This window comes from Gadus chalcogrammus, unplaced genomic scaffold, assembly GCF_026213295.1.
Source record: "Gadus chalcogrammus isolate NIFS_2021 unplaced genomic scaffold, NIFS_Gcha_1.0 GACHA100, whole genome shotgun sequence".
NCBI classification, from domain to species: Eukaryota; Metazoa; Chordata; class Actinopteri; order Gadiformes; family Gadidae; genus Gadus; species Gadus chalcogrammus.
Genome location: NW_026613535.1, coordinates 1 through 130,000, shown reverse-complemented (window position 1 = coordinate 130,000; position 130,000 = coordinate 1). Strand labels below are relative to the sequence as shown.

General features: G+C 43.3%; 6 protein-coding genes, 3 long non-coding RNA genes, 10 other non-coding genes and 1 pseudogene across 23 annotated transcripts; 15 read left to right on the top strand and 5 right to left on the bottom strand.

The window, feature by feature from the left end:
- The first annotated feature begins 529 nt into the window (after nt 1–529).
- Nucleotides 530–648, top strand: LOC130378742 (5S ribosomal RNA). Its single transcript, XR_008894884.1, has one exon. It is a non-coding gene; the product is annotated as a 5S ribosomal RNA (ribosomal RNA).
- A 15,092-nt stretch (nt 649–15,740) lies between these two features.
- Nucleotides 15,741–19,043, top strand: LOC130378694 (uncharacterized). Its single transcript, XM_056585402.1, has 2 exons — nt 15,741–15,789; nt 16,811–19,043. The coding sequence occupies exon 2, from the start codon at nt 16,983–16,985 to the stop codon at nt 18,966–18,968; it is 1,986 nt and encodes a 661-aa protein (XP_056441377.1). The 5' UTR covers nt 15,741–15,789; nt 16,811–16,982; the 3' UTR covers nt 18,969–19,043.
- Nucleotides 19,044–34,488: 15,445 nt separating this feature from the next.
- On the top strand, nt 34,489–34,679 carry LOC130378715 (U2 spliceosomal RNA). The gene has a single exon (XR_008894858.1). It is a non-coding gene; the product is annotated as a U2 spliceosomal RNA (small nuclear RNA).
- A 597-nt stretch (nt 34,680–35,276) lies between these two features.
- Nucleotides 35,277–45,467, top strand: LOC130378696 (uncharacterized). The gene is made up of 5 exons (XR_008894845.1): nt 35,277–38,247; nt 38,613–38,673; nt 39,696–39,762; nt 43,429–43,568; nt 43,902–45,467. It is a non-coding gene; the product is annotated as an uncharacterized LOC130378696 (long non-coding RNA).
- On the bottom strand, nt 35,283–42,874 carry LOC130378695 (uncharacterized). The gene is made up of 9 exons (XM_056585403.1): nt 42,584–42,874; nt 41,887–42,007; nt 41,644–41,750; nt 39,678–39,743; nt 39,209–39,274; nt 38,969–39,094; nt 38,535–38,755; nt 38,051–38,210; nt 35,283–36,246 (listed from the first exon to the last, which is right to left on the bottom strand). Exons 1-9 carry the CDS (start codon nt 42,768–42,770, stop codon nt 36,107–36,109), a joined length of 1,194 nt encoding a protein of 397 aa, XP_056441378.1. The 5' UTR covers nt 42,771–42,874; the 3' UTR covers nt 35,283–36,106.
- LOC130378693 (uncharacterized) lies at nt 43,212–46,061 on the bottom strand. 2 transcript variants are annotated; one of them, XM_056585400.1, is made up of 3 exons: nt 46,014–46,061; nt 45,733–45,806; nt 43,212–45,438 (listed from the first exon to the last, which is right to left on the bottom strand). In XM_056585400.1, the coding sequence occupies exon 3, from the start codon at nt 45,429–45,431 to the stop codon at nt 43,425–43,427; it is 2,007 nt and encodes a 668-aa protein (XP_056441375.1). In that variant the 5' UTR covers nt 45,432–45,438; nt 45,733–45,806; nt 46,014–46,061; the 3' UTR covers nt 43,212–43,424. The 2 variants fall into 2 exon arrangements, with proteins under 2 accessions (XP_056441375.1, XP_056441376.1); XM_056585401.1 differs by lacking the exon at nt 46,014–46,061 and having other exon boundaries at nt 45,733–45,846.
- Nucleotides 46,062–47,863: 1,802 nt separating this feature from the next.
- Nucleotides 47,864–56,738, top strand: LOC130378697 (collagen alpha-2(I) chain-like). The gene is made up of 7 exons (XM_056585404.1): nt 47,864–49,077; nt 51,629–51,655; nt 52,152–52,235; nt 52,687–52,743; nt 53,410–53,454; nt 53,723–53,897; nt 54,335–56,738. Exons 1-6 carry the CDS (start codon nt 48,874–48,876, stop codon nt 53,744–53,746), a joined length of 441 nt encoding a protein of 146 aa, XP_056441379.1. The 5' UTR covers nt 47,864–48,873; the 3' UTR covers nt 53,747–53,897; nt 54,335–56,738.
- LOC130378707 (U1 spliceosomal RNA) lies at nt 48,212–48,376 on the top strand. Its single transcript, XR_008894852.1, has one exon. It is a non-coding gene; the product is annotated as a U1 spliceosomal RNA (small nuclear RNA).
- Nucleotides 51,090–56,758, bottom strand: LOC130378698 (uncharacterized). The gene is made up of 2 exons (XR_008894846.1): nt 56,585–56,758; nt 51,090–56,317 (listed from the first exon to the last, which is right to left on the bottom strand). It is a non-coding gene; the product is annotated as an uncharacterized LOC130378698 (long non-coding RNA).
- Nucleotides 56,759–57,777: 1,019 nt separating this feature from the next.
- On the top strand, nt 57,778–57,968 carry LOC130378712 (U2 spliceosomal RNA). The gene has a single exon (XR_008894856.1). It is a non-coding gene; the product is annotated as a U2 spliceosomal RNA (small nuclear RNA).
- Nucleotides 57,969–60,239: 2,271 nt separating this feature from the next.
- Nucleotides 60,240–60,381, top strand: LOC130378711 (U1 spliceosomal RNA; annotated as a pseudogene).
- An 11,093-nt stretch (nt 60,382–71,474) lies between these two features.
- Nucleotides 71,475–71,665, top strand: LOC130378718 (U2 spliceosomal RNA). The gene has a single exon (XR_008894861.1). It is a non-coding gene; the product is annotated as a U2 spliceosomal RNA (small nuclear RNA).
- Nucleotides 71,666–72,606: 941 nt separating this feature from the next.
- LOC130378710 (U1 spliceosomal RNA) lies at nt 72,607–72,771 on the top strand. Its single transcript, XR_008894855.1, has one exon. It is a non-coding gene; the product is annotated as a U1 spliceosomal RNA (small nuclear RNA).
- A 3,904-nt stretch (nt 72,772–76,675) lies between these two features.
- LOC130378717 (U2 spliceosomal RNA) lies at nt 76,676–76,866 on the top strand. The gene has a single exon (XR_008894860.1). It is a non-coding gene; the product is annotated as a U2 spliceosomal RNA (small nuclear RNA).
- Nucleotides 76,867–77,806: 940 nt separating this feature from the next.
- Nucleotides 77,807–77,971, top strand: LOC130378708 (U1 spliceosomal RNA). The gene has a single exon (XR_008894853.1). It is a non-coding gene; the product is annotated as a U1 spliceosomal RNA (small nuclear RNA).
- A 616-nt stretch (nt 77,972–78,587) lies between these two features.
- Nucleotides 78,588–81,433, bottom strand: LOC130378699 (uncharacterized). The gene is made up of 3 exons (XR_008894847.1): nt 81,352–81,433; nt 80,149–80,682; nt 78,588–80,035 (listed from the first exon to the last, which is right to left on the bottom strand). It is a non-coding gene; the product is annotated as an uncharacterized LOC130378699 (long non-coding RNA).
- Nucleotides 81,434–82,348: 915 nt separating this feature from the next.
- Nucleotides 82,349–82,539, top strand: LOC130378716 (U2 spliceosomal RNA). The gene has a single exon (XR_008894859.1). It is a non-coding gene; the product is annotated as a U2 spliceosomal RNA (small nuclear RNA).
- A 941-nt stretch (nt 82,540–83,480) lies between these two features.
- On the top strand, nt 83,481–83,645 carry LOC130378709 (U1 spliceosomal RNA). The gene has a single exon (XR_008894854.1). It is a non-coding gene; the product is annotated as a U1 spliceosomal RNA (small nuclear RNA).
- Nucleotides 83,646–91,277: 7,632 nt separating this feature from the next.
- On the top strand, nt 91,278–99,396 carry LOC130378702 (uncharacterized). 4 transcript variants are annotated; one of them, XM_056585407.1, is made up of 7 exons: nt 91,278–91,466; nt 91,665–95,034; nt 95,215–95,260; nt 96,124–96,215; nt 96,420–96,530; nt 97,285–97,558; nt 97,701–99,396. In XM_056585407.1, exons 2-7 carry the CDS (start codon nt 94,628–94,630, stop codon nt 97,923–97,925), a joined length of 1,155 nt encoding a protein of 384 aa, XP_056441382.1. In that variant the 5' UTR covers nt 91,278–91,466; nt 91,665–94,627; the 3' UTR covers nt 97,926–99,396. The 4 variants fall into 4 exon arrangements, 2 of the variants coding, with proteins under 2 accessions (XP_056441382.1, XP_056441381.1); XM_056585406.1 differs by having other exon boundaries at nt 91,278–95,034; XR_008894849.1 differs by having other exon boundaries at nt 91,281–95,034.
- Nucleotides 99,397–100,141: 745 nt separating this feature from the next.
- On the bottom strand, nt 100,142–106,298 carry LOC130378700 (uncharacterized). Its single transcript, XM_056585405.1, has 11 exons — nt 105,749–106,298; nt 104,792–105,017; nt 104,541–104,616; nt 103,454–103,710; nt 102,779–102,832; nt 102,529–102,602; nt 102,291–102,427; nt 101,657–101,854; nt 101,071–101,157; nt 100,625–100,878; nt 100,142–100,162 (listed from the first exon to the last, which is right to left on the bottom strand). The coding sequence occupies exons 1-11, from the start codon at nt 105,754–105,756 to the stop codon at nt 100,142–100,144; spliced, it is 1,392 nt and encodes a 463-aa protein (XP_056441380.1). The 5' UTR covers nt 105,757–106,298.
- Between the last annotated feature and the right edge of the window lie 23,702 nt (nt 106,299–130,000).

The window sequence follows — 130,000 nt, the reverse complement described above, 5'->3', positions numbered from 1 at the left end:
TTTTCTTTTTCAACTGGAGCTCATTGCCTCCGTGGCCTACCGTGGCGTACCGTGACCTGATGTTTACTGCCAACCGCTTTGGAGGATTTAAGCAACATACAAAAACTGACAACGTCTCTCAAAACTATTTTTGTGAAACATGAGGACAGTATAGTGATACTGCCAGCAGGGAGCACCAGAGAGCTGAAACGACAGTTATATATTTCTTTAACTTTCACCAACACAAACACGCACGCTCACTTCAGATCATGGGAGGACGTCAAAAAATCACCACCCATTCTCTGACACTTTAACCGTTAACCTTAGTTCAAACATTTAACATCACACGCTCACGCAGTGTATTTCAGATAATTAATGAATTCAGATGTCACAATGATCGTTTACATGGATAAGGAGTCCTACTGAATCAATTACTGCCGTTTATATCTAACTAATGATTGTTTTTGTAAAAGTGTAACGTCAAGCCTCAGCAGCTTTCTCACTCCTTATGTGCTACTGTATAAAACCTGGTTTTGCGCCTGCACTAATTGCTTACGGCCATACCACCCTGAACACGCCCGATCTCGTCTGATCTCAGAAGCTAAGCAGGGTCGGGCCTGGTTAGTACTTGGATGGGAGACCGCCTGGGAATACCAGGTGCTGTAAGCTTTTTCTTTTTCAACTCGAGCTCATTGACTCCGTGGCCTACCGTGGCGTGGCGTACCGTGACCTGATGTTTACTGCCAACCGCTTTGGAGGATTTAAGCAACATACAAAAACTGACAACGTCTCTCAAAACTGTTTTTGTGAAACATGAGGACAGTATAGTGATACTGCCAGCAGGGAGCACCAGAGAGCTGAACCGACAGCTGTACATTTCTTAAACTTTCACCAACACAAACACGCACGCTCACTTCAGATCATGGGAGGACGTCAAAAAATCACCACCCATTCTCTGACACTTTAACCGTTAACCTTGGTTCAAACATTTAACATCACACGCACATGCAGTGTATTTCAGATAATTAATGAATTCAGATGTCACAATGATCGTTTACATGGATAAGGAGTCCTACTGAATCAATTACTGCCGTTTATATCTAACTAATGATTGTTTTTGTAAAAGTGTAACGTCGAGCCTCAGCAGCTTTCTCACTCCTTACAAATCAATAGTAGGCCTGATTTGACTAATATGCTTTGCATCCTTTCCTTCTCAAATTACAGTGATGCCACTGGTGGCTATGTATACATTTTGTTCACATAACTCCCTCCCTGCTATTTTGTAGTTCACCAAAACACCCTGAAACAACTTGAGTCTCACATTCTTATGCCACCATACACCAACAGTGCAAGCAGGCCAATGGCAACCAAGCGCGCAGTCCTTCCTCCCTCACTTTAAAAACCACCAGCCGCCACTGATATATATATATATATACATATGTCCTATATATATTTAATTATTTATTATATACAGATCACCAGACCTCCTCGAAGCAACAAAATGGTTAATAATTAATAATTTACTTTGGTAATCAACATTACTCTTTTTATTTTTTTAATCGCTGTCCGTTGGCTAATTACGTCACTCTGGGAGATGCGCACGGACATACATGGTAGTGACACAGCCTATAACCTATTTGGGAAAGCAAAACATCAAGCTCATTGATTTAACGAGCTAGGTTTTTTTTTAAATAATTCATTAAGTTATCATGTGGCAGAGGTCATTCCTCTTCCTGAGTGTTTATTCAATATTTCTGGTCATTGAAATGCTCATTGCTTCCTATTTGTGTCTAGTGTACCCCCCCCCCAACCACCCACCCACCCAATATATTTCTTTAGAACATGGTCTAAATATAATTATGAGCCTTCGATTGATATCCAGACATTTTTTGCGGAGACACATTCCTGTTCCCCACTTGTATTGGAGTGAACGGCGATATCTACTTCTGGGCCACATGAAATGACGGACCCGTCCACAGCCCGCTGAAGCAGGTGCTATACCAGGCGTGGCATCTGAGCACTGTTGGATTCCGGAACATTGTACTGTTTCTTGGGGCTTGGCTTGGGTCCTATAGGGCTCGACCGGAAGTGGCGTGACTTCGCCACTTTGCAGCTTCACAGTTACACGATCGGTAAGTATCTCTACCACGTGTAATGTGCAATGTTAATTTCTTCAAAACACCGAACAAAGTTGTTGCCATAAACCTACCTAACTATTTTTTTGCGTCATTTAGGGTGTATCGTGAAAGTTAGTTTCAGTCTGTTATGGTGTTGCAAACATTGATATATTAACTAGATGCCTCGTCCGCGCTGCTGGCCAATGGAGTCGAACGTCACCACTAAAGGCCATATTACCACAGTAAGCTGCTCACCCATAACATTGTGTTGGTAGTGGTACACATACTTTTTAAATAACCATAACTTGCTCAATTTTCAACCGATTTTCAAACGGTTTGGTTTGTTATAAACGTGATGTAGGCTAGTTATGACTGCATGCTTTTGATAGAATAATGAAAAATAGAATAATGTTCCAAAATAGGTACAATATCATAACCACGTTGATAACGTTTGTAATAAACCAAACCGTTTGTAAATCGGTTGAAAATTGAGTTATGGTTATTTTAAAAGTACATGTACCACTACCAACACAATTTTGTGGTAAGATTGCAGCCTATGGTGACGTTCTAGACCAGTATTAGGGCGAAAAGTGTATTTTCCCCTCCGTTTTCCTTGGCTGCGATTCAGAAATATCTCCGTAAAGATGGACTCATTGCGAAAACGCATCGCTGGTACTCCCTTTTAATCTACAGTTGGTAATTACATTTACCCAGGGGCTGTATTAGAATCTACAAAAATAAGGTGTAGGAAAAGCAAGTCGAATAATGTTATACTAGATACCATGGATTGGTCACAAATATCTGTCTAGAAAAACTGAGTTGAAAGACTGAAAGTGTTGTTTTATGGTTAAATCTCGCTTAACTTAAATTAAGGAATTTGTCATTTTTATACAATGGTATTTCTAATGATGTTTTTCTTGTTTATGTTTACAGCAAAACTTAAACAATGGCAAAGGGCGGTTTAAAAAAGGCATGCGCTGCATGTCAGGTCCCCATTTATAATGTGTTTAAAGTATGCCCAACGTGCAAGGCACCACAGCCACAAAAAATGAGGCTAAAAAAGAAACTGGACAAGTTTTTAAATTAGAAAGATGCATGGGTGGCCAACACCAAACGTAACCAGGGCCCCGTTTCCCGAAAGCGTCGTTAGCCTAAGTGGATCGTGAAGTGCGTCGAAAGGGCATCGTAGAGTTTTCACCGCGTTTCCCGAAAGCATCGTTGGGAACGAACGTCTTGAAAACACTCGTAGCTAACGATTACTCCAGGGGTGCTCGTAGGTACTCGTAGGACGCTAAGAGCATCGTCAGCTATAGCCTCAGTGGCGTCACCATCGGACATTCCGTCTATTGGATGCGTTTTATTAAAACGCATTGCGCCTTTATGTTCTTAGTTTGGTAATTAATAAAGATTATTAATTAATTTATTAATAAAGATGTTAAAATGGCCAAAATAAAACGGGACAGTCCAGAAAATGTGCAGGCAGGGCACTCAAAATGTGTGAGAGAAAGTGGGGGGATTTGTGCAGACTGACATAGGCTACTCATAAAACGTAGCATAAAATAATGTAAAAAATAAAAAAAATTAAAGAAATTATAAATTATAAAAAACAAGCAAAGGAGCAGGCAAAAGGCTGGGATATGGTGGGGATTGGTCACGTTGACGGGAATGTTTAGTGACATGTGGGAGGGTGGAGGGGGTTAAAAAAAAGTCTCAATCACTCTTCGACGCGCATGAAAACCAGCCGCGTAGTTATGAGGGAGGCCGTCCTCACACCGATCTTCCTCGTCGTCATCGTCCTCAGCCTCCTCCGGTTCAAGCAATGCCACCCCAGCCTTAGCTGCAATGTTGTGCAACATAGCCGTCACACATATCACGGCGCATGACTTGGCCGGCGAAAACTGGAGCCCTCCGCCTGACTTGTGAAGGCATCTAAAGCGCAACTTCCACCTCCCGATCGTGCGCTCAACGATGCACCGGGCCAGACGGTGGGCTTCGTTGTATTCCTCATCATGGACGTCTCCCGGGTTATTCACAGGTGTGAAGAGGAATTATTTAAGGGGGGAAAATGCCGTGAAACGCACAGTGCATTCAGGATTAGGACTGATATATGTCGGTTTAAGCATAATCAATTGTGTTTTAATGTCTTTAGCATTCATATAATTGCCTATTTTTTTCGTAGGCTACTCTGCTGTTGTCCTTGATGGGGATATATTTTAACCCTTTTTAACACAATTTTCCTGCGACATTCCTGCGTCTCCCCCTCCTACGGAGCCCATTTCAGCACTGTGTCAGTAGACAGTTACAATCCTACGACGTCGTGAGTGCAGCGAATGCGCGTTCACGTTAAGAGGAGTTTCGGGAAACCCGACTAAGAAATTATCGATGGATCGCAAGATCCATCGGGAGAATGATCGTACGAGCGAAGATCCATCGTTATCGGGAAACGGGGCCCAGGTCACCTCACATCTTTTCGATGACGCTGTCATTCTGGTAAGTAACATTACCATAGTACTAATGTTAGGTTAAGAATGTGGCGCCAACATCAGCTCTTCTATAAGTAAAATTTGCCTCTGAGTTGCTATTGAAACGTACTGCTGTGGAGCTTGTGTCTCCATATATCTCTGGCACAATTTATTATTGTTTTTAAAGTTTTCTCTATTTTTTCAGGTCGAGAAGATGAATGCATTGGGGTGGAGGCCCATCCTCCTTCTTGAATATCCCAAGAAGGAGGGAAAGATAGTCCTCCCAGAGGGGCTTATTTCTTCTGTTGGGGAACAGAAATGTTTGGATAATATAAAAGAAATTTACAGCATAATTGTAGAAGGTAATTTCACATTTACTCTGCATTATAACGTCTCTAAACAACCCCAATTCTGAAAAATGTAGGACACTGTAAAAATGTAATCACATCAAATAACAAAATGTACAAAAAAGGATTATGACAGATGTATGTTTACTTTGCATCACTCCTACCTTTCACATTTTGACCTAATTGTAAGTTCTTTGTGTTGCTTTCAGGAAATAAAGTGCCATCTGATGCCACAAGTATGCCACAGTGTGAAGGAGAGGCCATTTATATTTTACATTTCGAGCCCGAAGACCCAATGAAAATACAAGGTGTGGTTAGCGTAGCTTTATTGTCATCTTTCATATTTTTTGGTGAGAATGTGCTTCAGCAGCATATTATTATTATCATTATTATAGTACATTATTATCATAGTTAATATTCTATGTGTTTACACCTTTTGCAGAGACTCTCCATTCAGCCACCCCTACCACCAGCACCAACGAGGGGTTAGAGCTGTGTTCAGCTGGTGTTGAACCTGAGACAGGTAACCCAAAAAATCTTCAATGAAAGGACCATAATTCGGTGTGCTTAGCTTAATTATTGCTGTTCAAATTTGTTGTGCCATATTTCAATTTTTTTGTAGAATTTCCTTGAGCAGCCACACATACAGTATATATCTGACCTGCTTGCTTATTTTTATATTCTGTGTGTACACCTTTAGTGGAGACTGTCCTGATGACAAGCGCTGCCACTGCCACCGACGAGGGTACGCAGCCCAAAGAGAGCAAAAGAGTCCCAAGGACAAGAGGTGTACCTAATCAACACAAAGCTGATATTCTGCCATCTTTCACATTATCCCTCCTAAGTTAAATATTTCATTTGTTTTGCATGTCTTCTTTCTGAAATGAACATAATCGATGAAGTTAATTTCCATGCGCAATGTCACACATACCCTTCTCTCTTTCTGGAGTTACAAATGACAACAAATACATCTTATCTCTAGACTGTTGAACTTGTGCTATATTTCACTTTTTTAGTAGAATTTCCTTGAGCAGCCACACATACGGTATATATCTGACCTGCTTGCTTATTTTATATTCTGTGTGTACACCTTTAGTGGAGACTGTCCTGATGACAAGCGCTGCCACTGCCACCGACGAGGGTACACAGCCCAAAAACAGAAAAAGTCTGAAGGACATACCGGTACAACAAATACATCTAATCTGTAGACTATTATATGATAAATTACATGATATGCTTGTTATTTGATTTCTGCATGTATGTTAACATTTGGATTAACATACCACTGTTTGCTTGTGTCAAACAGTTTCCAAAAAAGAAAAGGATTGCCCCGGCAACAGCCAGAAGCTGCACCGGTAAGACCAGTAAGAAAGATGACGGTTATTTCCAGACACTTCAATACACATACAATTGCAAAGAATACAATGGTTGATGTACCAATACTGTTTAATCACTTTTTTTAGTTTATAATCGCACTGCGAAATAATGTATCAGTGATCCTACCAGATATGGATCACTGATTGGACCACAAATTGATTCTGGGATAATGTATAGAACGCAGGTCATTGTCGGGAAAATAAGCCCTGACAGGGCGAACAGGACACCGACGCGCAGCGGAGGTGTCTTGCTTCTCCCCGAAGGGGCTTATTTTCGTTAATGACCGGCGATGATCTCTACATATCCCGCTTATTACAATTTATTTGTTACCAGCATTCACAGTGTTGATCAGCAGAGAAATAGTCCGCCAAAGACGTTGACGTCGCTTAGCAACCGAAGACGCTGCAAAAAATCCTTTGTTTTTCTTGACAGTGGTCAATTTTACTCATGATTATACTTATCAAATTATCAAATTATCAAATATAATTCACAGCCGGAAGTTGTGAAGGGCCGATGCAAGTGAACGGAGCGTTACATGGCATTGAGAAGACCCATGTAATAATTGCGATTAATGTGAAATGCACTTATAGTTTATATACAGGGTGCGATTTGCCGGTGGGGATGGTGGGGATTATCCCCCCCTCTGGTTTACACGTCCTACCCTCTGCTGAATTATTTTTATCCTCGGTGGGGATAAAAATTATCCCCCCCACCCAAAGTATTTTCACCATTACATCGTAATAATTAACAACCAAAATACACAGGGTCCGTCTTCATTTTGATTGTGCTGTGATTTTGATCTACCGGGAGAGAGTCAGAGGCGTCGCGCTCGCAGAAAGCAGTTTTATTTTGAAACCAACCGGATTTACTTGCGTTTCTATGGTTTCAAAAGTCAAATTCCTGTCCCCGCCGAAACAAAAGTTTAAATCAAATGGAGGAAAAATGAAAAGAATACAGAGCAGCATATCTTCATATTTTACAGGATCACAACAAAAAATTCAGAGAAAAAATATAACAGAAGATGAAACAAGATCTGACATTGCCGATCGGATGGTGGACAGCATCTCCCTGGCGGAGGAGAGCTCCCAGGCCGATCCGAGTGGACAGGGGTCAGTTGCTAATCCCTCGCCCCCCTTAACTATGGTTGGGGGCTGCATTGAGCCGGGTCGCTTCGCTAAATGGCGAGAGGGTCGAGAGTGGCTTACTGTCACAACCGACAGGTCAGTCCAGTGCACAGCCTGCTCTGAAATTAAAGATCTGGGTCCCTATACACAAGAGAGGCTCCACATCGACCCTGCATTCGTTAATGGTGTAAAAGCAAAGTCAGCGAAAAAACTACATGACAAAATAAACCGACATGGAAAGTGCCACTCCCACCTGAAATGTCTTGATATTTTACAGACAAGACAACAGGCCGCAATTGAGAAGGCAGTTGACAACAGCGCCGAGTTGTGGAGAAAACATAATGCAAAACGTTTACAGGCCACTGAAAACTGCATGCGCACTGCCTACATGATATGCAAAAACAACCTTTCATTCAAAATGCAGTCCTGTGTGCTCCTGATTTTGCTCTCCCTTTCTCCGTCCAGGCAGACGCGTCGGATAGGGGGTTGGGCGCGGTCCTGACCCAGCAGGTTGAGGGGACCGACCGTCCGGTGCTGTACCTGAGCCGCAAGCTGTCGGACCGCGAGGGTCGGTACAGCACGGTAGAGAAGGAGTGTCTCGGCATCCGGTGGGCGGTCGGTGCCCTTCGCTACTACCTGCTGGGTCGCCAGTTCACCCTCTACTCCGACCACGCCCCCCTCCAGTGGCTCCACCGGATGAAGGATGCCAACGCCAGGATCACCCGGTGGTACCTCGCGTTGCAGCTGTTCAATTTCCGGGTGGCCCACAGGCCGGGGGCGCAGATGGTCGTGGCAGACTTCCTCTCCCGTCCCGGGGGGGGGGGGGGAGTAGGTTTGCGGCCGGATGGGTCTCCAGCCTGTGTCGGGCGGTGGGGGTATGTGGAGGTGGGGCGGCGTCTGGCCTGCAGGGGGAGTATGGAGCACCGGGTCTGCTGGGGTGATGGGGTCTGATTGCAGACAGGTGTCTGCAATCTGACCCAATCAGGAAGTGTGTATTTATGTGCCTGCTTGTCTTTCAGTGAGGGGTTGAGAGAGAGAGGAGGAAGACGCTCTCTGCGAGCTAGAGAGAGCGTCGTATGACCAAGTGACGGACGGAAAGAACATGCAGCGTTGTCCTTTTGTGACGTTGTGTTTGTTTGCCTGAAGGGGAAATAAACAGGAGTTCGCTCCATTTCTCCTAAAAACTGTGTCCTGACTCGTTGAAACACGTTACATATAGGAAATATGTTTTTGAACAACTCACTGCTGTACATGAGTTTGTATTTCTACAATAGAAACTAAAGTTCCAGAACCAGATGCAGACACACCCGGAGCCTATAAACTACGTCCACCGAGCAAGGAGTAACAGTCACACGAGGAAATCAAAGAATGGCAGGATTTGAATCGGTTCTGTTTTAGTTGTCCACCATATAAAAAATATGTATATATATATTGTTTGGATAAATTACATGTATCATAATCAGCAACAGTTCGTTCAGTTGACCAGATAAAGTTAAAAGGAATATATATAGATATGGATATGTTATTGACAGAGCAAGGAGGGATAAATGTGATGATAGGCACAACATGTTGTACTTTTATCCCCAATAACACAGCTCCGGTTGGGTTGGTGGCCAGGGCGCTGGCATAATTACAATCCCTCAGGTTAGAATTGGCAGATAACTCCGGCATTAATGACCCTTTCACAGGATGGATGGAGATGCATGTTTGGGAGGTGGAAAGGCATGATCCAGTAAGTGCCCGTCGCGGGAATAAATGCAGAGACCGTGTTAATTGTCACCGGCTGCCATTGTATTCCCTGTGCAAGAGGGCTACTGCATCTGCTGATCACCACAGCAGTGGGCGCTACAGAAGCGCCAAATGCCATTCAGGCTTACATGGGGATCAGATATGGTCCGATGAAAGTGAACGATACATCACCTGAGGGGCCCGACCCTATCCAGCTGTAATATGTAGAATAGTCAACACCTATACTATTCTAGTAGAATTGCCTGTATATAAGATAATCAATATCCCGGATTTACTTGAGTAACAAATTTTAAAACAACCATACCAGACTTTGTTTGTTATTGTGTAGTGTTGCTTGGTTACGAGTGCAACCCGTTATTTCTGTATCGCTGCATTGATAATGTACTGTTGATCTTCTTTGAGACGGTTGTTTACAGGCCACCTGTTGCTGACACGACGACGACGACGACGGAGAACCTGTTTGGAGGCTCCCATGATGTAAAAGTAACCTCTCTGTGAGCTGAGCCCTTGACAAGGAGGGACGAGTCTAGGGTTCATGAATTACAGGCCCGACGGCGACAGAATACACCAATACACGAAGATCACCTGAACCACCCAAATCCATGCTAGCCTATCAATCATTTTGAATTTTTAAAATTGTATTATGACTACCAATTTTTACTTTACTTTTGCACATGTTGAAAATTGTATGACCTTGTAGCACATAACCGAAGGGTATTAGCTTAGGATTTCTATGGATACTTTTGTTGTTTGACCATATGATTGTATGATAACAAGATATATGTTCATTGTTGTATTGTTAAATAATGACCTGTATTTCCTATGAGACCCACAATGTGAATACCGTTTCAGTATTATCAGGAATGCGTAGTGGTTTTTCTCTATTCGATAGAGTTTCTCCCACACGGTTGATGGTGTTGATGATTTTTCCTACTTTGATTATGTTTTCGGTGTGGTAAATGGTGTTTATGATTTAAAATATTATTGTATGGTCATCTGAGATGACCAAGGAGGGATTGTTACGTATTTTAAGAACACAAGCTGTATTTCCCTCACTTAACCACTAGGGGGTAGGACCAAACATATAAGCCGTAAATACATAGCCACAAGGGGAGCAAGACCTTACTGAAGGCTGCAATAAATACTTTAGCCACAGAAGGCAGCACAACAGACCAGGCGAGGAAGCCGAGGGTTACGTCACACCGGCTCCTCCCACTACTTCCGGTCCGCGCTGTTCAGACCATAGCTGTTTCCCAATGTCAAGGAAGCATGCTCAACGGCCGCCCTTTTAAGGACGCTACGTCATAGAACGCCGACAAGCACTGTTCCAATGTTGAGGACACTCGAAAGCCGCGCCATTTTTGCATCCTTTGTTTTTGAGAATTCCGAGATTTTTCAAGGATGCATCGCTGCATCCTAGACGAGCCAAATCTACCCACAATCCTCTGTGTTCACTGGGCGGGTTCTCTAAAATGGCAGAGAAGTACACGTTCAAACGAAGTGAAGTTATATTAGTTTTCAGAAATATTTTGTGCCGTATTGCTTTTTGTAGATTCATCATGTTAATGCAAATAATCAAGCCTAAAGACCTGTGCCACTTTTCAAACGTTTTTGCAACTTAATGATACGTTGCTATATTTTGCATGGACGTAGCTGGTGTTAAACACCACTGTCACCAATGTCAATTTACTCGCTCACAAGATTACATAAATTATGTATACCTATTTATGTTTGTGTTGAATCGTTTTTTTTAGGGTCAGCCCAGCAAACGGAGGCTTTTGTGCGCCTTAGGGTAGCGCACAAACATTTGTTTACCGGTGGAAGGGATAGTGCCACTATCCAATGTTGTAAAATGAATGCACAACCGATCATTTGCAATGTTTGTAATTTTTAATGAACGTATATAATTGTATTTTATATGATATACTTATGTGTTCAAAGCACTGGTAGATTGTAGGCATATATGAATGAATGAATCAGATCAGTTAAATAATATATCCAAATAAATACACGTTTATCATCTCTTTCTTTGTCTTTTCCCCCCTGCATAATAGTAATCAACCGTACTGTAAATGTGATGCATGAATTAAGTTCTCAGACAATTTCACTTAGTTTTATAAAAATTGAATGGATTTTCCTTTAATAAAGACAATTCGATCAACCACAACAAAGCTTTTGTGACTTCCCCAAAGAGGCTCCATGCGAAGGAGACATGACCGCATTCATAACAGTCAAAAGTCAAATAAATATCGATCAGCTTGATTGCTGCCATGTTTTATTCATAAGCGCACATGTGTGTACAAGCGGACACGCAGTATTAAAAAGCGGAAGCGCTTCCACACTACCAAGTCGTTCCCAAAGTCCGACGTTACAAACGCTAGGAAGCACTCGAGCTAGCACTCTAGTCTCATCTCCATAGGACGCGACTAGCAAGGACGCGTCCTAGCAAGGCTGCAGCCTTCACTAACAGCCTACAGATCGAGCATGTCTTCAGAATCTTCTCGGCAGCTATTAGACAAACAAGGCTTAATGTTTTTGATCAGCTAAGAGACGCTCGCACGTGCTTAGACACATCTTCAATCTCTCTTTGCTTCAGAGTATCAGTTTACCATACCGAAAATACTTTATACTAAATAAAGTCTCTTTAAAGCTATTCCTTTGGATTCGACCCTTTCCTTGAAGAACTACGTAATAACACCAAACGCGACGGGGCAACAAGATCCCATACAAAGTGAACGTATAGACGCGTATCGGGCGAATTTTTTTGATTTGTTTTGATTTGTTCCAAAGCTACTACTGCCGTCGACAAATTCGCTCGAGTTGAAATATTTCAACTTTGACACGAATTTCGCGTGATGACAGCCAATCAGCGGTCAACGGCGTGGCCACTGAGTGACATGTGTAACGTAACAGCCAATCAGCGTTCAACCGTCAAACTCAGTGCAGTGCAGTCCGGGGTGAACTGCAGCATGGAGGAGAAAGTGATTGTTGCCGTTTGCGACTCTCGGAGCTCTATATATAATAGTATATAATATAATATAATTGTATATATAATATGACGGCCAAAAGCTCTCTGCGCCTCCGGGTGGCCGTAGCACGGGGAGCTCATAGGGATTGGGCTTCTCGGGAGTCAGGGTTTGTTTACCGGCGTTGCTATGGGTTCCGGTCTTGTGTGTTCCAACGGTTTATTAGGTAGGTCTATCTAATAAATGACGTCTTCGTGCGCGCCTATCGCATGATTTTAGACTCGACGATTTTGGTTGAGTATGTGGGGATTTTTTCAGTCGCAATTGGTTTGCACATTTTTAAAAGTGGTGAAATACAAAATTTGTATTTCAAATAGTGGGGGGGACATGTCCCCCCCGTCCCCCCCGTAATCGACGCCTATGGCTGAACTCTGTATCACATCAGGAGCTGGCTGTTCAATTCACAACACACATTCCATCAAAACTAGCCTACATCAGGCATTCTGACCAAAACTCATGAACTCCCCCCCTCAATTACTCCAGAATTCAGGAATGACACTTTGTGTCAACAAGAGACTGACTCCACCGACTATCAATTGCAAGTTAAAACAGTCGACCACTTTTGCAAAAAACACAAAAGACCTCGCCACAGCACCAGCAAATCTTAAGCAATAAATATCACGTCTTACCTTTATTTATGTGGCAGTGGTCTGCAGATGCATCCCGTGGTATAGCCTACCACATCCATTTAGTTCAACAGGTTATCGTTCTGATACTGTCCATGGTACTAGCAACCTACTCCGGTGCTTCTTACCTATGTATTCAGGCTAAAAGGACTTGATTGTCTGATGCCTCATCATCCCAGCCAAAGAGTATTGGTATTATTAGTAATGGCTACTTGGCTACCAAAACGAAAAAATAACTTCACACAGTCTGTCCTTTCCAATGTATTTGTTATCATTCGTAGCGTTGATCAGCAGAGAAATAATTCGCCAAAGTTGTTGACGTCGCTTAGCAACTGAATACGAATGTAGTCTACAGCATTGAGAAGAGCTGTGTAATGAGTAAGGGATAATGTATAGAATGCCGGTCATTATTGGGAAAATAAGCCCCGACAGGGCGAACAGGACACCAACATGCAGCGAGGGTAAATGCTTCCCACTGAAGGGGCTTAAATTCGACCGGCGACGTTCTATATATTATTCCGCTTATTACACGGCTACTTGCCAAAACGAAAAAATGACTTCACATGGTGTGGCTTGTTATAATTTATTTGTTAGCAATACCCTCATTCGTAGCGTTGATCAGCAGAGAAATAGTCCGCCAAAGACGTTGACGTCACTCGTCATTATAGGCAAAAAGTCCTTTGTTTTCCTTGACAGCGGTCAATTTATATCTAGCATTCACTGCGAAGTTGAGAAGAGCCCATGCAAGTGAACGGAGTGTTCCACGGCATTGAGAAGACCCGTGTAATAATCCATAATAATTAAACTTTGTGTGGTTGGTACAAACTGATTCATGACGAAATCTTGTGGGGACGCGTCCCGGCGTGATCGACGCCTATGTGTGTGGGTAATGCAGCTTGTGTGTTCGATCCTGCTTCCTAATGGCTATGTGGGGGCAGCTTATGTGCTTAAAATACGTAACAATGCAAACAGAGGATGTACAGGTGTGCGCTTTTAACTGACTTTATTTGTTAAAGTAGGCATATTTTGGGATGGTAATGTTACATATTTTAAGAACATAAGCTGCCCCCACATAGCCTCTAGGAAGCAGATTCAAACACACAAGCTGTATGACCCTCACATAATCACTAGGAAGCAGGACCAAACATATAAGCCGTAAATACTGTACATAGCCACAAGGGGAGCAGGACCTTACTGAAGGCTGCAATAGCTGCTCCATCCACAGAAGGCAGCACCTTTAGATAGGTGAAGAAGCTGAGGCTAATACGTCACACCTGCCATGCCCACTTCACACAGGCCACGCTGACTTGACCCTAACAATCTCAACAGAGAGGTTGGACGCCAGAAACTTTCGGTAGCTCAGACTTGCGGGTTAGAGTTTTGATCAGCTGGGAGTCGCTCAGCACGTGTTCGACACAATTCCCCTCCTTTTGCTCCGTAGTTACCATACCGAAATACTTTTGATCCGTGAGTTAAAAGCGATCCGGATTGGACTTTCTTCGAAGAACTCAGCAATTTGGTGACCCTCGACGTTCTTGGAAAGTACCGGGGTCTCGGGGACACGCGGCCACTGAGACGCACAAAAGCTCTTCGCAGGCGCCACTGAAAGGTAACAGAACCTGTTGTCTATCGACTAAACTCTGTAATAGCTTAGCATAGGAAAGTTTAGGTGTAAGAGCTGGTGGTGCCTCCGTCTGGTTGCGGAGCTCCGTGGTTTTGGGCCACGGGTTAAAAATCATAACAGCCGTGTAGTTGGACGGCCGCGGAAAACGCTAACAGATTTAATTAAATAATTATATTCAAGGAGCAAGGGGCCAGAAGTGTGTTTTTATGGGAATGTAGATCGACAGTATCCATCCCATCTAGGCCTGATGTTTGTACCGTCTGGAGACGAATTACAGCGGTTTATTTGTGTTTGACCATCAGGAGATGGTTAAATAGTGAGGGGACGGATTACTCACATTTGTATTATTTATAACCGACTATTTGGGTTGATCGCCGTTACGGAGCGGTGCAGCTGGTCGGAATAGTCTTGTTACTTTATTAATCGGTTGCATATTCTCCCGTTGGCTTGGGCTTTGTTTCCCCTGAGGCGATACCGCATGTTACATAGGCGGTAAGGGTTCGAATGGGATCGGTTCCCCCCAGCACGGTAGCTTTAACACCATTGTGCATCTTCTTCTAAGGTAGTCTCCCTTCCGTAAGTGAGGTGGCCTCGCGCAGTTTTGACCCAGCTGCTTTGCATGCTTCACTGACCCGCCGTGGCTACAGACACTGACCGGCATCTTATATCTCCTACAGAGATCCAATACAGTGCGTTTGCCCGAATATTAACTAGGACAATTTGCAAAGTACTTTGTTTTGTTTCACGGGCATTGGGTGAAGCACCGTGGTTTCGCTGTTCAAAGGAACGGCGCTTTTTGTTGACGTGTGATCCCTTTGTTAAAAACACCCATACCCAGTTTGGGTGTTGATCTCTCTCTCTCTCGGTGTATTCGGTGCCATTTGAGTCCCCATAGCCTAATATGGTATATTTTTTGTAAAAATTGGCCAATACTTATTTTTAAAGGCTCATCTTATATAGTTAACCCCCCTCTACCGTAGAACACAACAGTATGTCCCCAGGATTAATTGCATTTAAAATAATTCCTCCAACTTTAGCACAAACAACTAAACTGCCATGTCCCCAATCGTGTTTGCTCAACTTCAGTTACAAATATAAGTAATAAAAATCAAAGAAATTCTACATTTGTCATTATTGTTGTATAGCTTTGTTTATAATATTCCTTACCAAATGTTATTTTTTGTGATTAAAACATTTTTAAGACTAAGTATTTAAAATATGTTGTGTCCCTGAATCGACTGTCCCCCCTGTTACTCTGATGCAAGTCCCCCTGACCACCCCCCTCCGACTATCCCTCTAGTCACATGACTCAACAAGTAACATTACTTTTTGGAGGGAAATCATCTACAAGAAGCAGAGTAAGTATCACTCTTTAATCAACCGTTTTTTCAATGTTTTAGAAAGCTTGACTGATGCGGTAAAGCATAACATGTCCACCCTGTTATGCTTATAAATAGTGGAAACTGATCCTTTTTTGTAATTTTGAAAATATGGTTAAAAAACGTGTTAAAAATCCTCCTCAGTGGTCAACATTAGCTAGCTTCTTCTGCATCACATGAGTAGTAATAGCTAAATTTAGCATAAAATGTCCCCCTGTCCCCCTGTTACTGTTTACACAGTAACAGGGGGGACACATAGTAATAGGGTGGATGTAAGAGGGCTAGATGAATAAGTGTTTCCAGTTTGTATTGGATTTTTTATACATTATTATGCCTTTTTTGTTCCATACTTCCATAAGATTTTTTAAAAATGGTTTGCATGTAATTATCAGGGAATGGCGCCGTTGTCTGCCGCAGAAAAGCAACGGCGCTACAGGGCTCGTCGGGATGTAGACCATGATAGACGGCAGCAATACCTCAATAAAGAGAAGGAGAGGTGGAGAAAGGACATTGATGAAGGGAGAAAAAAGAAAGTGTCAGACCTAAGCGAAAGAGAGAAGAGAGCAGTAAGAAAGAAATGGCGAGAAAGAAAGAGAAAGCTGAGGAAAATGACAGAGCCAGGACGACCTTTCAGTCAATGAACACTCCTCCTACAAGTCCAGACACTCCTCCAGAGCCAGAAAATTCCCCACAACCAGGGCCCTCAAGGTCAGAAAAAAGTTGATAGTTGAAAGCTTTGTTGATTAGGTAGAATGATTTGAAATATCTTATATGTTTTTGCCCTTACTGTGTGTGTATATCAGTGTGTGTGTGTGTGTGTGTGTGTGTGTGTGTGTTGCTGGTAAGCTAGAAACACAACTAATATTAAATATAATAACAGTGTGTAGCCTGAGTCACAGATGATTTTACAATAATAAGTAGCACAACTCACTAATGTGAATAATGGCCTTCTATTCTAGTATCTTGTATTTTAAGTGTGCCAATATGCTTTGTGTTTTAGGCAAAATGTTGTTGGAAGGAGGAATGCGAGGCAAGGCAGAAGGAGGCTCCAGAACAATATTGAAGAACTAAAGGCCTTGTTGGAGAGGGAAAAGAGAAAAAAAGAAAAATACAAGAAGAGGTGCCAGCGCTTGGCAGGGGGAAATAAATCGCCACGTTCTACAGTGGATGCAATGCTGCGCAATCAAAGAGTTAACAACACCATTAGGAAAAGATTGTTGTTGCAGGAATCAATAATTGAGGACATCAGAAATAAATACAGAAACACTAAGAAGGAGCGGGAGAAGCAAATTATTGCAAAAGCAACAACTGGGAAAATTATAAAGAAATACAGGCTGCAGAGGGCTGCACAGGCGACTCTGGGCTTTTCAAAGAAGCGATGTCACAGACCAGATGCAAGGCTCATGACCTATGAAAGAAAAAAGAGCAACAGATTACCGGCTGAATGCAAACAGAAAGTAAAGGCTTTCTATTTAAGAGATGACGTCAGCCGGATGACAACAGGACGAAAGCAAACTGTCACTCAAAAGAAGAAGAAAAAGCAGAAACGTTTGCTTACTGACACAATGAAGAATCTGCATCAGAAGTTCCTTTCAGAAAATGAACATCAGGTCTCTTACTCTTGTTTCTGCACCTTAAGACCATTTTGGGTTGTGGTGCCAACAGAGGCTGATCGTGAAACCTGTCAGTGTAAAACGCACGAGAACTTACAGTTCATGGCCAACACCCTGTACAGCCACGGTCTGTCAGCAACAAAGAACCTTGAGGAGATGGTAGATGCAACAATGTGCGATCCCAAATCCAAACTCTGCGCATATGGTGAGTGTAAAGACTGTGTCTACTCAACCCATACAATGCTTAGAGCTCCAGAAAACACAGAGATAGCCCTAACCCAATGGTCTCTGGAAGACAACACCAAAGTGAACGATGGAGAGGAGTCTGGGAAAAGGTCAACAATCACTGTGAAGAAAAATGTGATGAGAACAGAGGATGAACTTGTAAGTGAATTTCATGACAGGCTGTTTAGATTTAGGCGACACATCTTTAATATCAGGTGGCAGTACGGGGCCTACAGACAGCTCAGAGAAAACTTGAGGAACAACGAATGTCTACTACATGTAGATTTCAGTGAGAACTACTCCTGTAAGTATTCTCAAGAAATTCAATCGGTCCATTTTGGAGGGTCACATCAGCAAGCAACCCTACATACAGGAGTGCTGTACACTGCAGCTGAGCAGTCCCCAGTGACGTTCTGCTCCATCTCGCCTTCTAGGCGGCACGATCCCCCAGCTATCTGGGCCCACCTCGACCCTGTGTTAGACATGGTGAGGGAGAGATACCCTCTGATGAATCGCCTTCATGTCTTCAGTGACGGCCCAGCTACACAATACAAACAGAAGGGAAACTTTTACCTAATCTCAAAAGAGCCTTTCAAGAAAGGCTTTAAAGATATCAGCTGGAACTTTTTTGAGGCCAGCCATGGAAAGGGAGCTCCAGATGGTGTCGGGGGTACCCTTAAAAGATCAGCTGACCAAATCGTCCGCCATGGAGGAGATATCCCCAACGCAGAGGCTATGCTCCACCAGTTGAGGAGCGTGGGTACTTCGGTGGAACTTTTTTTTGTGGGAGAAGGAGATGTTGAGAGGAAAGTGCAGGAAATGATGGAAGCGCCCCCACTTGTTCCTGTCAAAGGAACAATGAAAATCCACCAAGTCATCAGTTTCTCTCCAGGGACAATTAAATACCGGGACATAACTTGCCTTTGTCAGGCAGACAAAGGTGTACTGGATTGTGCCTGCTATGGGATAAAGGAGGTGAGCCTGGGAGAAGAGGCAAGCCTGCAGTGCACTGAAGAGCCTTCACGGCCTGAGGCCATCATGAAAGAAAACATTGGGCAGTGGTGCATTGTCAAATATGATGGTGAACCCTACCCAGGAATCATCCTGGAAGTTGAAGAAGACGTAAGAGTAAAATGCATGCATAAGAATGGGATCAACAAGTTCTACTGGCCAGGTCCACGAGAGGACATTAGCTGGTACAGAGATGACCAGATTGTGTGCCTGATGAAAGAGCCACAACCTTTGAATAAGAGGTCTGTCCAGCTAGAGAAGGAAGTGCGGAAGTTCCTAGAAAACCTGGGTTGCTGGTCTGATAAATAGTTTGCTGTTGCCAAGACAACTGTGAGGTCAAAGACTGAAAAATGTTCCTGATGTTTCTTTTGGGTGTGCAGTACATTTGATGGTTGAAGTGTGTGTGTGTGTGTGTGTGTGTGTGTGTGTGGTGTGTGTGTGTGTGTGTGTGTGTGTGTGTGTGTTATTTTGCTGTTGCTGATTTGCTACATAGGTTTGGGGCAGTTATCCTCATTAATGGGTTGTTAGTGAAGATCATTTTTACATTATCAATGTTTATGTGAATGTTCTAAGGTAAATTAACTGCCTTTCTTTCATGAAATATATATTGTGATGTCCACCCTGTTACGTCCTGTACACCCTGTTAGTCTTCTGTCCACCCTGTTACCTGTGTGTTTATTGATAATAATTAAATGAAATCATCAAAAAAGATGTATATCTTTGTGGTTGCTTAAAGGGAGTAAATTGACTAAATTAAATTACTAAAAAAATGGGCCAAATCCCATTAAAATTCCTTTTTATACTAAAAGAAATGTGTTGAAATTACATTGTGTCCTAAAATAACACATGTCTTTTCTCAAGATAATGCTTGTTTATGAGTTTTTGTTAAAATACATTTGCAGGGTTAAATAAGGGACATTATATCTCTAAGAAAATGTAAATTTTATAACAGCTGCAAATTCAAATCATTTTTTAATAGAAATGAGTGTCCCGTAACAGGGTGGACATTTGGCCTATGTTAGGTGTGAAGAATTTGGTCAAAATTATTAAAATATAATATCCTGAGCTGGACCAATATATTTTTCTTATAATTTAACATGCCCTCCTTCAGATGATAAGATAAAATCATGGAACATTTTAAAGTTTTTGATAGAAAGTTACCAGACTGAAATGGCACCGAATAGTAGGAATGACCCTCATGTTCTCTCTCTCTCTCTCTCTCTCTCTCGTTATATATGTTCTCTCTCTCTCGTTATATATGTTCTCTCTCTCTCTCTCTCTCTCTCTCGTTATATATGTTCTCTCTCTCTCTCTCGTTATATATGTTCTCTCTCTCTCTTGTTATATATGTTCTCTCTCTCATTATATATGTTCTCTCTCTCGTTATATATGTTCTCTCTCGTTATATATATTCTCTCTCTCTCTGTCAGTCTCTGTCTGTCTGTCTCTCTTTATTGATATATTCCCCAAAAGATCCATTACAGCAGGGGTCTTCAATTAAAATTGAACAAGGTCCAGTTACTAAAAATTCCTTCCAAGAAAGGTCCGAACCTACCACGTCCTAATAGCCTTCTTTTGTCAAATACAATCAACACGGCATATTACCTTATAATTTCAGATGTATTTATTTTCAATTTCCAAATAACTTACTTTTAACTATGAAAAGACAAAGTAACGCATATTAACATTTCAGGTAAACAAAACAGGTACATTCGGCCTTCAATTCAAGTAAACATAAAAAGTGCATAAGGCCTACATGTGAAGTAAGCAGAACAGGAACACTAGGCCTACACTTCAAATAAACACAAAGTGCATTAGGCCTACATTTCAAGTAAGCAAAACAGGTACACCAGACCTGCATTTCAAATAAACACAAAAAGAGCATTAGGCCTTCATTTCAAGTAAGCAAAACAGTGTCTCAAGAGGTGTTAGACCCAACAGGTCCTCACAGATCTATTTCTTGTCTTGATGAAACAATCGCACATAAACCAAAAGCTGGGCATTATCCGTTACACCTGAAGACTCATCAATGGCTAAGGATGGGGCACTCTGAACAGCGGCATGAAGCTGTTACAGTGCGTCATCTGATAACATTTCGGATTTTCTGGTTGTCGTTGCAGCTCATATTGGGATTTGCTTTATTTTTTCACACAATTCATCCCTTTGTTTACCTTCAAGTAACGTCTCGGCAACGGCGTTCAAGCACTCCTTCACAACAGTCGTGTCAATGAAAGTTTTTTTATGTTGCCCCAAAATCCATGCAATCTTAAGTTAGCATTTATTTGCACGTTGGTGGCCTGTAAATGAGTGTGCGAAGACACGCGTAGCCTTCTCATACTGAGCTCTCAGCTCGGATATTTTCCACGCTCTTACTTCTGACTTCTGGGGATACTTTTCCTCGAAGGATCTGTGTTTGGATACGTAATGCCGCTTAATATTCCCGCTTTTTATCAGCGCCACGTTTTCAACACATAAAAGACACAACAAAGGTTTTGTACTGCCTTGCGGGAGAATGAACAAGTATTGGTCAGTCCAGTCATCTTTAAAATGTAAAAAAAAAAGAAGAGTTTTCGGGGTCAACTTTCCTTATTTTCGAGCAAGCCATTTTCTCATTCCAAATCGCTCTTCCGGTAAGCAAAAAATTTGATTGGCTATTTTTTGAGTGACGCTATTACGCACATGCCGTGACAGACGGAGGGAGGGGGGGAGTTCGGTGAGTGCATGATCTTCGCTCTGTGAAGATCATTGCTTTTTGCTGTTTTTATGCTGTACTACAGACTATTCTGCCTTTCAATTTGTATTTCAGTGAGAAATTATTTTACTAACTTAATAATCATGCTTTGTATAGTGAAATCATAAAAAAAAAAAAAAAGATTTTATTATTATTATTTTAAATTGGTCATGGGTCCTGGGACCGTCACTTGGTCCGGACCGCGGTCCGCCGTTTGGAGATGCCTGCATTAGTTTCAAGTGATAGTATAATTATCACTTTTCACTAGTCAACAGCTGGAGCTATCATATTTAGTTTGTATATTTAATTCCAATATTTGAAGTATTCAGTTTGAGTTTGCTTTAAATATCAATATTTTGATCATAACAACAGTTTTTGCACGCTCATTGAGTGCCCTCGACCTCTAAGTCTCATTAAATCCATAGCAATAAGTTGGAAACCATCAGTAATGTCACTAGTTTCTGAGCACATAATAATTTGGCTATAATGTTGTAACGTATTGTGATGACGCGGCTATTGGCGCGTCCGTATTGAGGCCGCACCGGGGCATTTATCTGACATGCAAGAGTAATCACCAGTAATCAAGTTACTGCATATTGTCTGCATATTGTTTGGGGTTTGTTGAATTATGCGATTGTGGGGCGAGTTCGCTTATTGATTGGTAAAAAGGAGAACTGCTCACCGCCGTTGTCAGCTGTGCGATCCATGTGGCTTCTAGGAAGCGCGCGCCCGACTGGGGACAGCTATATGGTGCGGGGCGTGCGCGAGTGACGCCGTTGCGTCTCCGCAAAATCAATGATCTTTGTTTGAACATATACTTTGTAAGCAGTGGCGGGTATGCACGCACGAATAATAACTAAGGTGATGTAGTTTAATTCGTTGAAGATACGTTTGTTTTGACCAGTTTTGATGCATATTTAGTTGATTGATATGTAAACACCCCCGCCGATATTTGAGGGATTGGTATGTACCAATCTCGGGTCAGCTGATATAAGGGAGGCGTGTCAGTCCCGAGGGGGGGAGCTAGAAGGCGGAAGCTAGGCCATGTGCTCTCTCTATATGCTCTGTTATGTGAGAAGAAAATGGAAATAAAAGTAATTTTGTTTCACCACTGCCTTTTTGTGCTGATCCTAAGACCGCTCGACATTCTACCTTTTGACACGTATAGCATTCGACATCTTTGGGAGTATAATATTTATGTATACATGTGGAGGTATCTGTAAATACTCTTGGTGTATGTGTGTGTCTGTCTGTCTGGAAATAGGCCCTCCCTCCCCCCCCTTCCTCATAAATACACCTTGCCCTCTGCGTTTCAAAGCCTCCACTTTGACCCCCCCCCCTCCCCTCCCCTCCCCCACAGAGTGGCTTTGTCTTTCATGCCCCACTCTTGAGTTGTTTTGAGTACTCGTTAACGATTATTCTTGGTACTGGGTGCGAGGTGAAGTCCTCCACTATTGGTCTCTGTGTAGATCGGGCCAAAATAGTATATTAACGAGAGTTCCAATCCAATCCTTACTATCTTTCACTTCTCCCATTCTTCTGACCTTTCCTAAGGCCGGCACGGTCTGTGTTCCTAAGCAGTAGCTCAATAAGCAGTAGCGGACGTTCGGAGTGGATACTATCTTTTCTGCCGATCCGCTGATACCACCCTGGAATGCATGCTTACATTTTACATTCAAGTCTGTTGGTATTTTGTTATTAAAGACGATGAATAATTAAGGTACGAGTTCCCCCCCTTACCCCTTTCGCTCGTAAAGTCCCCACCTCCCTAACTCCAGGCCCCTTACACCCGAGGACCCCTCCTCCACCCCCTTCTCCCACTGTCTCAGTGAAACCCCCACACCACCACCCTCCCTCCGCACCCTCCTCCTCCTCGTGAATCCAACACCCCCCTCTCCCCTCCCTCCTTCTATCCCCCTTCGTGAATCTCCTCCTCCTCTCCCACTGTCTCAGTGAAACGATAGTTACGTATTGTAACTCTAGATTCTATGAGTATAGGCGCAGCATTTTAAGGCTATCGCTATTGGGTTATCCCTAGGCGTGAGCCGTAGCACTGAAAAATTTGTAATCCCCGCCCACCAACAGCGTGGGCCTCAATTACGTCCGCGTGCGGCTTGCCTCAACGACGTCCGCATTTCGCAGATATAGGCGGGCGCCGGCGGACATTCTGCTCCCAATAAACAGCTTTTCTTCATCTATTTAAAGGACAATGAGGCCGACACTTAAAAGGCTGCGCCTATACTCATAGAATCTAGAGTTACAATACGTAACTATCGTTCTATGTCGTATAGGCTTCGCCTTTTAAGGCTATCACTATTGGGTTAAAGGGCGAAGCACGATATAGTCTATGCCTCATTGGTCCCGATCAGTACCAGAAACACAGCTACATACGCGCTAGTATCATGCGTCAGACGTAGCATAACATACGTCATGCGTCTAACGGCACGTCATCAACGAGCAGCTCCAATGTGTCTGATAAGACACAAGCTCTCAGCATGAATATTTGACTCCTCCTCACATTGTCTAATATGCGAGGGGAATAGTCACACAATCACACTCACTCTGACAAAGCACCTATAACTGAGTGCGTCATAGAGAGGCGCGACATGTCTCTCAGGTAAAACCTAATAAAAGAGCATGGGGAAGCCCAGGAGGCTGCTGTGCAGATATCCTCCATAGGCATCCCTCTTTGCAGAGCAACAGAGGACGATATTCCTCTGGTCGAGTGAGCTCTGATAGTCTCAGGCGGCTCTGCCCCCGCTGACACATAAGCCTGTGTGATAGCATCACACAGCCAATGCGACAGCCGTTGTTTCGTCAGGGGGAGGCCCTGGGAATGTTTTCTGTAATGCACAAATAACTGTTGAAATTTGCGCAGAGCCTCCGTGCGCTTCACATAACAGGCAAGCGTGCGTACGGGGCACAAGAGATGGGTGAGATCGCTTTCAGCGGCCAGGCCCACAAGCGCTGGCCGATCTCTGAGTAATCTATGATTGCTCCCCCTGCCTGTGAGAGAGCGTCCCGCCGACAAGGGAGTTCCTTCGGCGGCCCCAAGAGCAGACACTGGAGGCAGGGAAACCACGGTGCACTCGTGCGTTACGGTGCTATGAGAATCATATACAGCCGCTCCTCTTGGACTCGATCCAAGACTTGGGGAATCAGGGGGACGGGCGGGATAGTGTACAGGAGTGTGTTTGGCCATGGTCTGTGAGCGAACGCATCTCGCTGTCGCATGTTTCTCCCTCGCCCCGTAATAGCCGGCGCTCGTGGGGCGGGACATCGCCCCATGAGCCCGCTGCCCGAGGCCTTTGCTGGCCACTCGCCGCAGCCTGCGATGGAGTTGGGCGGACCTGGTAAGCAGGGCGAGGTCGCCTTTTTAAAAGCAGCGGGAGTGGGGCAGCGGTCGCTAAGCCCCGGCTTCACTCCAAAGACAGCACACAGAGCGGGATCCAGCGGCGGAACCGCCCTGTAACCCCGGTCTGTCAGACCCTCCGTCTTCGTGACCTGGATAAATGTTTTCACCGGGACCACGAGCTTCCCGGGCTCCGCCGCAGTCCCACTGAAGTACGGTCTGATGGCAGGAAACTTCGGCCAGATCGGGTCGAAACGGGCGGGGCGTGTCGCGTCCTCGAGCCCCCAGATGCCATGCAGCTGGTCCGGGCGTGAGGCATAGGGCACCGCAAATCCAAGGTTTGCGGCTGCCCTGGCGATAATGCCCGCTAGCTCTGCCACCAAAGCTCCAATCACTGGAAGTGAGGTGGCGGCAGAGACGGGCAATGCTGCTGCCCCGGGCCTCTCCATTCGGAGAGGGGAGGCCGGGGGAGACGTCGTCGGCCCATTCAGCAATGGCGGCGGCAGGGTCGGCTTTGCGCTGTCCACAATGCCGACAAAGACAGAGCGGCGATGTTCATGCCCAAGGCAGCCCTTGCACACCTCATGGCCGCCATACGGCAAGATGTAACCCGTGCAGATGCGGATCGTCTTCGAGTCCATAATATCTATTTATTTACTTCAGTATGCTACAGGATCGTCCTGAAGAAAATGGGAGCAGAACATCCGCCGGCGCCTGACTATATTTGCGAACTGCGGACGTTGTTGAGGCCCACGCTGTGCGCGGGGATTACAAATATTTCAGTGCTACGGCTCACGCCTAGGGATAACCCAATAGCGATAGCCTTAAAAAGCGAAGCCTATACGACATAGAACGCTACGTTTCTTCAAAAGATCACGCAAACGATGACGCCCAAGCAGTGTAATGCATTGTGCAAATATGGAACTCTGTGTCTGGAATAACGTATTCATTCATTCAATTCTTTCATTCATTATGGATCTAATCATTGTTTCTGTAAAAGTCCAGTCTCTGGCCAAGGCAGCACTCTCACTCCTTGTGTGCTCCTGTATAAAAGCCAGTACGGACCCCGCAATAATTGCTTACGGCCATACCCCCCTGAACACGCCCATTGAGGAAGTGATACGCCCATTGAGGTTTGGTGTGCTCGAGTGGTGAGAGGTGGACGGTGTTGGAGCGAGGAGTTTTTTTGGTGTTAAGTTAAGTATTTATTGATATATTTTTGGTTAGTTGTTTATTCCCCCGACAGCTTGCTGTTTGGGGGAGTATTAATACACTTTAGTTCATTTTTTTTCGATGTCACACGGTTTTGACAACTGGAATGGAAGACAACATGGAACGGAACACGGCTCCTGGTGCGGCGACGGATGGTGGTTGTATGGCGAAGGGGACATCGGAGGACGTACTGGGCGGGAGACCGCTGACTCCGGAGAGAGCAGCGAGAGAGAGAAGGAAGACAAGGTTGCGGATGGTGGCCCGAGCTACAGCAGGGAGTTGGCTGTGGTGCTGGTGGGAGAGGAGAAGATCCCGATGATGGAGATGTTAAGGGCGATGCAGAGTGTGTGTGGATTGGTGTTGGGATGTCGCTACCTCTCATTGAACAAATATGAAGTGACGATGAATCACCCCAACGGGAAGCGGCGATTGTTGGATGGTTTTAAGATAAGGGGGACCAGCGTCGTCGCAAAAGACTTGACATCAGATGAGATGGTGGTATCCTTCATGAGTCTACCGGTGTACATTACGGCTGAGGAGATTCTCAAGAAGCTTGCGGACTGGGGTGTGGAGGCAGTTTCGCCTATTGCAAGGAGGAAGTGGCCTGGGATGACAATATGTGAGGGAACACGCTTTGTAAAGGTGAAGTTCAACAAAGAAGTACGGTCCTTGCCTTGGTCGACACGTTTTGACACCGAAAAGGGTGCTGAATATTTCCGTGCCATCCATGACAAACAATGAGGGATGCTATACGTGTCAAAAGGTAGAATGTCGAGCGGTCTTAGGATCAGCACAAAAAGGCAGTGGTGAAGCAAAATTACTTTTATTTCCATTTTCTTCTCACATAACAGAGCATATACAGAGAGCACATGGCCTAGCTTCCGCCTTCTAGCTCCCCCCCTCGGGACTGACACGCCTCCCTTATATCAGCTGACCCGAGATTGGTACATACCAATCCCTCTAAAGGTTTTTAGATTGTGCATCCAGCCTGGACACATAGTGAGGGACTGTCTTGAATTCCTGTGTAGGAAGTGCGGGAAGCAGGGACACCCTGCAAGGGAGTGTGTGGCTGTGATGAAATGCAAATGCACACACAGAGTGTGGTAATAGAACGGAAAATTGTGTGTGTAGGGAGGAGCAGGTGGGAGCGGGTGCCCTCTCAGTTGATCCGGCTTCAAAGGCTGTATCGTTGGAGAGTGAGGAAAGTGGAGGGGAAGAGAGTGAGGAAGAGGAGATGGAGCACGGGGAGCTGTCTGACGGGGAGACAGGCTTGGACAGTCAGTTACTGGTTGCGCTGAAGGACCCGGGTGTGGGGAGCCCGGGGATGCCCGGGGGGCAAAGCTCTCAAGTAGAGCTTTCCTCTCTACCGGCATCTGGGCACCCTACACCAGCGGAGGGCGTAGCCAGGATGCCGCGGGGGTCTGGACAGTTGAGGAACGAGGCGGGACATGGCACGGGGTCTAGCCTAGTAGTTGACTTGGTTGTGTCAATGGCCCCGGCAACAGGGGGAGATGGGGGCACAGGTATGGGGGGGGGGGAGGAGCTCTCAAGCGGGGCTCCTCTCTTTACAGGCGCCCGCGTGCCCTACAGTAGAGGGAGATGCAGCCGAGGGGTCTTGTGCTGGGACTAGAGAGGCTACAGCCGACGCGTCTCATTGGCGTGGTATGGCGGCTATAAGTTCCCCCCCCACACTGGCTGATGGAACGGAGAGGGAGAATAAGTCGGTGAATGAGGCGTTGGGTGTTTGTAGGGAGAGGGCGCCCAGGGTCAGACGCAGGAGAGGGGTTGATTCCGATGAGGAACAGAGAAACGTGAAAATGAAAGGGGTACGTAAAAAAAAATGATTTTAACAGTAATACCCACTCTTTGTCTTTTGGTTTCAATGGTCACACTCACCTCAATTACCATCAACGGTCTTAACAATATGCGGAAGTTTGGTGGGGTGTTAATCAATTTGAAATCCGATATTTAAGTGCTGCAGGAAACAAACTGGATACAGGCTAAAATGCCAGAAAGTTATTCGAAGAAAGAGGTCTCACTTTATTTGTATTTCGGTAAGGTAACTACGGAGCAAAAGGAGGGGAATTGAATTGAACACGTGCGAGTGACTCCCAGCTGGTCAATACCTCCAACCCGCAAGTCTGAACTACCGGAAGTTTCTGCCTTTTTTTTGCTTCCGGACCCGTTTAAATACCTAGTTGGGCGTGGCCTATGTGACGTATAGCCTTGGCTTCCTCAGCTGTCTAAAGGTGCTGCCTTCTGTGGATGGAGTAGCTATTACAGCCTTCAGTAAGGTCCTGCTCCCCTTGTGGCTATATGTACAGTATTTACGGCTTATATGTTCGGTCCTGTTTCCTTGTGGCTATGTGAGGGTAATACAGCTTGTGAGTTTGAATCTGCTTCCTAGAGGCTATGTGGGGGCAGCTTATGTTCTTAAAATACGTAACACTAATTAATGTATACGCACCGAACAGAGAAGCGGAAAAAAGGTTATTTTTTATCTCTCTTGGTTTGCTCTGCAATAGGAATTGTGTTCTCGTGGGTGATTTTAATGTGTTTTGTAGCAACTGGATGTTTATAGGGGAGATAGTTTTAGACAGGATTCGGCCCGGAAGGGTTTGTTAAAAATGATTGAGGATGGGGGTTTGGTGGATGTGTGGAGGGTTAGTATTGCTGCATTCTTCGAAGAAAATAGTCCAATCCCGGGTTGCTTTTAACTCACTTTATTTGTTATAAAGTAGGCATGTTTCGGTATGGTAACTATGAAGCTTAAGGGAGGGAATTGTATCTAACGCGTGGAGAGGAAAATACCGTGATCTACTTCAAGCCCCCCCGGTGGCTCTCTGCCGTCTACCTATTGATCTCTGGGCTCTGTTGCGTTTTCTCGAAGAAAGTTGTCCAATCCCGGGTTGCTTTAGACTCACTTCATTTATTATAAGTCGTCTGCATGTTTCGGCATGGTAACTGAAGCTATACGGAGGGAATTGTAGCTAAAGAATGGAACACGTGTGAGAGATAATAACTCTGGCTACTACGGGACACGGGCAAAGGCCCATGTCCCCTCGCGGGTGTCGCTGCAAATCTCTGATCTATGGGCCACGGGCAGAGGCCCGTGACCCTGCGCGCGTGTGGTTATTAATCTCTGGTCTCTTCACACTGGGTGCACAGGTAAGAGACCGCCAAGTGGGCGTAGCCGGGGTGACGTAATGACTTCGGCTTCTTCGTATATATAAAAGTGCTGCTATCTGTGGCTGGAGCAGCCTCCAATAAGGTATTGCTCCCCTTGTGGCTATGTATAGTATTTACGGCTTATATGTTTGGTCCTGCTTCATTTTGGTCTATGTGTGGGTAGCTTAGATTCTTAAAATACGTAACAATCCCTCCTTGGTCATCTTAGATGACCATACAATAATATTTTAAATCATAAACACCATTTACCACACCGAAAACATAGTCAAATTAGGATCAATCATCAACACGTGTGGAAAACTCTTGAATAGAGGAAAAAAAACACAATGCGCTCATAATACTGAGACGTCATTCACCTTGTGGGTCTCATTGGGAATACAGGTCATTATTTAACAATACAACAATGAACATAAATCTTGTTATCATACAATCACATGTCCAAACAGCACACAAACAAAACTACTCATAGAAATCCTGAGCTAATACTTTTGGTTATGTGCTACAAGGCCATACAATTTTCATCATGTGCAAAAGTAAAGTAAAAATTGGTAGTCAAAATACAATTTTAAAATTTCAAAATGATTGATAAGCTAACATGGATTTGGGGGGTTCAGGTGATCTTCGTGTATTGGTGCGCCGGTTCATGTGGGTGGTTTGGGCATGGATTTGGGGTCATTGTTTTTTCTGTCGCCGTCTGGCCTGTAATTCATGATCCCAAGACTCGTCCCTCCTTGTCAAGGGCTCAACTCAGAGAGGTTACTCCTACATCATGGGAGCCTTCAAACAGGTTCTCCGTCGTCGTCGTGTCAGTAACAGGTGGCCTGTAAAACAATCGCCTCAAGGAAGATCAACTGTACCATTATTAATGCAGCGATTCAGAAATAACGGGTTGCACTCGCAACCAAGCAACATTACACAATAACAAACATAGTCTGGTATGGTTGTTTTAAAATGTGTTATTCAAGTAAATCCGGGATATTGCCTTGCTCGGCGGTGGTAGTTTGTAGGCTCCGGGTGTGTCTGCATCTGGAACTTTTTGCTTCTATTGCAGAAATACAAACTCATGTACAGCAGTTAGTTGTTCAAAAACATATTTCCATGAATTCTAATTTTAATTGTTTTACAGTATCTACTTTGGTTTAATTTCACACTACATCCCTCCTTGCGCATTGCTTCAGCCATGCGCATTGAATGACAACTAAAGCTAACCACGCCGTAGTTTAACCAAGTTGCTATAACCAAAAAGATGTAAAAGGGAAATAACAATGTTGAAATGTGCATGTTCAATATCACTTCTGTGTTAACCGTATCTCATAATAACAGTTACCTTCATCATACTATCCGTTTGTCCTACACTAACTATGTATATTGGATGACCTAATCTTCATTTATTCTACCTATTGCTCGCATTTGATGTTGCCCACACTTTGATTCACTCCTATGTACATCGCATACCACATCAAACGTGAATACGCCTTATTCTCTGCACAATATCCTATTGCGCCACTTTCTGCATACCACATCAAACGTGAATATGTCTTAGCAAAGTGAAGTAAAGTAAAACTCAGTTTTATCTTTACTTATTTTATAGCTACACATGTCCCGGACACGTTCATTACTATTTCCAAAACAGTTTTTTTAGCTACGCAGGTCCCAGACCTAACTATACCATTACATGAACAGTATTTATTATTATAATTATCTAGTTTTTTGTTGGTCAACATCAAATCGATACATTAATTCAACCTTCTGACTTACTGACCCACCCGATTTCTCCCCGTGTGAGCCCGCGAATGACAACTCTCCCGGGGCCTCCCCATGAGCCCCACCGCCACCACTCCCCGTGTGAGCCCGCGATTGTACTCTCCCGGAGCCTCCCATTGAGCTCCACCGTTACCACCTCAGAACTCTGCAGGAACGATTAGTCGATTAACGCGTGGCTCGGAGGCTCCTCAAGGAGTGCAACAATCCTACGTCTTGACACCTGGTGCAGTCGACGTGTGGCTCGGGGGCTCCCAGGAAGTGCCACAATCCTACGTCTGACACCTGGTGAATCTTGAGCTAGGTCAATCAAAACCGTCTAAACTAGGTAGAATAAAGAGTCATCCAAACTTACAACAATTATGCACATCTTGGTATTAAATATATGGTGATATTCTATAAACAAAACAAAAACTGAACCTAAGAGAAAAATTCAGAAGTTATCGTTTGAAACAAATGTTATTGTAATTGAACTACAGCAGTTGAGCTAACTCCCGCCTTGTGCACCGGTTAAAACCATTTATTAATTAAACATTATTTTAACAGTTGAACCCCGTGTCTATTTGAACCATCCTGGTTCCCTAATCAATGTGCATGACACAACCCGTGTCTATTGCACTCCTGTTTTGATACACAAAACGCATGTTGAATAGACAGAAGGGCTTAGCAACCTGAAAAACATAATGTCTGAGTGTTAGGCATTCGTTACTGCATATACTGCTATTTCCTGAAGAGAGAGAGAGAGAGAATATTAAGATCAATGCACACACACAGGTCGCGAAGGCTAAATTTACATCCTGGTTCCAACACATGGCTAGGTGTGAGGGTTTGAGGGGGTAAGGGGCAATTTAACTAACAATAGAGAGGCGAGTTGCCTTCTCAGGGGGATGGGGGGGGGGGGGGTCTGACTACTGGACCTGTGAAGACTGGGACAAAGGGAGTGGGGGGGTTTCACGAGCGAGAGAGAGGAAGAGGGAGAGGAAGAGGGAGAGAGAATGTAACACCGTAGTTGGGCTCCCCGCTGCTCTTGGTCTCTGCAAGACCCAAGATGGCGGACGTCTGGACAAAGGAAACCCACGTCACGAAGACGCGCCGTCTCTTTAACACCACGTGGTTACACTCTACGGCTGCGTTCTATACTAATCAAAATTGCACATTAGACTTAACTGAACCGGGAGGAATCAATCCAATTTGAACTCCTTGGCCAAGCCTCCGTTTTAATATGCAACTAAGCTAGATTAACGTTAAAAACCTGACCTTTCCTCCCCCCACCGTAAAGAGTTTGGAACTTTATGGTCGGTAATAAATATACCTTATGGTGGCCCGGCTTAACTTCGAGACATTCACCAATTACCTTATGATGATCTCGGCTTAACTTCGAGACGTTCATCATATAACACAAAAACCACCTACCACGTGGTACAGACAGACACAGAGACAGAGACAGACAGACAGACATAACACACCGGGGGTCCCTTTGTGCAGGCTACCATTGCCTTATCAAACAGCCAGGAGCGCCCAGGTAAACAAAGGGATGGGGAGAGGGGGGTACTCGTGTGTAGGGGGCCTGGAGGGGGGGGGCGGTGGGGACTTCACGTGTGTAGGGCGTCAGGGGGTAACGACCGGACGGTGGCTAAAACAAACTTACACCTAAATGTTCTTATAACCAATCCTATTTCAGATTTAATCTTTAAAACAATGAGTTATACTTACCTCAGACGTGCGGGCCTGTTGAAGTTGTTTTAGCGTCGCGCCCGCCGGGATTTCTCGGGACTTTCTTCCAAACGTCTCGGGTCACCAAATATGTTGCGTTTTCTCAAAGAAAGTTGTCCAATCCCGGGTTGCTTTAGACTCACTTCATTTATTATAAGTCGTCTGCATGTTTCGGCATGGTAACTGAAGCTATACGGAGGGAATTGTAGCTAAAGAATGGAACACGTGTGAGAGATAATAACTCTGGCTACTACGGGACATGGGCAAAGGCCCATGTCCCCTCGCGGGTGTCGCTGCAAATCTCTGATCTATGGGCCACGGGCAGAGGCCCGTGACCCTGCGCGCGTGTCGTTATTAATCTCTGGTCTCTTCACACTGGGTGCACAGGTAAGAGACCGCCAAGTGGGCGTAGCCGGGGTGACGTAATGACTTCGGCTTCTTCGTATATATAAAAGTGCTGCTATCTGTGGCTGGAGCAGCCTCCAATAAGGTATTGCTCCCCTTGTGGCTATGTATAGTATTTACGGCTTATATGTTTGGTCCTGCTTCATTTTGGTCTATGTGTGGGTAGCTTAGATTCTTAAAATACGTAACACACTTTACTGCCTAATTAACAGAAAGGTCCTTTGCAGAAAATGGGCACTTAATTTCTATGACACCTGAACCACAGCAGCTACAGGAAACGTATCCATCAGGTGAGGCCCCAATGCAGGGGTGAAATCCTGAATCCAGCTGTTCCTACCATGACATTCGTGTGTGAGAGGCGATGACGCATTTCATAGTATTTCCTTGCCAAGTCCTCGTGTTGACATCCCCAACTGAAGAAAACAACAATAACATTAGTTTTGGACAATAGTAATGCCACCCCACATTGGTACCGCCCTGCTCTTTCAAAAGGATACTACCTACTTGGTTTAACACTCCTGCTTTTTAAGAATAGTACTTCCTGGATTTACCCTCCCTGTTATTGTACCTACTTCACATTCATTTGATTGTACACCATCTGGAAATGACCATTTTACACACAGGAGCAGTTACACACTGCATGCCCTGTTTTACCCTAATCCTTCTATGCTCATGAATACCTGGTAGCCTCACTGGTGAAACTATGGGACTTTTGGGTAGCATATTTGTCTTATTAGAGACACTGCAGGCTTTCTGACGTCTGTCTTTGTGGCTGCTCTGAAGGTAGTTATATCTATCCGGATACTGCAGATCTGGGACGTCTTCTTCAGCGGAGATGCTTTTGAAAAGCACCCCGGGGGCATTGTATGGGTCGGTAATATTTAACCTATTTAATTTTTGCCTATAGAGCTCGATGTCATGCGAATTAAAGTGAGATGAGTACTCCGATGGCTTGAAAGCTTCGGTCACTGGTTCACGGGTGGGACTTATCTGCCATAAGGATCAATTGAAACGGAAAATAAACACGAGCCGCCTGGGGTTCACTCGATTTACATTGAAGTCAATGGGAATAGTGGCGCTGTTGTGACTCACATAATTGATTTCAGGAAAACAGCTCGTCTTCGTGAGTATTTCTGTTTCAAAGCACTGAAAATGGGATTGTTGTAAGATTTGTGGTTTATTTATTTTTTTAAAAAATTTTGGTGAAGCACTGCTTCACCTGTAGTCTTATAGAAGCCTCCACTGCTCCAAACTCTATTTGTGAAACATGCAGACGGCCTAGTGAGACTGCCAGCAGGCAGCAGCAAAGAGATGTAGCGACCTCGGTTTATTTCTTCAGCTTTCACATACACACAAACACGCACACAGGGTGCTTGGTCTTTTTTTTGTTTTGTCGTTGTCTGTTAAACCGCCAAGTGGAGCGACGTGTCTGGGAAGCTGGCCTCTTGGTCTGAGCCTGTGGAGGCATCGCTTCTCGGCCTTTTGGCTAAGATCAAGTGTAGTATCTGTTCTTATCAGTTTAATATCTGATACGTCCCCTACCCGGGGACCATATATTAAATTGATTTTTCGAACTGGGAGATGGAAAAGGGGCTTGCTCCGTCCACTCCACGCATCGACCTGGTATTGCAGTACCTCCAGGACCGGTGCACCCCTCTCTCACTGTGAAAAAAAAAACTAAACTCCTCCTGAGTCCAGAGAGTAGTGGTGCCGAGATGATGCCTCATGAAACGTCAAAGCCTCGCAGCCAGAAGAACCATCAAAGTGGTTCGACCTCGAAGCTTCAAATTAGTACGCTAGGGACACCTAGTGGTGAATTAAATTATGATGAAAGAAAGAGTTTCCTGTGATGATGTGATGTTTGCTTCGTACAACATCACAACGTTTAAGAATTAAAGTCATTTCAGTGATACGTGTGAGTTTGCCGTTCATAAATATCTCCCGAGTTCATGGTAGAGAACAAATCATTTGACCTAGATTTTAAGTCATCCCGGGCAAAATAGATTGTCTCAGTAGCCTACTAATAATTGTAATAATAGAACTGCATGATGACTGAGAATGAGTGTGATTAATTACATAGCCATAAAAGTGATCTTGGAACTGGGTAGGGTCTTCTTTTTGTAAAAATGTGCCAATTGTGAACCCATATCGCGCAACAGCCCGAGATGAAGCCTCGAACGTCACGCGCTACGTCATTTCGCCTATGTGAATCCTACTCGATACGGAGCTTCGCTGGGGGAGGAGCCGACCCACACAGCAAAAGGACTCCGCGGCGGATCCGCCGCGGAGGTATTGCGGCTTCCGGAACGGACCCGCGAAACGGACCCGTATCGGAGTTCACTTGCACTCAGGGACGGATCCGCTACGAAGGCGGATCGCGGATCCGCAGTGGCTCCGCGCCGCATCCGCTCCGGATCCGCGATTAAAACCTTACCTCCGTGGCGGGTCCGTTTGGGACCCGCTGGGGGTCCGTTGGGGGTCCGTTTGGGACCCGCAAATGTATACAGACATCCGCCGCGGAACCGCAACGGACTCATAAAGATCCTGGCTCATCTGGCCCGGGTCCGTTTTGGACCCGTTTATCTTATTTTCAAAATCCCTTCTGTTCTTGCTGTAGGATAAAATAGGATAAACTAAACTATAGGATAAAACTCAAAGATATCATTCCTAGCCTAGGCTACAGCAATATAGGCCTAGGCATAAGTTTAAATATGCATTGCCTTGTATGTTTTACCTAACAATATTGTCAATAGGCATAACAATAACAGAAAAGGTTCAAGTCAAGACATCAATTTACTGCACAAAAGTAATCACTACTCAATAGAAAAATAGAAAATTGACATTTACATTTATGGAAAATTATAGGTTATAGCCTATTCTGTTTTTGTTAAGTAGTCTACGTTGGCTAGGCTACTTTACATTCATTTTGTGGACCTAATTTAGTGCTTTATAGGCATAGGTCGGTGCAGACATAAAATATTTTATCTATAAGGCTACAACATGAAATGCTGCGCTGCAGCTAAAATATCAGAAAATGAATAACTGGTGAACGACAAGAAGTTCAATCAAATGATTGTTTAATTGTTATTCGGGTGGAGGAGTGGATGGAGGAGGGACACGTCTCCTCGCCGCCCGATCCGCCGCCAGGTTGAACCACCTGATGGCGTGTTTGGTGACCTCCGCGTCCGTGGCTGACCGTGTCACCACGTTTTTCCTCACAGCACCTGTAATCAAACAGACAGATTTTATGTAATAGGTTTTTTACTAACTTTAAGAAGAATGCACACATTTGGTGAACAACAGGGTGCATTAATGGCCACTGTTAGGCATGCAAACATGCAAAGTGCTTCGATAAACCGAGTATTTTGTTTTGGGCCTACTGTAGCAGCAAGGAGAAGACTACTGGAGCAAGCACCTTGAAACATTTCGAAAACGAAGCAATAAACGGCAAATAGAACCAGCTGAACAACCGCAGCCGGTATTATTTGATAATTTAAAACTGTATAAGACGAGCCCTAATGTAGAGGATGATCCTTAGCCCCCGCCCCCATGCGTCTTTTGGTAATTTGCCTAAAATCCAAAGTATTTCTAAACAGCACTCCTGCCGTTTTCCTTCTCTACCTAAACTGGTCGCGGAGGCACTGCACTTGACATGCTAGCTCTGTTGGCTAACCTTTAGCTAACACACAGCATTGAGACTAGTAATTACTGCCAGAGACCGGTGTGAGGGGAGGCGGGGCTATGTTGGCGCTGATGTGTGTCTGTTAACTCTGTCCGAGAGAAGAGAGCGAGAAAGCGCAGCTGGTATTTGTGTATCGATACGGCAGATAATTATTATTGAAATCTATCGCAACCACCAGGCAGCCAATACGTTTGCGTGCGTTTACTTCGATAACATGATGGGCCTGTAGCCCACACCTGGGGTGCGTTTCTCTTGACATGATAATCCACCACTCATAGGCGCTGGAACCTTTGAGGCCGCGGGGCCAATGGCCCCGTCTGCGACGTTCGAAACCCCCACGACGGAAGTTTGTCATGCCAGAAATTTGGGGGAATCGCATGACGTATCCATTGTTGACTTAGAGGGAATCCCGTGAACAGCTGGAGCTCACGGGCAGGAAGTGTTGCTAACTAGTAAAGAAACTAGTAGCCTAAAGTAAAGACTAGTAGAGATGCGCGGTTGGCATTCATACCCACGGACACCGTGGATAATCCACGGGTTGGGTGGATTGCGTGAAAGAAAGTAAAGCGGGAAATGAAATCGCGCGCAAGGCAGCATGGGTATACCCAGGCTAGTATTGGCATATCCACTTTCTAGAATCGCACCCATGGTCAACGCCGAAGGAAACTGAAGGAATCAAAAAGAGGACATCTCACAGCAGAGTGCATGTCAGAAAGGTAGGATTTTTGTTATTATCATTCATTATTGCACTCTCTGATAGTAAACAGGAACATTTTCACTAGCATATTGTCCCTACTAAATAAGTGACCGTGTCAGGTTTTCACTGACGCGCTAGCTATTGCATTGTGTTAAACATAACATCAGGCATAGGCCTACCTGACTGAAAATGTGCTTAGGCAAAGTAGCCATCAGTTGCACAGGGTGTCATGGTCATACTATGTTTGATTTCGAGTAAAAAAAAAGAGACATCAAACGTAAAAAAAAAAAGGTCTATGGTATAGTGGCCTAGTCAAAAAAAGGCTACACGGTCATATTGGTATGACGGTTGCTAAGGTTTTTGGTAGTGGCTATTCGTACGGCGACCGTAAGAATAGCAATTAGGCTATTCGTACGGCGCGCCGTAGAAATACTGCATTAGTCTATTTTCACTGCAGGTTAGGGTTAGGGTTATTACTAAAATTACGGTCGGCCGGGTTAGGGTTAGCGCCGAGAAGGCTGATAGGTCAAGTGCGGTCACGTGACAAGCTCGGTCGCCGTACGAATAGCCACTGCCAAGATTTTTAAGGCTGCCCCAACAAACTATTGACTTTGAACGTATTTAATATTACTATGAATTATATACTTACTGAAAAGCAAGGTCTTTGTTGCCATCCTGCTAAAAGGCTTTTTGTTGTGGACACCCTTCCAACTGATCTGATGGGAGACCTCATCAGTGAACAGCCTGCCCAGGATGTTCCAGGTCACCCGCTTCACATCCTGGCCTCCAATGTTGGCCAAAGAAGAAATCTAAAAGGCAAAGACATCTTTTTTTTTAAATAGACAGGTAGGTAAACAATCCTAAGCTTAGGTTGCATTTAAAATGTTTTTGTTCCTGTTGAAAGCGTCCAGAAATGTAGAAAAAAAGAAATATCTAAACATGTACTTGGCTCACACCCTCATGGACCTGTGCCACCTTTACACACAATGCCAAATCAGGGAGATTGTCACTCACTGACTGTCCACTCGGAATAGGCGGTTCAGGAAAGGCCTGTTCAGGGCTGCTAAAATAGAATATTTGCAATAATCATGGAGAATTAATAAACCAAAACCTAATTAAGTAAGAAAACTCACCACTCTCTGTCGAGCTGGGCTATTTGACGGTTCTTTTAAAAACTGTTCAAATTCCTCCACTGCCTCCAATTGTTCCAGGGGAAACTGGATGCTGTCCGGCATCTCCACATCTGGCCCCGGGGTGCTGTTCATCCTACTGGTGAGTAGGTTCACCTTAGCCGTAAGCTGGTCGTTCTGGTTCTTTATCGTTTCCAGCAGGCTGAGTATTTGGAACTCTGCCGCTGTTGACAGACATGAAATATAGCTAAAATGTAGTGTATCAAATATATCACGTTTCAGTGTTTATCCTCATTACTCATATTACTGAAATTAGCTATTGACATTAGTAAATGACAAAAGTTATTGACAAAAATTGAGGAAAATATGTGATGGTGAATCTTTTCCAAAATCTGTGGCACAGAATGACCCTCCAGTATTTGTCGGTTATTGCTCACCAGAGCAGGGAATGGTATCGGCCATTCTTCCCCCTCGCCATGTTGGTCTGTAGGCCAGGCTGGAAGAAGGCTGCATGTTGAGGGCTGGTGCGGGGGGTGGAGGGAGTTGAGGAGGGACTGCCGTTCCTGGCCCATAGTGAGGTGGACGGTGTGCGAGAGTCATCTGTTAACCATGACTGATAATACCCATGGGGCCTTTCTATTCACTAATATTTCAGATTTCAATATATCAGTCCTTACCTTGAGTAACTCTCTGCATGCTCAATGCGGGTGCAGGGTGATGCAGTCCTGCCCCATGGTGAGATGCTAAGGGAGATAAATTGGTATTAAATGTTTGTGATCTGTTAACCATGGTAGGCTGCGAGCTACAGGGCCAAACAATGGCAAACAAAAAATCTCTGGTCATGCTGAACATTAATTTGTATGTTTCATTTTGGTATGCACTACCTATTTCAACCCCATGAATGGATTGACAATGTGTTTCAATACAATTTGATAATGATAAATGATTAATTTAATATTACATGCCGGATGCTAAGACTTTTCAGGCAATATTGCATGAATGCAGATGTTTTTAGCTGACAAAATATTGGGCTGAGATTTTGAAAGTTACAATTTCAGTAGAGTATGCAGAAAATCTGAGATGAGTGACCATTGCTGTGTTACGATAGATGGGGCAACTGTATTCAAAATTATTATCAGTATTTACCTGGACAATTTTCTCCAGGTTGAGGAGCAGCGAATCTACTGCCTGGCACTCGGCGAGATAGTGGAGCTGGAGGAATGGATACACGGTGAGGGGAATATCTTTAGCACTACGAATGTTAAAGAGCCCATGCCATTAAAATCACATTTTTCCTATTGTTTGTTAAATAACATAGGTCAGAATAAGTTTGTGACCTGTGGTAAGTTTGAAATCTATGCAGTTTGTCTGCTGTATGCAATAGCCAATGAAGGAAAAAGGCAAAAAAAATGAGCCAATCTGGATAAGGTGACACTTCTACGTAGCGTTGTCAAATTATTATTCATGGGCCTGCCCACTTGGTTGGTTCGTAACCACCCACAGAAATTCTGAAGGTTTCGTGATTGAGCTAGTGCTAAATGCTAATACGTGTACTGTACGGTAGTTGCTAAGTTCGTAGTAACAGGCTAGTTACAGAATTTTGAATGCAATGGCAGAACGACATCGAAGTACATGAACTGCGACATGCTGCCTGCCGCCGGTTGCCGCGAGGCACCACCGCCGCGAAGCACCACCGCCCGGCAGCGGGCAGCCGGGCGGTGGTGCCTTGCGCCGGCAGCAGGCAGCGCGCGGTTCTGTCTACTACAGATTGATGTGGAAGTGGAAGAACCAGAGACGTCGGAGAACCCGACGAAGTCCTTTGTGATTCATTATATCGTCTGGAGGTGCACACAGCTTTTGGCCGTGATAATATGTATTATTTGATATAGATATCTATGATTTATATGATATTATTTAGATGTAGAGCTCCAGGACTGTAACGCAAGTGTTGTACACTTCCTTGTTATTTGGATAACCGTTCTGCTGTTGGTGTTATGGCGCATAACACGTCGGACTCTCGTCTCTGGTATTTCCACAACGAGACTCTTAGTGGGGGTTATCTCAGCCATGGTTGAGAATGAATTGGGGGGAAAGGAACTTTGGCTTTGACTCCCTGAAGTAGGCATGAACCACGACATGGAGGAGAAAGGGATTGTTGACCGCGGTCGTCTCCCGCCGGAGCCTCGCTGCCGATGGACCACCGCCTCGGCTTCAGGAGGCGGTGATTAGCGCTGACCGCTGCCGAGGCGGCGGGAAGCAGGGCTCAAGCGGGATACATTCGCGGCCAACAATCCCTTTCTCCTCCATGTCGTGGTTCATGTACTTCAGGGAGTCAAAGCCAAAGTTCCTTTCCCCCAATTCATTCTCAACCATGGCTGAGATAACCCCCACTACGAGTCTCGTTGTAGAAATACCAGAGACGAGAGTCCGACGTGTTATGCGCCATCACACCAACAGCAGAACGGTTATCCAAATAACAAGGAAGTGTACAACACTTGCGTTACAGTCCTGGAGCTCTATATCTAAATAATATCATATAATACATATATATCTATATCAAATAATACATATTATCACGGCCAAAAGCTGTGTGCACGTCCAGACGATATAATGAATCACAAAGGACTTCGTCGGGTTCTCCGACGTCTCTGGTTCTTCCACTTCCACGTCAATCTGAAGTAGACGCGGTCGTTTGAGATTCATAATAGCCTATCGTCTGGAGGCTTACACAGCTTTTGGCCGTGATAATATATATTATATGATATAGATATCTATGTATAATATGGGTTTCTACGAGCCATTGCGATACAGCCACCGTAAACAGAGCGCATGGTACTGTGGCTACAAGCTGCTCAGGGCCACACCCCCACCCCCCTCCTTGACACGCCCACCGAAACAGCGCATTTGGGGGAAGCTCAATGTGCGAATGGCTCGGAGTGGCTGTAACTCTGCACCACGGCTGAATTTCGGGGACGTCTTTGAAAACTGGGTTTGTGGCCCACTAATACCTATATTAAAGCATCCATAAAATAGCATGGCATGGGATCTTAACCATATCTCTAATATTAATGTTATGATTTTGTTATTTAGATGTTAAGAGATTATTCCTTACTCTGCCAGGGAAATTGGCTTGGGCTTGGAAGCACTGGTAGTGCTTCCAACTGAGACACTACATCTTCCAAATCTTCTTCGCTCTGGTCAGAGTCTCCGAAACGATGGCTGTTAAGTAACCTTATCATTAGGGTTATTGCAATCTCACAATTGCCAAATATACATTTAGTACAAGCATCTCTGGTCTATTTTTAAATAACCTTCCTATCACTACAAAAACATAAACAAGACAGAACACACTTACACTGGCCTCCTTTGCCTCTTATCTGGTGGCCCACACTCCTGCTCTGCCTCAGACTGTAGGTCAGAGGTGTTGCAGCCGGTCTGATATTGCTCCATAATCCTACAGGCATCTTTGTAGTTGTCTAAAATATAATATGTTAAAATTATCATAAGGTTGAAATTAGCTGTAGACCTACACAGAATGTTAATATTATTACTAAAGATATGAAAACTAGGCACAGAAAGTAAGGAAACTTGTTTGGTTGATTTTTTCATTGCTGTAAAAATGCTTTTTAGCAAGAAAACTTATATCGTTGGAAAGCCTGAAGCCTCCCCTTTTAAATGATACCACATTTGTAAGGAACATGCATTTGTGGTATGCGCAGCAGAGCTGAGTATGTAGATTGTGGCCAAGAAAAATGTGCCAAACAGCACTCTGCCATTGACTCTTATTTTGAGCTTTTGGTACTCCCAGGTACTCTCAGTGGCAGAGCACTGAGACAGACTCAGAGAGTCAATGGCAGAATGCTGTTTGGTACATTTTTCTTGGGTGCAACCTACATACTCAGCACTGCTGCTCATACCACAAATAAATTGAACATTTTAAACAATGCAAGGCAAAGACAATTTTCATAACCTAGACAGAATTGGTTATTCCAAGCAGAAGGAGAAGAAACCATGAAATTATCTTTAAACTAGAGTTTTATGAATTGGCATACCACATGTTCTGATGATCGTGATATCATATTTTGGCCAGTTTGCCTCATGGTCCTCGCTGTTGGCAGCTGCCCTTTTGGCACGTTCTGTGTTTTTATATTTTGGCCAGTACACCATCCCGTCATCACACCACTTATCCGGGACAACAGCAATGTCCCCATTGGCAAATCTGATCAGATGAAAACTCATCCCTAATGTAGAAAGAAAGACGATAGCGCAATGACAATCAAAATGTCTGTTTTTTTAAATGGAAAGTTCTGCAGAGAAGGGAAGTTGAAAAAGTGAAAGTTAAAAGTTGGCACATGTATCAATTCAGCATAAAATTCAGCATAAAATGTAATTTCCCCTGGTTTTTTTACGTATAATGTTATGTATTATATGTAATCTCATATTTAGAAAACATGAAATTATGGATTATGGAAAAATACAACCTTTTCTGAAATACTCACAGCAAATTTTCATCCAGAGTAATTAAGTAATGGAAGTCATAGTCAGAAGTCAGTAGTCAACCATATTATTTGAGTTTTTAACTTGAACTGATTGTTTAAACTGATTGATTGATTGAACTGATTCATAGTCATTAGTCAACTATATAATTAGAGTTTTTAATTTGAACTGATTGTTTAAACTGATTGATTGATTGAACTGATTCATAGTCAGTAGTCAACTATATAATTAGAGTTTTTTACTTGAACTGATTGTTTAAACTGATTGATTGAACTGATTCATAGTCAGTAGTCAACTATATAATTAGAGTTTTTTTAACTTGAACTGATAGTTTAAACTGATACATTTATTGAACTGATTGTTTTTGTTTTTTGTTGTTTTGTTGTTTTGTTTCATTTAGTGGAGGAGAGGTATGGCCACAAAACCATCCCTGTACGGCAAGGCTACACATTTCTGTCGCAGCGCTGACACCTCAACCGACTTCAGCTCATCAGATGCATCATTTACAGCAAATATGTTCATTCTGTCAGAGTTGAAGGGGTAGGTATAGAATGGAGACTGCCGGGAAAATTCTGTGTAAATAGCGTACACACCATTATCATTTTGAATAATGTTTTTGATAAGGCAGACTTTATCCCCCACCAGAAACATGTTGTCCCCTGTTGATAGTTTTACCGTCCACCTTTCACATCGCATTTCCCCATATTGCGCATGAACTCCCATGCCAACAACAATTGGGCCCACAAAATGCTCCCTTTTCAGAATAATGTCTGCATCAGCATCCAATTTGCTAGCTGTAACCTCTGAAAGGCGCCGAATGAGCTGAGCTAGAGGGAACTCAGGTTTTCTAATGAGTTTTTTTATTTTCCCAAGGTGGTTCTCGTATGGGAACGCTGAAAAAGAGTCCAGACAGCCATGCCTCTTCACCTCGTCTGCCAGGTGGACCAGACAGTGGACATTGTACGCAATCTGGTCTGTCCCATAAAGCTCACCAAAATGGTTTACAAAAGATTTTAGCATTTGTCCAGCATAGTCAGCAAGGTTGAGATGTTCAGGGCTCACCAAAATGGATATAGCAGTTGACAGGAGCATGAAATTGCAGTACATGTTCCGGTCCAGGAATCCTGCCAGCACCACAGGGCCAGTGTACAGTAAGAACTGTCGGAATTCAGTTGCCTTCCAACGGTCCAACTCCCTAAGCGACCGTGGTCTCCTGGCAAACTCAATTGGCACGTAGGGCCTCATGGACTGGAGTTTGCCTGACATCCTGTCCACTATTAATGCCGGCAGTCTTACTGGTAACGGACCCCGGAGCCAGGTCTGGAGCAGTTTCCTTACAATGCCCAAACACACTAGATGCATATAATCTAAGGGAAACTGTGTTACCATGCCAATCTTGACATTCTGAAATGGATGTGGCCCCTCATGATGGTGTAATTCATCAACCTTCAGGTTGAATGAGATGTCAGTTCTAAGGGGGTACTCTGGTCCAGGGAAAGACATACGCCGGTTCTGGTATTTCCCTGGGTGTAGGCACTTATCGCACCCATGGTAAGCATTATGGGCCTTTGTTTTTTTCACAAAGGCCCGTGCAGGGGTATCACAGACTACCGTGTGAAGCTGAATCTTAAGGTTCTTATCTCCAAAACAAAACCCAGCCTCTAGCTCCTGCAGTTCTCTGACAAAATCAAATAGGAACTCTGTGGCCGAACTAGGTTTTTTTGGTCCACAGTAAGCCCCAATGACCACAGGTTCCTTCATGGGGACGCTAACCAGTAAGCCAAGGATGGGCCACAGCTGTACAGTGGAACTTTTAAATAAAGGTAGACCATCGATATTAATCTGCAGCCCCAATGTCATGCCCTCTGCCAGTGTTTTGGCATATTTGCTTAGGGTGGACTTCAAGGAGGAAAGGATGCCAAAGTGATGGTAGTTCCCCCCAGCCTTCTCCTGAATAGCATAATGCATTTTTGTCTTGAGAAGGGTCCTACCATCCTTCGGCAGATTGGGATGGGTTATATGGAGTATACTCAACAGTGCAGTCAGGGCAACCATGGAAATGCCAAAACTCACTGCCCAGTTGGCAATGTTATCAGAAAGTGATGTTGGGTCATCATTTTCAGAATCTGAACCTGATGTCCCATCCCCATCACATCCATCCCAATGCACATCATCAAAATCTGTCTCAAATTCCATGTCCTCTTCAGTAAGAACTTGCACCTCTGGCATTGCATGTGCACCTGAAGAGGGTTGGGCAGTGTTCTCAGAAAGAACTCTGTCATCTGCCCCTATTCCTGTCATGTCAGTCATGTCTGTCCTAATTTGATTAAGCCTTTTTTGAACGTCTCCACGTGTCCTTCGTCTTAAGGCTGATAAGGAGACAGGCACAGTCTTTCTATTCATTTTTGTTCTAAAAGACATTTCAGAAAAAGAAAAGAAAGTAAAATGTATCATTAATCATTGTTTCTAATGTTGTATTTAAATAAACACATTGTTGAATGGTGGTGTTGTCTGTTTCATTGCTACAAACTAGACAAGAACATAGAAATGTGCCATTTTCTGCAGGAAATGCATTGTGTACCGGGTAGTTATTATTAGTAGTAGTAGCAGTAGTAGTATCATTATTTGTTCTGTGGCCAACTGCTCCAACTGCTAGAAAATGTATAAGCAACATTACATTTTAAGAAACCAGAAAGTATCTTACTTGATCAAGCGAACCCAGCAGAGGAAATTGTAGCAACAGTCAAATCCAGAACGGGCAACAGTCAAATCCAGATTCTGCAGAACACACAAAATAGAAGATGGGGACCAAATTCTATACAGTAGCATAAGAAATCAGAAACTGGCGCGAATACCCATTAGTTGTTTGAACCGAATCCCTTCACTTGATTTAAGCCATTTAACTGCATTTTCTGCAGGAAATGCTCCAACTGCTAGAAAATGTGTAAGCAACATTACATTTTAAGAAACCAGAAAGTATCTTACTTGATCAAGCGAACCCAGCAGAGGAAATTGTAGCAACAGTCAAATCCAGATGCTGCAGAAAACACAAAATAGAAGATGGGGACCAAGTTCCATACAGTAGCATAACAGTGATTAAAATGGCATATTTTCATTATAAAGAGGATGGCAGATAACCACTACATATGAGACCAAACTTGCCAAATGTTAACTTGCTGCGATCTATTTGTATGGTACGCATGCCTGGAATTTCGTGATATGAGGGGCAAGGCCACTTGGCCTGCAGCGGGGCAATTTTTTTGAGGGCACAAAGGCCACATGCCAGGGCATCAAGGCCATAACATGATTTTGATTTCACTAATAGACAAATGCATTTCTCAAAGCATTAACGCCTTGTTAATAAACAGTCTAACACTTCTCACTTCTGCATCTTGAAGAGCACTTTTGTGATAATTCTTCAAATATTTTTCTTATTGTCTATACGATTAGAATTAGAATTAAGTAATATATATTTTTTAATTACACATAATTAACATTATTTCAAAATGATAACTCTCCCTCTGCCGTCATGGGGGTCGCCAGTGTTGCAAGATTCCGGCCCAATCTAGCAACACTGGGGGACAAGCAGTTTTATTTGTTCAGAAATGCTTGAAAAAATGTAACTTTTATGGAGATACCGCATTAGGCCTAATTGGTCAATAAAAGAGCTAAGCTACTCAAAAGCTATTTTATTCAGAAACGCTTACGATCTTAAGTATAATTGACCGCTGTCAAGGACAGGGGATCTTTTTTTTTTTTTATCCCAGCGTACTCGGTGACCCAAGCTTACTCGGTTGCTAGGCGACGCCAAAGACGTTGGTCTTTGGTGAACTATTTCTCTGCTAATCAACACTACGAATGCTGGTAACAGATAAATTGTAAAAAGACACACCGTGTGAAGTTATTTTTTTCGTTTTGGCAAGTAGCCATGTAATAAGCGGGATAATGTATAGAACGTCGCCGGTCATTATCGAAAATAAGCCACCAGCACCAGCACCACCTTCAGGGTGAAGCAAGCCGGTTCGCCCTGTCGGGGCTTATTTTCCCGATGACCGGCGTTTTATGCATAACAGCGACACATTAAAACAGAACAGACCAACCCTAACCCAATGAAGGATAACTTAACTTAACTACCATAACATATTCTGCCGAAATTGCTATTCCATTTTAAATAAAATAGGCTACAGACTGACATGATTATCGCCTCTCAGCTAACAATAGCCTGGTGCAAAAAATGATAGCCTAACTGAAAAATTATTTAGGCCTACTGCTAGTCCTAATATCAAACAACGTCATTACAATCATACGTAGTCTAAATGATGATTACAAAAACACAAAGGCCAATGTTTACTGTGAATGTCGCAATATAGGCCTATCAATAAATAATTAGGCCTACATAAATAAATCAAAATCAATAATAAATCATGCTTACGTAACGCAACCGTGTTCCAGCAAAGAAAGAAAATCTCAACTGAATGATCTGCTCTTTATAGGCTTTCAACGTGTTGGCGCGTCCGCGTTCGCGGATCAGACACGGGTCCGACACGGGTCCGCTCAGGATCCACAATATATCAACAAATAAATCAAATAATAATAATAAATCAATAATAAATCATACTTACGCAACCGTGTTCCAGCAAAGAAAATCTCAAATGATATGATCGTCTCGGCTCTTGGTGATATGCTTTCAAACGTTATGGCGCGTCCGCGTTCGCGGATCCGACACGGGTCCTCTAGGCGGCGCCAAAACGGATGTGACAGTAACGCGGGTTTGGTGACTCCTATGCGGATCCGCATAGGAGTCTACTGCTGTGTGGGGAGGTACTCGACACACGCCCCGATGCCTCGACGCAAACCATAACATCACTACCTGAGAGTACACCCGTCCGCCTGTAGACAATAAAGTGTCATTTACAATTCATAAACGCACTGTTTACAATTATTCCAACGATATTCTGTTGTTTAAGAAAGAAAAAAGGATTCTTTCTGTGGCGGGTCGATAACTCGGATCTCCAGGTTTCCTTTCGTTATGCTTCCATCACGCTGATTTCAGATTCGCCTGTCATCGTGTGACCGGTGGTCTACAGTGTTTATTAAAGTCTAGACATCTCCGAATGCTTTGCAACCGTTCTCCACGGGAACAAGCGTGGGCATCGTTCAGCCCACCTGAACGTGTACAACTCATACTTACCTGGCAAGGGAGATACCACGATCAAGAAGGTGGTTCACCCATAGCGAGGCTCAGCCATTGCACTGAGGCTGTTGCTGACCCGTGCGAATTCCCCAAATGTGGGAATCTCGATTGCATAATTTCTGGTAGTGGGGGACTGCGTTCGCGCTCTCCCCTGATCATGTTGTTCTAAAGAAATAATAGCTATGAATGGCTTCATCGCGCTGACTAATGCCGTCCATCCCACGTTTTGCAACGCTACGTTTATTCAAAAGATCACGCAAACGATCACGCCCAAGCAGTGTAATGCATTACATTCAGATGTGGAACTCTGAGTCTGGAATAACGTAGTCATTCATTCATTCATTCATTTCTTTCATTCATTATGGATCAAATTATTGTTTCTGTACAAGTCCCGTCTCTGGCCACAGCAGCGCTCCCACTCATTATGGGTTCCTCCTGTATAAAAGTTAGTATGGACAAGACAATAATTGCTTACGGCCATACCACCCTGAGCACGCGCGATCTCGTCTGATCTCGGAGGCTAAGCAGGGTCAACTCGAGCTCATTGGCTGCAATAGAGTTCCGGGTGTTGACGTTGTTGGGGCGGGGAAAACGTGGGCACCACCATTTTGGCAGTATTCGGCAGACTGGCGCTCTTGTGGTGGAGCAGACATGGTCGATAACTGTTGTGCACCAGGTTGCACAAATAAACGAGGCAAAAATAAATGTACGTCGTTCTACCGCATTCCTAAAGATGCGGAGAGGCGAGCTAAGTGGATCAGCGCCATTAAAAGAGCCAGGAGCAAGCAAAAAAGACTGAAAAATGGGACCCCCCGGCTGTTGGATTCCGCTTGTGCAGCGATCACTTCATATCAGGTAAGTTACAGAATACAAAGCTTGGCAGCTTAGCGTCATTATTTAATAGGCTATAATTGTGGTCAGGCGCGTATCAGACGCGGGGGATGAGTACGATGCATCCCCCTCACTTCTATTGGAAGGCCATTCCATCCCCTCCACTTTTGTTCGTCAAATCCTCACAAAAATCAGCTTTTCTAATAAAAAACAGTAAACGTTCGCCTGTTGTATGCAATTTAAAATGGTTGCTATGATTGCATCCCTCTGTATCAAATGATCACTCTGTAAATCCCAGCGCTACAATTGACGTTACGTAGACTAAACAGCTCGCGCAGCCTGCAGAAAGCGCTGGCAGCGGTGCTCCCGAGACCCGACTGCCTGAGAGCTCAGCGCGGTGACCGCGGTCATTCAAGCAGTTTCTCACAGATTGCTGTGCCTAACTGTTCGTGCTGCATACTGACTTGACGCCTTCAATGAAAAGGTAGAATTGAATCACTGTTTTAGATCAGCATCATTCACTGCCTGTAATGAAGGCAACATTTTCAGGCATATTAAGCGATTAAAGCGATTAAGCGATTAATTATTTGTCATTAATAGATGCAAGGTTCATGGCTCTCTATTCAAGAGCTAGTTACCTCCTAGCATAAGATCCCATTCATTCTTCCGACGGGAACTAAGCCTACTTTAGTTTTAAAACTGTTTTATTTTTTCGTGCAATATAGCCAATGATGCCGAAAACTAAAAGAAAAAGACAGGGGACTATAGACGGCTTTTTCAAGAGAAAACAAGTAAGTTGACTTCTCTCCCTCTGCAGACACTGACGTGCTTGCAAGTTGCAAGCTATAGGCTATCTGTTTCGAGTGCTACCGCGGTTGGGATGCACAGGTTTGACTAGGGCTACAGGTAGCCTTTACGGAGAGTAGAGATCCTCGTGCGATTCGTCATTTTCAAACCTTGAGAAAACGCACTTCAATCTACAAGGTGTATCACTGAAAATATACACAAAGTATGTGTCACAGCAATCAACTTAGGCCTACTGGTTTAATGAATGTGAATGAATGCTGTGATACACGAAAATCCGGAGAATTGTGCGATTCGCTTTCTCAGCACACTTGAACGTGAAATGTCCTCAACAGTGTGTGTCAAGGGTTCATCTTGTTTTCTTAGAACATTAGAAGCATGCAAGTGCGTTCCATTCGATCAGACACGTTTTATTTTCAGTTAGGCTACTGTATAATCAGTAATACCACACCATAAACACATAAGCCCAACATTATACATAGATCATAGATAGGTCTCAGCATGAAATGGAGAACATTTGAAGTTGAACTTGACCACTGGTTTGACAGCCTGCACTCTGTGTGTCACTACATAATAACATCACTACATACAAGTAACAAACGCTCTAGCCAAATGTCATTAGAGCTACAGTTATTGAACATTCATGCAACAGCCTCAAGTGGCTTTACAAATGTGTTTTGTCTCTGCTCATTATGACAAACTAATTGTTCTGCAATCATTTTCCTGTCCAACAGATCCAGCTTGTGCTTTTGAACATAACACACGGTTACACTGTTGAGACATGTTTGTGTCATTGTACTTCGCATCCATGTTTTCAGCCTTCAGAGGCTGCTGAAGCTCCTTTCAGCTTTATCACACAGTGTGTGTGTGTGTGTGTGTGTGTGTGTGTGTGTGTGTGTGTGTGTGTGTGTGTGTGTGTGTGTGTGTGTGTGTGTGTGTGTGTGTGTGTGTGTGTGTGTGTGTGTGTGTGCGTGTATCAAACAAACACACAATGAGTCATACACACACACACACACACACACACACAGTGTATCTGCTCGCATTTCTTCCATTTTGTAGGCCTAGATGTATGTAAAAGTTCATATAATTGATCATCGCTATTTGGAATGATTATTTCTTCGCCTATTCCAGAACACCCCCACTTTTGGAAAGCTTGATACGCCCCTGATTGTGGTTTCGGATCAGTTTAATACTACAGTGTGCACAGTGATCTGGGAGCAGCTTTATGAGGCTGTGCTTCTGCATGGACATGTACAGCATCATAAATCCCCTGCATGTTAATGGGTTGATGTGCAATGAGATAGATGAACAGCAATGCTGAACAGTGCATGATACAGCCAGCACAGTTAAATGACACAAAGAAATAAATAACACTATTTATTTAGCTTCTATTTCTACTCAGGGAAGATTCAAAGTGAGCAATCAAACCCTGGTTGGATGTGTCATTTAGCCCTTTGAGTGTGGTGTATGTGATAATGCGTAGCATAGCTCAGGGCAGACATTGTAGGCATCAGCTCTAGCCAAAGGCCAGGTTCAATGAAGAGGACTGAAATATGTTCCCACCTGAATGGTGCTTTGGCTGTGCAGTTCACATGCACAGTTTGTCCACATGCACCTATTCATCCCCCAGCGATTGTAGCCGAGCTTCTTTTAGGTTTTAGATTTTAGATATGTTAAGTTTAAGTCTACCTTCCTTTTTTTACGTGAACTTGCCTCACTGTTTAAATAATGTCTGCCTCTGACTCATCAATTGTTTACTTATATTCCTCAGGGCCCGAAAGGACCAAGAGGTGAAAGGGTAAGCCACTATCAAACTCATTAATTATGACAAGATGCATGACAATGCCATGTTTGCTGGATAGAAACTTTCATGAAGTTTATCGGGTTGATATATGATGACGCCGATTGACCTTTCAACTTGAATAGGCCACACCCCTTTGTTTACATCAGGCACAGCCTAAAGCCCTCCGCCGTGATAATATAACAAATAATAATGGACCAATCTCTGCTGCACGACGGCTGAAAATAACCTGAACTACAAATATTTGTTGTATATTATTTTTTTCTGACTTTGGCTCACATATCCAGAACAAATTCATATTTATCTTTTCTAAACTTTATTAACAATAATAAAACAATTTAGTAAAAGGACATGACGCTTTTATTCAAGTTGAGACCAAACCGAGCTCCACAGCCGAACAGAGCTGGGACTCTGGCAGCGTCCCAGCAGACACGGTGGCTGTGTGTCAATCAGTGGTAATCAACGGAGACTAACCCAAGGCCTTCCTCCACAGGGACCCCAGGGCCCTGACGGGAGGGACGGCAGACCTGGCAACCCCGGCCCTGCTGGGCCCCCAGGACCCCCTGGCCTCGGCAGAGTAAGTATCCTATAGGGGCCGACTTGGTCAACTGCTGGGTGGGGGGACTGAAGGTGGATGTTGGTTCTAAAATGTGACTGTGTGGGGGACTGAAGGTGGATGTTGGTTCTAAAGTGCTGCTGGGTGGGGGAACTGAAGATGGATGTTGGTTCTAAAGTGTTCCTAGGTGGGGGACCTGAATGTTGATGAAGGCCTCTCAGTAAATAAGGTTAACCGGCTGGTATATCCTATTGTAACCGTAAGGTATAGAAGCTACAGGAAGATGCTGATTTGCTGTTCATCTGTTTGATAAACGATCAAGCCCTTAAACTCACCTGACCCAAATTCTGGCACAATTATAGCAATGGAACAGACAATAACCTATGATTTAGAAAATAAGTATATTGTATTGTATGAATTTTTATATGTATATTTTGTCTCTTATTCTGGTTTTTATTTTTCACTCCAACAGAACTTTGCTGCTCAGTATGATCACAACAAAGGCGCTGATATTGGTCCCGGCCCCATGGTGAACACACACACACACACACACACACACACACACACACACACACACACACACACACACACACACACACACACACACACACACACACACACACACACACACACACACACACACACACACACACACACACACACCCACACATACAAACTCAGACACACACACACACACACACACACACACACACACACACACACACACACACACATGCACAAACTCTGAGACACACACACCTGCAGTTTTGTGGTAACTCTCCAACAATAACACTATGTATTCACACATACACATCACCACACAGAACTACCACTAAGAACCCATCGAAGTCTGAAGACCTTTCCATGTCAGAGCACACCTGTCAAATAGGTTTCCGCTACAGTGTTCACTGTCATTCCCAATCCATGGATTATTCCCATGGAGTTCTGGGATTTATGCCACTTTATGGCATGCATTCTCACCTTAGCTTTCAGTCCAGTCAATGGACTCATCGTCAAAGAAATACTTCCACACATTTCTGGACTACTGTAAGTGTGGTTTTATAACACAAAACCCTTTCTGTTGTATAGCATTCTGTCCTCAGCGGCATATCTTACTCACAGCCCACAACATGCACAGCCACTGGTGTTGGACATTGCTGTTGTTTGACCTTTGATTTCTTTCCTCTATCTCCAGGGAATGATGGGAATGAAAGGCCAACCTGGACTTCCCGGCCCCCCTGTAAGTACCCCCTCACCACCCACACACACACACACACACACACACACACACACACACACACACACACACACACACACACACACACACACACACACACACACACACACACACACACACACACACACACACACACACAGCTAGTTGATTTATAGCATGCAATTCGTGGGGCTGACAATGTCCTGTTTTTTATGCTGCTAAGCTAGCAAGTGCTAACGTAGTAGTAAACAAACCCAAGTTCGACGCTGAAATGTTTCTATTTATTTTGTAGGGAGAAGGAGTGATAATCCCTTGAGTCCGGACTTTGTTCCATCTCTTTTCAACTACGTTCCATCTCCAGAGAAGAGGAAAAGAAAAATGAGACTGGAGGTTTTCAACAGACGACAGGGAGCAAAGCTACAGAAGATGGAGCAGACAAAGCTATCTGCGAAAGCCATCCCTCCCAGGTGAATATTTAAGTTCCTTAACCTGGTCAACCCCACTTCCATGGACTTGGGAAAATTATAAACCAATTTTTTTTTGTACAATTCATTGTAGGTTTAATAACACCCAATGAGCTAAAAAACATAACATCTGTGACTGGGCTGAAATCATCACACACCTATACCGACTTGCATTTGGCAGCCACTGACTATGCATGTGATTGTCACTGTCATTGTCAATATCCCTGTCATTGTCTTTCTATTCATTTATTTTATTACATTGTTTATTTATCATATACCGACTATAAAGCACTTTTGGATGTAAATGTGCTATACAAATACAATTTACTTACTTTCTTACTAACGAAAGCTAGTATACTGCAGAAAACAGAGAGTGACTGACAAAAGAATGACAAACTGTCATCAGTAGTGACAGTTTATACTACTTTTGTTTTCACCAGAGCATCAACAGATTGTCCCCAAGACTGCAACAAGGATCCTACTGCAGAGCAAAGTCCCACCACAGAGCCTTTGAAGGAATCTACCCATGAAGAACCTGGAAACGATGTCCAGCCTGTTCTCCATGAGGAGGATCCAGCAACCCCACCATGCACCACTGAAACCTGTGGTAAACGCGTCCAATCTCTTGAGCAAGAATGCCAAGCTCTGAGGACTGAAAATATGTTGTTGAAGGAAAAAATGAATAGGACTACACTGAATGAGATGAGCTTGCATAACGATGATAAAAGGGTTCATACTCTCACTGGTTTATCAGCATTCTCCATTCTCATGACAATTTTTCATATTGTGGCTCCTTTTCTCCAACTTAAATCTAGTTTAACATGTTTTCAGCAGTACATGTTAACTTTAATTAAGCTTAGAATGAACTTGTCCTTTGAGTTTTTGGCTTTTTATTTTGACATTGACTCAACCACTGTTTCAAAGCTCTTCAAACACTGCATTAGTGTGATGCATTGTAGACTGGTGCCAAGTCTGGTGTTGTGGCCTGACAGAGAATACTTAAGAAAATCTCTTCCATATGCATTTCGAAACCGTAGCTTTGAAAAGACAGTTTGCATTATAGATTGTTTTGAAATATTTCTAGAGAAACCCAGTAGATTGCTAGCCAGTGCTCAGTGTTACTCATCATACAAATCACACCACACAATGAAATATTTAATTGCAATTTGCCCTCGAGGTTCCATTTGTTTCATTTCCGCTGGATGGGGAGGTCGCACAAGTGATACGTTTATCACAGAACAAAGTCACTTTTTATCTCATTTGCTCCCAGGGGACGTAGTTTTAGCGGACAGAGGTTGTCTGGTTAAAGAGTCCATTGAGAGATGCCAAGCTGAATTAAAAATTCCAGCATTTACTCGTGGATAGAAGCAGTTAGATCCTGCTGACTTGGAGAACACCAGACGTCTAGCCTCTCTTAGGATACATATTGAAAGAGTGATAGGAGTTCTCCGTCAAAAGTACACAGTCTTGCAAAGCACTGTCCCCATATGTTTCACGGACATAGACAGGGAAAATGATGTGGCCTACCTTGACAAGATGGTGAGCGTGTGTTGTGCACTTACAAATGTGTCTGAATCTGTGGTGTCCTTCCAGTGATGGGGATTTACAGTAAATTGAACTGATGTGACTGGCTACAGATGTGCTCAACCAGCAAATAAACCTTTGTGACTCACACTTCTTGCTTGCTTGTCGTGACATTATTTTTAATCACTCGCTATTCTGATGCGATCACATCGTTTCTCTTTGCAGATCAAGCTGCACATCCACCCATTCTAACTTGAGTTCCACCCAAACAGATATTTGTTCTGGTGTGTTTTATATGAATGACCCACCCATGTTTCATATCCCTGATTGCTACAGATATCTAATACAAATTATGGGGAAGAGAACAATATTGGTTTAACAACTGTTTATTCATAAATAACAGTACAGTATCAGCTACTACAAACAACTCATTTCACAGTCTCCTCACTAAGGTTTTCTTCTTTGGGCATTGATCACTTTTCGGCAGATGGGACATACCCACTGTTTTGGGACCCTTTTCATGCGAAGGCAGGTCTGGTGAAACTTTTTAACTGAACAAAAACCTGACGCACAGACCACCATGTTCCCTGCTTCTGGCTCAGGGCAGTAGCACCACTGTTGTTGACTATGATCAGCAAATGCTGCTGCTGCTGGTGCTGGTTTCTGTGCAGAAAAACACTTTACTGCCTAATTAACAGAAAGGTCCTTTGCAGAAAATGGGCACTTAATTTCTATGACACCTGAACCACAGCAGCTACAGGAAACGTATCCATCAGGTGAGGCCCCAATGCAGGGGTGAAATCCTGAATCCAGCTGTTCCTACCATGACATTCGTGTGTGAGAGGCGATGACGCATTTCATAGTATTTCCTTGCCAAGTCCTCGTGTTGACATCCCCAACTGAAGAAAACAACAATAACATTAGTTTTGGACAATAGTAATGCCACCCCACATTGGTACCGCCCTGCTCTTTCAAAAGGATACTACCTACTTGGTTTAACACTCCTGCTTTTTAAGAATAGTACTTCCTGGATTTACCCTCCCTGTTATTGTACCTACTTCACATTCATTTGATTGTACACCATCTGGAAATGACCATTTTACACACAGGAGCAGTTACACACTGCATGCCCTGTTTTACCCTAATCCTTCTATGCTCATGAATACCTGGTAGCCTCACTGGTGAAACTATGGGACTTTTGGGTAGCATATTTGTCTTATTAGAGACACTGCAGGCTTTCTGACGTCTGTCTTTGTGGCTGCTCTGAAGGTAGTTATATCTATCCGGATACTGCAGATCTGGGACGTCTTCTTCAGCGGAGATGCTTTTGAAAAGCACCCCGGGGCATTGTATGGGTCGGTAATATTTAACCTATTTAATTTTTGCCTATAGAGCTCGATGTCATGCGAATTAAAGTGAGATGAGTACTCCGATGGCTTGAAAGCTTCGGCGCCGGGTCATTTTAAGGAAGCTCTTTAAGGGCGGCGCTTGATTTTACTGACAAAATGGCGTTCCGAACACCGGTGGTCACGTGGGTTCAGGAACTCGATATCATGCAAGCACTTTGTTTTCTTTTTATTTTGTTCTACACCACAATTGCATGCTTTAAACATGACACGGGGCCAACAGTAAAGGCGTTTTTTCAGCCAACTCCCTGTTAGCCAGTTTACCTTGTCATACATGGAGCAATTTAAAATGCTCCTTACCGTAGCACCAACGAGCTGTGTGGTTTTCACAGTAGGTTTTGGTCTGCCCTCTGCTTTCACTCGTAGTCAGTTCACGATAGCTGTCCAATGAAGGCGGTGACTGGCCAGAGTGTTGTGTCAAGTGACTGAAGTGCAAAATTCTACCCTATCGGTCACTGGTTCACGGGTGGGACTTATCTGCCATAAGGATCAATTGAAACGGAAAATAAACACGAGCCGCCTGGGGTTCACTCGATTTACATTGAAGTCAATGGGAATAGTGGCGCTGTTGTGACTCACATAATTGATTTCAGGAAAACAGCTCGTCTTCGTGAGTATTTCTGTTTCAAAGCACTGAAAATGGGATTGTTGTAAGATTTTTGGTTTATTTATTTTTTAACATTTTTTTGGTGAAGCACTGCTTCACCTGTAGTCTTATAGAAGCCTCCACTGCTCCAAACTCTATTTGTGAAACATGCAGACGGCCTAGTGAGACTGCCAGCAGGCAGCAGCAAAGAGATGTAGCGACCTCGGTTTATTTCTTCAGCTTTCACATACACACAAACACGCACACAGGGTGCTTGGTCTTTTTTTTGTTTTGTCGTTGTCTGTTAAACCGCCAAGTGGAGCGACGTGTCTGGGAAGCTGGCCTCTTGGTCTGAGCCTGTGGAGGCATCGCTTCTCGGCCTTTTGGCTAAGATCAAGTGTAGTATCTGTTCTTATCAGTTTAATATCTGATACGTCCCCTACCCGGGGACCATATATTAAATTGATTTTTGGAACTGGGAGATGGAAAAGGGGCTTGCTCCGTCCACTCCACGCATCGACCTGGTATTGCAGTACCTCCAGGACCGGTGCACCCCTCTCTCACTGTGAAAAACAAAACTAAACTCCTCCTGAGTCCAGAGAGTAGTGGTGCCGAGATGATGCCTCATGAAACGTCAAAGCCTCGCAGCCAGATGAACCATCAAAGTGGTTCGACCTCGAAGCTTCAAATTAGTACGCTAGGGACACCTAGTGGTGAATTAAATTATGATGAAAGAAAGAGTTTCCTGTGATGATGTGATGTTTGCTTCGTAGCCTACAACATCACAACGTTTAAGAATTAAAGTCATTTCAGTGATACGTGTGAGTTTGCCGTTCATAAATATCTCCCGAGCTCATGGTAGAGAACAAATCATTTGACCTAGATTTTAAGTCATCCCGGGCAAAATAGATTGTCTCAGTAGCCTACTAATAATTGTAATAATAGAACTGCATGATGACTGAGAATGAGTGTGATTAATTACATAGCCATAAAAGTGATCTTGGAACTGGGTAGGGTCTTCTTTTTGTAAAAATGTGCCAATTGTGAACCCATATCGCGCAACAGCCCGAGATGAAGCCTCGAACGTCACGCGCCACGTCATTTCGCCTATGTGAATCCTACTCGATACGGAGCTTCGCTGGGGGAGGAGCCGAGGTAGGCCTACTCGACACACGCCCCGATGCCTCGACGCAAACCATAACATCACTACCTGAGAGTACACCCGTCCGCCTGTAGACAATAAAGTGTCATTTACAATTCATAAACGCACTGTTTACAATTATTCCAACGATATTCTGTTGTTTAAGAAAGAAAAAAGGATTCTTTCTGTGGCGGGTCGATAACTCGGATCTCCAGGTTTCCTTTCGTTATGCTTCCATCACGCTGATTTCAGATTCGCCTGTCATCGTGTGACCGGTGGTCTACAGTGTTTATTAAAGTCTAGACATCTCCGAATGCTTTGCAACCGTTCTCCACGGGAACAAGCGTGGGCATCGTTCAGCCCACCTGAACGTGTACAACTCATACTTACCTGGCAAGGGAGATACCACGTTCAAGAAGGTGGTTCACCCATAACCCATAAAATATGGAAAATATTAATTGGGAGAAAAAACTACCAATGATTAAAGGTAAACTGCTCCAATGGGAACAAAGAAATCTCACCTTTACGGGGAAAGTACTGGTGATCAACTCAGAAATTGTTGCTTCTCTCACTTACCTTGCCGCAACAATTCCAGCCCCCAAGCATGTAATGACAGCCCTGAGAAGATGCATTTTTCAGTTTGTGTGGGGAGCGCAGCAAGAGAGAATTAGACGAGAGATAATGTATAGACCATTGCAGAAAGGGGGTCAAAATGTCCCTGATCTAGCAAAGAAAATGGAGGCTCTATTCCTGACGCCCATATTGCAGGCAGTACTAAACGAAAATAGGAGGAGCCTATGGTCAAATTTCGCCATGTTCTGGGTAGGCCATCAAGTCCTAAGGAAAGTGGGGTTAAGACCGTGCCTAAAAAGACCTCATGCAGAGAAGAGACCTCCGCTGTATGAAAGGGTGGTGACCTTTGTAAAGTCTGGAAAGTGGCGGGATGTTGGTCGGGTAGACCGAGCCTTTGTGGAGAGTTGTTTGAGCCCCGAACGGTCAAGACTGGTTACTGTTGGCGTGCTGGCTGAAACCAGCTGCCTTAGGGTGTGGAGAAATGTCAATGCGCCTTTTTTGTTCAATGCATATAGAGAGCTCGCTTGGCAGGCAGTTCAGAGGTGTCTCCCTACACGAGACTTTCTGAAGAGACGGGGGTCATCTAAGAGTGCAAGATGTCCCAGGGTGGGGTGTGGTGGAGATGAGGATGTTTCACATTTGTTGTGGTCATGTGGGGTGGCTCGGAGGGTTTGGCGCTTATTGGGGCCATGGCTGGGTGACCTGTTTAGAGTCCCAACGGAATCAGATGTCCTGTATGGGGTTATAAAGAGTGGTGACGGTAAGGGCTGGGAAAGATGGTTGGCCTTGATTAATTGCACAAAAGAGTCGATGTGGAGGTGTCGTAACCTAATGGTGTACAGGAGCCTTTTGTTTTCAGCGGAATCAATCGTTAATTTGAGCATAACCTTGGTAAAGGATTATGTGTGGAGGGACAAGGAACGATATGGAATTGTGGTATGTAAGGAACTCTGGAAAATAGAGAACACTGAGTTATGTAGAATTTTGTGTTAACATTTGAATGCGTTGACCTGCTGTAAAATGTAACTATTTTGCTTGTTAACCTTTGAATGTGTTTTGACCTTGAAACCATGTTGTAAAATGTAACTCTGTGCCTGACTTAAATAAACGCCTAAAAATTGAAATTGAATTGGTTCACCCATAGCGAGGCTCAGCCATTGCACTGAGGCTGTTGCTGACCCGTGCGAATTCCCCAAATGTGGGAATCTCGATTGCATAATTTCTGGTAGTGGGGGACTGCGTTCGCGCTCTCCCCTGATCATGTTGTTCTAAAGAAATAATAGCTATGAATGATACCACCCTGAGCACGCCCGATCTCGTCTGATCTCGGAGGCTAAGCAGGGTCCGGCCTGGTTAGTACTTTGATGGGTGACCGCCTGGGAATGGCTCATGACCCCCCAAAGTCCCTATCCCTCAACACTGGGATCGATCCAAAAGGATCGAGGATCAAAACGGACGGCTCCATCTGGTGGCCACTGGTGGGTGGTTTTATTTTCAGAAATGTCATGTGCAAGGCCTAGATTATCAAAATCCACTAGTCTGCTGGATGTTTTGTTTATTATTTTCATACTTTGAGTGGATGTAGCTGATGAGATTCATACAATCAAGTGGAAAAGTGTTAAATTGTTACATTTTTGGGCTGAATTAAGAAAAATAATAAGAGCCATTCACAGAACTCATTGTTTTGACCACACAGGGAGTGCAGCCATCACAGTGGGGGTGTATTCACACCTCTGGTTGCGGGAGTGAAGACACAAGGACTTCTAATTGCTTTGGTGTGTTTTTTCTTTCCAATACCCCACCCCTTCTGAAACCCAAGCACACTGAGACTCCAAAATACTTTTACAACTTTTATTTTTCAACCAGAATGTGTTTCATTGAAAAGGCAATCCATATAAACACAAATAAACAAGATCATTTTAGTTAAAAGCTCGCCCACCACGACTAGGTACAGATCTACAGGCGAGAACACGAGAGCATGAGACGAGAGACAAACATGTACTACCATTTGCAAACATTTAGTTAAACATGGAGCTGACAGACATACACACATCACAAGGACAGGCACATATAAATAACATTAATAATAATAAAAAACACTCAACAATTAAAGAACACACACACACACACACACACACACACACACACACACACACACACACACACACACACACACACACACTTGTACTCAAGATACAAATCAACAATTGGCTTGTACAGGCTAAAGTGCAATAATGAACATGATTATCCATAGACTCGGGTGACCAATCAACAAATAAAGGCTCAAGCTGTTCCTCCCTTTTGTGTTTTCTTGAGCAAACTTTTGTTAAAACTGAAGCAGACAAATACATACAAACATCACAAAGACATGAAGCTGACAAAGACAAACAACATGCATGACAAAAACACAGATTATCTGAACATGAACAACCACTAAAGGGTATGTAAACTGATTGTGTTAGATTGGAACTGATTATGGTTTAAAAGATTGGCCTCGATATTGAACATAGAGCAGAATGGATACTACAAAGTTAATTTTAACAGCAATATAAATAATAATAAATAAAAAGCGAACAAAAGAACTTCAAGTAAATCTGCAAAGTGCCTTTTTTTTTAACGATATAAATAAACAGATAGTGCTTAATGAAGCACTTTAAAAAAACACACACAAAGACAAAGACAAACACACACAAACAAGCCTCTTTCTCTCTCTTACAGATGGCACAGGAACAGTGGCATCACAGAGGTAAGTTATTCACACACACACACACACACACACACACACACACACACACACACGCATTTCCAGGTATTTACACAGTCCTCCTGTCCAACTCTGCATCCACGACACTCTTAAAGTGTTCAAAGTTGTCATACACCACATTGTCGAAGCCAGGGGTAGTTGACATCCTAGTGGATGGACAGTAGGAAAACATTTTCTGCATGCTTCCAGCCACTTTGTCCTTGGAAGGGGTGTACCTCTTCCGCTGTCCACCACAGTCTGGCACGTGGCAAGCCCCACATGGCCTTGAGGACTTGTTAGGCATGAATGCCTTCACTGTTGGTGCAGGAGGGACAAAGCTCTGGCTGCAGGATGTCCCACGAAACAGGACGGAGGGGGCCTGTGGCTGTGCGGGGAGGACCAGCAGTATGGGTGCTGCCGACACAGGGGGTGGGCCGTAGGTCAACGCAGCAGGTGGCCTCGGCTGGAGGTGGGTGGGCGCAGGAGGCCTCGGCAGAATGGGGGTGAGCGCCGCAGGCTTCAGCCGGGTGGAGGACGACAAACCCAGTGGGCTGAACGGGCCGGTTTGCGGGAGTCACAGGCTCATCAACAAATAATCTGGAAACATAAAATACACATGTGATCAGTATTGATATGACGTGTGTGCCATTTGCTTTCCACAGCCAACAGGTGAAACAAAGTGCTTATGACAACTTAGCTCCGCTTCTCACCACGTCTCTTTCCAGCCTGGTGATGGATGTGCCGGTACTGGACCTGAGGCCGGTCTGGCGGAGCAGTCGCTCCTTCTGCCACTTCAGCAGCTCGTTCTGCTCTCCCTGCTGGCAGTACTGGAACAGCAGCAACACCAGCCAGCCGACATCATTCTCCACAAGCCACCTGAAGGTCTGACCGGCGTGCTTCCCGAACGTGATGACCAGCTGACCTTTCCAAAGGTCTCTGCTGTCTTGAGATCCAGCCATTTAGGGTCAACAACAGTGCTGCTGCGGGCCTCTGCCACAGACCTTGCTGCCTCTGTACAGTACCGCCTGGCCTCTCCTTGCCGGTTCAAAATGATGTTGGGGTACTGGTGTAGCTGTTGATGGCTGACCTGCGATGGTTTAGTGGCCAAGCTCTTCCCGCAGACGTCACAGATAAAGGTCTCCCTGGCGATGGCATGGATCTTCAGATGCCTCGCCAGGTTGGACTTTTCACCGAATGTCTTGTCGCACACGGTGCACTGATGTGTAGGCATGTTCCATCTGGTACTGTAAAACATGAATAAATGAGTAAAACTAAAAGCAGATCATTTAGATTGACAATATGTAGCCCTCTGATTCTTGAGAGTCGGGACAAAACATGTCCTACATAGAAAAGTCTACTTTATATCAAAAATGAAGAAATTCATCATGATTGACATACTTACAAATTTAAATCTAAAGGAATTGTATATACCTATGTGATTTTTAGAATATATTTTTTTATCTTTTTGGGGAAAATTTGTTTAAATGTATGGTCTGTGGTTAGAAGGTCAATGTTATTGCACTTGTCCTCAGCAAGAGGTCAAAATGTTGACCATCCCAAAAAACTTTTAAAAAAGCTCTACAATTGTGAAAACATATATATCAAATAAAAAAGAAGGGGTATAAATATAAAAAAAATGCATGAAGTGAACGTCAAACAATATTTTCCATAAAAATCTGCCTATCAAAGTTGTGTCCTCAGTTTCTGTCAACTCCGTCAGATTTTCTCATAAGCCACAATAAATCAGGAAAAAAGCATGGTCAGCTATATCCCTGAGGACCCCTTTTCATCTCCCTGCCTGTGGTGAATGCAACACTACCAAACATGCTCTGGTACGTTTTACATTTTTTGATATTTTAGACAATCAATGTCAATATTCCTTTGGTCACAGCTGGACCATGTCAATACCATCTTTCTGTTAAGATACTTTTTTTAAACCATAGAGGATTGAATTTAAGCATTTTAGTGTGGTTTTTGGGACACTTAGCAACTGAGGAAAAACTAGCTAGCTGCCGTGTACAATACACGTTTTGGCTTACGTCAACTCCGTCAGACGTCAAATCCGTCAGGTTTTATGTCTGACGGAGTTGACCTATAAGCTGACAGAGTTGACAAATCCCCCAAAACCTCTTAATGTGCTAATATAATATCATTTCTGAAATATAGTAAAGGGTTAAAATGTTATTTCAGGGTTTTATTTACACATAAATGTACATATATAGCATAGCATGCATTACATTATTTAACCATACGCATCTGACTTGTAGAGAATGGGCAGGCAGTGGTCTACTTATTATTGTATAATGTTTAACTTTCCCAGCACATATATCTCTGTCTCTACATATATATGTAGAGACAGAGATAGAGAGAGAGAGATGAGAAGCCAGTGTGTAGATTTTCATAATATCTGGTTATGAAAACTACATCCCGCACCTTGAGGATTTTACATCCATCCATCCATCAATCAATCATGTCAAGTAAATAGAAATCTGATTCTATAGTCTTATTTAAGTAAAAATTTTATTATTTAAATTTGTATTGTAGGAAAGCATGGCTAGACAGAAATTGTCAGTTGAGGAGCAAAGGAGAAGAAATAGAGAGTACCAACGAAAGAGAAGGGAAAAATTGAACAGTGACCAAGAGAGCAAACATGCTATGCAAGAAAAGGAAAGACAAAGGTGGAAGAAGAGAGTTACAGACAAAAAAGTTATACAAATAGACGACATGGGAGACAGGGCAAAGAGGAATTGGAGAAAGTATTGGAGAGAGGCACAGAAAAGGTCCAGACAGAAAAGATCCAATGAAGATGCAGTGCTGGAGGCTCACACCCCTCCAGATAGTCCGCAAGATCAGAATATTCAAGAATACAATGCCAGACACAGCAGACAGTCTCTCAGACAGGAAAGGGAGAGAAGTAAAACGAGAAAAAGGCATTCAAGAGAAATAAAAACTTTGAAAGAGAAGCTTAAGAAGGTAACAAAGCAACGAAACAAACTGAAAAAAAGAATATGTCGAGGAAGAAAGGCTACAATTAAAACACCACTTGACTCCCCAGGAACAGAAACAAAGAAGATGCTATCAGGAAGCAAAATTAGGAATCCAAAAATCAAGAAAGCCCTTCTATTCCACAACATCCTAAGAAGAGAGCTGAAGAAAAACAAACAAACTCCTGGGCCACAGCGTCAGGAACCAGCACTAAGTGTGTCATCAGGCAAGATTCTAAAAAAGTATCGTCTCCTTCACCAAATCCACCAGTTTGGGATAACCTACAAGTTAATGAGAGGAAAGAAACAGACAAAGAAAAAGCCAACATTCCTAAAGGGTATAACAGAGACTGTTAAGGATTTCTTCCTGAACTCTGCACATGTGACCACTGATAAGACTGACACCATCACTAGGAATAAGATGAAGCAGCAGAGAATGATCCTGACAGACTCCATGATCAACCTCCACACTGATTTCCTCATTAGGAACCCCACTGTGAAGCTGAGCTATTCTTCTTTCTGTACTCTGAAGCCATTCTATATTACACCAAAAGCATCAGATCGAAAGACATGTCTGTGTCAAAAGCATGAAAATGCATACTTAATGCTCGAGGTCCTTAGAATGTCTGGTGTTGTGAAGTCAAACAAACTGGATGACAGTTTTCAATTAGTTTGTTGCTCTCCAGCAAGTGAGGCCTGCCTTCTTCGCACCTGCTCACGATGTCTAAACAAAGGTACAGTTACAACCCAAGAGCAAGACAAAATCCATGTTCAGTGGAAGCAGTGGGAGAGAGTTCAAGAAGACACAGTCAATGGAATCAACATCAACACTAAACTCGTCCAACACAGTGGCAGTCTTTCAGAGCTCATCAAACTCTATGAGCAAATACTCAGAAATGAAACCACAACACATGTGTGTTTAGTGCAAAACCAGTCAAAAGCATACAGGAACACAATTGAGACTTGTGAAGAAAGTACAGCAATTGTTCACGTTGACTTTTCAGAATCCTGGAGATGCAAGTATCAATCTGAAGTACAGGCCTGCCATTTTGGACAAAATCTGCCACAGATAACGCTACATACCGGAATGTATTACATTAAGGGTGGAAAGGCAGGGTTTTGCACACTTTCAGAGTCAAAGAGACAGGATGCTGCAGCAATCTGGACACACATGGATCCAGTCCTAAAAGATATCAAAACGAGATATCCGCAGGTTACCACCGTGCACTTTTGGTCTGATGGTCCAAGTAAACAGTATAAGAACAAGAAGAATTTTTTCCTTCTGTCTTGTATCCCCCCTACACTGGGGTTTGAAAGAGCAACATGGAACTTCTTCCCCACTTCCCATGGTAAGGGGGCACCAGACGGCATTGGCGGTACAGTGAAAAGAACAGCTGACAACCTGGTCCTGAGAGGAAATGATATGACAGATGGACACACATTCTTTGAAAAGGTCTCAAACAGTCTGAAGAGCGTTCAGCTGTACCACGTTGCAGAAGAAGACATGCAAAGATACGATACACTTCTCATGCATCCTCTCAAACAGGTTCCCTCAACAAGACAAATACATCAGGTCATCCCACATGATAACAGGATCCACCACAGACAACTATCCTGCTTTTGCAGCAAGGAGTTGGTTTGCCAGTGCTTCTGCCCAGCTACCTTCTATTTCCATGGCTACCCAGAGAAACAGCTCAGTGATACAAGGAGGGCAGCGAAGAAAAGACCTTTGGCCATGTTGTTGGAGGAAATGGAAAAAGAGATGGAAGGGGAGATGGAAGAGGATCTGGAAATGGAAGATGTGATGGAGGAGTTGGATGAGGAGCTTCTGAAAGGTCCCGAGGGTACTGTGACAGTTACGACTGTTAGCACCCTTAATAATGGAGACTGGCTAGCAGTAGTATATGATGGCCACTGGTGGCTAGCCAAGACCATTGCTGTGGATACTGAGCATCACGATGTGAAAGTGGAGTTTCTGCATCCCCATGGTCCAACAGCAAATTATCAGCCTAAGCTTCTCACAAAGGATGTCTGTTTCTGCCCAGTTGAAGACATCATAGTGAAACTAATGGGAAATGCATCACCAGTCAAATTAAGAACACGAGAGATCTACAGCATAGCCCCTGATGTGATGGACTTCATAGAGCGTGAGCATGTCCGACGCCTGTTGCTCAAGGCACAAGTGCACAAGTGCGGGTTAGACAAAAATGAAATCTTAAGTAAGCTAATTTAACCTGATTCTAAGCTACTGATTTTGTGTTGCAGGATTGTTGTTAAGGAATGTCAATTTAAGATCACACCCAGTATGAAGTAGGCAGTGCAGGGCAATAACACATCCAACACACCCAGCCACACACGCACCCAGCCACACACACACGCACACACACACACACACACACACACACACACACACACACACACACACACACACACACACACACACACACACACACACACACACACACACACACACACACACACACGTGCACACACACACACACACACACACATACACACACAAACACACGCACACACACGCCACTTTAAAAAAGTAAATGACTACTGACAAAGGAGAGGAAGAGGAGAGGAGGAAGTGGTGTAGGGGAGGTAGATAATAACAGAGGGGGAGGAGGGACCCTGGATTCCCTTATTGTTTTTTTGATAGTTGGAAACGGTGTGTGTGCAATATGTTTATTATAATTTGCTTTACAGTAAGTTCAATACTCTAATAACAAGGAGTAGTTTTAGTAGTAGTGTTTAAAAAGCACATTTGTTCAATTATCAGCAATGCACACACATTTTTTGGTCAACACCATCAGTTTTTTGTCAACACCGTCAGATCTTCGTCAACAGTGTCAGACCTATGTTTTTGTTGATTTTTTGGTGAAAAAAAATTCTTCCTTCAGTTTATGTTGTTTTTGTAATAAAGGACCATCTGATCTACATCCTCTTGTGTCTTATTTATTTAAGGAATTTGTTTTTACAATATTTAAATTAAAAAGAAGTTTGAAAATGCAAATATTTAGAAATGCTGGGTTTTCAGAATAGTGGGAAATCACAACTTAAGTTTATATATTGTATTTTATTACATATCAGAGTTACTAAACACTAATACAACATACTTCAGAACTTTAGATTCTTGTTGGATTGAAAGAATTAACATTTTATACTTTTTAGTGTGTCTGATGGAGTTGACACAAATCTAGTTCTGGGCCCCGTTTCCCGATAACGATGGATCTTCGCTCGTACGATCATTCTCCCGATGGATCTTGCGATCCATCGATAATTTCTTTGGAGCGTTTCCCGAAACTCCTCTTAACGTGAACGCGCATTCGCTGCACTCACGACGTCGTAGGATTGTAACTGTCTACTAGGGCTGTCAAAATTGCTCAAAAATGACATTCGAATATTCGTTTGGAAAAAAATCACGAATTCGAACTATTCGAATATCTGGTTGCCTATTTTACGCAGTTGCCGTCAATATGTCAATAATGCGACAAAACCATGGTTCAAATTAGTGGGATATATATATATCCTATATATAGGGCGGCGGCTTCCTGCTGGGCATTTCCTTACTTTAAAACGAGGGACATCGCGAACAGACGGAGGCTCATTCACAAAGCAGTTAGGCGCTTGTACCGCGGGAGTGTTTTTTCACATTCGAATATTATGAGGGACATCGCGAACAGACAGAGGCTCACTCACAAAGCAGATAGGCGCTTGTGTAACCGAGCGTTGGCACTTTAGATATTTATATGACAAGAATGACACAAGCGTGGAAGGGAAAATAGTCTCGTTTACTTAGTACCTATCAGAAGTCACCCAGTCACAGCGTGAGAGCTGGAATACCTATATCCAAGTACGGAAACCCCGAGGGGATAAAATACATTCGCTCTTCACAATACTAGTCTGTTACACTTGTACCGCGGGAGTGTTTTTTCACATTCGAATATTATGAGGGACATCGCGAACAGACAGAGGCTCATTCACAAAGCAGATAGAGGCGCTTGTACCGCGGGAGTGTTTTTTCACATTCGAATATTAATTTTCACGTTCGAATTCGCGTTTTTGGATGCATTTCGAACGAATATTCGAACTTCGAATATTCGTTGACAGCCCTAGTGCTTAATGAAGCACTTTAAAAAACACACACAAAGACAAAGACAAACACACACAAACAAGCCTCTTTCTCTCTCTTACAGATGGCACAGGAACAGTGGCATCACAGAGGTAAGTTATTCACACACACACACACACACACACACACACACACACACACACATACACACACACGCATTTCCAGGTATTTACACAGTCCTCCTGTCCAACTCTGCATCCACGACACTCTTAAAGTGTTCAAAGTTGTCATACACCACATTGTAAAAGCCAGGGGTAGTGGACTTCCTAGTGGATGGACAGTAGGAAAACATTTTCTGCATGCTTCCAGCCACTTTGTCCTTGAAAGGGTTGTACCTCTTCCACTGTCCACCACAGTTTGGCATGTGGCAAGCCCCACATGGCCTTGAGGACTTGTTAGGCATGAATGTCTTCACTGTTGGTGCAGGAGGGACAAGGCTCTGGCTGCAGGATGGCCCACGAAACAGGACGGAGGGGGCCTGTGGCTGTGCGGGGAGGACCAGCAGTGTGGGTGCTGCCGACACAGGGGGTGGGCCGTAGGTCAACGCAGCAGGTGGCCTCGGCTGGAGGTGGGTGGGCGCAGAAGGCCTCGGCAGAATGGGGGTGAGCGCAGCAGGCTTCAGCCGGGTGGAGGACGACAAACCCAGTGGGCTGAACGGGCCGGTTCGCTGGAGTCACAGGCTCATCAACAAATAATCTGGAAATATAAAATACACATGTGATCAGTATTGATATGACGTGTGTGCTATTTGCTTTCCAAAGCCAACAGGTGAAACAAAGTGCTTATGACAACTTAGCTCCGCTTCTCACCACGTCTCTTTCCAGCCTGGTGATGGATGTGCCGGTACTGGACCTGAGGCCGGTCTGGCGGAGCAGTCGCTCCTTCTGCCACTTCAGCAGCTCGTTCTGCTCTCCCTGCTGGCAGTACTGGAACAGCAGCCACACCAGCCAGCCGACATCATTCTCCACAAGCCACCTGAAGGTCTGACCGGCGTGCTTCCCGAACGTGATGACCAGCTGACCTTTCCAAAGGTCTCTGCTGTCTTGAGATCCAGCCATTTAGGGTCAACAACAGTGCTGCTGCGGGCCTCTGCCACAGACCTTGCTGCCTCTGTACAGTACAGCCTGGCCTCTCCTAGCCGGTACAAAATGATGTTGGGGTACTGGTGTAGCTGTTGATGGCTGACCAGCGATGGTTTAGTGGCCAAGCTCTTCCCGCAGACGTCACAGATAAAGGTCTCCCTGGCGATGGCATGGATCTTCAGATGCCTCGCCAGGTTGGACTTTTCACCGAATGTCTTGTCGCACACGGTGCACTGATGTGTAGGCATGTTCCATCTGGTACTGTAAAACATGAATAAATGAGTAAAACTAAAAGCAGATCATTTAGATTGACAATATGTAGCCCTTTATTATACAGAAATCTGCTGTTGGTGTATTAGCCTAGGACAACAAGCTCGCCAGATTGTCAAGAGATTAACACGGTCGCCAAATTGCTTCATGTTACAATTACTCTCGCATCAGCTGTTGTCTAAACAGTCACATTTACCCATATTAACACATATCCACATCAAATTGACCAAGAAAACGTTGATTGTCGCCGAAAAGCAACAAGTTTGCAGGTATGCGACGTAGTAGCCCTTACTATTGTAAACAGTGTCGTTAGCCGCGCCTAGCTATCGTCACAAAACACACATTAATCAGCTTATTATTTCAACGACCCTTGGGTGAATATAGTAATGCCATACACCGTTGGAAAGCTTAGATTGCCACGATTAAAACGAGACTTCCCACGGGTAATATGGTTGCTCACCGACAAAACGGCGATAGGTTGACTAAAGTCTACCCAGCAGCTAAAAACGTAACCTCTACGTCTTCCCTTTATACACAACGACCACGTTATGACACGGTCGAAATCTTTTCTCTTTCTACAAAATCGAAACAGCTTAATACAAACCGTAAAAAAAAACGATGCAGGGGATAAAATGTACCTGAGTGAATCCTCCGTTGACTGCTTCACCGGGGAATACCACGTGCTGTAAGCTATTTTCTTTTTCAACTCGAGCTCATTGGCTGCAATAGAGTTCCGGGTGTTATAGATATATATTTATTTGTCATTGGACAGAAGTACAACGAAATTCAGTGCACTCACGTACTGGTCTAATTTAAAAAGGTAACATAATAAATAATAAATAAAGAAAGAAAATACATTCAACATTTCGTTCACTCACTGCTTCACCTGTAGTCTCATAGAAGCCTCCACTGCTCCAAACTCTATTTGTGAAACATGCAGACGGCCTAGTGAGACTGCCAGCAGGCAGCAGCAAAGAGATGTAGCGACCTCGGTTTATTTCTCCAGCTTTCACAGACACACAAACACGCACACAGATTGCTTGGTCTTTTTTTTGTTTCGTCGTTGTCTGTTAAACCGCCAAGTGGAGCGACGTGTCTGGGAAGCTAGCCTCTTGGTCTGAGCATGTGTGTGCATCGCTTCTCGGCCTTTTGGCTAAGATCAAGTGTAGTATCTGTTCTTATCAGTTTAATATCTGATACGTCCCCTACCCGGGGACCATATATTAAATTGATTTTTCGAACTGGGAGATGGAAAAGGGGCTTGCTCCGTCCACTCCACGCATCGACCTGGTATTGCAGTAACTCCAGGACCGGTGCACCCCTCTCTCACTGTGAAATACAAAACTAAACTCCTCCTGAGAGTACACCCGTCCGCCTGTAGACAATAAAGTGTCATTTACAATTCATAAACGCACTGTTTACAATTACTCCAACGATATTCTGTTGTAGTGATGTTATGGTTTGCGTCGAGGCATCGGGGCGTGTGTCGAGTACCTCGGCTCCTCCCCCAGCGAAGCTCCGTATCACATAGGCGAAATGACGTGGCGCGTGACGTTCGAGGCTTCATCTCGGGCTGTTCCGCGATATGGGTTCACAATTGGCACATTTCTACAAAAAGAAGACCCTACCCAGTTCCAAGATCACTTTTATGGCTATGTAATTAATCACACTCGTTCTCAGACATCATGCAGTTCTATTATTACAATTATTAGTAGGCTACTGTAGTTATAAGACAATCTATTTTGCCCGGGATGACTTAAAACCTTTGTCAAATGATTTGTTCTCTACCATGAGCTCGGGAGATATTTATGAACGGCACACTCACACGTATCACTGAAATGACTTTAATTCTTAAACGTTTTGATGTTGTACGAAGCAAACATCACATCATCACAGGAAACTCTTTCTTTCATCATAATTTCATTCCTTGTCCCTAGCGTACTCATTTGAAGCTTCGAGGTCGAACCACTTTGATGGTTCACCTGGCTGCGAGGCTTTGACGTTTCATGAGGCATCATCTCGCCACCACTATTCTGTTGTTTAAGAAAGAAAAAAGGATTATTTCTGTGGCGTGTCGATAACTCGGACCTCCAGGTTTCCTTTCGTTATGCTTCCATCACGCTGATTTCAGATTCGCCTGTCATCGTGTATGATACCGGCGGTCTACAGTGTTTATTAAAGTCTAGACATCTCCGAATGCTTTGCAACCGTTCTCCTGGGGAACACGCGTGGGCATCGTTCAGCCCACCTGAACGTGTACAACTCATACTTACCTGGCAAGGGAGATACTATGATCAAGAAGGTGGTTCACCCATAGCGAGGCTCAGCCATTGCACTGAGGCTGTTGCTGACCCGTGCGAATTCTCCAAATGTGGGAATCTCGATTGCATAATTTCTGGTAGTGGGGGACTGCGTTCGCGCTCTCCCCTGATCATGTTGTTCTAAAGAAATAATAGCTATGAATGATACCACCCTGAGCACGCCCGATCTCGTCTGATCTCGGAGGCTAAGCAGGGTCCGGCCTGGTTAGTACTTGGATGGGTGACCGCCTGGGAATGGCTCATGACCCCCCAAAGTCCCTATCCCTCAACACTGGGATCGATCCAAAAGGATCGAGGATCAAAACGGACGGCTCCATCTGGTGGCCACTGGTGGGTGGTTTTATTTTCAGAAATGTCATGTGCAAGGCCTAGATTATCAAAATCCACTAGTCTGCTGGATGTTTTGTTTATTATTTTCATACTTTGAGTGGATGTAGCTGATGAGATTCATACAATCAAGTGGAAAAGTGTTAAATTGTTACATTTTTGGGCTGAATTAAGAAAAATAATAAGAGCCATTCACAGAACTCATTGTTTTGACCACACAGGGAGTGCAGCCATCACAGTGGGGGTGTATTCACACCTCTGGTTGCGGGAGTGAAGACACAAGGACTTCTAATTTCTTTGGTGTGTTTTTTCTTTCCAATACCCCACCCCTTCTGAAACCCAAGCACACTGAGACTCCAAAATACTTTTACAACTTTTATTTTTCAACCAGAATGTGTTTCATTGAAAAGGCAATCCATATAAACAAGATCATTTTAGTTAAAAGCTCGCCCACCACGACTAGGTACAGATCTACAGGCGAGAACACGAGAGCATGAGACGAGAGACAAACATGTACTACCATTTGCAAACATTTAGTTAAACATGGAGCTGACAGACATACACACATCACAAGGACAGGCACATATAAATAACATTAATAATAATAAAAAACACTCAACAATTAAAGAACACACACACACACACACACTTGTACTCAAGATACAAATCAACAATTGGCTTGTACAGGCTAAAGTGCAATAATGAACATGATTATCCATAGACTCGGGTGACCAATCAACAAATAAAGGCTCAAGCTGTTCCTCCCTTTTGTGTTTTCTTGAGCAAACTTTTGTTACAACTGAAGCAGACAAATACATACAAACATCACAAAGACATGAAGCTGACAAAGACAAACAACATGCATGACAAAAACACAGATTATCTGAACATGAACAACCACTAAAGGGTATGTAAACTGATTGTGTTAGATTGGAACTGATTATGGTTTAAAAGATTGGCCTCGATATTGAACATAGAGCAGAATGGATACTACAAAGTTAATTTTAACAGCAATATAAATAATAATAAATAAAAAGCGAACAAAAGAACTTCAAGTAAATCTGCAAAGTGCCTTTTTTTTGAACGATATAAATAAATAGATAGTGCTTGCTGAAGCACTTTAAAAAACACACACAAAGACAAAGACAAACACACACAAACAAGCCTCTTTCTCTCTCTTACAGATGGCACAGGAACAGTGGCATCACAGAGGTAAGTTATTCAAACACACACACACACACACACACACACACACACACACACACACACACACACACACACACACACACACACACACACACACACACACACACACACACACACACACATACACACGCATTTCCAGGTATTTACACAGTCCTCCTGTCCAACTCTGCATCCACGACACTCTTAAAGTGTTCAAAGTTGTCATACACCACATTGTAGAAGCCAGGGGTAGTGGACATCCTAGTGGATGGACAGTAGGAAAACATTTTCTGCATGCTTCCAGCCACTTTGTCCTTGGAAGGGGTGTACCTCTTCCGCTGTCCACCACAGTCTGGCACTGTGGCAAGCCCCACATGGCCTTGAGGACTTGTTAGGCATGAATGCCTTCACTGTTGGTGCAGGAGGGACAAAGCTCTGGCTGCAGGATGTCCCACGAAACAGGACGGAGGGGGCCTGTGGCTGTGCGGGGAGGACCAGCAGTATGGGTGCTGCCGACACAGGGGGTGGGCCGTAGGTCAACGCAGCAGGTGGCCTCGGCTGGAGGTGGGTGGGCGCAGGAGGCCTCGGCAGAATGGGGGTGAGCGCCGCAGGCTTCAGCCGGGTGGAGGACGACAAACCCAGTGGGCTGAACGGGCCGGTTCGCTGGAGTCACAGGCTCATCAACAAATAATCTGGAAATATAAAATACACATGTGATCAGTATTGATATGACGTGTGTGCTATTTGCTTTCCACAGCCAACAGGTGAAACAAAGTGCTTATGACAACTTAGCTCCGCTTCTCACCACGTCTCTTTCCAGCCTGGTGATGGATGTGCCGGTACTGGACCTGAGGCCGGTCTGGCGGAGCAGTCGCTCCTTCTGCCACTTCAGCAGCTCGTTCTGCTCTCCCTGCTGGCAGTACTGGAACAGCAGCCACACCAGCCAGCCGACATCATTCTCCACAAGCCACCTGAAGGTCTGACCGGCGTGCTTCCCGAACGTGATGACCAGCTGACCTTTCCAAAGGTCTCTGCTGTCTTGAGATCCAGCCATTTAGGGTCAACAACAGTGCTGCTGCGGGCCTCTGCCACAGACCTTGCTGCCTCTGTACAGTACAGCCTGGCCTCTCCTAGCCGGTACAAAATGATGTTGGGGTACTGGTGTAGCTGTTGATGGCTGACCAGCGATGGTTTAGTGGCCAAGCTCTTCCCGCAGACATCACAGGTAAAGGTCTCCCTGGCGATGGCATGGATCTTCAGATGACTCGCCAGGTTGGACTTTTCACCGAATGTCTTGTCGCACACGGTGCACTGATGTGTAGGCATGTTCCATCTGGTACTGTAAAACATGAATAAATGAGTAAAACTAAAAGCAGATCATTTAGATTGACAATATGTAGCCCTTTATTATACAGAAATCTGCTGTTGGTGTATTAGCCTAGGACAACAAGCTCGCCAGATTGTCAAGAGATTAACACGGTCGCCAAATTGCTTCATGTTACAATTACTCTCGCATCAGCTGTTGTCTAAACAGTCACATTTACCCATATTAACACATATCCACATCAAATTGACCAAGAAAACGTTGATTGTCGCCGAAAAGCAACAAGTTTGCAGGTATGCGACGTAGCCCTTACTATTGTAAACAGTGTCGTTAGCCGCGCCTAGCTATCGTCACAAAACACACATTAATCAGCTTATTATTTCAACGACCCTTGGGTGAATATAGTAATGCCATACACCGTTGGAAAGCTTAGATTGCCACGATTAAAACGAGACTTCCCACGGGTAATATGGTTGCTCACCGACAAAACGGCGATAGGTTGACTAAAGTCTACCCAGCAGCTAAAAACGTAACCTCTACGTCTTCCCTTTATACACAACGACCACGTTATGACACGGTCGAAATCTTTTCTCTTTCTACAAAATCGAAACAGCTTAATACAAACCGTAAAAAAAAAATGTCTAATTATTAACTAGCAAACGATGCAGGGGATAAAATGTACCTGAGTGAATCCTCCGTTGACTGCTTCACCGGGGAATACCACGTGCTGTAAGCTATTTTCTTTTTCAACTCGAGCTCATTGGCTGCAATAGAGTTCCGGGTGTTATAGATATATATTTATTTGTCATTGGACAGAAGTACAACGAAATTCAGTGCACTCACGTACTGGTCTAATTTAAAAAGGTAACATAATAAATAATAAATAAAGAAAGAAAATACATTCAACATTTCGTTCACTCACTGCTTCACCTGTAGTCTCATAGAAGCCTCCACTGCTCCAAACTCTATTTGTGAAACATGCAGACGGAATAGTGAGACTGCCAGCAGGCAGCAGCAAAGAGATGTAGCGACCTCGGTTTATTTCTCCAGCTTTCACAGACACACAAACACGCACACAGATTGCTTGGTCTTTTTTTTGTTTCGTCGTTGTCTGTTAAACCGCCAAGTGGAGCGACGTGTCTGGGAAGCTCGCCTCTTGGTCTGAGCATGTGTGTGCATCGCTTCTCGGCCTTTTGGCTAAGATCAAGTGTAGTATCTGTTCTTATCAGTTTAATATCTGATACGTCCCCTACCCGGGGACCATATATTAAATTGATTTTTCGAACTGGGAGATGGAAAAGGGGCTTGCTCCGTCCACTCCACGCATCGACCTGGTATTGCAGTAACTCCAGGACCGGTGCACCCCTCTCTCACTGTGAAATACAAAACTAAACTCCTCCTGAGAGTACACCCGTCCGCCTGTAGACAATAAAGTGTCATTTACAATTCATAAACGCACTGTTTACAATTACTCCAACGATATTCTGTTGTAGTGATGTTATGGTTTGCGTCGAGGCATCGGGGCGTGTGTCGAGTCCCTCGGCTCCTCCCCCAGCGAAGCTCCGTATCACATAGGCGAAATGACGTGGCGCGTGACGTTCGAGGCTTCATCTCGGGCTGTTCCGCGATATGGGTTCACAATTGGCACATTTTACAAAAAGAAGACCCTACCCAGTTCCAAGATCACTTTTATGGCTATGTAATTAATCACACTCGTTCTCAGACATCATGCAGTTCTATTATTACAATTATTAGTAGGCTACTGTAGTTATAAGACAATCTATTTTGCCCGGGATGACTTAAAACCTTTGTCAAATGATTTGTTCTCTACCATGAGCTCGGGAGATATTTATGAACGGCACACTCACACGTATCACTGAAATGACTTTAATTCTTAAACGTTTTGATGTTGTACGAAGCAAACATCACATCATCACAGGAAACTCTTTCTTTCATCATAATTTCATTCCTTGTCCCTAGCGTACTCATTTGAAGCTTCGAGGTCGAACCACTTTGATGGTTCACCTGGCTGCGAGGCTTTGACGTTTCATGAGGCATCATCTCGCCACCACTATTCTGTTGTTTAAGAAAGAAAAAAGGATTATTTCTGTGGCGTGTCGATAACTCGGACCTCCAGGTTTCCTTTCGTTATGCTTCCATCACGCTGATTTCAGATTCGCCTGTCATCGTGTATGATACCGGCGGTCTACAGTGTTTATTAAAGTCTAGACATCTCCGAATGCTTTGCAACCGTTCTCCTGGGGAACACGCGTGGGCATCGTTCAGCCCACCTGAACGTGTACAACTCATACTTACCTGGCAAGGGAGATACCATGATCAAGAAGGTGGTTCACCCATAGCGAGGCTCAGCCATTGCACTGAGGCTGTTGCTGTCCCGTGCGAATTCCCCAAATGTGGGAATCTCGATTGCATAATTTCTGGTAGTGGGGGACTGCGTTCGCGCTCTCCCCTGATCATGTTGTTCCGAAGAAATAATAGCTATGAATGATACCACCCTGAGCACGCCCGATCTCGTCTGATCTCGGAGGCTAAGCAGGGTCCGGCCTGGTTAGTACTTGGATGGGTGACCGCCTGGGAATGGCTCATGACCCCCCAAAGTCCCTATCCCTCAACACTGGGATCGATCCAAAAGGATCGAGGATCAAAACGGACGGCTCCATCTGGTGGCCACTGGTGGGTGGTTTTATTTTCAGAAATGTCATGTGCAAGGCCTAGATTATCAAAATCCACTAGTCTGCTGGATGTTTTGTTTATTATTTTCATACTTTGAGTGGATGTAGCTGATGAGATTCATACAATCAAGTGGAAAAGTGTTAAATTGTTACATTTTTGGGCTGAATTAAGAAAAATAATAAGAGCCATTCACAGAACTCATTGTTTTGACCACACAGGGAGTGCAGCCATCACAGTGGGGGTGTATTCACACCTCTGGTTGCGGGAGTGAAGACACAAGGACTTCTAATTGCTTTGGTGTGTTTTTTCTTTCCAATACCCCACCCCTTCTGAAACCCAAGCACACTGAGACTCCAAAATACTTTTACAACTTTTATTTTTCAACCAGAATGTGTGTCATTGAAAAGGCAATCCATATAAACACAAATAAACAAGATCATTTTAGTTAAAAGCTCGCCCACCACGACTAGGTACAGATCTACAGGCGAGAACACGAGAGCATGAGACGAGAGACAAACATGTACTACCATTTGCAAACATTTAGTTAAACATGGAGCTGACAGACATACACACATCACAAGGACAGGCACATATAAATAACATTAATAATAATAAAAAACACTCAACAATTAAAGAACACACACACACACACACACTTGTACTCAAGATACAAATCAACAATTGGCTTGTACAGGCTAAAGTGCAATAATGAACATGATTATCCATAGACTCGGGTGACCAATCAACAAATAAAGGCTCAAGCTGTTCCTCCCTTTTGTGTTTTCTTGAGCAAACTTTTGTTACAACTGAAGCAGACAAATACATACAAACATCACAAAGACATGAAGCTGACAAAGACAAACAACATGCATGACAAAAACACAGATTATCTGAACATGAACAACCACTAAAGGGTATGTAAACTGATTGTGTTAGATTGGAACTGATTATGGTTTAAAAGATTGGCCTCGATATTGAACATAGAGCAGAATGGATACTACAAAGTTAATTTTAACAGCAATATAAATAATAATAAATAAAAAGCGAACAAAAGAACTTCAAGTAAATCTGCAAAGTGCCTTTTTTTTGAACGATATAAATAAATAGATAGTGCTTGCTGAAGCACTTTAAAAAACACACACAAAGACAAAGACAAACACACACAAACAAGCCTCTTTCTCTCTCTTACAGATGGCACAGGAACAGTGGCATCACAGAGGTAAGTTATTCAAACACACACACACACACACACACACACACACACACACACACACACACACACACACACACACACACACACACGCATTTCCAGGTATTTACACAGTCCTCCTGTCCAACTCTGCATCCACGACACTCTTAAAGTGTTCAAAGTTGTCATACACCACATTGTCGAAGCCAGGGGTAGTGGACATCCTAGTGGATGGACAGTAGGAAAACATTTTCTGCATGCTTCCAGCCACTTTGTCCTTGGAAGGGGTGTACCTCTTCCGCTGTCCACCACAGTCTGGCACGTGGCAAGCCCCACATGGCCTTGAGGACTTGTTAGGCATGAATGCCTTCACTGTTGGTGCAGGAGGGACAAAGCTCTGGCTGCAGGATGTCCCACGAAACAGGACGGAGGGGGCCTGTGGCTGTGCGGGGAGGACCAGCAGTATGGGTGCTGCCGACACAGGGGGTGGGCCGTAGGTCAACGCAGCAGGTGGCCTCGGCTGGAGGTGGGTGGGCGCAGGAGGCCTCGGCAGAATGGGGGTGAGCGCCGCAGGCTTCAGCCGGGTGGAGGACGACAAACCCAGTGGGCTGAACGGGCCGGTTCGCGGGAGTCACAGGCTCATCAACAAATAATCTGGAAATATAAAATACACATGTGATCAGTATTGATATGACGTGTGTGCTATTTGCTTTCCAAAGCCAACAGGTGAAACAAAGTGCTTATGACAACTTAGCTCCGCTTCTCACCACGTCTCTTTCCAGCCTGGTGATGGATGTGCCGGTACTGGACCTGAGGCCGGTCTGGCGGAGCAGTCGCTCCTTCTGCCACTTCAGCAGCTCGTTCTGCTCTCCCTGCTGGCAGTACTGGAACAGCAGCCACACCAGCCAGCCGACATCATTCTCCACAAGCCACCTGAAGGTCTGACCGGCGTGCTTCCCGAACGTGATGACCAGCTGACCTTTCCAAAGGTCTCTGCTGTCTTGAGATCCAGCCATTTAGGGTCAACAACAGTGCTGCTGCGGGCCTCTGCCACAGACCTTGCTGCCTCTGTACAGTACAGCCTGGCCTCTCCTAGCCGGTACAAAATGATGTTGGGGTACTGGTGTAGCTGTTGATGGCTGACCAGCGATGGTTTAGTGGCCAAGCTCTTCCCGCAGACGTCACAGATAAAGGTCTCCCTGGCGATGGCATGGATCTTCAGATGCCTCGCCAGGTTGGACTTTTCACCGAATGTCTTGTCGCACACGGTGCACTGATGTGTAGGCATGTTCCATCTGGTACTGTAAAACATGAATAAATGAGTAAAACTAAAAGCAGATCATTTAGATTGACAATATGTAGCCCTTTATTATACAGAAATCTGCTGTTGGTGTATTAGCCTAGGACAACAAGCTCGCCAGATTGTCAAGAGATTAACACGGTCGCCAAATTGCTTCATGTTACAATTACTCTCGCATCAGCTGTTGTCTAAACAGTCACATTTACCCATATTAACACATATCCACATCAAATTGACCAAGAAAACGTTGATTGTCGCCGAAAAGCAACAAGTTTGCAGGTATGCGACGTAGTAGCCCTTACTATTGTAAACAGTGTCGTTAGCCGCGCCTAGCTATCGTCACAAAACACACATTAATCAGCTTATTATTTCAACGACCCTTGGGTGAATATAGTAATGCCATACACCGTTGGAAAGCTTAGATTGCCACGATTAAAACGAGACTTCCCACGGGTAATATGGTTGCTCACCGACAAAACGGCGATAGGTTGACTAAAGTCTACCCAGCAGCTAAAAACGTAACCTCTACGTCTTCCCTTTATACACAACGACCACGTTATGACACGGTCGAAATCTTTTCTCTTTCTACAAAATCGAAACAGCTTAATACAAACCGTAAAAAAAAAAGTATAATTATTAACTAGCAAACGATGCAGGGGATAAAATGTACCTGAGTGAATCCTCCGTTGACTGCTTCACCGGGGAATACCACGTGCTGTAAGCTATTTTCTTTTTCAACTCGAGCTCATTGGCTGCAATAGAGTTCCGGGGTGTTATAGATATATATTTATTTGTCATTGGACAGAAGTACAACGAAATTCAGTGCACTCACGTACTGGTCTAATTTAAAAAGGTAACATAATAAATAATAAATAAAGAAAGAAAATACATTCAACATTTCGTTCACTCACTGCTTCACCTGTAGTCTCATAGAAGCCTCCACTGCTCCAAACTCTATTTGTGAAACATGCAGACGGCCTAGTGCAGGGGTGCCCAACCAGTCGATCGCGGTCTACCAGTAGATCGCCGACAGATCCCAAGTCGATCGCGAGGGGTGAAGAAAAAAAAAAAAAAAAGTTTTTTTTTTTTATTTTTTTTTTTTTTAATGAAATTAAATTTGCGCGGGACATATACGCGCGGTAGCGCATGTGCTGTTAACAGCAGTTGAAAGCCGTCAACAGTAGTTACACACTCCTAAACGTTGGCATGGCTGAGGGGAAACAAGCTAAGACCTACCATTTTCACCCTGAGTGGGAGGAAGATGATTATCGTTGAGAAGGTGCCGTGCGCAGACGGAATGAAACCCCCACTGAAGTCCGTAGGTTCACGATACAACCCCCCCCCGTCAACAATTGTTCTCTACCCCCCCCCCCCCCCCCCCCCCCCCCCCTGGCTTGAAGGTAGGTTTGCTGGTAGATCTCGGGAGGTTGGCTACTTGAAAAGTAGATCTTGGGTCAAAAAAGGTTGGGCACCCCTGGCCTAGTGAGACTGCCAGCAGGCAGCAGCAAAGAGATGTAGCGACCTCGGTTTATTTCTCCAGCTTTCACAGACACACAAACACGCACACAGATTGCTTGGTCTTTTTTTTGTTTCGTCGTTGTCTGTTAAACCGCCAAGTGGAGCGACGTGTCTGGGAAGCTCGCCTCTTGGTCTGAGCATGTGTGTGCATCGCTTCTCGGCCTTTTGGCTAAGATCAAGTGTAGTATCTGTTCTTATCAGTTTAATATCTGATACGTCCCCTACCCGGGGACCATATATTAAATTGATTTTTCGAACTGGGAGATGGAAAAGGGGCTTGCTCCGTCCACTCCACGCATCGACCTGGTATTGCAGTAACTCCAGGACCGGTGCACCCCTCTCTCACTGTGAAATACAAAACTAAACTCCTCCTGAGAGTACACCCGTCCGCCTGTAGACAATAAAGTGTCATTTACAATTCATAAACGCACTGTTTACAATTACTCCAACGATATTCTGTTGTAGTGATGTTATGGTTTGCGTCGAGGCATCGGGGCGTGTGTCGAGTCCCTCGGCTCCTCCCCCAGCGAAGCTCCGTATCACATAGGCGAAATGACGTGGCGCGTGACGTTCGAGGCTTCATCTCGGGCTGTTCCGCGATATGGGTTCACAATTGGCACATTTTTACAAAAAGAAGACCCTACCCAGTTCCAAGATCACTTTTATGGCTATGTAATTAATCACACTCGTTCTCAGACATCATGCAGTTCTATTATTACAATTATTAGTAGGCTACTGTAGTTATAAGACAATCTATTTTGCCCGGGATGACTTAAAACCTTTGTCAAATGATTTGTTCTCTACCATGAGCTCGGGAGATATTTATGAACGGCACACTCACACGTATCACTGAAATGACTTTAATTCTTAAACGTTTTGATGTTGTACGAAGCAAACATCACATCATCACAGGAAACTCTTTCTTTCATCATAATTTCATTCCTTGTCCCTAGCGTACTCATTTGAAGCTTCGAGGTCGAACCACTTTGATGGTTCACCTGGCTGCGAGGCTTTGACGTTTCATGAGGCATCATCTCGCCACCACTATTCTGTTGTTTAAGAAAGAAAAAAGGATTATTTCTGTGGCGTGTCGATAACTCGGACCTCCAGGTTTCCTTTCGTTATGCTTCCATCACGCTGATTTCAGATTCGCCTGTCATCGTGTATGATACCGGCGGTCTACAGTGTTTATTAAAGTCTAGACATCTCCGAATGCTTTGCAACCGTTCTCCTGGGGAACACGCGTGGGCATCGTTCAGCCCACCTGAACGTGTACAACTCATACTTACCTGGCAAGGGAGATACTATGATCAAGAAGGTGGTTCACCCATAGCGAGGCTCAGCCATTGCACTGAGGCTGTTGCTGACCCGTGCGAATTCTCCAAATGTGGGAATCTCGATTGCATAATTTCTGGTAGTGGGGGACTGCGTTCGCGCTCTCCCCTGATCATGTTGTTCCAAAGAAATAATAGCTATGAATGATACCACCCTGAGCACGCCCGATCTCGTCTGATCTCGGAGGCTAAGCAGGGTCCGGCCTGGTTAGTACTTGGATGGGTGACCGCCTGGGAATGGCTCATGACCCCCCAAAGTCCCTATCCCTCAACACTGGGATCGATCCAAAAGGATCGAGGATCAAAACGGACGGCTCCATCTGGTGGCCACTGGTGGGTGGTTTTATTTTCAGAAATTTCATGTGCAAGGCCTAGATTATCAAAATCCACTAGTCTGCTGGATGTTTTGTTTATTATTTTCATACTTTGAGTGGATGTAGCTGATGAGATTCATACAATCAAGTGGAAAAGTGTTAAATTGTTACATTTTTGGGCTGAATTAAGAAAAATAATAAGAGCCATTCACAGAACTCATTGTTTTGACCACACAGGGAGTGCAGCCATCACAGTGGGGGTGTATTCACACCTCTGGTTGCGGGAGTGAAGACACAAGGACTTCTAATTTCTTTGGTGTGTTTTTTCTTTCCAATACCCCACCCCTTCTGAAACCCAAGCACACTGAGACTCCAAAATACTTTTACAACTTTTATTTTTCAACCAGAATGTGTTTCATTGAAAAGGCAATCCATATAAACAAGATCATTTTAGTTAAAAGCTCGCCCACCACGACTAGGTACAGATCTACAGGCGAGAACACGAGAGCATGAGACGAGAGACAAACATGTACTACCATTTGCAAACATTTAGTTAAACATGGAGCTGACAGACATACACACATCACAAGGACAGGCACATATAAATAACATTAATAATAATAAAAAACACTCAACAATTAAAGAACACACACACACACACACACACACACACACACACACACACACACACACACACACACACACACACACACACACACACACACACACACACACACACACTTGTACTTAAGATACAAATCAACAATTGTCTTGTACAGGCTAAAGTGCAATAATGAACATGATTATCCATAGACTCGGGTGACCAATCAACAAATAAAGGCTCAAGCTGTTCCTCCCTTTTGTGTTTTCTTGAGCAAACTTTTGTTAAAACTGAAGCAGACAAATACATACAAACATCACAAACACATGAAGCTGACAAAGACAAACAACATGCATGACAAAAACACAGATTATCTGAACATGAACAACCACTAAAGGGTTTGTAAACTGATTGTGTTAGATTGGAACTGATTATGGTTTAAAAGATTGGCCTCGATATTGAACATAGAGCAGAATGGATACTACAAAGTTAATTTTAACAGCAATATAAATAATAATAAATAAAAAGCGAACAAAAGAACTTCAAGTAAATCTGCAAAGTGCCTTTTTTTTTAACGATATAAATAAATAGATAGTGCTTAATGAAGCACTTTAAAAAACACACACAAAGACAAAGACAAACACACACAAACAAGCCTCTTTCTCTCTCTTACAGATGGCACAGGAACAGTGGCATCACAGAGGTAAGTTATTCACACACACACACACACACACACACATACACACACGCATTTCCAGGTATTTACACAGTCCTCCTGTCCAACTCTGCATCCACGACACTCTTAAAGTGTTCAAAGTTGTCATACACCACATTGTAAAAGCCAGGGGTAGTGGACTTCCTAGTGGATGGACAGTAGGAAAACATTTTCTGCATGCTTCCAGCCACTTTGTCCTTGAAAGGGTTGTACCTCTTCCACAGTCCACCACAGTTTGGCATGTGGCAAGCCCCACATGGCCTTGAGGACTTGTTAGGCATGAATGTCTTCACTGTTGGTGCAGGAGGGACAAGGCTCTGGCTGCAGGATGGCCCACGAAACAGGACGGAGGGGGCCTGTGGCTGTGCGGGGAGGACCAGCAGTATGGGTGCTGCCGACACAGGGGGTGGGCCGTAGGTCAACGCAGCAGGTGGCCTCGGCTGGAGGTGGGTGGGCGCAGGAGGCCTCGGCAGAATGGGGGTGAGCGCAGCAGGCTTCAGCCGGGTGGAGGACGACAAACCCAGTGGGCTGAACGGGCCGGTTCGCTGGAGTCACAGGCTCATCAACAAATAATCTGGAAATATAAAATACACATGTGATCAGTATTGATATGACGTGTGTGCTATTTGCTTTCCACAGCCAACAGGTGAAACAAAGTGCTTATGACAACTTAGCTCCGCTTCTCACCACGTCTCTTTCCAGCCTGGTGATGGATGTGCCGGTACTGGACCTGAGGCCGGTCTGGCGGAGCAGTCGCTCCTTCTGCCACTTCAGCAGCTCGTTCTGCTCTCCCTGCTGGCAGTACTGGAACAGCAGCCACACCAGCCAGCCGACATCATTCTCCACAAGCCACCTGAAGGTCTGACCGGCGTGCTTCCCGAACGTGATGACCAGCTGACCTTTCCAAAGGTCTCTGCTGTCTTGAGATCCAGCCATTTAGGGTCAACAACAGTGCTGCTGCGGGCCTCTGCCACAGACCTTGCTGCCTCTGTACAGTACAGCCTGGCCTCTCCTAGCCGGTACAAAATGATGTTGGGGTACTGGTGTAGCTGTTGATGGCTGACCAGCGATGGTTTAGTGGCCAAGCTCTTCCCGCAGACATCACAGGTAAAGGTCTCCCTGGCGTCTGCATGGATCTTCAGATGCCTCGCCAGGTTGGACTTTTCACCGAATGTCTTGTCGCACACGGTGCACTGATGTGTAGGCATGTTCCATCTGGTACTGTAAAACATGAATAAATGAGTAAAACTAAAAGCAGATCATTTAGATTGACAATATGTAGCCCTTTATTATACAGAAATCTGCTGTTGGTGTATTAGCCTAGGACAACAAGCTCGCCAGATTGTCAAGAGATTAACACGGTCGCCAAATTGCTTCATGTTACAATTACTCTCGCATCAGCTGTTGTCTCAACAGTCACATTTACCCATATTAACACATATCCACATCAAATTGACCAAGAAAACGTTGATTGTCGCCGAAAAGCAACAAGTTTGCAGGTATGCGACGTAGCCCTTACTATTGTAAACAGTGTCGTTAGCCGCGCCTAGCTATCGTCACAAAACACACATTAATCAGCTTATTATTTCAACAACCCTTGGGTGAATATAGTAATGCCATACACCGTTGGAAAGCTTAGATTGCCACGATTAAAACGAGACTTCCCACGGGTAATATGGTTGCTCACCGACAAAACGGCGATAGGTTGACTAAAGTCTACCCAGCAGCTAAAAACGTAACCTTCCCTTTATACACAACGACCGTGTTATGACACGGTCGTATGAGGGGCCGTTTAGGACATAACTAATTGAGACACTCTCACACACATACCTATGAAACACTCTTACACTCACTACTGAAACCCTCACACATACATACATACTCGTCTGAAACACTTACACATACATATGAGAAACACACACGCATACATACATACCTCTGTGGCATATACACATACATATGAAATGCTTACATTCATACAAGTGAAACATTTATACGTATCTATCTGAAACACTCATGCAAGCACATATTTGTATAAATGTTTCAAATGTATGAATACGTTTTTCAGTTATATGTATGTATGCTCTTACATGAGGATGTGCAAGCGTTTCACATGTAGTATTCATACCAGTAATTTCAGTAGTGACGGTGAGAGCTTTTCAATAGTGAATGTAAGAGTGTTTCATAGGTATGTGTGCATGAAATTCCAAGGTCGGCATTTAAACCGGAAGGCGGGAACAAAGAGTGCCGGTTTCTAAGCCAACGGGGAAGAGCGTGACATTTCAGCCAATCTAAACCAACGGTGAAGAGCGTGACTGACATTTCAGGTTTTTTGGCTCAGATTGGCGCGCTCTGGCTATTCAAAAATGCACTCTTTGTTCCCGCCTTCCGGTTTAAATGCCGACCTTGACCTTGGAATTTCATGCACACATACCTATGAAACACTCTTACATTCACTATTGAAACGCTCACACCGTCACTACTGAAATTACTGGTATGAATACTACATGTGAAACGCTTGCACATCCTCATGTAAGAGCATACATACATATAACTGAAAAACGTATTCATACATTTGAAACATTTATACAAATATGTGCTTGCATGAGTGTTTCAGATAGATACGTATAAATGTTTCACTCGTATGAATGTAAGCATTTCATATGTATGTGTATATGCCACAGAGGTATGTATGTATGCGTGTGTGTTTCTCATATGTATGTGTAAGTGTTTCAGAAGAGTATGTATGTATGTGTGAGTGTTTCAGTAGTGAGTGTGTGAGCGTTTCAGTAGTGAGTGTAAGAGTGTTTCATAGGTATGTGTGTGAGAGTGTCTCAATTAGTTATGTCCTAAACGGCCCCTCATACGGTCGAAATCTTTTCTCTTTCTACAAAATCGAAACAGCTTAATACAAACCGTAAAAAAAAAAGTCTAATTATTAACTTTCAAACGATGCAGGGGATAAAATGTACCTGAGTGAATCCTCCGTTGACTGCTTCACCGGGGAATACCACGTGCTGTAAGCTATTTTCTTTTTCAACTCGAGCTCATTGGCTGCAATAGAGTTCCGGGTGTTATAGATATATATTTATTTGTCATTGGACAGAAGTACAACGAAATTCAGTGCACTCACGTACTGGTCTAATTTAAAAAGGTAACATAATAAATAATAAATAAAGAAAGAAAATACATTCAACATTTCGTTCACTCACTGCTTCACCTGTAGTCTCATATAAGCCTCCACTGCTCCAAACTCTATTTGTGAAACATGCAGACGGAATAGTGAGACTGCCAGCAGGCAGCAGCAAAGAGATGTAGCGACCTCGGTTTATTTCTCCAGCTTTCACAGACACACAGGCCGTTTCTCAATTCGTAGCACGCGTACTACGGACTCGATGACTTGCTAGCACGTACTTGGCAAGTCTGTACTTCAAGCACATACTTGCGAGCACGCGAGTACGTACCTGCAATTGGAACAGCAGCGGACTCGATGACGTCACCACCTCTGCTCGTCCGTTAACTGTCCTACGGCCTCATTTAGGCATATACTACTGAACAATATAAACAAATGATGTAAAACAAAATCCCAGCCTCTTTCATTTTCAAATAGAATGTAAATATTCTGAATGAATAACAATTGAAAAGATATGAGTGTCCTGTCATGTGTATAAGCTATACACACACACACGACCTTACATATATACAGAGCCGGATTAAATAAATGGACTACACTAGGCAGACTGTATTTTTTGGGCCCCCCTCCATCGATAACCTAACCTAACCCTAACACTTACCAAAGTTACTAATAAAAGTTAATTCACATTTTACATAGCGTAGTCTTTGGTTACAAGTTGGTTATTTGTACGCCAAAATAAGTCATGTGTTGTATATTAAACAGTCTATCAGACTATTTTTTGATTTTTATTATTTATACGTTATTACACGGCTCTATTAAATGCTATTAAATTATCCTTATCTTATCCATTGCCAGTGTCATTGTTAAGGCAGTAGTCCCAGTAAATCACCAATAGGTGTCACGGTGTCAGCATTGCTATGTAAACAGAGCAAAAAAGATAAATGTAGTAAGCTATTGCATTTTGCAGAAAATCTTAATTAAATGTGTTGATTAAATTGAAAAGTTAAATAAGTAGTCAAATATACAAAGACTAATAAAATATGCAGTCAGAGAAAGTGTGCTGTAGTGGTAAAGATGTTTATTTTCATGGACAAGCATCACCTATCTTCAATTTTCCAACACTCTCATTTAGCATGCTCCACTCAGGGATAATCTTCAGCCTTCCAGCACCACAGGCCTCCATTGCAGTAGAAACACATCTTGACAGCATCATCACGATCTTGTGGAGAAATAATAAAATGTATATATAAGCTGAAAGACAGCTGTTTGAGATTTGAATATACCGGTACTTGGTTTGTTCCTCATATTTCATTTCATTATAGTAGAAAGTATAGCCCTATATTATGCATTTCATTTATATGCATTCACTTTACTTATTAAGATTTAGATTTTTAAATGGAAAACTTACATTTACAGATGCTTTCTCCTGAGTTTTGATGAGGCAAAGTCCTCTATAATGTCTTCAAAATCCAGGGAGGTTGTAAATCTATTCTCAATTGCCAACAGGGCAAAGGCATTCTGTTTTTTTTCTGTTACTGTTGCTCTCCGGTATGTTTTCACTCTTTTCATCGTAGAAAATGACGGCGCTGATGTTGACGGCGCCACAGCGTCTTCCGCTGTCTTCACAGCTGTCGGACGGCTGCCCGACAGAAACTTCTGTAAAGCCCCCCGCTGTTTCTTCTTTTGTTCCTCTTCATTTTTTTCTTTTTATGTTTTGCCGCACCCAAAAGCATCTTGAATGTTAGCCTACACAAGAAACGACCTGCCTGCTAGCTTTATTGTTCCGCTTAGTCTTGACCCGCTGACCTCCTCTCGGACTTAACTGATTGGCGTTAAAGGCACCCAGTGCAACTTTATGTAAACATTCAATGAAAAATAAACATTCAATTTCTAGTCTTTTTTACACGTAGTAAGTTTCAATAACTCCATACCATTACATATCGACATTCAAGGAGCAAAGATGAGACGTCGCTGTGTGGTGAGAACTGATAGAAAATCGTAAACAACAACAATCGCCGGTGGGGAGAAGCCATTTTTCCATTGACTGGAAGCCTGCTTTATTTATTGTAGGTTACAAAAAATAAAGAAAATGGCGGCATTGTTGTTGTTATCGATTTTCTATCAGTTCTCACCACACAACGACGTCTCATCTTTGCTGCTTGAATGTCGGTATGTAATGGTATGGAGTTATTGAAACTTACTACGTGTAAAAAAGACTAGAAATTGAATGTTTATTTTTAAGCCTCGAAAGTTGCACTGGGTGCCTTTAATGTGACGTAACGTTAAGATAAACAACGTCACTATTTTTACTTAATTAATATATATTGATATATTATCACTGAAATAAATAGTAGGCAGGACATTTGTATTGGCTATTTCATTTTTTTTTTTTTTTTTTTTTTTTTTTTTACTTCTGTCTGGGCCCCCCCCCCGCCGATCAGGCCCTAGGCACGTGCCTAGTTTGCCTTTGGGTTAATCCGGCTCTGCATATATATATTGATATATTATTATTATTATTATATTAGGCCTATATATTATATATTACATAAATATATATATAAGTTAAGAGTAACTTAAGCTACAGTTGTAACTTGTGCGTCTTCTCCATATTGTCCGCCCTCGTACTGCTGCGAGTGCGAAATGCATCCTGGGATTTATAGCGGGAGCAAGCACACACGAGCCACCTCCGATGCATGCTCGGTGAAACGGCGATATCGAGCACGCATCCAGAACACTTCCGGGTTTTACGACAGTACTCGCTTGATGCGTGCTTCGAATTGGAACAGTGCTCGGGCAACGACTGATGACGTTTCATGAGTCCACGAGCACACGAGCACGCACAAGTACGCGAATTGAGAAACGGCTACAAACACGCACACAGATTGCTTGGTCTTTTTTTTGTTTCGTCGTTGTCTGTTAAACCGCCAAGTGGAGCGACGTGTCTGGGAAGCTAGCCTCTTGGTCTGAGCATGTGTGTGCATCGCTTCTCGGCCTTTTGGCTAAGACAGTGATCCCCTCCGTTATATGTTTATATATTGCATATTTAGTGGCAATTATATAGCAGGTTAGGAGGATATTGCACCATCTTTTTGGTAAAGTGGGGTCAATTACCAGTTGCTGATACCCTTTACCAAGAAGACCATTGTCCAGTTCGTTTAAACGATAAGGTAAGTGGATTTTATTGTTGCCTATATTACTTTGTTTACTCACTGTTTTATTGCTTTTAACCTCTTAAATTGTTAAGAGTGTGGTGTCTCCATCATGTCGGTTAACCCTTCCGGCATGAGGAGGCACCACAGTGTACGTTTTAAATTTAAGTCGATTAATGGAATTTTAATTCAGATGTCCCGGCTTGATTTTTCAAGGAAGCACATCCAAGGAATCCTGAAGTTTACCGCAAACGACTTGAATTGTATTCTTACTCTGCCCTTTAACAAAGGATTCGATGTTAGCTTCGCAGCCGCAACAACCCTCAAAGAATTTTGGACACGCTACGACACGGTAAAAGACCAGTTCTCAGCATTTGAAGTGGAGAGACTAAATGACGATTCCATTAAAACCGTAATCGTCAGGATGTTCAATGAAACTGTAAATGCTGATGATATTTGTATATGGCTGGCAAGATACTGCACTGTGAGGGCCCAGGCCACCAAGGTGAGAGATGAGGATGGCATCTGGAACTGTTCATGGAGGGTCCCCATACAACAATGGCGGGACCCACATGGCTTCCAGGGCCTGAAACATCTCCCATCCATGATGGCTCTTGGAGAGAACAGGGGCTACATTCACTACCAGGGACAGCCCAAGCTCTGCCGCAAGTGTGGCGAGCAAGGGCACCTGGCGTGTACCAAGGTTGTTTGCGGCAAATGTAGAGAAATTGGACACTCTTTGGAAGAATGTACCAATGGCAGGAAGTGCAACCTCTGTGGAGACTCAAACCATCTCTTCAGAGATTGCCCGAAATCTTTTGCTAACAAAGTAAAACAAAATGCAAGGAAAGTGGCAGACGGGGGTGCACAAACAATTGAAGACACCAGGCTGCAAAAAATTACTCTGATTGGGGGAGAGGGGGAGGGGCCTGAGGTTGCCCCACCTAGTGGTGAAGTGAAAGAGGGTGGTGGGGCCCAGGCAGCCGGTGGAGCAGAGATGGACTCCACTTCAGACTCTGACGAAACCGGGAGTCTCGAGACAGTCGGCCGGTCGGAAGGGTCTGGGGTGGAGTCCAGTGAAGCCTCCCTCCCAGGAGCCCAGCCTGGGAAGAGAGCAGTGTCGGAGATGTCCTTGGAAAATGACGGAGCCTCGGAGAAAAGGGGAAGAGCTGGCTCCTCAGACAGTTCATCTGTCGGGGAGCACAGTCTTCCCGAACCACCCCCCCAACACTCTCTCCTTTTTATATGGAGTCAGTTTCCTGCCATAATTCAAACCTGAAAAAAAAAGTTTCAAAGGCTTGTAAGTCTGGGTTTGAAAACTCAACACCTTGTAAAAAAGGTTTTGCAACACTGAAAAAGGAGATTATAACCTGAAAAAAAATAAAACTAAAATTCAAACATCTGTAAACATGATTTTGTGTTCTATTTTATCTTCTTCATCATTTTCACCAACATATTTTCAAAGTTCAAACAATTTCACCAGCGCATTTGCAGAGTTTCAAATCTGGCACTGTTCTAACGGTGTATTTCATTGTTGCCCGGTTTTGAAACCTTGTAAATGGGATTCTGCAAACAGGTGTTCATACATTGAGAAATACGTTTTGAAAGGTTGAATATTTAGTTTTAAAAACGTGTAGAGGTGTACGTTTACGACATTGCAACGTCTTTTTTTCAGAACTGACTTTTCAGCACTGCCTTTTCAGAGATTTGACCACACAGGCGCAAGCTTTGAGTCACGTGAATATTGGCAGTGTTCTGACGCCACTCGTTTTGAAACTCCTGACAGTCGAATCTGAAAGAAAAAAAAACGTTCCTGGGGGCGGGACCATTTAGCTCTAAACCTATTGGTTGCTCTTGGCTGACGTACATTCCAATCACATGTACCGTTCACCGGGCTGTGCGTGATTGACAGTGCTCTGCCGATGACACGAATAAGAAGAGACCTTCGCGGTTGATTTTGATTTCCATTTTCTGGAACCATGGCTGGGCGACACGTGAGTAATTTTATTCGATATTGTATGCGTTCTAAATCGTCGCCTTATTCACTATGTAGGCTACTTATATAATACAGGGACATTTATCCGTTTAGCCCTTCCGTCCATAGTTAACCGGAGAATTCCGACACGAAAACGATCGCTGAGGTGGATATATGTCAGGCTGACCCATTGTCAGGGTCAGCCTGGTGTGAGAATGGTCCGAGTCGGGGATGGGCATATGTCAGTATCCCCGCAGTGTTATTCATTGCGCGGCCTTCGAGGCTCGCCAAGCTTTAATTTGTGGCTCGCATGGCATAAATAATAGGGTGATTTGACCACGTAGCCAATAGGCCTACAGATAGCCTATTTCATGAAAACACTAAAAACTAGCGGGGATTCAACATGTAGGCCTAACCCATTTAAACTAGAAGTGTCTGTTCTTATTGTTCTCTCTTACCCAAAACAGTGGCATTACAAGGTGGACAACAGACAATAGATAATACTTGTATTTTTATTTTATTTATAATTTAATAAAAATATTTTTTATGCAGGCCTATCCAAAATTCATAGGCACAATGAATATAGAAGGCACATCATTTTGAAAAAGGTTGACATTTCTGTATCATTCATTCTTTTTGACTTTCTATGTAGTATTTGAATATTTTGAGATCCTGGATTTTTTATTCCATGAGGTGTAGTCATCATCTACAAAAGAAAGGCCTGACCTACCTAGTTTTTCACTTTTTGTAATGAATATAAAATTGATATTTTCACTTTTTGAATGAAACTGGCGCATCTAATATTTTTAGATGCGCCAGTTTGGATACTTTTCACATTGACAATATCTGTGCTGCATGTGTGAAAGGGTAGAACTCAGTCTTTATTTGTTTTTATGAGTTGAGTACGCATTTCAACTTTACTTTGCTCTTTTATTTCCAGGATGTCCTTCAGGAGGAGTTACTTGCACGGCTACAGTCAAGACTCCAGCAAGCACTTTCCAGGCAGCCTCTTGATTTGGACTTCCTAGAGTTTGTCTGCTGCAACGAATTAGTTTTATTTCAATCTTTTGCTGATCAGATCCACATAGACAATGATATTTTGCAGCAGTTAAACCATTTGTTGGAGCTGGTCCATGCGGCAATTGTGAACAGTCCAACTGAATATTATTTTGACACAGCTGTGGGTTTGAGGGGAAAACCCAGAATGATAATCGAGAAAGATCAGCTGCAACATTTGTTAGACTCGCAATTCTCTGTGCCATGCATAGCTCAGTTATTAGGTGTATCACCAAGAACTATTTTTCGAAGGATGGCAGAGTATGGGCTGAGCGTGAGAGGATTCTACAGCACCATGACTGACGCAGAGCTCGATAATATGGTCAGAGCTATTAAAACACAGATGCCCAATGCAGGGTACAGGAGTGTAAAGGGACAGCTCATGGCAATGGGTAGCCGTGTTCAATGGGAGAGGATTACAGACTCCATGCATCGTGTCGATGCAGCTGGAATCCTGTCCCGACTTGCGAGGCTTGGCTGCACTGTACGAAGATCATACTCAGTACGAGGTCCCCTTGCATTGGTGCACATTGACACAAACCATAAACTCATCAGGTATGGTTTAGGTTCCGTCTTCATGACTTTTAAGCTAAATTAAATCAGGTTATCTATTTTCCTGGGCGTGATATGAGTCAATATGGATGCGTACTAAACAACAGTAAATAAATTAAGGCATGCATGACAATTAAATGTATAACATTTATTATATTTTAATTGTATTACTTTTATTCATAGGTACAACCTGGTAATATTTGGTGGAGTTGATGGATTTTCCAGAAAGGTAGTACTTCATGCATACATTATCCAATTATTCATTTCAGTTAAAGCTTCACACGTTTTCCCCCAGAAAAAGTTGTTGCATACTAATTAGGTGGCAACAGTGCTGCAGGATTTGGTTAAATAGTGTCAATATGATGGACAATATTGTGATTTGCTATGTAACAAATGGCTTGTATTATGAGTCTACTTGCTTGGTTTTCAAGGAAATTACAGACCAATATGTTTTTTGTATTCTAAAGTGAAAACATAGAATTGTGTGGGGGGGAATTGTTATTGTACCAACATGTAAAATAAAGCTTACTTAACTTGCACTAGCCTACTCCTTTGGAAAATAAGTAAAAAAAAAAAAGTTTATTCAACTTAAACAAATGCATTACTCCAAAAACAGTGCAAACGTGCAAAAACAGTAGCAGTGTGGCACTTACCGTTATGTAAACTTGCCTGTGCCTTCCCTTGCACGCATTTATCAGACTGTTATCTGTGCTGTCTCACCTGTTCATACAGATTGGTCATGTAGCCCGAGACGTAGTGACTAAAAATTTGCAAATTTTGCTGAGAATACATCCATGGTCATGCTCCTTTCATTGTTGGCTAATATATTTGTCACTCTGTGGTCTGTGCCCTAAAAATAACGTTTTTCTTATGGCACCCTACAGAACCTGTTAATGCTTATTAACATTACAATTAAGGTTAAGACTGTTCCTATTGTATTAGACCTAAACCTTTGACTGTCTGAGATCAAATTATCCTTAATTATGACTATATAATCTGTTATTCCCCTATTTAACCGTCAAATGTTGTTTTTGATTGTAATTGCTGTGTACATAAGCCTTTTCAGTTATTAATCAATGTTAATTTACACAGGTCCTGTACTTGGATGCAGCAACCAACAACCGTGCCAATACAGCATTCTCCTTTTTCCTTGAGGCCACTCGGTTACATGGTGTTCCATCAAGGTAATTATTTTTTATAAATAAAAAATGTCATCCGTCTTATTCATTTTTTGTTTTGAATGTTTTCCTTAATGCTGTATCCCTAATATCCAGAAAATGTATTTGAGAAAAATCGTAATGCCCATTCAATTCACATTACTTCTGAATCACTGCTATGTGTTACTGCTGCAGATGTTCATGGTTCTTTATATTTTTCCTATGTTACAGGGTTCGTGGAGATCAAGGCGTTGAAAATGTGGACATTGCCCATTTCATGTTCGAGAGACGTGGAACCGGTCGAGCTAGCTTTATCTCGGGAAAGAGTGTACACAATCAAAGGTCATGTGATATACTTCGGAAGAAAATTGTTTTATAGCGTTTATCTTCATTTGATCTGTGTGCAGGGGCGGCCTTCCCTACAGGCGGGTCAGGCGGCCGCCTAGAGCGCCATCTAGAGGGGGAGCGCAAAATATAAAATGCGCGAGAAAAAAAAAAAAAAAAATCATTTATCGGCCACGTCTCCCCGTCAACAACAATCGCCCCCCCCCCCCCCCCGTCAACAATCGCTTCACCCCCCCCCTCCCCCCGTCAACAATCGCTTCATACCCCCCACCCCCCCCGTCAACAATCGCTTCACTTCCCCCCCCCCCGTCAACAATCGCCCCCCCCCCCCCCCCACATCGCTTCATACCCCCCCCCCCCCGTCAACAATCGCTTCACCCCCCCCACCCCCCCCCCCCGTCAACAATCGCTTCATACCCCCCCCCCCCCCCCCCCGTCAACAATCACTTCATACATCCCCCGCCCCCCCCCCCCCCCCCCCTCGTCCAGAGTGCCAAATGTGCTGGGGCCGCCCCTGTCTGTGTGTGTGTGTGTGTGTGTGTTTGTGTATATAATTTCATCTACCCTTTCCGGTAAGACAAAAAAAAACATTTTGAGCCCTGGTCAGTGCAGACAGCTGTAAGAGAAAACAATGAAAGCGTTTCTTTTGCACAGCACAGCCCCAATTCCACTATGCTACAGCCCTGATTAAACAAATCAGCTTTGTTGTTTTGCCAATACCCAGGCCTGATAGACATCTGTACTTTTACAGGATTGAACGGATGTGGCGAGATGTGTGGATGGCTGTGACTTGCATCTTTTATGATGTGCTTCACACGCTCGAGGAAGATGGTGTTTTGGACATAGCAAACATAATGCACCTTTTCTGCGTGCATTACGTCTTCCTGCCTCGCCTTCGATCAGCACTACAGGTCTTTGTAGCTGGCTGGAATCACCATCCCCTCAGAACGGAGAGAAACCACACCCCAGAGCAGCTGTGGCAGATGGGACACCTCAACACTCCACAGGACAGTGAAGATCTTGAGGTAGCCTCATTGCTGTGCTTAAGTGTTTTGTATTCTGTACTTGTGGGCTAGCATAAGGCAAGCATACTACTATAATTCCTGAAATATGATTGGGGGTCCAAGCGTAACGTGACATGTTTCACTAACATTTCATCATATTTAGGACCTGCAAAATCGAGAACTGGACAGGGAGGGTTCCCTGATGACCCCAGAGGCCACTGTCGGAGGAGTTCAGGTCCCGGAATTTCAACCGCCTCTGCCTGCTGAAGATCTGGCAGTACTTCAGTCGGCAATCAACCCTTTAGTTGATTCAGATTCAAATGGTTATGACCTGTATATACAGGTGTTAGAATTTGTTAAACACACGCTTCAACACCCCATTGATTAGATAGTTCTGGGTCCAACTAACACAGAGAACTCAAGCATGCATCACACCAGGTCGTTTTTTTTGTTGCTATTATTTATAGATTTAAGTGGGAGGTGATCTCCATTGTGCAATTACTTGCTGGAATTCGTCAACTTTTTCAAACAGAACAGCAGGGATTCTTGTATTGTGGAATAAAATGCTGAACTCAAAAAGACCACTGCAATGCTTTTCATTTTTACTCAGTTGGCAAGAATTCAAATAGTAAACATGCTGCAAGTTTAGGCACAGCATCATTCATACAACACAATACTCTGCATGCTAACAGAGTGAACCACATAACAAAAAATCTGAAAGCTTATTTAGAATAAAATTCACATTTCCATACAACAAACACAGGCGTTGCGGTCTGTACACAAAGCAAATAGGCCTCCAACTCGACTGTTCCAACCTAGCTCTAGAAGAGCTTTGCAATTCTAACATGAAGATGTAACCTCATCAGTCCAATAACAGTTTAAAGATGCTCGAACTCATCAACATTTAACAAGAACATTCTGCAAGGACCAGCAGCATTATACAAGTCCAAATCCCGTATCCCACGTCCCGATGGATGCCTCAAGAGCTTGTTTAAAATCGTCGTAAGTTGAGAGGTGGCCAGGGATGCGGAGGCACATGTAACAGGTGGAGGATTTGGGGAACTGCCCACGCACAACCTCCACTTTCAGCATCCCAGATAACACTTCCCACCCAGTCCAAAACCGGAGTAGGTTTAAGCGAGACACTGCTGGAGCTACAAAAAAAGAGTTTTAATTAGCATAAATAATTAAGGAACAAAGACAGGAACATATATTTTTACTGCTGTGAAAATGGTAGATCCTACAAACAAAATTGTAGCCTTAAGCTGTGGGCTATTCTAAAAATACTGTCATCATTCTTTGACGTCTTCATAATGAGAGGTATATGGGAATGGCATACCAGTTTCAATGAACTGCTGGAGGAACATCCCAACCTTGGCTCTGGTCTCAAGAGGATAGTCCTCGTCTTCTTCATCGACTGACTCAGTCGGCCAGATGATGTGATCAATCATGACCTAGTTGTCACAACTTGTTAGTTAGATACTTCCTCCAAATCTTTCTTATCTGCTGAGTACGTCTATGCACACTTTTTTTGTATATTAATGTACATTGGCAATAAAGGATAATCTGATTTAATCAGAACAGTAAATCTCAGGAATAAGAAAGCAATATACAGTAACATAAATCAGTTCAATAAAAAAATGTTTTTGATAGAGTAGTTCCACATAGGAGTATAGCAACTCATAATCTCCATGGAGAGTACCGGTATGTACGTAGATAGAGTACCCATTGTAAACTTAACCTTTATTGATTTGTACCTGCATCAGTTAAAAATTCTAATTTCTGGCATTCTTATCACTAGTTCGACAATATGTGTAATTTGTGCTTGTGATTTGAAAGTATATGCTGCTTAGTTTACATTTTATTTTGTACTCCTATGGAGGAAGCCATTTGTGTGCATCATTTGAGTCAAAGACAAGTTTCCCCATGGGGACAGTAAAGTATATTGTTTGGTATTGTACCTGGGGGCTGCAGATCACTTGCTTCCCAGATGGGAAGACAGCTTCAGCCACATCTTTTCTCTCTGATAATATAGGCCACACGTCAGTTTCTTTAAGACCCTTTCTCATTTGCTTTATTTGAGAAGAAGTTCTTCCCAGAATCTGCAACAATCGTAAACACACATACACACAAAAAATATACATTTCACATGACATAACAGTAGAGAATGTGAAGAAAAGTCAATAATGTGGGTTGTAGCTAATGTGGCATGTTGTTGGGCTTCTGAGCTCCTTTGAAACCATTAGTCGAATGTAATTAAAACAGATGTCAGGAATCATATAATGGCCTGTGTTTGTTCTGTAATTTGGGTCTCAAAAATATTCCTTTAATTCCCCACCACTGACAAGAACTCACTTTCGCCTCTGGAAGTGTGTCCTTGTATCCACAAGGAAATACAGGGTGAGAGCATGACTTAAATTAGCGTTGGATTATCATCTCTATTGTGGATGGCAAATACCAAGGACCATGCCCAATCAGTGGTTTTAGAATGCTGTCCTGGGCTCCTGTCTGTTCCCAAAGTTACAATTCACGGACTGCAGTGCCTTTTCAAAATAAATACATGCAATCAGCACCAATACGCTCAGTGGGAACCTAAGGCTTACGTCACCCTTTCAATGGGGGTACCTAGACGTCCCAAAAAGTTTGAGCTAGACACAGCAGTCCATTGATTGGTGCACTGAATATTTGCACAAAGGTAAGATCTGAATTGAATGAAATGTAACTTTTTTCTCTGTGATAATTTTTTTATCAAAATATTGAGCATATTTATCCTTTTTTTAAATAAATTAATATAAAAAGACAGATTCAGAAACAGCCAAGTATTGAGTTACTGTATGTAAAAATGTATACATTTCAACAAAGTCTTCCATTACCGCATGCTGCAAAAGCTGCTGATGAAGATATCTTCTGTTCTTATCAGTCAGTCGTGGCAGCTCCCACATGTCTGTCAGGCTATTGACATCAGCCTTCTGGTCCTCAGACAGCGCATTAATGCCTTCTAGCTGTAGTGGAGAAAAAAGTCCTCCACATCAGTCCTTTATTTTACCGCACACACATACCAAAAAAAGCTACAGAAACAGACATTACCGAGTGGATAGTGTTCCTCTGATCAAGATCAGGGCAATCCTCCAGGACCAATGTTGCTGTCTCCAATTGCCCCCCTAGGAGCATATGGACGACAGCAGGACTGATGCCTGCCAAACCTGGGCCACCGGGAATGAAGGAATGCCCCACCATTCTGCCTGCCATCATAAATAGGTCAGAGTCCAATAGTGGCTGTGATGCGCAGGGGATGAGGTGATCCTTTTGCCCCTCAAAGAGCATCGTCACATCAGCATTACCTGCATGATAAAGATTAAATAATAGTTAGCATAAGAGTATTTTTACCAGAGTAGCTTTCATGAAACTAAACTATTGAAGCTTATTAAGTATCACATATTTTGAACAGACAGTCACACTGCTGCATACCGTGGACTGATAGATTGACATAGATAGAATGTTATATTTGAATGCAAAACTTAACTAAAACATACCAAAATTTATGCTGAATCCGGACTGTAAAGCGTTCATGGCAAAGCTGAGGAAATAGCGACTTACGCCATCACCTATTGCTGCATCACCTATAAAACCCAAGAATAATTATTAAAACACAAAAATAATATGGCTGAGTTTCTGTCTAGTATGTGGAAACAGTCGCAATCTATGGGGGAAAGTAATTTTAAAGGTTTCCCCTTCAGCAATTGGCCTAGACTTAGTGATAAAACTTAAATATGAAAACTAAGACATGTCGTTGATGCAAAGCACCCATCTTTTAACTTGCACCTCAAGCAGGCACCTAGTCTGTAAATCCAGACCCACATCTAGAACAATGTAGGGTCTGGCCACGAGCACTAGACCTTCCCAACTCAAGTCGTGGCACCTACGCATTAATTTCAATATATATTAAAAAGTATTGCTAAATCAAGGTTACATTGAAATTATATTCAACACATTTCTTGTGGAAGCAGTAACCCTTATTCATTTTAATTTTTCATGGATGTAATGGAAATGGCAAATGTGGTTGCAAAGTTCTTTACAAATTCAACCTTGTATATAATATTGATGAATAAATATTGTGACCTTCGAGCACACAGTGAAGTGGGGCAGCCCATTTTGTTCTCTTGATCTTGTAGAAAGCGAGAACTGCCTTTTCTCTGTCTCCAACATCTGATGCTAGGTCCATTGAGAAGCGAATAGGTGTCTCCAGCTCTTGCTCTCTCAACAAACATCTTCTAAACTGTGTTGCTGCACTTGAGGCATTGAGTGTTTCCTTCCATTCTATGAAAAACACAATACAATAACGTAAAAAATATAAGTCAAAAACATTTCAGAGTGATATCAAAAATGTAAAGTTAAAATAAGGGAATTATTTTTAATTCAACAGTAAAAACATTTAGTTTTTTAAGCAGTCAGTGCTATTTTATGGATTTCCAAACTATCAGATTTGGTAATCAGCCTTAAGGGACTGACATACACGTGCATACAATATTAACGAGATGAGAAACATGGCCACCATTGACCAATACGTCCTTACAATGGCACGCTAAGCTGCTACATTCACATAACTGTTCGAAGAAGTGGGTTCGCTGAATTATTTTGAGCCAGGCCGACAGGGGGTGCCGCAAATGCCCTGCTAGGCGGGCAACATTCAAAAGTTTGACCTTGAATTTTATAGTTTTTCTATATCATTGGGTTTGTGGGTTATGTCTTGCACCTGGTTCGTCAAGATTGACTGTAACAGTGGAGCTTTGTGGCACTGTATGACTGGACCCTTGTTGCCAGAGATTATTTGTCCCAGAAGTCCCTTCGCCAGCAACATCATCCTGAAACCGACTGCTGTTTGCTGAAATTCTAAACAATTAAATAAACCATGAGACTATCAGCTGTACCATAATTAAAACTGTAAAAAAACATTGAATTAATGAAATATAAGACTTCAATTTATTTAGTACCCATCTCCACAAAAGCTGGCATGGAATTGTATGTCCTCTGTGGGAAAGTTTTGTCCACATATTGGACATATTTCCTGAGTGAAAAGAGAAATGTACAGGTTTTGAAGATATATACCTTATTTATTCAAATTAAATGTTATTTTAAAGTAAATATTAACATTGTAATTACATCTCGGAAGACATTGGAAAGAGACAAGTTTTTAAAAAGCTTGTTTATAAAAGTTTATGAATTGAGAGTGAAAAACTCAACTGTAGTATTGTCCCGGACCTCTTCAATACTGCTCATTTCTGGCTCATCACTGTTCTGTGAATTCAGAAATAAAAAGAAATTTAAGTAGGAAGTACTCTGACGATGATTAAAGGTGGAGTCAGGGATTCTGGTGAATGCTTGTTGTCAAAATCAGTGAATTTCTCCTCACGATCGGCTACCTGTACGAAAACAAAGCCTAGACTTTGTACACCGGTATGTATGGGAACAAAGGGGCGACTGTAGCAGTACCAAGGCTGTTTTAAAACACATTTTTGAGGTATGCAAAATATAAATGATCTATATCAGCAAAATCGCCTAAGATATCGAGATACTATTTTTTACAAATTCATACATCCCAAATGTCAGTAACATGACATTGGTCTTCTCCATATTTGGGCAGATTCAGCACAATCCGACCACCACTGACTTACAGTAAAACATCTAAGATTTAAAAGTTAATGAATAAGTTAAATGTTTCAGGGGTACACTTCATTTGCCACCTGGCAGTGTGCACAATGAAGTTTGTGCAGCGTTTTGTGAAATTATTTCCAGACAGACATACAAAGAGCCTCTTCTAGATATCAAAAAGGCAACATCTCTCTTTCCATATAATATGCTAATTCAGAAATTGACGAAACTTCATTCTGAAAGAGTTCATATCTGAGTGATACTTACATCTTCCACATTGCAAGACGTAATGTGCAGGGCCAGGAACTGCAGCGGCATAATTATGCCACACTTTTGGCATGTGGACTTTGGCATTCTCTCGAATTCTGGAGCATCATGGGGGAGTGGCGTCTCATCAAGACGCTCTTGAAGCGGGACAACGTAGAGTATGTGCTTCCCATTTATGCTCACGTTCTTGAGCAGTCGTGCGTTGTAGCCCTCCGACTCTGTTGTAACAAGGTTTAATTTTCTTTGTCCTTGTCCGCCTAAATACAAAAAGCAAATACTTTAATTTACTGAATAATGTTGTGTAATAACTGAATAACTGTAAAATGTCAAATAACATCAGACAATTGAAATTACTATTACAAAATTTGACCTAATATTATAGAAAACTAACATATGACTACATTATGATTTAAATACTGACTGCCCCTTAACTTAAAATATAAACCTTGCTGAAACAGAAACATATGCAACAAAACTTGAATTAGCACCCAAAGCACCATAAAACTACAGAACACACTTATGAAGTAAGGAAAGAATTAATTAATTTGAAAATATTTGATATCCAGAACACTTTGTGGCTCTAGCGCATGTTTAAAATCAATCCAACGTGTAAGTGCCATTTTGCCATATTGTAATTTAGATTGAGATTTAGTAATTAGTAATGTTATTTAGATTGAGATTTAGATATATTATTTAGATAAATATTTAGTGATTGTTTATTATATTGATTGATTAATTGTTTTGCATAGTTTTGCATTTTAGTTTAATAACTGTTTAGTGTACTTGCTCTCATTGCTTAGAATTATTAGAGATGCATAGGATATATTAGTTGCCTTAGAGCGCTCTGTTATGACGTAGGGTTTCACATATTTAGGGAGAGTAAAACTGTATTTGTTTCATTCAGTAAAGACGGAGCGAACAGTTTTTCTACCGTCATTTCAACACAGCAAACACACGTAGACCTCGTTCTTTCTGTCATAGAGTGGTTAAGTGGCTGAATATGTTTAGAGATATTTACTGATCACAACAAGGGAGCTTCAGCCACTACACAATGCATGAAAGTTCAAGCAGGTAAAACTGAATATACCTGATGCTTTGTAGCAAAGCCAGCCTCCAGACAAGTTCTTCAACTTGGAGTATTTCTCCTCAAGTTGACTGACAATCTAAATAAAGGTTTTACATAAAGAATGATGTGAAGGGCTGTCCACAACGACAATGACAATTGACGATAAAGATAATGATGTGAGCATACACACTGATGAATGATAGCTTTCTGTAAACATGTTGAACATGAGTGAACTATGAACCATCAACAACTGCACATGATATGTAGATTACCTCATCATGCGAAGCATTTTCCAAAACAGTTACTGTTCTCTTTCCCATGCCTGCCTCAAGGAGTTGCACTTCTTCTTGTTTTCGAGGAGATCGATCCGTGGGGCCAGGCATGAGGAAGAACTGTAAACGTATGTACTTCACGGCAATGGCTGGAGAAAGCTTGGATAAAGCTGCAGGGCGTTTTTTTGCTCTAACCGCTTCCCGCCTAAAGAACCCGGGAGATGACCTGCAAAAAAATTAATAAAAAGAAAACACAAAATGTACAATGCATTTATACAGTCAATATATCCTTTAAATATGTGTTTTAATAATAACGAACCAAGTTATATCAAAGTCTTTGAATGCTCTTTCATCCAGTGAAACACAATTAGTGAAAACAAGTGATTAATTTAAACAATTGCATTATGGAGTTAAAAAGATAATATTTACTACAATAAAGGAAGGGGCACACACCAGTAATGCAGAGGTGCCAGCCTACCAAAGAGCAAAAATAATTGTAAAAAGAAATTGAACAAATCGTAGCCACGGTAAGAGTGAGTTTTTAATAAATACCAAGGTTTCAACACAAAATGTCTTCAGCAGGGTATGAGGAAGACATTTTGTGTCTTCGCATTCTGCATGTTATATATTAAAAGCTCACTTGCGACACGGCATTGTACTTTTTATATTAAAAGACAGTATTAACAAACTAGTCTGTAGCAGATATGAATGCTTGCAGGCATTGTAAATAAAAGTATTATGTGCCATGGGACAAAGATTTTTTTTTACAGAAGGTCATATGAAGCAAATGTACTGTATATAGTGCAAGACCAAGAGGGTAGGCTAATATGATTTGAGGAATTCCACTGTGTGGTGGCCACAGTTGTAATATCTCTGTGTACTCAGTTTTTTTTTTTTAATATATCAGAAGACATTTTAATTGTTTATCCGTTCATTTCTCAACTGAATAGCCACTACCTTTGCATGTCACTCTGCACGGTCTGTGGCTGACTTGTCCCGGCTATGGGCTGAATGCTAAGAGGTGGTTGCCTTTCCTGAATGGTTGGTTGCCCCCTCCCGCCTTGACCTTGAGCGGTGCCTTCAGGTCGTGATGGATTTCTTGCCGCTAGAAGGGTGACTAGAGATTGCGCAACATCTGCTATTGCAGCATATTGATCCTGTAAAAAAACATTTTTGTTTAGCCACGTAAATAAATCCTGACTTCACTATTTTGTACATGTCCATTATAACAAAATGTACTAAAGTAGCCTGTAGCCCCCTTTCGCATGATCTCCAGAAAATATTTTGAGAATCTCTCCCGGAGATACGATTCGGTGAATATGAATCAGGATTTTTCAGCTTAGTATTGATATCAGGATACTCACGATTCATTAAGAATTCACAGTACATGTTTGAAAAGGGCTTATATGGTGGGAAAAAATAATGAAGAAGCAGACTAGTTTGCTGGAAGCTAGTCTGCTATGCTCGCGGCAAGTCGCTATCATATACAAAGTATAGGCTACATTGGGGCTGCTTGATTTTGGGAAAAAATGAAAATCACGATTTTTTTGGTCAAGATTGAAATCTCGATTGGGATTTACAAAAACAATTTGAAACAGTCAATACCTACACTATTTAAGACCTATGCTTTTTCGACTTTTATGACCTATAAACGTTGTTATAATGATTGATAGTCATGTTTAACCGTGAGGAACTCGGATTAGAGCCGCTGCTCCTTTACTTAGAAAGGAGTCAGCTGAGTTGGTTCGGGCATCTGGTAAGGATGCCCGAACCAGGAGACCTCGGGGAAGACCCAGGACTAGGTGGAGAGATTCTATCTCAACACTGGCCTGGGAACGCCTCGGGATTGCCCCGTCAGAGCTTGTCAATGTGGCCCGGGAAAGGGGAGTCTGGGGCCCCCTGCTTGAGCTGCTCCCCCCGCGACCCGACCCCGGATAAGCGGACGAAGATGAGATGAGATGATGAGTCATGTTTAACCATACTAAATTGTCAAATAATGACGTACATGCATTTCGACGTATTCCCTGCTGACAGTCTGGGGTGACTGTGGAAATCATCTACGTAGAGGCACTGTCACGTTAAAATTGTACCGGGGGCGAATATTGTACCGGATACGTAACCAGTTCATCAACAGATTACGTAAGGGGTTATCCGTTGCCAGGCAGGTTTCAATCGCGCTCATGTTGCAGAAGACGAAATAATATAATACAGATAACGGATCGCTATATAACACTTGTTTTTACTTTATATTTGTATTGCATTTAATTGTGCGAATTTGTGTTTAGTCTAGCTAGCTTGTGTTAATTGAATTTCCTTAATTTAATTTAGAGAATAGACTATAGGTAATAGATAGATAGATAGATGGGTAGATAAGTGAGCAGGCATTTACTAACTGGTAAATGTTGTTTATTATTATTATTCACGTTATCCCCATCCCCATTTAGCTATTACTGTGTAGGGAAATAGATAAATACAATGCAATACAATACAAATATAAAGTTAGGAACCCTAATAAATGTAATTGTAAAATAACAAGTGTTATCTGTCTTGTCGCGCTCAATGAACGAGTTCGCGAATGTTCAAGAACCTTCCCACGTCATTCGACGCGACGCGATCGTCTGTTGTCAGGCAGGTTTTGAATGGATTACTATGGCTGACGTAGGCCGGTACAATTTTCGCGCCCCCATATGCCTTGTCAAATCCTCCCGCGCGCGAGCTTCAAGGAAGGTAACCAATCACAACGGAGTTGGGTTGGCAGGAGGGGGGCGAGGGGGCGGAGAAGGACGAAAACGAGCGTTGACAGAGTGCTGAAAGCGCCCAGATGAGAGGAAGAGTTTCCCGAAAATCTACATCGTTTTTTGTGTATGGTTAAACATGACTATCAATCATTATAACAATGTTTATAGGTCCATAAAAGTCGAAAAGCATAATAGGTCCCCTTCAATGAATTCATTAATTAATGATGCAATTTAAAAATATATTTGAAAATGCAGTTTAAAAAGAGAAATAAATAACTGGATTCACAAATTGGATTAAGAATACAGAAATTAATCAGACATTTAAAAGGGCTATTTCCTTGACATTTGCGTTTCCATTTCCCCGCTGCTTTTCCTTTTCCTATTAGCTATTCGATTTGCTTAGTCATTTAGCTTCTCATTTTAGCCTCTCCATTTAGCCTTTCCGTGACATTTTGGGCCTTGCACTGGTAAAACAATGCAAATTAGCCCTGGGATGTAACAAGCTCTCTGATTGGCTAGAGAGCCGCAGTTTTCAAAGAGAAGAGCCGCACCCGCCTAAACACTGTTTAAATTTAAACTTGTCTTCTTAAAAGGGTCTTCTTGGCGCCCAAACAGTGTTTAGGCGGGTGCGGCTCTTCTCTTTGAAAACTGTATTTTCAAAGAGATAATATTTCATTTGCAAATAATTATTATAATTCCTCTTTTTATTGCCCATTAAAATATCAAATAATAAATTACTTTGTATTTCTTTATTAATATTTCCGTGACACTTGTGGTCCTCCATATATAAGGCAACGATTTAGAACGCATGCAATATAGAATAAAATGACTCACCTGTCTCCCAGCCATGGTTCCAGAAAATGGAAATCAAAATCAACCGCGAAGGTCTCTTGTTATTCGTGTCATCGGCAGAGCACTGTCAATCACGCACAGCCCGGTGAACGGCACATGTGATTGGAATGTACGTCAGCCGAGAGCAACCAATAGGTTTAGAGCTAAATGGTCCCGCCCCCAGGAACGTTTTCAGATTCGACTGTCAGGAGTTTCAAAACGAGTGGTGTCAGAACACTGCCAATATTCACGTGACTCAAAGCTTGCGCCTGTGTGGTCAAATCTCTGAAAAGGCAGTGCTGAAAAGTCAGTTCTGAAAAAAAGACGTTGCAATGTCGTAAACGTACACCTCTACACGTTTTTAAAACTAAATATTCAACCTTTCAAAACGTATTTCTCAATGTATGAACACCTGTTTGCAGAATCCCATTTACAAGGTTTCAAAACCGGGCAACAATGAAATACACCGTTAGAACAGTGCCAGATTTGAAACTCTGCAAATGCGCTGGTGAAATTGTTTGAACTTTGAAAATATGTTGGTGAAAATGATGAAGAAGATAAAATAGAACACAAAATCATGTTTACAGATGTTTGAATTTTAGTTTTATTTTTTTCAGGTTATAATCTCCTTTTTCAGTGTTGCAAAACCTTTTTTACAAGGTGTTGAGTTTTCAAACCCAGACTTACAAGCCTTTGAAACTTTTTTTTTCAGGTTTGAATTATGGCAGGAAACTGACTCCATATTTTTACACATGGCGCTGCAGTCAACCCCAAAGGACTCTGTTTTAAACCATGCTCGTATCTGGGAGGGGAATGAAGGGGACGAAATAACCCCAGACCGTTTTTAGTATTTTAATGCATAACTGTCTTTTAAATACCATACTCATGATCCTCACCTTTTCTACACTCAATGTGAGAAGTGTGAAATCAAGAGTTAGAGCTCAGACGATTTTATCCTTTCTAAATAATTTTAAGTCAGATGTGTTTTTATTACAAGAATGTGCATTGCCCTTTTTAAAAAACTACAGGATATGGGAGGAGAAATGGCCACACAAATCTCTATGGAGCGGTTCAAATGAGAACAGAAATGACGGCGTGGCCATTTTAATCAAGAACCCCTCAATTCTGGTGAAGGGCAGCACTGTGGTGAGAGACGGAAGGGCACTTATAGCACACTTGACTTTTATGGGAAGGGATTTTAAGCTCTTAAACATCTATGGTTTTAACAACAAAAATGACAGACATGACCTTTTAGAAAACTTGCAGCCCCACATGCTAGGCCGAACGCCATTAGTTTTAGGGGGAGATTTTAATTGTATTTTAAATAGAAGTGATAGGAGAGGGGCAGGGGATGATTTTAAAGTGGACAAGACGTCGGTTTTATTGCAGGGATTATGCAGGGATTTTAAACTAAAAGACTGTTTTAAAACCTTGCATCCAAGAGAGGAGGGCTTCACCTGGTTCAGTAGTGACGGTTCCAGAGCCTCTCGCATTGACTATATTTTTACCAGAGACTGCCCGCCAACCGATGCTAGATTAACCCCTGTTTTCTTCTCAGATCACGCTATGCTATCCTGCACCCTTTCACTCTCTTCAGGTGTGACTAAAGGTAGTGGTCTGTGGAAACTGAATTGCTCCCTGCTAGAAGATAAGGATTTGGCCAGCCAGTACAGGGAGCAATTCAGTCAATGGCAGACCCTCCAAGACTTGTACGAAACACGTGCACTTTGGTGGGAAATGGTGAAGGGAAAGACACAGACTTTTTTTAAAAAGGCAGGGAAAAACAAAAAAAAACAAGGAAAATAGATGCATGGTGGGGCTGCAGAAAAGACTACAACGGTATTTTAAATTAACACAACAAGGTTTTGATTTTAACCAAGAAATTAGATTAGTTAAAAAACAAATGTTGATTTTATCGGAAATCACAAGCAAAGGAATTATAGTCAGAAGCAAAGAACGACACATGGAAGAAGGAGAAAAATGCACTAGATACTTTTTAAGAAAATCATTAACAGTGGGGAGGGTATTTTTAAACTCAAAAAAAAAAATGGGGAACAAACCAATAGTAACAAAGAAATAATGGAGGAAATAGAAGGTTTTTATAGAGATCTGTACAGCGAAAAACAAACAGAAAATGAAGCAAAAAACAACATCATAAGCAACATAGATTTAAAGATAGGTGAAAGTGCATTTTTAACCCGTGATTTTAACCTTTTGGAACTTCACAAATGTTTGTCGAGTTTTAAGGGGGGAAAGTCGCCGGGGGAAGATGGGCTTCCACTTGAATTTTATTATTCATTCATTATGGATCCTTATTTCCAGAAATATTATGTGCAAGGCCTAGATTATCAAAATCCGCTAGTCTGCTGAATGTTTTGTTTATTATTTTCATACTTTGAGTTGATGTAGCTGATGAGATTCATATTATCAAGTGGAAAAGTGTTTAATTGTTACATTTTTGGGCTGAATTAAGAAAAATAATAAGAATGTATTCAGTGCACTCCCTTTGTCTGGATGACAGAGCCATTCACAGAACTCATTATTTTGACCACACAGGGAGTGCAGCCAGCAAAGTGGGGGTGTATTCACACCTCTGGTTGCGGGAGAGAAGACACAAGGACTTCTAATTTCTTTGGTGTGTTTTTTCTTTCCACTACCCCACCCCTTGTGAAAGCCAAGCACACAGAGACTCAAATTCTTTTACAACTTTTATTTTTCACCCCGAATGGGTTTCATTGAAAAGGCAATGCATATAAAACACAAGTAAACAAGATCTGTTTAATTAAAAGCTCGCCCACCACAACAAGGTACAGATCTACAGGCGAGAACACGAGAGCATGAGACGAGAGACAATGTACTACCATTTGCAAACATTTTCATTAAACATGGAGCTGACAGACATGCACACATCAAAAGGAAAGGCACATATAAATAACATTAATAATAATGCAAAAATCTCAACAATTGAAGAACACACACTTGTACTTAAGATACAACTCAACAATTGGCTTGTACAGGCTAAAGTGCAATAATGAACATGATTATCCAAAGACTCAGGTGACCAATCAACAAATAAAGGCTCAAGCTGTTCCTCCCTTTTGTGTTTTTTTGTGTTTTCTTTAGCAAACTTTTGTTAAAACTGAAGCAGACAAATACATACAAACATCACAAACACATGAAGCTGACAAAGACAAACAACATGCATGACAAAAACCACAGATTATCTGAACATGAACAACCACTAAAGGGTATGTAAACTGATTGTGTTAGATTGGAACTGATTAAGGTTAAAAAGATTGACCCGCTTCTCGGCCTTTTGGCTAAGACAGTGATCCCCTCCGTTGTCTGTCTATATATTGCCTATTTAGTGGCAATTATATAGCAGGTTAGGAGGATATTGCACCATCTTTTTGGTAAGTTGGGGTCAAATACCAGTTGCTGATACCCTTTACCAAGAAGACCATTGTGCGGTTTGTTTAAACGGTAAAGTGCATTTTATTGTTGCCTGTATTACCTTGTTTACTCACTGTTTTATTGCTTTTAACATCTTGAATTTTTAAGAGTGTGGTGTCTCCATCATGTCGGTTAACCCCTCCGGCATGAGGAGGCACCACAGTGTACGTTTTAAATTTAAGTCAATCAATGGAATTTTAATTCAGATGTCCCGGCTTGATTTTTCAAGGAAGCACATCAAGGAATCCTGAAGTTTACCGGAAACGACTTGAATTGTATTCTTACTCTGCCCTTTAACAAAGGATTCGATGTTAGCTTCGCAGCCGCAACAACCCTCAAAGAATTTTGGACACGCTACGACACGGTAAAAGACCAGTTCTCAGCATTTGAAGTGGAGAGACTAAATGACGATTCCATTAAAACCGTAATCGTCAGGATGTTCAATGAAACTGTAAATGCTGATGATATTTGTATATGGCTGGCAACAGTGGCATCACAGAGGTAAGTTATTCACACACACACACACACACACACACACACACACACACACACACACACACACACACACACACACACACACACACACACACACACACACACACACACACACACACAGTCCTCCTTTCCAACTCTGCATCCACGACACTCTTAAAGAGTTCAAAGTTGTCATACACCACATTGTCGAAGCCAGGGGTAGTGGACTTCCTAGTGGATGGACAGTAGGAAAACATTTTCTGCATGCTTCCAGCCACTTTGTCCTTGAAAGGGTTGTACCTCTTCCACTGTCCACCACAGTTTGGCATGTGGCAAGCCCCACATGGCCTTGAGGACTTGTTAGGCATGAATGCCTTCACTGTTGGTGCAGGAGGGACAAAGCTCTGGCTGCAGGATGTCCCACGAAACAGGACGGAGGGGGCCTGTGGCTGTGCGGGGAAGACCTGCAGTATGGGTGCTGCCGACACAGGGGGTGGGCCGTAGGTCAACGCAGCGGGTGGCCTCGGCTGGAGGTGGGTGGGCGCAGAAGGCCTCGGCAGAATGGGGGTGAGCGCAGCAGGCTTCGGCCGGGTGGAGGACGACAACCCAGTGGGCTGAACGGGTCGGTTCGCGGGAGTCACAGGCTGTGGCTCAGCAACAAATAATCTGGAAACATAAAATACACATGTGATCAGTATTGATATGACGTGTGTGCTATTTGCTTTCCACAGCCAACAGGTGAAACAAAGTGCTTATGACAACTTACCTCCGCTTCTCACCACGTCTCTTTCCAGCCTCGTGATGGATGAGCCGGTACTGGACCTGAGGCCGGTCTGGCGGAGGGAGGGATGTTGGCAGCGCAGGAGCCTCCGGGAACGGTGTGTCCGACAGCACTTTCAGGTGAGGAGTCACCTTGTGGCCGAAGGAGCAGTCGCTCCTTCTGCCAATTCAGCAGCTCGTTCTGCTCTCCCTGCTGGCAGTACTGGAACAGCAGCCACACCAGCCAGCCGACATCATTCTCCACAAGCCACCTGAAGGTCTGACCGGCGTACTACCCGAACGTGAGGACCAGCTGACCTTTCCACAGCTCAGCCCCCGACCTCTTGGCAGCCGCCTCTGCTGTCTTGAGATCCAGCCATTTAGGGTCAACAACAGTGCTGCTGCGGGCCTCTGCCACAGACCTTGCTGCCTCTGTACAGTACAGCCTGGCCTCTCCTTGCCGGTACAAAATGATGTTGGGGTACTGGTGTAGCTGTTGATGGCTGACCAGCGATGGTTTAGTGGCCAAGCTCTTCCCGCAGACATCACAGGTAAAGGTCTCCCTGGCGATGGCATGGATCTTCAGATGACTCGCCAGGTTGGACTTTTCACTGAATGTCTTGTCGCACACGGTGCACTGATGTGTAGGCTCCTCCATGTTCCATCTGGTACAGTAAAACATGAATAAATGAGTACAACAAGCAGATCATTTAGATTGACAATATGTAGCCCTTTATTATACAGAAATGTGCTGTTGGTGTATTAGCCTAGGGACAACACGCTCGCCAGATTGTTATCTATGTTGTTAGAAATGAGCTACTGTTTCCAGGTATGCAGCGCATCCCATGCAACAAGAGATTAACACGGTCGCCAAATTGCTTTATGTTACACTTACTCTCGCATCAGCTGTTGTCTAAACAGTCACATTTACCCATATTAACACATATCCACATCAAATTGTCCAAGAAAACGTTGATTGTCGCCGAAAAGCAACAAGTTTGCAGGTATGCGACGTATGCCCTTACTCAGTGGTGTAGTCTATTTTATTGTAGTGGGTATACTGTGATGATTCCCTCCCAGCCTCGTACAAACCCGTCCGACCGGTACGTGTACGTGTACGTGTGTGGCGCTTTATGGGGTGTCGCACCACACTCACCAACGCAGGGGTCTACAACCCGCTGATTTAAGAGTATAACGATTATCAAATATCATGGAAAGAACCAGTTTTAATAACAGTATGAAAAAATAGAACACAAAAATTACAAGTTGTCCTTTGTATATCTATAGTAGCAATACCACATGCTAAACAAGGACAAAATCTACTCAAAATAATTGAATGAACTGTTTAAATCCATGGCTAACCAGTGCATGAGAAGGAGATGACAGGAGACTAATGTTTCACTCTTTCAATTGCTCTAATTTGAGCTCTTACTGTTGTTATCTAACATACCATTCAGTAATTGAATTGTGTAAAAGTGTGAAATTACTGCACCTTAAAAATGACCATGAATTAGCTATACTCTCATTTGCATAGTGATTAACATTATGAATTTCAATTGTGTATACCAACTGTATGTTGGCTGACATTTACCTATAACTTTTTTCCCCTCCACTCTAACCAAGGATGCCTGTTTTTAAATTCCCTAGCCTGACACCCAGTCTGAAAGGCTGGCCAGGGGTTCTCATCTAAAAGTAACAAGGAGATATAAAGTGGGATTAAAACATTGTCTTCTGTTGACTACTTATTATGTGGTTTACACATTCATACGGGAGGACTGGACACACACACACACACACACACACACACGCACGCCCACGCACGCACACACACGCGAGAAGGAGGGGCTTGGCCCGCCAACTAACGTGCAGAGATGCAGGGGCTGCTTCGCGCTTCGTAACAGAGACAGGGCAGAGCGCGAGCGGGAATTTTATGAATGGTGAATGTAGGAGATAACTTCCCCTGCTTAAAGTATTTTATTGCAGTTATACCCAACCGATATTCCGAAAAATAAACACAGAAGTGAAAGATCTGTCACAAGACGATTGATACGTATCCGTGCACATTTTTAAGTGGGTATACGCAAATCCTGGTGCGTTCCTAGTGGGTATACGGCGTATACCTGCGTATCACGTAGACTACACCACTGCCCTTACTCATTGTAAACAGTGTCGTTAGCCGCGCCTAGCTATCGTTACAAAACACACATTAATCAGCTTATTATTTCAACGAACCCTGGGTACATATAGTCATGCCATACACCGTTGGGAAGCTTAGATTACCACGATTAAAAGGAGACCACCCACGAGTAATATGGTTGCTCGCAGACAAAACGGCGATAGGTTGACTGAAGTCTACCCAGCAGCTAAAAACGTAACCGCTACGTCTTCCCTTTATACACAACGACCGTGTTATGACACGGTGGAAATCTTTTCTCTTTCTACAAAATCGAAACAGCTTAATACAAACCTTAACAAAAAGGTCTAATTATCAACTAGCAAACGGTGAAGGGGATACAATTTACCTGAGTGAAACCACGTGCTGTAAGCTATTTTCTTTTTCAACTCGAGCTCATTGGCTGCAATGGCTGCAATAGAGTTCCGGGTGTTGACGTTGTTGGGGCGGGGAAAACGTGGGCACCACCATTTTGGCAGTATTCGGCAGACTGGCGCTCTTGTGGTGGAGCAGACATGGTCGCTAACTGTTGTGCACCAGGTTGCACAAATAAACGAGGCAAAAATAAATGTACGTCGTTCTACCGCATTCCTAAAGATGCGGAGAGGCGAGCTAAGTGGATCAGCGCCATTAAAAGAGCCAGGAGCAAGCAAAAAAAGACTGAAAAATGGGACCCCCCGGCTGTTGGATTCCGCTTGTGCAGCGATCACTTCATATCAGGTAAGTTACAGAATACAAAGCTTGGCAGCTTAGCGTCATTGTTTAATAGGCTATAATTGTGGTCAGGCGCGTATCAGACGCGGGGGATGAGTACGATGCATCCCCCTCACTTCTATTGGAAGGCCATTCCATCCCCTCCACTTTTGTTCGTCAAATCCTCACAAAAATCAGCTTTTCTAATAAAAAATAGTAAACGTTCGCCTGTTGTATGCAATTTAAAATGGTTGCTATGATTGCATCCCTCTGTATCAAATTATCACTCTGTAAGTCCCAGCGCTACAATTGACGTTACGTAGACTAAACAGCTCGCGCAGCCTGCAGAAAGCGCTGGCAGCGGTGCTCCCGAGACCCGACTGCCTGAGAGCTCAGCGCGGTGACCGCGGTCATTCAAGCAGTTTCTCACAGATTGCTGTGCCTAACTGTTCGTGCTGCATACTGACTTGACGCCTTCAATGAAAAGGTAGAATTGAATCACTGTTTTAGATCAGCATCATTCACTGCCTGTAATGAAGGCAACATTTTCAGGCATATTAAGCGATTAAAGCGATTAAGCGATTAATTATTATCATTAATAGATGCAAGGTTCATGGCTCTCTATTCAAGAGCTAGTTACCTCCTAGCATAAGATCCCATTCATTCTTCCGACGGGAACTAAGCCTACTTTAGTTTTAAAACTGTTTTATTTTTTCGTGCAATATAGCCAATGATGCCGAAAACTAAAAGAAAAAGACAGGGGACTATAGACGGCTTTTTCAAGAGAAAACAAGTAAGTTGACTTCTCTCCCTCTGCAGACACTGACGTGCTTGCAAGTTGCAAGCTATAGGCTATCTGTTTCGAGTGCTACCGCGGTTGGGATGCACAGGTTTGACTAGGGCTACAGGTAGCCTTTACGGAGAGTAGAGATCCTCGTGCGATTCGTCATTTTCAAACCTTGAGAAAACGCACTTCAATCTACAAGGTGTATCACTGAAAATATACACAAAGTATGTGTCACAGCAATCAACTTAGGCCTACTGGTTTAATGAATGTGAATGAATGCTGTGATACACGAAAATCCGGAGAATTGTGCGATTCGCTTTCTCAGCACACTTGAACGTGAAATGTCCTCAACAGTGTGTGTCAAGGGTTCATCTTGTTTTCTTAGAACATTAGAAGCATGCAAGTGCGTTCCATTCGATCAGACACGTTTTATTTTCAGTTAGGCTACTGTATAATCAGTAATACCACACCATAAACACATAAGCCCAACATTATACATAGATCATAGATAGGTCTCAGCATGAAATGGAGAACATTTGAAGTTGAACTTGACCACTGGTTTGACAGCCTGCACTCTGTGTGTCACTACATAATAACATCACTACATACAAGTAACAAACGCTCTAGCCAAATGTCATTAGAGCTACAGTTATTGAACATTCATGCAACAGCCTCAAGTGGCTTTACAAATGTGTTTTGTCTCTGCTCATTATGACAAACTAATTGTTCTGCAATCATTTTCCTGTCCAACAGATCCAGCTTGTGCTTTTGAACATAACACACGGTTACACTGTTGAGACATGTTTGTGTCATTGTACTTCGCATCCATGTTTTCAGCCTTCAGAGGCTGCTGAAGCTCCTTTCAGCTTTAGCACAGTGTTGTGTGTGTTGTGTGTGTGTGTGTGTGTGTGTGTGTGGGGTGTGTGTGTGTTTGTGTGGTGTGTGTGTGTTGTTGTGTGTATCAAACAAACACACAAGAGTCATACACACACACACACACCACACACACACCACACACACAGTGTATCTGCTCGCATTTCTTCCATTTTGTAGCCTAGATGTATGTAAAAGTTCATATATTGATCATCGCTATTTGGAATGATTATTTCTTCGCCTATTCCAGAACAACCCCCACTTTGGAAAGCTTGATACGCCCCTGATTGTGGTTTCGGATCAGTTTAATACTACAGTGGTGCACAGTGATCTGGGAGCAGCTTTATGAGGCTGTGCTTCTGCATGGACATGTACAGCATCATAAATCCCCTGCATGTTAATGGGTTGATGTGCAATGAGATAGATGAACAGCAATGCTGAACAGTGCATGATACAGCCAGCACAGTTAAATGACACAAAGAAATAAATAACACTATTTATTTAGCTTCTATTTCTACTCAGGGAAGATTCAAAGTGAGCAATCAAACCCTGGTTGGATGTGTCATTTAGCCCTTTGAGTGTGGTGTATGTGATAATGCGTAGCATAGCTCAGGGCAGACATTGTAGGCATCAGCTCTAGCCAAAGGCCAGGTTCAATGAAGTGGACTGAAATATGTTCCCACCTGAATGGTGCTTTGGCTGTGCAGTTCACATGCACAGTTTGTCCACATGCACCTATTCATCCCCCAGCGATTGTAGCCCAGCTTCTTTTAGGTTTTAGATTTTAGATATGTTAAGTTTAAGTCTACCTTCCTTTTTTTACGTGAACTTGCCTCACTGTTTAAATAATGTCTGCCTCTGACTCATCAATTGTTTACTTATATTCCTCAGGGCCCGAAAGGACCAAGAGGTGAAAGGGTAAGCCACTATCAACTCATTAATTATGACAAGATGCATGACAATGCCATGTTTGCTGGATAGAAACTTTCATGAAGTTTATCGGGTTGATATATGATGACGCCGATTGACCTTTCAACTTGAATAGGCCACACCCCTTTGTTTACATCAGGCACAGCCTAAAGCCCTCCGCCTGTGATAATATAACAAATAATAATGGACCAATCTCTGCTGCACGACGGCTGAAAATAACCTGAACTACAAATATTTGTTGTATATTATTTTTTTCTGACTTTGGCTCACATATCCAGACCAAATTCATATTTATCTTTTCTAAACTTATTAACAATAATAAAACAATTTAGTAAAAGGACATGACGCTTTTATTCAAGTTGAGACCAAACCGAGCTCCACAGCCGAACAGAGCTGGGACTCTGGCAGCGTCCCAGCAGACACGGTGGCTGTGTGTCAATCAGTGGTAATCAACGGAGACTAACCCAAGGCCTTCCTCCACAGGGACCCCAGGGCCCTGACGGGAGGGACGGCAGACCTGGCAACCCCGGCCCTGCTGGGCCCCCAGGACCCCCTGGCCTCGGCGAGTAAGTATCCTATAGGGGCCGACTTGGTCAACTGCTGGGTGGGGGGACTGAAGGTGGATGTTGGTTCTAAAATGTGACTGTGTGGGGGACTGAAGGTGGATGTTGGTTCTAAAGTGCTGCTGGGTGGGGGAACTGAAGATGGATGTTGGTTCTAAAGTGTTCCTAGGTGGGGGAACTGAATGTTGATGAAGGCCTCTCAGTAAATAAGGTTAACCGGCTGGTATATCCTATTGTAACCGTAAGGTATAGAAGCTACAGGAAGATGCTGATTTGCTGTTCATCTGTTTGATAAACGATCAAGCCCTTAAACTCACCTGACCCAAATTCTGGCACAATTATAGCAATGGAACAGACAATAACCTATGAATTAGAAAATAAGTATATTGTATTGTATGAATTTTATATGTATATTTTGTCTCTTATTCTGGTTTTATTTTTCACTTCCAACAGAACTTTGCTGCTCAGTATGATCACAACAAAGGCGCTGATATTGGTCCCGGCCCATGGTGAACACACACACACACACACACACACACACACACACACACACACACACACACACACACACACACACACACACACACACACACACACACACACACACACACACACACACACACAAACAGCACACACAACACACACACACACAAACACTACACACACACAACGCACAAACTCTGAGACACACACACCTGCAGTTTTGTGGTAACTCTCCAACAATAACACTATGTATTCACACATACACAGCACCACACAGACTACCAATAAGAACCCATCGAAGTCTGAAGACCTTTCCATGTCAGAGCACACCTGTCAAATAGGTTCCGCTACAGTGTTCACTGTCATTCCCAATCCATGGATTATTCCCATGGAGTTCTGGGATTTATGCCACTTTATGGCATGCATTCTCACCTTAGCTTTCAGTCCAGTCAATGGACTCATCGTCAAAGAAATACTTCCACACATTTCTGGACTACTGTAAGTGTGGTTTTATAACACAAAACCCTTTCTGTTGTATAGCATTCTGTCCTCAGCGGCATATCTTACTCACAGCCCACAACATGCACAGCCACTGGTGTTGGACATTGCTGTTGTTTGACCTTTGATTTCTTTCCTCTATCTCCAGGGAATGATGGGAATGAAAGGCCAACCTGGACTTCCCGGCCCCCCTGTAAGTACCCCCCTCACCACCCACTCACACACACACACACACACACACACACACACACACACACACACACACACACACACACACACCACACACACACACACACACACACACACACACAACACACACACACACACACATAGCTAGTTGATTTATAGCATGCAATTCGTGGGGCTGACAATGTCCTGTTTTTTATGCTGCTAAGCTAGCAAGTGCTAACGTAGTAGTAAACAAACCCAAGTTCGACGCTGAAATGTTTCTATTTATTTTGTAGGGAGAAAGGAGTGATAATCCCTTGAGTCCGGACTTTGTTCCATCTCTTTTCAACTACGTTCCATCTCCAGAGAAGAGGAAAAGAAAAATGAGACTGGAGGTTTTCAACAGACGACAGAGAGCAAAGCTACAGAAGATGGAGCAGACAAAGCTATCTGCGAAAGCCATCCCTCCCAGGTGAATATTTAAGTTCCTTAACCTGGTCAACCCCACTTCCATGGACTTGGGAAAATTATAAACCAATTTGTTTTTGTACAATTCATTGTAGGTTTAATAACACCCAATGAGCTAAAAAACATAACATCTGTGACTGGGCTGAAATCATCACACACCTATACCGACTTGCATTTGGCAGCCACTGACTATGCATGTGATTGTCACTGTCATTGTCAATATCCCTGTCATTGTCTTTCTATTCATTTATTTTATTACATTGTTTATTTATCTTATACCGACTATAAAGCACTTTTGGATGTAAATGTGCTATACAAATACAATTTACTTACTTTCTTACTAACGAAAGCTAGTATACTGCAGAAAACAGAGAGTGACTGACAAAAGAATGACAAACTGTCATCAGTAGTGACAGTTTATACTACTTTTGTTTCACCAGAGCATCAACAGATTGTCCCCAAGACTGCAACAAGGATCCTACTGCAGAGCAAAGTCCCACCACAGAGCCTTTGAAGGAATCTACCCATGAAGAACCTGGAAACGATGTCCAGCCTGTTCTCCATGAGGAGGATCCAGCAACCCCACCATGCACCACTGAAACCTGTGGTAAACGCGTCCAATCTCTTGAGCAAGAATGCCAAGCTCTGAGGACTGAAAATATGTTGTTGAAGGAAAAAAATGAATAGGACTACACTGAATGAGATGAGCTTGCATAACGATGATAAAAGGGTTCATACTCTCACTGGTTTATCAGCATTCTCCATTCTCATGACAATTTTTCATATTGTGGCTCCTTTTCTCCAACTTAAATCTAGTTTAACATGTTTTCAGCAGTACATGTTAACTTTAATTAAGCTTAGAATGAACTTGTCCTTTGAGTTTTTGGCTTTTATTTTGACATTGACTCAAACACTGTTTCAAAGCTCTTCAAACACTGCATTAGTGTGATGCATTGTAGACTGGTGCCAAGTCTGGTGTTGTGGCCTGACAGAGAATACTTAAGAAAATCTCTTCCATACGCATTTCGAAACCGTAGCTTTGAAAAGACAGTTTGCATTATAGATTGTTTTGAAATATTTCTAGAGAAACCCAGTAGATTGCTAGCCAGTGCTCAGTGTTACTCATCATACAAATCACACCACACAATGAATATTTAATTGCAATTTGCCCTCGAGGTTCCATTTGTTTCATTTCCGCTGGATGGGGAGGTCGCACAAGTGATAAGTTTATCACAGAACAAAGTGACTTTTTATCTCATTTGCTCCCAGGGGACGTAGTTTTAGAGGACAGAGGTTGTCTGGTTAAAGAGTCCATTGAGAGATGCCAAGCTGAATTAAAAATTCCAGCATTTACTCGTGGATAGAAGCAGTTAGATCCTGCTGACTTGGAGAACACCAGACGTCTAGCCTCTCTTAGGATACATATTGAAAGAGTGATAGGAGTTCTCCGTCAAAAGTACACAGTCTTGCAAAGCACTGTCCCCAAAATGATGTGACCTACCTTGACAAGATGGTGAGCGTGTGTTGTGCACTTACAAATGTGTCTGAATCTGTGGTGTCCTTCCAGTGATGGGGATGTACAGTACATTGAACTGATGTGACTGGCTACAGATGTGCTCAACCAGCAAATAAACCTTTGTGACTCACACTTCTTGCTTGCTTGTCGTGACATTATTTTTAATCACTCGCTATTCTGATGCCATCACATCGTTTCTCTTTGCAGATCAAGCTGCACATCCACCCATTCTAACTTGAGTTCCACCCAAACAGATATTTGTTCTGGTGTGTTTTATATGAATGACCCACCCATGTTTCATATCCCTGATTGCTACAGATATTTAATACAAATTATGGGGAAGAGAACAATATTGGTTTAACAACTGTTTATTCATAAATAACAGTACAGTATCAGCTACTACAAACAACTCATTTCACAGTCTCCTCACTAAGGTTTTCTTCTTTGGGCATTGATCACTTTTCGGCGGATGGGACATACCCACTGTTTTGGGACCCTTTTCATGCGAAGGCAGGTCTGGTGAAACTTTGGTAACACTTTATTTGAAGGTGTATACATAAGACTGTCATAAGACTGTCATTACACTGTCATAACCATGACATGACACCTGTCATGAACATTATGAATAGTTATGACTGTTGTCATAAAGTGTCATTCGGTCAATTATGTCACGTTTAATGCAACATTGACATTGTATGAGATGTCTTGTTATGACAACCTGACATAAAGCTGAGACAAAATAACTTGTCGATTGTCTTTGTTATGACAACCTGACACTAAGCTGAGACAAAATAACTTGTCGATGTCTTTGTTATGACAACCTGACATAAGCTGAGACAAAATAACTTGTCGATGTCTTTGTTATGACAACCTGACATTAACGAAGACAAAATATCTTGTCGATGTCTTGGTTATGTCGACTTGACATTAACCAATAACAGACCGTCATAAACATGTCCAGTAGTAGGCTTCATAATGAAATGTAAAGAACTATTTCGATTCATGTAAGATTACATTAAACTGTCATAGCGGAATGTTTTGACAGTTGACTGTCATGAGACCTTCATTGTACTGTCATGAATGATTCTGTTGCCTCAAGTAGTGAACAATTTGGACAGTTCAATACACGTCATGAAGCGTTATTACACTGTCTAATGCCTTTACAACAGGCTCATGATGATTCTGTTGGCCTCAAGTAAAGTGAAACAATTTGGACATTTCAATAATATGTCATGAGCGCGTCATTACACTGTCTAATGCCTTTACAACAGGCTCATGATGATTCTGTTGGCCTCAAGTAAGTGAAAACATTTGGACATTCAATAATATAGTCATTAAAAGTTACTACACTGTCTATTTTGACATTGATTGTCATGAGACCTTTATTATACTGTCATGAATTATTCCCTTTACCTCAAAGTGAAACAATTTGGACTTTTCAGTAAATGTTATTACACTTAATTACACACAACAGTGTGCAGTAGTCAGAGCTTCATAAATGTAACATGAAGCATTTGGGTATTACATGAGGAAATACCTAAACAAAAGCAATATAAGTCAAGACAGTCTCTTTTATTTACATTAAGACACAAAACAAAAAATGTATACAGTTGTGGCCAAAATGAAATAAGAACCACTTAAAAAAAAAAAGCACTTTCCCGTCCTTAAATGAACAAGTATGGGAACAAAACAGTTACATTAAAATAAATAATATTTAAACGGCTGCTCAAATAGATAAAAAAACCATAAACACCAGATGTTTTGTTGAGGGGATTGTGAGGAGATATTCACTGATTTGAACAAACTTTCAGTGTTGCTCATGCCCCTTTGAACCTAGAACCCATGCCCCTTTGAACCTAAAACCCAAACCATTAAGTATATTTGTACATTATCGGGAGGAGCTTGCCCTTTTTTTTGTTTTCAGTTATGACCTCTGCCATATCCTTTGTAATAGCATTCCTGCAGCGCTCTGCGAAGTCGGCTATCTTATCATCGTGCTCTCTATTGAGCTCTTTGAAACGATCCGGGAAGGTGAGGAACAGCTCTGCAATCACAGCAGTCCTGGCAATTCTCCCATAAAGACTCGATCACTGATAAGTATGAACAGGATTTATTTAAATAACGACATGGGAATATTTTGCATGGTAAATCTTTGGCATGAGCCCCGTCACTGATCCAGGGTGACGTGCGGACTCGGCGTATCCTGCCAGGACTAGCAGGGGCGGAGCCTTCCCCTGGACAAGTAGACTGAGGCCGACCTGGTGGTGGTGGGGTGGATGGAGGTGCGTCGAACGAAGACCTGAGCAGCAAAGACATATGTTAGACTACTCTTTATAGAGCAGGTGTAGGCAGGTGATTGGTAGCTGGTGATTGGTGGCCAGCCGCGCGTGATTTGAGTCCTCCTGGTAGAACTACCAGCAAGCTTACATTTCTCCCATAAAGACTCGATCACTGATAAGTATGAACAGGATTTATTTAAATAACGACATGGGAATATTTTGCATGGTAAATCTTTGGCATGAGCCCCGTCACTGATCCAGGGTGACGTGCGGACTCGGCGTATCCTGCCAGGACTAGCAGGGGCGGAGCCTTCCCCAAAAGAGAGGACGTAGGCCTACGCCGGAAATAGGTGATAACTCGGCATGTCCTGCCGGGACTGGCAGGGGCGGAGCCGACCCCAAAAATAGAATAGCGAAAGGAGGTAATGAGACCATACATACCCGCGTAGAAGAAGTGGACAAGGATCTATACTGCTTCTGGAAGATAAAAGGCATACCCAATATACGACATATTAAGAGTCAATCATACATACCGTAAAACGATAAGCTTAAAACCGTCAGCGAGATCGATGAATCACGTAAAAGCAGTTGACTTGAAATACCTCAGCGAGATCAATTAAAATTTAGAGCACTCTGCAGCTGTTACGCAGCGAGCCACGAGTGCTTTCGTGCTGTACCAACTGCCGTGGTCGATTCACTCTCCGGGGTCGCTGCGTGACCTGAGTGCTTTCGCGTTGAACCACCGATGTGGTCAACGAACTCACGAGTGCCCTTGATGTGCCACCGACGTGGTCACGCACTCACCGGTGTTGTTGCAGCAAGTATTGTGAACTTTCATGTTGAACACCGACGTGGTCAACGAAATCACGAGTGCCCTTGATGTGCCACCGACGTGGTCACGCACTCACCGGTGTTGCTGCAGCAAATTGTGTACTTCCGTGTTGAACACCGACGTGTTCAATGAACTCCGAGTGCCCTGCACTTGAGTGTTTGATATTATGCCACCGACGTGGTAATTAAATTTGCATGTGCCCGAGTTGTGCCCACCGACGTGGTCAACGCACTACCAGGGTTGCTGCAGCGAACGTGGAGTTCTGAGTTGTACCGCACCGACGTGCGCAACGAACTCACGAGTGCTTGGGTTGTTCCCACCGACGTGGGCAACGCACTCACCGGGGTTGCTGCAACAAACTAGAGTTCTGAGTTGTACCGCACCGACGTGCGCAACGAACTCACGAGTGCTTGAGTTGTTCCCACCGACGTGAGCAACGCACTCACCGGGGTTACTGCAGTCAAACCATGAGTATTAGATAACGTGCCACCGACGTGGTCATACTCACGAGTGCCCGAGTTGTTACCACCGACGTGGTCAACGCACTCACCGGGGTTGCCGCTGCAACCTTGAGTTTTATTTTCCTATGTACGCCACCGACGTGACAGCGAACTCAAGAGTGTTTTCTAGATGATCCACCGACGTGGTCACACTCGCCGGGGTTGCTGCAGGTTAACCTGAGTTATGAAACCGAATTTTGCTTTATGAATTTAGTACCCGATAACCACCACCGCCGGTAGTTGCAAATAGTGTTGCTTTTGACACCGAAAATTATGACTAAATGTCGTCAACAAACCTTTATCGCGTGAGGAAAACAATGCTGGTCATATGACAATACTATAATTAAATGCGTAGTGCAATGTTGTTGGCGAATACGAACGAGACTGAAAGTGTTTTTACAAAATAAGACTGCTAAAATGTCTTCATTTCCGTTGACCTAAACTAGGCAATAAACTGTAATAACGTCTTGTCCAAACGGAACTTCAACTGTTTTAGACATAACATCCATTTTCCGTTTACCTTATTTAACAAATCTACGCACTTGTATCTTTGATGATACCTAAACGGAATTTCAATATGTTGCATATTCTTGAAGAAAGTTGTCCAATCCCGGGATGCTTTTAACTGACTTCATTCATTATAAAGTCGGCATGTTTCGGTATGGTAACTGAAGCTTAACGGAGGGAATTGTATCTAACGCGTGAGAGAGGAAATAATACCGTGATCTACTTCAAGCCCCGGGCATAGGCCCGGGGTGGCTCTCTGCCGTCTACCTATTGATCTCTGGCCTCTCGAGTTCGAAACCACCCGCTAGAGAGGACGTCAAGTGGGCGTGGCCTAGTGGGCGTGGCCGGGGTGACGTAAAGGCTTCGGCTCCTTCTGTGGTGGAGCAGCCTTCAATAAGGTTTTGCTCCCCTTGTGGCTATGTGAGGGAAATGCAGCTTCTTAAAATACTTATCACATATCACAAGAAAGAGTATGAACGTGTCTAAACTAATAAAAACAAAAGTGACACCTTGACACAAAGACTAAGACTGGAATGGAAACAGGCCGCCAAAAACAGCTGTAGTAGCAAACGTGATAAACCTGCCTTAACCGACGTTAGAGCATCGTGTGCGCTTGAAGGAAGAACCATGAATTCGACCGGATGTAGGATTCGTAAGCTGTGGAAGACCGCCTTCCCAGCCGTTTGATAGACACGACCGGCAACCCTTGTTCAGCTTTAGATGAAAAATGCCTTGCCGAGAAGGTGACATCAGCGAACGTTAGGCCCCGTGTAGGGGAAAAAGTCTGAGTAGGAGACGTGTACGCATTTGCGCATAAACCCAAGAACGCATAAACCCGAGAACGCATAAACCCGTAAAACGCATGAACCCGTAGAACACATGAACCCGTTAGAACACATGAACCCGTAGAACACATGAACCCGTTAGAACACATGAACCCGTAGAACACTGAACCAGTAGAACACCATGAACCCGTAGAACACAAGAACCCGGTAGAACACATGACCCGTAGAACACATGAACCCGTAGAACACATGAACCCGTAGAAACGCTGTGAGGAAACACTGACTCGAGTAATATGTAAAATAAGGATGAAAACTCCCAGAAAGAGCACACTAATCTATTCAAAATATCGAGTGAGTTGGAGTGGCCAACACACATAAATAATTGTAATACACCATTGTTAACTGACATACATGGTTAAACAACCAAATGAAAAATTAAATACCCCGTGTAGGGGAAAAAGTCTGAGTAAGAGACGTGTACGCATGAACGCATGAACCGGGAACGCATGAACCCGTAGAACTGTGAGAGAAAACACCGTCTCGAGTAATATGTTAAAATAAGGATGAAATCTCCCAGCTCTGAGAGAGCACACTAATCTTTTTGAGATATCGAGTGCGTTGGAGTGGCCTACACGCGTAAATAATTGTAATAGGCCTACACCAACATTGTTAACTGTCATACTTAGCTAAACGAGCAAATGAAAAATTAAATACCAACGCGACTGAAACTATTAACAATAAGACTATAAATAATGATATAAAATGATACCATAATGTACCCGTTCTTTGTCTTTGGATCTTTTGAATAAATTGAACGATATGTGAATCGCATTGCGAGCAGAGGAACGTGAGAGTTAGTGAGCAGCAGCTGAACCAATCTAAAAGGCCCTTCGTCAATAAAAACCTTTTAATAAATAATCAGTTACCACAGTGCCTAAAACCCATCAACTTCATTCATATTAAAGTGAAGGGAAAAACCTCAGACACAAGGAGTTACCCGAACAGTGCACGGTATAAAGATAATTATGAACCTTTGATTGCGGACGTAGAGTTCTGTGTTGTACCACACCGACGTGTGCAACGAACTCAACGAATTCAACCGGATGTAAAATCCGTATGCTGTGGAAGACCACCTTCCCAGCCGTTTTGACGCTGCTTTGTTATCGCAAAACATGGTTATACGTTAACGCCGCCATGCTTTGCCCCACAGAACGCTAGCTGCTACGATAGCGTAAAGCTCGAACAGCGCAGACGACTCTGACCCGAGGGCGAACATACCAGCTTCGACTGCCATCCCTCAGCAAACATTGCCCTTGGAATAAAACCCCCTAACCCAACCGAGGGAGCCGCAACCTGAAGCTGGACTGTAGAGCTGCGAGAGAAAATACGCTGCGGGGGCTAACGCGGGGACTGCAGTAGCCATGGTAGCAGGGCACGTGCCAGGTGCGTAGCCTGTGAAGGCGGAGCAAGCCGAGCCTGATGGTTGCTGGAAGTAGAAAGGCGCCGTGGCGACCGCGACAGCGGGTTGGGGGCCTGGACCCGTCCGGGAGTTCCGCATGGCGTTTCGACGGCGTCCATCCTGGCGCCAATGCTTTGCACCAACTCGGCGAGGGTTTGTAGAACCAGGCGGATGTCCGTGTTGGGAACTTGTTGGTGGTGTTGTTGAGGATACCGGGGACCGAAAAAACGGCTTTCTGCGCTCGCTTGCCGGGACCAGAAGTAGTAGGCCGACCAGCACGAATCCGAAGTTATAACCTCTTGGTGTGTATTAACCGACGTAGCAACTAAGCGACGCGATAATCAGAAGCACAGTAAAGCAGCAATATGCGTCGAACGAAGACCTGAGCAGCAAAGACATATGTTAGACTACTCTTTATAGAGCAGGTGTAGGCAGGTGATTGGTAGCTGGTGATTGTGATTGGTGGCCAGCCGCGCGTGTTTGAGTCCTCCTGGAGAATACCAGCAAGCTTAACATTTTAGAATCGTAGGGAACGTGGTTGCATGCGAGTTAATGAATCCGTTAATAGTGTCCCTAGACCACTAGATATCAACTAACTACACCACTGCTGTTCCCTCCACCAACACCACCCACCCAGCGGACCTCGTTCCTCACAACCATTTATAGTAACTCACCCATATAGGATGTCTGCCCTCCGACCACGCCCCCAGCAAACCATTACCAAGTGTATTGATCCCTAGCCACCTGACATAGTCCAATGGTCCCCACTGCCCCAGCCTCTCCCCCCCCCCCCTCTCCAACACTCCTTCCTTTTGTTCTAGACAATCAATGTAGATCACCCAGGCCCCCCCCGCACCAAACCACTTGGTACCCCCCTATCCGAAACGGAAAGCCTCCCTGTGGGCTCTGGCCATTAAAGCCTCTTATCATTATGGGGATTCTAAACATCGCCCCTATCCCACATTTAACGGTCGGAGGTTCAGGCCCACAGTTTTCCCGGGAGCGACCCTCAGACACCTCACTGCAGTCCTGCTTAGATTCCCCTCCCCCAGGCCTGGCATCAGACCGGTGGTTTTTCGGTATACATAAACAACAGTCTTAGGGAACAAGCCGTCACCGTTTATCAAAGACATCGACGACTCGTTGGAACAGCCAGAGCTAAAGTCCCTCAGGCCCGTTTCGTCATTCCTCTCCTCTCTGTTTCAGTCGAGCTATCCGTTCACACAGCTCCACTGCACTGAGGCCTTCAGCAGCTTTGTGAGAGACAGCATAGAGGAGGTGGACCCCCGACGCGGTCACCTTAACAACGGTCTCTACTTCAACTCCAGACGACCCAGGACAGCGTCCATTGGGCTCCGGGGACGGGTTTAGGGCTATGCTACCTAACCTAACCCTTACCCTCTTATTCATTGGAGGCTTCTTTTATGTGAAAGGATGGTA

Excerpts from the sequence above, each read along its gene's own strand:
- LOC130378693 (XM_056585400.1), bottom strand. The coding sequence starts at position 45,431 with ATGAATAGAAAGACTGTGCCTGTCTCCTTATCAGCCTTAAGACGAAGG.
- LOC130378697 (XM_056585404.1), top strand. The coding sequence starts at position 48,874 with ATGGTCGATAACTGTTGTGCACCAGGTTGCACAAATAAACGAGGCAAA. Across the intron at positions 51,656-52,151 it reads AAGGACCAAGAGGTGAAAGG|GGACCCCAGGGCCCTGACGG; the intron begins GTAAGCCACTAT and ends CTTCCTCCACAG. Across the intron at positions 52,744-53,409 it reads ATATTGGTCCCGGCCCCATG|GGAATGATGGGAATGAAAGG; the intron begins GTGAACACACAC and ends CTCTATCTCCAG.
- LOC130378700 (XM_056585405.1), bottom strand. Across the intron at positions 102,603-102,778 it reads AGGTCCGGGACAATACTACA|GAAATATGTCCAATATGTGG; the intron begins GTTGAGTTTTTC and ends CTTTTCACTCAG. Across the intron at positions 101,855-102,290 it reads AGTCAATCTTGACGAACCAG|AATGGAAGGAAACACTCAAT; the intron begins GTGCAAGACATA and ends TGTTTTTCATAG.
- LOC130378695 (XM_056585403.1), bottom strand. The coding sequence starts at position 42,770 with ATGAGTTTTCATCTGATCAGATTTGCCAATGGGGACATTGCTGTTGTC. Across the intron at positions 42,008-42,583 it reads CACGATCATCAGAACATGTG|ACAACTACAAAGATGCCTGT; the intron begins GTATGCCAATTC and ends ATTATATTTTAG. Across the intron at positions 39,095-39,208 it reads CATGCAGAGAGTTACTCAAG|GAACGGCAGTCCCTCCTCAA; the intron begins GTAAGGACTGAT and ends ACTATGGGCCAG.
- LOC130378702 (XM_056585407.1), top strand. The coding sequence starts at position 94,628 with ATGATAATCGAGAAAGATCAGCTGCAACATTTGTTAGACTCGCAATTC. Across the intron at positions 95,261-96,123 it reads TTGATGGATTTTCCAGAAAG|GTCCTGTACTTGGATGCAGC; the intron begins GTAGTACTTCAT and ends TAATTTACACAG. Across the intron at positions 96,216-96,419 it reads TTACATGGTGTTCCATCAAG|GGTTCGTGGAGATCAAGGCG; the intron begins GTAATTATTTTT and ends CCTATGTTACAG.
- LOC130378694 (XM_056585402.1), top strand. The coding sequence starts at position 16,983 with ATGCTGCGCAATCAAAGAGTTAACAACACCATTAGGAAAAGATTGTTG.